Source organism: Notechis scutatus, chromosome 2 (genome assembly GCF_049901735.1).
Source record: "Notechis scutatus isolate UNSWTSFEM ecotype Mainland chromosome 2, rNotScu1.2, whole genome shotgun sequence".
Taxonomy (NCBI): domain Eukaryota; kingdom Metazoa; phylum Chordata; class Lepidosauria; order Squamata; family Elapidae; genus Notechis; species Notechis scutatus.
The window spans coordinates 18,676,028-18,820,206 of NC_142010.1; the positions used below are offsets into that span (position 1 = coordinate 18,676,028).

Consider the following 144,179-nt stretch of genomic DNA (forward strand, 5'->3'; position numbering starts at 1 on the left):
CTGCAAGGCTTTTCAGGTCGAATAATAGGCCCATTTCGTCACGTCCGGAATTACAGTGAGTGACGAAATGGGCCTATTCAACCTGAAGCTTGCAGAGGCTTTTTCCAAGTCTCTGGGAGGCTGAAAAAGGCCTCAAACCAGCCAAAAAAATCAGCTGTGAGGCACGCACATGCGCAGTGAGGTAAGTTTGCCTGCAGCTTGTGTGCCAGCACAAATGGATCTGCGTGCCACTTGTGGCACGCGTGCCATAGGTTCGCCATCACAGGTGTAGGGATAAAAGATTGCCAGTAGATGAGCTATAATGGGAAGTAGATTGAGATATTTTATCTCCCCTTTGCATTCATTAAACTTTTGTGGACTTCTGTTAACTGTAGCATGTTGTCAACCAAGTTTCTGCTTTCTTGTGTTTGACCACAGGTCTATTTGGCTTCTATCACACTAGTGTTATCTGAGTTCACTATTCAATTCAAATATCTGGACAGTTTGTAGTTTTCCTTGCACGATTTTGGAAATGGACTGCCCTTGGCTTCTTTTTCTTCTTCCTAGGGCTGAAGGAGAGGGACTGGCCCAAGGTCACCCAGCTGGCTTTGTGTCTAAGGCAAGACTACCAAACTGGTTCCCTGAGAGGGTTAATGAAGAGTTTAAATGGCCATCTGCCTGCAATGCTTTCATTTGGTTTCCTAAAGGAACCTCAAGTTTACCAGTTCTTAGATTTGGTATTGCCTACGAATAGATTTTCTCTTTGCTTCACCCCCTACATCAACAAAGGTATGACTTCTTGGGGAAGGGGGGCACTAGCTAGCCTACAACTGGGAGGGGGGGCTTCAGACAAATTGGCTTTAAATTGTTCCAAGTGGGGTCAGATGTATTCATGGAGAAGACATGAATAAAGAGAGAGCGCTCTTGTAATTAAATGGTTGTCCAATCTCTTCTTAAAAATTTCCAGTATGGAGCATTCACAACTTCTGGAGGCAAAATCTTTCCACTGATTAATTGTTCTCACCGTCAGGAAATTTCTCCTCCTATTTCTAGATTTTACTTGTCTCCTTGATTCATTTAGAGCTGCTCCAAGTTACCCTGGGGAGGGCAGGTGACTTACGGGTGGCCTGCGACGTTCTGGCACCTGAAATCCCAAATTCTGACAAAATTGGGAAGCGCAACTCGAGGAGGAATCGCTTCTGCTGCGAAAGCGAAAGGAAAAAGCGACGGTCTCTTCGCATTGATTGGACTTGTTAAAGAGGGAGGTTGTTTTGGTAACGGTCGCAGACCCGGAGACCCCAGGAGAAGTGGGGAGTATATGATTTAGGCTCAACGCTGCAAAATGCGGGAAGAGGAAAAAAAACCCTCGGGCGCTGCACGCTCAGGTGGGGAAGGGGGCTCGGCTCTGGGTCTGATGGGCTGGGTGGGGGAGTCCTTGGAAAGCCGGAGGCACTGCTGCCTGGCGCGGGGGATTCCCCCGCTTTGTTAACGCTGCGCTCCGTTATGCGGCTGCGCCTTTTTATCGCCAAGTCGGAACAAGGGAAAGGCGAAAACGTTGTACAAAGCTCCCTCAAGCGAGCAATTCTTTTCCTGGCAGGCGCGTTAACCACCGCGCTATCGGTTCCAGGAATAAACAAAATTACGTGTGGGGGCGGTGGCGGGGAGGGGCTGGACGCAGTTGGTCAGAAAGGACAGGTAGGTTACCTTTTTATTTTTCGGACGAAGAGCTGCAAGGTTTTGAGGTCTAACAAAGATTGGAAGGGCGGCCTGGATAGTAGGTTTAATCTCAGTACGTCTTTTGCGGGCGGACTCACAGCGGGGCTGCCCAGCCTCCTTTGAGGCGTTATGCAAAAACCTGCCCTTCCTTTAGCGTGAGGGTTAATTAATCTCCGGGATTTTTTTTTTTCCAGCAATAACTTCCAGGTGGAGAAATGGAAGAGTTCATGTAGGGGTTCTCTGGGTTTGGGGGCTTTATTTTACAAGCAGGGGGTGCGCTACTAAGTTGCACTTGCTAAGGATATGTGTAATGCAATGATTAGTAGGACTAATTGGGGTGGCACTGTTAATCTCAAATTTCAGGCTCCATTATTAGCATTTTAAAAGGTTATATTAGCACTTTTAAGGTGGCAGGTTTTTTTTCTTTTAGGAAACATGTTTTTCCCTTCTTAGCCAAGGACATTTCTTTGTCATGTGAGAACTTGCTTTTTTGGCAACTGCACAATAGATATCAGATTCTGAAAGTCCTTGAATACATTTGCAAGTTTTAAGAAAGATAGAAATGCAGCTGGCAAAGAGCAAGATAACCCATAAATTTCTGGATGACCTTGGGAATATTTTCTATGTTGCTAAGTGAGAAATTTATTGAGTTTTGCCCCATTTTATGACTTTTCTTACCGCATTTGTTAAGTGAATTGTTGCAGTTGTTAAGTTAGTAACACAGTTGTTAAGTGGTGAATCTGGTTTCCCCATTGGTTTTGCTTGTCAGAAGGCTGCAAACAGGGATCCCATGACGCTGGGACACTGCAACCTTCATAAATATGACCCAGTTGTCAAGCATCCGAATGTAAATCGTGACCATGGGGATGCTGCAACAGTCATAAAAGTGCAAAATGATGATAAGTCACTTTTTTCAGTGCCGTTGTAATTTAGAATGGTTACTAAACAAACGGTTGTAAGTTGAGCACTACCTATAAACGCTTTTTGCTTTGCCTGAATTTATTTGGTGTTTTGTATTTCCAGGTGGGCAAAGAAGTCTCCTTTGCAAAGGTAAAATTCTATCTTTCCCATTGAAGTTTTTATCTGCTTCACACCAAACTCTGGATGCCTGAGTTTCTATGCAACAGCCCAACCCTATTCTATTTTAGGAAGAAGATTAAGATAAAAATAGATCTGTATATTCAGCACTTTGGGTAGGATGGGGGTGTTGGTTTTTATCATGCTAACTACTGGATTGAATTCACTGCTTTAAATGTTTGTAAGTTCCTTCCTGCATCCTGTTTAGAATTCTCCCAAACACCTTCCATGCATGCTTTACAAACTAATCTCTCTGTATTTTTAATTAGCACTCCTGTCCACTTTCTGTTGAATGGAGAACAGGGTACCTGAGGGATCGCCTTTTTTCCCAAAGTTTCTACGTATCCAGTTAGATCAAATAGGACAGGCATGTTGCAGATCCATCAGCCAAAGAATGTCAGCTAAAGGGGACTAGGAAGACAAGGTGTTTTTTTCTACAGCAGCCCTTGCTTTGTGGAATCCTCTCTTTGGAGATTAGAGTGGTCCTAACTCGATTAGCCTTCCATAAAACTTTTAAAACCTGGTTATGCTCCTGAGTCTAGGGCCCACTACATGCACTAAGACCCTCCTCTCCTGGCTATATGGTTAACAGGCCAGGTGTCTTGCTTTGTATGTACTCAAATTAGACGTTTTAATCTTTTTATTATTTTAATGGTTTTTTTTTACTGTTTTTGTTTTAAACTATTTTTAAGTCTTAATTGTAATATCTTTTTGCAGGTGAGCCATCCAGAGTCAGCTGAGATGGGCAGCTATAGAAATCAAATAAATAAATAAAAAACAAATAAATATGGGGTTCTTTGGACAGTCACAGGTGCAATCCTCACACACATTAAAAATGGAATATGTATTTTATAATTACATTGTGTGCTTATGTTTTTACTCTTATTCCAGTAGCATGTTTTCAATATTCCTACATCATTTGTTTTCAGCATTTGTGGTGTGGTGGTGGACGTAATATTTTAATCTTTAAAGCATTCTTAGTTTCCATATTTTATCATATTAGTTTCATAAACATCTCCAAAATCATACTTTGATCATTCCATTTCTTCTATTCCATTCTGAATTGTTTCATTACTTTTATATTTATTTTCATTTGCTGTTTTAAGCACTGCTTCATTTTCCTTATCCACTTCTAAAACTATTTTATCCACTTTAAAACTATTTCTACCACAATCCTGTGTTTCTCTGATTAACTGTTCATTGTTTTCTTTTACCATATTTCTGCAACTGTCTTTTCTTCTTATATATATATTAATATGTCTATCACCTTCATTTTTTGCTTTGGGTGGGGGCACAGCACTATTGGATGGAAAGGAGGGGCGGGTTACCTTTTTAGGTCGAAGAGCCACAAGAGTTTGAGGCCTAAGAGGCTGAATAGTAGTTGGCCAAGCTCTTTGAAGCTTCTCAAACAGGGTGCCTGGTTTTTTCCCCCCAGCAATAACTTTGCAGTTGAGAGATTAGAATTCATGTTGGGGTTCTCTGGGTTTGGGGGCTACATTACACTGGAAGTTTTCAAGAAGAGATTGGACAACCATTTGTCTGAAATGGTATATAGGATTTCCTGCCTGAGTAGGAGGGTTGAACCAGGGGTGGGATTCTACCAGTTCGACCCGGTTCTATAGAACCGGTTCTTACCATTCCCGGTAGTTCGGAGAACCAGTAAATCGGGCCTCTGGCTGGCCCCGCCCCTCTCTGCCTGCTTCTCCACTGCCTGCCCATCAGTCCTTATCACGCATGCGCGACATTGCACACATGCACAACACTGCTGCCTGCAGCCTGTTCTTGCATGCCCGCCAGGCCAGCCATTGCTACCTGCCTTCCACTATGGTTCTGCCTTTACTGATGTCCCTGGGTAAGTGAGTCTCTGCAAGCCCCAGTCGCCTTCCCCCACCCCTTTTGCTGCTGCCACCAGTTGCCTTTCCCAAATCACTTGCCTTCCACCAAGGAACACGTGGAGAGGCTTTTATAGATCTGGTCAGGTCAGTGGCTGCTTCTCTCACCTGCTGCTACACAGCGGAAAGCTTCCAAGTCCCTCCCCTCCCATTAGAAATGGCTCCCGGGCAAGCAGAGAAGCAAGCCAGGTTGAATCCTGCTTCTCTCTGCTTGCCCAGGAGCTGTTTCCGATGGGGGGGTGATTCGGAAGCTTTCTGCTGTTTTGGGAAACTCTTGCTCTCCTAAAAACAGCAACAGGTGATAGAAGCAGCTGCTAACCTGGCTGGAGCCTCCATGAGCCTCCACGTGTTCCTTCCTGCTGCTGTTGATGGGACACGAGTTTCCCAGCACAGAGGAAAGCTTCCAAGCCCCCCCCTCCCATTAGAAATGGCTCCCGGGCAAGCAGAGAAGCAAGCCCGGTTGAATCCTGCTTCTCTCTGCTGCCTGGGAGCTGTTTCCAATGGGAAGGGGGACTTTGAAGCTTTTTGCTCTTGGGAGAGGCTCCCTCGCTTCCACAGCAAGAGCAGGTGAGAGAACTGGCTGAACAATGATCGCCAACTGCGGTGGAAGCGACCCTTCAGGTGACTCTCCTCCCCCTCCTCTCACGACCGGCGGCCATGGTGGGGCGGGGAGGTGCACACGTGTGGGGAGACCCTCAAACAAGTGTCAAAGCACAACAAAACTGGGCATGGGGCGAGCGGCTGCTCGCTTGAGGAGGGTCTCCCTGTGCATGTTCACCCACCTGGCTCCGCCACAGCTGCCAGTTGCGAGAGGGGGAGGAGGAGAAGGGTCGCCTGAAGGGACGCTTCCACCGCAGCTGGCAATCATTGTTCAGCCAGTCTGGATTCCAAAAAGAAGAAATGAAAGAAGTAGCGAAGAGCTCCAAGGAAAGCTTGCTGGCTTGGCCCAGCCCTGGCTTTGAGAGACAGACAGACAGACAGACAGACAGACAGACAGACAGACAGACAGACAGACAGACAGACAGACAGACAGACAGACAGACAGACAGAGACACAGTGGGGGAGAGAGAGGGAAGATAGGGAGGGGGCAGAGAGAGACAGGGAGAGATACAGAGGGGGAGATAGATCCAGAGAGAGGGGGGGAGAAAGAGAGAGGGAAAGAGAAAAAGAAAAAGAGGGAATGAGGAAGAGAGAGAGACAAAGAAAAAGAAAAGACAAAGAAAAAAGAAAGGAAGCGAAAGGAAGAAAAGGGATAGACAAAGGGAGAGATGGAAGGAAGGGACAAAGAAAAAGAAAGTGAGGGAGGAGAAAGTGAGATATATGGGTGGATAGATAAATAGATGAAGGGAGGGAGGGAGAGAGAAAAAAAGGAGAGGAAGGAAAGACACAAACCTTCAGAAGACTCTTTGAAGCAGCACAGCAATCTAGGACTGGCCTGCAAGGGATCTTGGAGGTCATCTAGTCCAACCCCCTCCTCCAGCAGGAGATCCTTACAGAATCATAGAATAGCAGTGTTAGAAGGAGGTTTGAATGTGTGTGTGTGTGTGTGTGTGTGTGTGTGTGTGTGTGTGTGTGCACACATGCGTGCATGCATGGCTGTCAAAACTCCAAAAACAGGTCAAATAGTTCTGGGGAGATCAGTCATAAATTAGAACACTTGCTAAGCAACTGGCCATTAAGTGAGGACCACTTATATTTGGTTTGCCAGTCACATGGCCACCTGGCCATGCCCACCAAGCCACACCCACAAATTAAGCCATGCCCACAGAACCGGTTGTTACAAAATTTGAATCCCACCCTGGGTTGGTCTAGAGGACCTCCAAGGTCAGGGGTGGGATTCAACCGGTGTAACTACTGGTTTGGTGATTACGTTTTGCAGAGCTTCCCTCACGGTTGTCGGAGGATTTTCTTCGCGGTTTTTTTTCTTCTCCAGCTGCTTTCGGCGCTTTTGATTCGCAAATCAGAACAAGGAAGAAGCTAAGAAGAGTAGAAAACGTCACCTGCTGAGGAGGGGCTGCCAGGTGTTGCTCGCAGGAAGGAAGGGAGAAGCGGGTAACTTTGGCAGCATGAACAGATATGGAAGCCGCTCTAATGTTTTCTCACCCAGGACTGGGAGTAAATACTGTGCAAGAGCCGGGATGGGCTGGCACCAGTCGGTGGAGGAGGATCAGGCTTCTGGCTGCAGCCTAACGAGGCTGAACAGGCTGCCTGTAGAGAGCATTGTTCCACCCACCCCAAATCTGCACGCGTTTCCCACTCGTGAATCTCAGTGAGGTTGGCCGCCTCCCTTTGAGGCGAGTCCAGAGGCATTCCTGCCTCTTTGTCTGAGGGTGAATCGCTTTCTGACAACAACTTTGCTGTGGAGAGACTAGAATTCATGTAGGGGTCCAGCCAGTTCGGGGTTTTTATTTTGCAAGCAGGAGGTGCACTAGTTTGGGTCACACACACCCAGGCTGCGAGTGCTGGTAAGGACACATGCAATGCGATGATTGTGAGGACTGCTTGATTACATTTTGGTGAGTAGGTGTGTTTTCTAGCCCTATGTTAACTTTCATGCTGTGGGTGTAAATTTGGCATTTTTGTCCCCCTATCGAGTCCTTCCCAAGGACAAGGGATAGGCAGATGTTGATGTTGTATGGCAAGGGTCTTCAAACTTGGCAAGTTTAAGACTTGTGGACTTCAACTCCCAGAATTCCCGAGCTAACATGACTGGAGGAGGAATTCTGGGAGTTGAAGCACTGTATCTTACTAACTACAGTGTAGTATAAATCAAGGGTCTTCAAACTTGGCAAGTTTAAGACTTGTGGATTTCAACTCCCAGAATTCCTGAGCTAACATGACTGGAGGAGGAATTTTGGGAGTTGAAGTCCACAAGTCTTAAAGCTGTCAAGTTTGAAGGCTTCTGTTTTACGGTGTTAAATGAGTTGTCACAGGATGTAAGCTGTTCCAAGTAAAGCTGCCTTTTGCAATTGACTGGTCATGATCTTATCAATGCCGATGGTGCTAGATTAGATTAGATTAACAGAGTTGGAAGGGACCTTGTAGGTCATCTAGTCCAACTCCATGCCCAAGCAGGAGACCCTGCTACACCATTTCTGACAGATGGCAGTCCAAATGGTGCTCCAATTGTTTTCAGATTGCACCAAAGGCAGTTATGACTATTGGTACTACCTTTGCTTTATTTTTCCCCACAGTCTTTCTATTTGAAATTCTTTATTTTTTTTTCATTTTCTCCATTTCTTTCTCTTCTATTATGCTGCCTCCAGGTACTGCAACTATCTATACTTTGTTGTCTTTCTGATTGGTGGTTATTTCATTTGGGCTGTTATATGGCAGGTGCCTGTCCATTTGAATTCTAAAGTCCCAGAGCAATTTAACTTCTTAATTTTCTGCTACTTTCTCAATTTTATGGTTCCATTTTTTTATTGTTGTTGTTACTCTCTAATCACAACAATGTGAAGCCAAAGCTGCCAGTTTTTTAAACTGGTGTTGATCTTCATATGCATCAAGTTCTTACTAAGAACCTCAGGATTTTGTACTGCTGTATACTGTATATATAGAGGGATCCAAACAGTGTGGCCTTGTGTAATTCACAGATGGAAATATCAATACACAGATCTAAGATTTTTTTTGGTATGGTACTCAGTCTGCTGATAACCACTGGAACCACTATGACCGGTTTATGTTATCTTTCCGTTTCAATTTTCAGATCTTGATACTTTCTGCTCTTTTCCAGTTCTTTGTCTTCTACTCCCTCCTGGTATTGTCACATCAATTATACAAACTTTCTTCTTTTCAGCCACTTAAATCTGATGTGTTATGATGTATTTGTATTTGGAAATCCTGCAATATTTTAACCTCATTTTCAACTTCCTTTTCAACTCATATGTTCCCACCAATTTTTCACTGCTGGCACATGAAAATGTTTACAGATGTTCCAGTGAATCATTTGGTGACTGTATTATGTCTTTGTTTATAATTTATATGTGTGATCCAGAGGTGGTATTCAGCAGGTTCTGACCAGTTCTGGAGAACCAGTAGCAGAAATTTTGAGTAGTTCGGAGAACCGGCAAATGCCACCTCTGACCGGCCCCATCCCCATCTATTCTCTGCCCCCCGAGTCCCAGCTGATTGGCTGGGTCTTCTTTTGTTGCCCTGCACAGGAGAACGGAGCTGGAAAGCAGGTTAGTGGGGTGGGGAGGGAATGGGGATTTTGCAGTAATCTTCCCCTGCCACGACCACCAAGCCACGCCACGCCCATAGAACTGGTAGTAAAAAATTTGGAATCCCACCACTGGTGAGATATTCTTACATGAGCTAAGTATATGATGATGTACTGTTACTTCTGCCTCTTTACACAATCTGTACTTTGACTCAATTGACGATTTTTCAATTCAGGCCTTAATTGAAGGAAGGAGAGCAACATGAATAGCTATGCAATGTGGAGGCTGAGTGGTTGCTTCTTGTCCGGGACTGGGAGTAAATACAGGTAGTCCTCGACTTACAACAGTTCATTTAGTAACCATTCAAAGTTACAACAACACTGCAAAAAGTGATGTTTGACCGTTTTTCACAGTTACCATCTTTCCAGCATCCCCATGGTCACGGGATCAAAATTCAGATGCTTGGTAACTGGTTCATATTTATGACCTTTGCTGGTCCCTGAGTCATGTGATCCCCTTTTGCAACCTCTGACAAGCAAAAGTCAGTAGGGAAGGCAGATTCACTTAACAACTGTGTTATTAACTTCTCAACTGCAATGATTCACTAAACAACGGAGGCAGGAAAGGTCGTACAATTCAGTTAACAAATGTCTCACTTAACAACAGAAATATCTTGGCTCAATTGTGGTCGTAAGTCAAAGGCTACCTGTACAGTGGAAGAGGCGGGTTAGCATGCAGGTGTGGGTGGGCTCCTGGCTGAAGCCTAACAAGGCTGAACGGGCTGCCTGGACAGCAGTTGGGCCTCCTAGATTTGGGCCTACATGTAGTCTTCAGCTTAGACCATAACTGAGCCCAAAATTTCTGTGTCTAAATGAAACATTTGTTAAGTGAGTTTTGCCCCATTTTACGACCTTTCTTGCCACATTTGTTAAGGGAATCACCGCAGTTGTTAAGTATCACAATTGTTAAGTAAATCTGCCTTCCCCACTGACTTGTCAGAAGGCCGCAGAAGGGTATCATATCACCCCGGGACACTGCAGTCATAAATGTGAGTCAGTTTCCCAAATGTCTCAATTTTGATCCTGTGACCTTGGGGGTATGCTGCAATGGTCGTAAGTCACTTTTTAAAATCCATGTTGTAACTTTGGTCACTAAATGAACCATTGTAAGTCAAGGACTACCTGTATTTCAAGGCTGAGACTCAGTGGAGTTGCATTTTGAGGCTTGGGCAGAAGCATGCCAGGCCCCTTTGCCTAAGGGTTAATTATTTTCTAACAACAGCTTTGCTTTGAAGAGACTATAAAGTTTGTGCAGGGGTCCTGCGTGTTTGGGGGGCTTTATTTTGCAAAGCAGGGTGTGCTCTAGTTTGTGGTAGAATGATTAATAGGACTCATTGAGTACATTGTGGTGAGTAGGTGTGTTCTTTCGTCTTGTGATGAGGTTCCTGCTGTGGGCAGCATGAAGAAACACAGCGCTTTTTGTGACTGTGAGGGCTTTTTGGTTGTGAGGACTCCCACTGCAAGGGAGGAAAAACAGTTTTCCTTTAAACTCTTTTGTAACCATTTTATTAAACATTACAATTAAAAAGATAACTAAAGCCAAAGTAAAATAAAGAGAAAGGGAGTAGAAAGTGCAGAGAATGAAGGAAGAAAGAAAATCCGGAAAGTAATGACTTCCCCCTACATAATAAGCATAAGCAGTTTTAATAAATTATCACCGTCTCTAATATTTCAGCCAGAGATGTCTTCTTCCCCTATCTCATCTCTTTTTCTATAAACAAATCTTTAAAACCTCTTCACTTATTCGAGTTAACAAAAGTCCATCAAATTTACCAAAGATTATATCTATTCTAACTTTAATCAAATATACCAACTTTACTTTTAGTTTTAACAGTCTTCATGCTTAGTCTCCCCAAATAATGTCCTAGAAATTGATTTCTTGTTTTATTTTTATAGGAGCTTCACGTCTCTTCTGTCAAGCACTGCTCTCTGGCTAGTTTCTTGACTTGTTTTCCTTTTGCTATTTATTAATAGTTGATTCAAAAGGCAAAAGCTGTCTAATACTTCCATATGTTCGTTGTCAGTAGTAAGGCTGATTCTGATGTTAGTTGGTCTTTTTATTTTTTATTTTTGCAGACAGCTTGGAAGATGCCAGAAGAAATTAAAGGTGAGGAATTCAGATCTTTCTTTCACTAAGCTGAAAACTACAGAAAGCAGGAGAAAAGCTCTAGTAATGAAGTCAGAGGAAAACGCTTATTGGTTCTATGGCCGAAAAACATTGGTTTCTATTCTAAGCAAAGGAATCAAAATAAATAAAGCAGGCATGAATTGAAAAAGCAAACTTGGATGGGCAAAAGTTTTGACTTGCAATATCTGGAGATGACTTGGGAAGAGAAAACTGGTAAGAGAACTGGTTACCAGTAGGATTGTTTCCTTCAGTCATCCTCCATTCTTATGATACAAGAGCTTTATTGGAAATAAATATTCTAAATCTGGTGAACCAGGAAGAGCATTTGAGAGGAATATTCCAGGTGATCTGTGTGTGGTGATCTTAAAGCTTAGAAGATCATGCAGACCTTCTTGTGCAAAAGCAAGCAGGTCTTCCAATATGTCCCAAAAAAAGCCAATACCCCAGATCTAGGCCCGATTTTGTCCTATGACATGGGCACCACTTCCTAATATAAAATATTGCAAAATGTTCATCACTCATGAGATTTTTGGCAGTCACCTTGAGTTCTGCCTGTAAACTTTTCAGCGGTTGCAGGTTTTGGAGATCTTACGAGTTTCAGCTACTTAAAGTATTTCTTTAAATTGTTTTGACTGAGAAAGATATGGAGCCTCATTTGGGTATTGGGGGCAATGTCTTCCCAAGAGCAAAACTAGAACATTCTTGGGGTTTTTTTTGCCTTCTTTCAGGGGTAGAAGGAGATTCTGGGTATTGTGATTTGATTCCTGAGGTGACAACTACATCTGCCATGTTTTGTCTTCTGCCTTCCAGTATTAGTAGAAGGAGTTTCTCGATACTGTGATTGTTTGACTCCTGAGATGACAACTGCATCTTCTCCTGGAAGCTGTGATGAAAAAAGGGCAAGAAATGCTGGTCATAACAAAGGTGAACACCTGCCTGGGGCCCTTTGAGGGGAAAATATTAAAGTGGGTAGAGCCGTGCCACACCTAAGTAAAAATCAGAATTCTTTATTTATCTTCCTCCTGCCTTCTTTTGAAAAGAGAAACGTCGCACAAAACTATCCCAAAAGTGCTTTTTTCAGGAGGCAACTGGACTTCCTTGTTTTTTCTCTGAAGACATTTCGCTTCTCGTCCAAGAAGCTTCTTCAGCTCTGACTGGATGTTGGGGAATGGAAAGATTTATATTCCTTGCTTCCATTCCCCACCATCCAGTCAGAGTTGAAGAAGCTTCTTGGACGAGAAGCGAAACATCTTCAGAGAAAAAACAAGGAAGTCCAGTTGCCTCCTGAAAAAAGCACCTTTAGGACAACCATGACCTGGATGAGTGAGAATCTTTACAGACACAAAACTGACTTTAGGGCCAACACTACCTTTTGTGAGTTTCCCACATCACCTTGACAGGTATTTCCCATTTCCAGGGCAGAAACCCTGCCACTGACTTTTGGTAATTAGGGTTTGAGAGGGAAGTCCAGATCATCCATCTGAAGGGGGAAGGAATTGATATTGATGCCATTGTCTCAAAGAACAAGATCTGGTTAATTTTTGTAATGCTTTTGGAGAACATGAAGTTTTCCACTCTGCTCTTCTATACTTGAACTGTACATTGTGATATTACATTTTAGGACTTGGATAAGGCGCTCACAATTGTTGCCGCCTTTTTCTTCCGACGGGGCTATTCAACATTTAAGAGTAATGGGATTGAGATTGATTGTGTGTCTCCCACAAATGTGAGAAGGATATACGTTATGAGCCATTTGAGAGCCAAGTCGTAAAATGGGGCAAATTCACATAATGTTTCACTTAACAACAGAAATGGGGTCAATTGTGGTCATAAGTCAAGGACTATCTGTATACTACAGTCTGAGTACAACCCTGGGTGGCTTATAAATCAATAAAAACTTAAAAAATTTAAACAATCAGAATCAGAATAAATTAAAGCTGGGAGGATCTTGGAATTCTTCTAGTCTAGTATTATTTCAGACATGTGACTGTCCAGTCACTTCTTAAAGATTTCCAGTATTGGAGCATTCACAACTTCTGAAGGCAAAGCTGTTCCACTGGTTAATTGTCCTCACTGTTAGGAAATTTCTTCTTAATTCCAAGTTGCTTCTCTCCTTGATTAGTTTCCATCCATTGTTTCTTATCCAGCTTTCAGGTGCTTTGGAGAATAGTGTTAGGGTTCCGGCAATTACTCCCAATTACATCATGAAGCTTGAGCCACACTCCCAAAACTAAAGAGGATTTATTTGAAGGTAACATTCTACGTCCGGCACTAATCTGGGCGTAGCCAACTCTGAGATATGTAATTCACTGTTATCCTTGATCCTGCTTCCCCCCCCCCCCTTCTGGGTGTATCATCCAACGAAAAACGTCCATAGCCAAGAGTTGTCAATCATGCTCTCCAATTAGATTTTTTCTGCAGCAGAAGCTTCAGCCATCTCATCAGTTTTAGAAGAAAATATGAATGGAATGTAGTTTCGATTTTGCCTGCTCTTTGAAACTCCCCCCCCCCCCCTTTTCTGTTGTCAATTATAAAATGTGTATACAAAATGAGTTGACAAATAGATTAACCCCCTTCTCTTTGTGGCAGCCCCTTAAAAACTGGAAAACCGCTATTATGCCCCCGGTCCTTCTTTTCTCTAGACTAGCCAAACCCAAATCCTGCAACCGTTCTTCATGTGTTTTAGTCTCCAGGCCTTTAATCATCTTAGTTTCTCTTTGCACTTTTTCCAAAGTTCCAATATCATTTTTGTAAAGTGGTGACCAAAACTGGATGTAGTATTCCAGGTGTAACTTACTAAGGCTTTATAAAGTCATACTAATACTTCATGTAACTTTGATTCTATGCCTCTGTTTACACAACCAAGAATTGTAGTAGCTTTTTTGGGTGCTGCCACACAGTGCTGGCTCATGTTTTTTTTTTTAAATAAAGTTTTATTTGAGTTTTCACACATACAAAATACAAGTAAAACATCTTTTTTGAAAATAGCATGGTCCCGGGTTGAACTTCTTTATACAGACACAAAGCTCAATTTCATGCTCCTTTTTGTGTTCTATTCCATGTCTTATACTATTCTACATTTTCTATATAGTTTTTCCCCTCTTTTAATTTTCTCAATTTTACTTTGATTATCTCATCTCAATTCAAATCATTATATTTATACTTTTGTCTGTTCTGTTTCAATTTCATATTATCTTTTCTCATTAAACAAATTTTCTCCTGTAGTTACTAATTGGAGTATGACACCTTTATATCTTTTAATTACATCCATTCGACTCTTATTTAAACTTCAATATATACTTTAAGTTTATGACCTTCAATATAATACATAATACATTACTTCCAATCGAATTCTGCTTGGTACATTCTTATAATACACACTATATTCTTTTAAAAAAAAAGAAAGACTGTAAATATATGTAATTATAAACCCTCATTCCATTCCAGTTCAGTTCTATCATTAATAATCATTAAAATCTTAACATCTTTAACACTTCTTTTCAATTAAATATCATACTTCCTTAAAAACACATATAATCTCCATAATTAATTTTTCCCTTATTTCTCTTCACATATGTTTTATAAATAATTAAATATACCTTTTGTTACATTTATTTATTGACAAGCATTCCACTGAATTACGATAGCTATTTTATCAGACATTTTAATCATATATTGTTTCATATTTTCTAAAATTATTTCTGTTTCTAATATAACCATACTATCTTATGTACCTTTGCAGAATCCCTTTTTCCATTAGGTTTTCACCCATTATTAAATAGGCCCTGTTTCTCTATATTTATACCTTCTTTTCCTTTCTTTCTTCCCTCTCATCTTCTCCCTCCCCTTTTTACCCCCTTGTCTCTCTAGTTCTGATTCTCTCTTCTGCATTTCCCTCTTCTGTTGCTTTCTGATTTTATACTTCTTTTCACTCTTTTTTTTTTTTTTGGAGTTGTTTTTCCCAATCTTAAACTTTCCATTCTCCCCCCCCCCTTTCCTTTTTTCCCCCCATCTAAGATTACTTGTTCATTAAAGATGGCTTCTTCTTTGTCGCAATCTTCTTGTTCTGCAGGCATTTCTTGTTGTTTCTCATAATTCCAAATCTCCATTTCTAAAAACTGAAATACGAAGCCAAAAGAACCTCTCTCTTCTTGTGCATCTTCTTTGTACTTTTTAAGTTCCATTTTCAGTTCTTCTAAAAGTGGAGCCATTTTAAACAGTTTTAAACAACCACCCGATTAATTTTAGTCTTTCAAAACAATAACCAAGAATCCAGAAATCATCAAGTAATCCAGATAGTCCCGAGTTATATCTTCTTATTTCTTTTTCGACTTTCTCTTCCTGGGGTTTTGTTGCGATATTTCAGTTAGAATGTATCTTTTGGAAGTCTTGTTGAGATTTTACTGTAAGTTCTTTTTTAATTCGAGGCAGTCTCCTCCCTTCCAGATCCTGCCCTTTTATTCTTTTTCTCTCCTTTCCTGTTTTCAAAAGCTTTTAATTATCCAGAAATCTTTATTATCCCTTTGACTTTTTATTTTCAGCATTAAATGCCTATTGATGTCAAAGTGGATTTTTTTCCAATTTCTTGCTTGTCTCTTAGCTGTCAGTATAGGAAAAGGAGAAAACCAAATCTTTTCCCTTTTCTCTCTCCTTCACAGCTTAAAAATCTTAGGGAACAATGTTATTGTTTTTTAATAGTTTCAATTCCAGGGTACCTTATTTGTTGCTTTTGCTGTTTGACCCGGTCAACCAAAACTTTCTCTTCTTATCTTCCTCCTGCACATTCTTTTCCGGTCGAATTCTTCTTTGTGGTGGCCATTTCTGACCACCACTGCAACCACCTTCGGGAAAGGGAGTAATGGCCAGCTGGGGAGGAGAGATGCGGCTCTCCTCAACTCGGCAGTCTCCCCCCTCTTCACCACCTCTACGGGGTGGCTTAGCCCCGAAACCAGCCGGCTCAGGGTGCTCCAGCGGCGAGCATGGATCGAAGCCTCGGAGAGACGAGGTTTCGATCTGTCGCTGAAGAAGCTCAAACCGGAAGTCAGTGCTGGCTCATGTTTTAACTGATTGTCCACTAGGACTCCAAGGTCCTTCTCACAGTTACTGTTTTTGAGCCACGTTTCGCTTAATTTGTACTTGTATCTTTGGTTTTTCCTGCCCAGGTATAAAACCTTGGTTCACTCTACATTAAATTTCATTTTATTGGATAGGGCCCATTGTTCAAGTCTGTCAAGATCTTTTTGGATCCTGAGTTTGTCTTCTGGGGTGTTGGCTATTCCTGCCAGCTTAGTGTCACCTGCAAATTTGATGATTTCCCCTTCTATTCCCTCATCTAAGTCATTTATGAAAATTTTGAAGAGAACTGGGCCTAAGATGGAGCTCCTGATACCCCACTGCTTACTTTCCTCCATGTAGACGTAGTACCATTAAGGACTACTTGCTAAGTACGGTTAACCAGTTAAAAATGCATCTGGTGGTGATGCTGTTGTGGTCTTTGTCAAATGCCTTGCTGAAGTCTAAATCTACTATGTCCACAGCATTTCGTGAGTCTGTCAAAGAATAAATAATATAAATAAGAAAACCATAAACTTTACGTTCTAATATTTTTCTGTCTGTTTTTCAGGTCTCATACCTAAGTGCATTTCAGACAAACTATTCACTGTAGGAGCTGTTGTTGCAATTGCAACTTTGATCATTATTATCATTTCATTGGCTGGTAAGTAAGGAGAGATTTCTGTTTAATGTTCTCCATTTTGTTATTGTTATTGTTTAAATCAAGATCGTCCCATGCATGAATGATTACATTTAAGACGCGGAATATGGAAGGAAGTAGCAGCAACTAAAAATAGGGAGTGTCAAATAAGTCAAAATGATGGTTGTGGCAGTGCAATTGAATCCCAGTTGAATCCTAGACTTTTAATTATTGATTTATTTTTATTTATTTAGAAAATTTATATTGCTGCCTAGTCACACTTGGCGACTCAAGGCAGCTTACAGGAATATAAAAACATATATAAAACATAAAACTAATAGAAGAAAATAATCAAAAATAAATTACTGGTAATAAACCAATATAAAAGCCTTTTACCGAGCGACAGCACATCACACAAGCCATTTAATGGGCTCAAACCTGTCCTGGGTTCCTCAGGCCCACTGGCAGAGTCAAGTCTTCAGTGCCTTCCGGAAGAGTGTAGGTGTGGTCAAATATTGCCTGCATATCTAAAAAAGGCAAGAATGGTATTGCACTGCTGTGATTGCCTCTGGACATTTTTGACACTCACAAATGCCCCAGGAAGGGAATATTGCTATGTGAAAGTTAGGACAAGCCAATGTAGAAATAGAAATAGCAATAGCACTTAGACTAATATACTGCTTCATAGTGCTTTACAGCCCTCTCTAAGTGGTTTACAGAGTCAGCATATTTGCCCCCAACAATCTGGGTCCTCATTTTACCGACCTTGGAAGGATGGAAGGTTGAATCAACCTTGAGCCAGTCAGGATCAAACTCCTAGCAGTGGTCAGAATCAGCCTGCAATACTGCATTCTAACCACTGTGCCACCAAGGCTCTGGAGACAGGAAGAAGATAACACGATCCAACATAAACAAACTTGCATTTGATTTTAATGCCTTTTCATTCTCTACCATTTCTCTTTGTTTTATCGCACAAACCCAAATACGGTAGTTCTCAATTAGACCACAAAAGTAGACCACAATTGAGTCCCAGATTTATGTTCTTAAGTGAGACATTTGTTGAGTGAGTTTTGCCCCATTTTACAATCTTTCTTGTTAAAGTTGTTAAGGAAATCATTGCAGTTAAGTTAGTAATATGGTTGTTAAATGAATCTAGCTTTCTCATTGACTTGTCAGAAGGATCGCAAAAGCTGATCATATGACTCCAGAATGCTGCAACCATCTTTTTTTTTTTTTGCAAAAGTTTTATTCAATTTTCACATATTAGAGGAAAAAAAACTTTTTTCAGTGAACAGCATGATTCCAGGTTAACAAACTTGACTTACATTTCATATTCATCTTTCACATTTGATAACTTATCTTAAACTATCTTATATTAAACTAACTTATATTAAAACTAACTTATATTAAACTATATTAAACTAACTTATATTAAACTAACTTATATTAAACTAACTTATATTAAAACTATCCTGTAATCTGCAACTCTTACACTGCAAAAACATATGGACGACACAACTCGACCAGGGCAAAGCAATAGACGCAATCTACATAGACTTCTGTAAAGCCTTTGATTCAGTGGTACACGACAAACTACTCCTAAAAATAAAATCCTATGGTATCTCTGGACAACTGAATAACTGGATAGAAGCATTCCTGGCAAACAGACAACAAATGGTCAAAATTGGGAGCGTCCTATCAAATTCTGTACCTGTCAATAGTGGTGTCCCCCAGGGCAGTGTTCTAGGACCAACTCTCTTCATACTCTACATAAATGACCTCTGTGATCATATTAAGAGCAATTGCGTTCTTTTCGCTGATGATGTAAAGCTGTTCAATACCACAGACAATACTGCTACCCTACAAAAAGATCTTGACTATGTATCAGAATGGTCAAACAAATGGCAACTTCAAATCTCAACAAATAAATGCTCTGTCTTACATATTGGCAAAAAAAAATCAGAAAATAAAATACAAGCTGAATAGTCAAGATCTTGTTGATGACCCAAGCTCTGTAAAGGACCTTGGAATACTCACCTCTAATGATCTAAGTCAGGGGTGGGCAAACTACGGCCCGCGGGCCACATCCGGCCCGTTCGTCTTTTTAATCCGGCTCGCCGAAGATTGCTACAGAATTAAGGTTTGATGTGAATGATTGAATGATTGCATTCATTTGATTTTGACTTGTAATGACAGGCATTTCGACACCAGGTAGTGCATTAGGCACAGTGACTTGATTTTGAGGAGATTTTGCAGTTTTTTATATGTATCGTATCTTGTGCTGACCCGGCCCGTCTGTCAAATTTTAAAAGTCAATGAGGCCCCCGAGCCAAAAAGTTTGCCCACCCCTGATCTAAGTGCTAGAGCCCACTGCAACTACATAGCCAAAAAGGCATTAAGAGTTGTTAACCTAATCCTACGTAGCTTTTTCTCTGGTAATATCACACTACTAACCAGAGCATACAAAACATTTGCTAGACCAATACTCGAATACAGTTCATCAGTCTGGAACCCACATTACGTATCTGATATTAGCACAATTGAGAAAGTCCAGAAATATTTCACAAGAAGAGTTCTCCACTCCTCTACTCGTTGTAGAATACCTTATGCCACCAGACTTGAAATTCTAGAACTAGAAAACCTTGAATTACGCCGTCTTCGGTCTGATTTAAGCATGGTATATAAAATCATACATTGCAATGTCCTACCTGTCAATGAATACTTCAGCTTCAACCATAACAACACAAGAGCACACAATAGATACAAACTCAAAGTTAACCGCACCAAACTTGATTGCAGGAAATACGACTTCAGCAATAGAGTGGTCAATGTCTGGAATACTCTACCCGACTCTGTAGTTTCTTCCCCAAACCCCAAAAAACTTTAACCTTAGACTGTCTACTATTGACCTCACCCCTTTCCTAAGAGGTCTGTAGGGGGCGTGCATAAGCACACCAACGTGCCTACCGTCCCTGTCCTATTGTTTCTCTTATTCTTCTTTTATTTTTCTTATATGTACCCATTTCATGTATTCACAACTATGTATACACTTATACTTATTATCTTGTAAACAATTGGCAAATAAATAAATAAATAAATAAATAAATAAATAAATAAACTTACTTTATATATTTTCTTTAATTTTAATCATCAAGCTTTTCCCATCTTATTTTATAATTTTTCCAATACATTGTTTGATCTCTGTGGTGCAGTGGTTAGGAGCCTCTGGCACAGCAGTTAGAGTGCAGTATGCAAGCTACTTCTGCTGCCAGCTAGCTACTATTTGGCAGTTCAAATCCCACCAGGCTCAAGGTTGAACAATAAACACCCCTATTTGCCAATTCCAAAGTGCCATCCCTGTGGTTAAACGTATCACATAATTAATCCCACCCTCTAAGATTCCCATAATTTAACTTTGAGTTAACACTTTAAAAAGAAGAAAAAGGCACAATAACAATTTTCTAGCAATTACTACATTACGTATATATCTTTTAAATCTGGATCTGCAAGTTCCCTTTCTCATTACCTAAAAAATATATCTAGATTAAAAAAATATATAGATAAAACAGACATAATTAATCATCATTTCATAAGAACTAATATTGTTTCCCCTTTGACATTACTCCTGCTCTGTTTGCCACAACTTATTAATTCACTTAGTATTATTAATATCTTTAGTCTAATTACCTCTCTTAATTTCATAATATAAAGGGAGAAGAAGCAAACGGTCACTACAATAGCAAAACAATATCAATCTCCTTCTCCCATTTTAATACTCTATATTCCACTGTTTTATCATTTCTTATGTTATTGCTTATTAATTCATTTAATATTATTAATGTCTTTGTTTTAGTTATCTCTCTTAATGTCAAAGCATAAATAAAGAAAAAGCAGACAATCACAATGAATAGCAAAACAATACCAGTCCCTCTCTCCCCTTTTAATAATCTACATTTCACTATTTTCTAAACTTATCATTTCTTGTTTATTTAAAGTAGTCCCAATACTCTTGCAGAATCCCCTTCTTTATAATTCTCAATCAACCATTACTCTGTGCCTTTTAATTAAGCAATTCCATTTCATTGTTATATGCTTGCCATATTCCTTTCTTTCCAAATCCCATTTCATTCTTGCCCTTATTTTATCACTCCAATTTCGACCTCCCTTCTTTTCCATTACTCCCCCCTGAAGTTTCATTTCCTGCTGTTTCCTTTTCTTTTGTTCGGTTTTTAGAATAAATCCCCTTTTACTTACAGTGTTAAACCTCCTATTATTAATTCTCTTTCTATTCCTCCTTTGCTTAAGTTTCCGTTGATTCAAATGTTCATTTAAGATGGCCAGTTCTTGTGTTGATTTCTCTTCATCTTGTTGTTCTTGGTATTTTGAAACCTCCATTTCCAGAAATTGCAATGCGAAACCCAATGATTTGCCTTCTTTTTGTAGTATGTCTTTCATGTTTTTAAGTTCCAATTTAAGTTCCAGTAACATTCCTGCCATCTTTAGACAATGTTTAAAGAAGTTTTTCCAACATTTTACTCTTATTGACTCCTGATTTCCAGATTAGCTCCACTTTTTAATATCCATTAATTAATTAAACACCAAACACATCCACAATTTCCCTTTGTTTTCAAATTTCACTTTTACTTTCCAAGATCCCTATTTTGTAGTATCCTAATTCCAATTCTTTTATATCAAGAAACTCTTTAATGCAGGGGTCCCCAACCACCGGGCCGCGGACCGTTACCGGTCCGTGGATCACTTTGCACCGGGCCGCAAAGAAAATAAAAATAAAATAAAAATGGCGGCTTTCTTCACCTTCGGTGAATGCTGCTGGGATCAGGGATCAAGGACACAAATGAAAGAAGGGGAGGGAGGAAGCAACCAAAGCCTGTCCTACTCTCTGGCTCAGTGGCTTCGGTTTACTCCCGCCTCGTTCCTCTCTCAGTCGCTCTCTCGCTCCTCCACCAGCCCAGGAAGAAACTGCTTCAAAGAAGCCCGGCAGGGTGGCTTTTCCTGTCGGCGCAGCTCCCCCGAAGCGCCCGTTCACCCCCACCCCGCTGCCAATCAATCCAGGTTCAATCCAGTGCTCCATTCTGCCTGCCTTCGTTTCTGGTTGTTTCGGAGCAGCTTCGGCTGAGAATAATAACTATTTGCCTCTTTTACTCAGCCGAAGCTGCTCCGAAACAACCAGAAACGAAGGCAGGCAGGCAGGTAGGCAGAACGGAGCACTGGATTGAACCGCGGGCGGCGGGGTGGGGGTGAATGGGCGCTTCGGAAGAGCTGTGCCGACAGGAAAAGCCACCCTGCCGGCTTCTTTGAAGCAGTTTCTTCCTGGGCTGGTGGAGGAGCGAGAGAGTGACTGAGAGAGGAACGAGGCAGACACCTGAGGGATGAGGCTGAGGGAGGGAGGGAGACACCTGAGGGATGGGGCTGAGGAAGGCAGGGCCGAGAGGCAGGGCTTCTCAGCCGTCCTGCAGGGACTTGTCCTGAGCCGCAGAGACAGCCGTGGGCCGCCACCGCCCAGCGCTCAGTTTTGAAGGCGCTCCTCAGCCCGGCGCAGTTCCTGAATCTGCAGCTGAAACCCTCCGTTTTAAATGTCCCAATAGAAGAGAATATCTGTCGCTCAGGGTTGCAATGAGGAGGCATTGGCGCTCCTGAACTTGGTGGTTTTGCTGGCAGGCGTTTTATTACCCGACTAGGTAACAACATCAGATGTTACCTAGTCAGGTAATGAAACGTCTGCAAGCAAACCACCAAACTCGGACTCCCCCCCCCCCCCCGGTCCTTGAAAAAGTGTTTCTGCGTGAAACTGGTCCCTGGTACAAAAAAGGTTGGGGACCACTGCTTTAACGGATCCAAGTTTTAGAATAGAAAGGGATATGTATAAACAATTCCCTTCTCCACTAGATGGCACTCCCTGCTCTGTTTAGAGTAAATTCTTTTCCTTTTTCCTGATTTCACTTATTCAAGATTTTAAAGTTCCAATATCAGTAAATTCAAGCATTAATTTTCAAATTTTATTTTCCACCTTGACACGGCCCAATCCAGTTTTAATAAACCTGTTTGGTGTCAGGGTTGTATATTTAATTATTTCAAATGCAGGTTTCTTCTTTCGGCTTCTTCCTTTTAAGTACAAAGCCATTTCATCTGTCACAATTTTTCTTTCTTAATTTCTTTGTCCACAGCTTAAATCTACTTTCTTAACGCTTTTAAAAGATTTCAAAACTGGGGTACCTTATACCAAAATTCTCCTGGTTTCTATGCTGTCCTCTTTTTCCACCATTCCTCCTGCACACTCTTATTCCAGCAGACTCTTCCCCTTCAGGGTGGCCATTTTAGACCACCGCTTCAGACATCTTCGGGAGGGAGTGTTTGCCAAGCCAGGGAGGGGATATGTGGCTCCCCTGTACCTGGCTGGCAGTCTCCCTTCCTCCACCACCCCTTCGAGGCAACTTCTGCCCCAGATCTGGATGATCGGGGCTCTCCGACGAAGAAGCACGGACCAAAGCCGCGGACGATCGTGGTAATGGTCCATATTCAGGGAAGTTCAACCGGAAGTCCACTGCTGCAACCATCTTAAATATGAATCAGTTGCCAAGTATCCAAATTTTGATCGTGTGAGGAAGGGAATGCTGAACAGTCAAAAACAGGTGGGGTTTTTTTTGTGTGGCAAGACGTTGGAAGTGGTTTGCCCCTGCTTCCTTCTTCTTCTAAGGCTTGAGAGAGAGTGACTGGCCTAATTTTAGTTTAGTTTAGTTTGCTTTATTGTCACTGCACCTCATACAATGAAATTAAATACCATCTTAGGTGTACATTATGACTATGAACATAAACACAAACACACATCCTTCACATTCTATACATTGAATTGAAAACCCCTGATATTGCATTCATATTGCACTATACAGTAGAATTCAGTAGAATTACTGCCCTGGGATAGAAGCTGTTTTTCAGCCTATTTGTCCTTATTTTTATTATCCTAAGGTGACTCAACTGGGTTTTGTGTCTAACCCAGGACTAGAACACATTGCAATTTAAGCGAGGTACCTTAATATTAACTATTCAAACCTTGTTGTCAGAACTGTAGTGGATTGTGAGTTCTATCATTTGTCCATTTTGCTTTATTTCTAGTTAAAAAGTCAGAAACATGTCCTCCTTGCCCTCCCCTTGTAAGTGTTGCCTGCCCAGATTCCTGGATTAAATACAATGGAAAATGTCTCTATGTATCAAAAGAAGAAAGGAATTGGCCTGTCAGTTTAGAAACTTGTTCTTCATTTAATGGCTCCTTGGCTGTGATTGATACTCAGAAAGAACTGGTAAGGAATAAGTAGACATCATGATTAATTTCTTACACTTTCTTCCTTCAGTTAAGTCTTTTAAATGAGGATTTTACTATACATTATCTCCCTTCTCCTAGGAGTTTTTGGTGCATATTTTCCATTCCTCTCACTACTGGTTTGGTCTCTCAAGAAAAGTTAACCAAATCTGGAAATGGTCCAATGGCACAGTGTTTAAAAATCAGTAAGTAGGGTTTTATTTCTTTGCTTTTAGTATCTATATAGCTATTTAACTATTCAAAGTATTTACATACATCTTCAGTTTCAATGGCTGAAACAATAATAAAAATGAGGGTAATTTTTACCTAAGGCTCTCTCTGCAAAAATAAAGCACCGAAAAGGGAGGAAAAGAGAAGAAAAATGCTCAGGGAATAATATGTAACATCTCTTGGCTGATGTACCCTGTGTTTTAAAGATGGCAATCTTCCTAGAAGGATCATTTTTGCAGTGCTAATTTCTGCCCAAGCAGATAGCAGTAATTCCTTGTTCTTTCTGCAGGTTTCCAGTGCGAGGAGAAGGCTTCTGTGCATATCTGAACGGAAAGGGGGCCAGTAGTACTGTATGCTCCATGGAGAAACATTTTCTCTGCAGTCGGCCAGAAAGTTGCATCAAGGCTGGAATGAAGGGGAGCTCCTGTCTGGGTGGGGGGGAGGGCAGAGCAATATGTTGAGTGACAGCATCTTAGGGAGGTCTTAATATTTTGTCTGTTTCTTTTATTTAAAGCTAAAAATGTTTATTTAAGAATTGTATTTAAATAACCCTAATAACCTCAGTCCTGAATTAGCTTTTAGTAATTTTTGCTTTAGAATTAAGGCTAGCTAATTAGGAGCCGTGGAGGTGCAGTGGTTAGAGTGCAGTACTGCAGGCTATTTCTGCTGACTACTGTCTGCCTGCAATTTGGCAGTTCGAATCTCACCAGGGTCAGGGTTGACTCAGGCTTCCATTTTTTTTCCCAAGAGTTTTATTAATTTTTAAAAATCAAACATATACGAACAAAACACAAAACATGAAAACATAAAGCATCTTTTTGGAAAGCAGCTTGATCCCGGGTTACATCTTTTTGTACAGACATAAGTTCAAGTTCATGCTCACTTTTATATACCATTCCATATCTTATTTACCATTCTATATTTTCTATATAGCTTCTCCCCTCTTTTCACTCTCTTAATTCTATTTTATTTGTTTCATCTCAATTTAAATCATTATACCTATATCTTTTGTCTGTCCTGTTTCAGCTGTCTATTATCTTTTCTCATTAACACAAAATTTCTCCTGTAATCACTGATTGGAGTATGACGCCTTTGTATCTTTCCCCTAAATTTAACACTTAAAATAATACATAATTTTCATTCAGATTCTGCATAGTACATTCTAAAGCTACACACTATATTTTAAAATAAGAAAAAATTATAAATATATAATATAATTAAAACAACAATCTATAGCAATTGAACTCTATCGTTAAAATTAATATTCATTTAAATCTTAAACATTTTACACATTCCTTTTCAAATAAGTATCATGCTTCTATGGGAACACATATAAATTTTGCTTAGTTACTTCCCCCTCATTTCACATATATTTTAAAATATTATGTAGTTAAGATGTTCCCATTCCTTCTTAGTTCAATTCTCTCATATTTCATTTCATTTATTTTGTTTAAAAAAAAAAGAAAATTTCACTAAATTACATTAAATATTTTATCCCATTTTATAATCATATGTTGTTCCAATTTTCTAACATTATTTCAAATACAAATGCAACAATACAGTCTTATGTACCTTTGCAGGATCTCTTTTTTAGTTATATTTTACCCATTATCTCTAAATAAATCCTGTTTCTTTACATCTTCTTTCATACTTTTGTAGCTTCTCTTCCCTTCCTTCCTCCCTTGTTTCTCCACTCTACCCTTTTTACCCCCTTGTCTCTTGATCTCCACCCTCTTCTGTATTCCTCTTTTCTGTTGCTTTCTGACATTGTATCCACTTTTCACCTTATTTTTCCCTTTTTTGGTTGTTTTTTTAAGTCTTAAATTCTCCATTCTCTTTCCCCCCTTTCCCCTTTCTTCCCCAGATAAAGTTGCTTGTTCATTAAAGATGGCTTCTTCTTCATCCCAATCTTCTTGTTCTTGTAGTTTCTCATAGGTAGAAATCGCCATTTCTAAAAAGTTGAAAAATAGAGCCAAAAGAGCCCTTCCCTTCTTGTTCCTCTTCTTTATATTTTTTAAATTCCATTTTCAGTTCATCCACAAGTAATGCCATTGTAGAAAAAATTTTAAACTGCACATTCTTTTCCGGTCGAGTTCTCCTTTGTGGTGGCCATTTCTGATCACCGTTACAACCGCCTTCGGGAAAGGGAGTAATGGCCAGCTGAGGAGGAGAGACGCGGCTCCTCAACCCTGCTGGCATTCTTCCCCCTCTTCACCACCTCTACGGGGTGGCTTAGCCCCGAAACCAGCTGGGTCAGGGAGCTCCAGCGGTGAGCCCAGACAGAAACAGCTCACGATCGTGGATTTCTGTCTGTCGCTGAAGCCCTTCAAACCGGAAGTCGTCATCTTTATTATTTTTAATGTTAGTACTTAATATTGCTTTCTTTACTGCTTGAAAGCCACCTCTAGGCAAGATGGGCAGCATATAAATTCAATAAATAATAATAATTTTGGATTTCATGCAGAAGGTGGAAAAGTGCTAACATGTCATCTGCCTGCAACTCATTCAAAGTAGCTGCTTCTATTTCCATTGCATTGCAAAGCAAAGCATATCCAAAGTACTGTAAATCTTAACCCAGTGTTAAAAAAAAAAAACCAAAATGAGAACATCTTTTAAATTCCATGTCATAGCTTCAAAAGGGAAAGTAATGAGAATTGGCATGGAGCAGTGGTTCAGATATTGAATTTCGTGTAGGAAACCCCATTTAAAATCCAACCTCCATCAGTGGAAGCTCATGATGGGAGCCTCACCCTACACTCAGCATAACTGACACCAGCATTTGTTAGAAGATTTGAAGGAAGGACCTTCTAACTCTACTCGGTTTGTGCCTTATTCCCTTGCTTGCCATTTTGGTTAATATTCAAGCTATTTTAATGTGACTATTTTATTTTAATGTGTTTTCATGGTTTGTTGTTTGATAAGACTGACATATAACCTTGATAAATCATGCTTGTGTTTCCTGCATCAGAGTGCATTTTGAATTTCATGTGGAAGATGTAGAAGTGCTAGCATGGCATCTGCCCACATTTATTAAAGTAGCTGCTTCTATTTCCAGCACTGCAAAGAATAGAGTAAAATAGAATAGAATGGAGAATAGAAGAATAGAATAGGTCAGATCCATGTATCTGCCAGATAGAAGGGGGGGAAGTTGGTACAAGTAATCCTTTTTGATATAACCTGAATATATTAAATGTTATATTGATGTACAACTGGAGGACTGGAGCCAGATGGCTAGAAACTTGTCACCTCTTGGAGAGATAGCAAGAGGAGAAGGGACCATAAAAATTCAAGCTCTGGAAGATACTCCCTGGGAAAATCCTCTAAGATACGTTCCCAGGAAAGGAGAGAGAGGAATTAACATGTTGGTTCTTTGTTTGACTAAATCCACATCTAAATAAGGGGAGGGGTTCTAACTCCCTTTATTTATTACTGTATGCCTGGAAGCACCTTAGATTCTGCTTTCACTAGTACTGGATTCACTTCCTTTCAATGAAGGATTCCTTTTGAAATACCTTTTTTTCAGAACTTCATTATTTTCAGTTGAGGGGAAAAGTCCATTGCTTACAGAATAAAATAATAGAACAGAACAAAGCAGAACATAATAGAATTCTTTTATTGGCCAAGTGTGATTGACACACAGGGAATTTGTCTTGGTGCAAATGCTCTCAGTGTACATAAAAGTAAAGATACATTCGTCAAGAATCATGAGGTACAACACTTTTTTTACTACTAGTTTGGCTGAACGGTAACATTTTTTTACTACCGGTTAGCCCGAACTGGGCCAAACAGGTGGAATACCATCACTGATCCTAAGTACTGAAAATAGGAGGCCTCCCCCCCTCAAATTTCTTCCCCTTTTGGCCCTAGGAAAGCCATAATGCCAGCTGCCATCTTATGTTCGCTTGTGCTTTGCTGTCATGCGGTGAGTCTGCCAGTCTGCCATAAACTGTGTTGAGGGGAATGTTTGAGGAAAATGAAAATAGTAAATGTGCCACCTTGAAACATTGCTCCAAGGTCATCCAGCTGGAAGGAGGAGGGAACTGCATACCAACCATCTTGCATGACCATGATTGGTTACAATGAAATGAGCAGCGAGGAGCAATTAAGGAGGGAAGAATAGAACTTGATTTTGGCGTGTGATTCTCAGTTCTGACTTTGCATTACTGCAATACACTTGATTTCTAATAAAACTATACTTTTCTCATCAAGTGGAGCCAAGGATCATTTCTCCTCAGAGATTTAAGTTGTGGCTGGTCTGGCACAAAATCTTATTTCTACCAGTACTACACTGCAGTCTTTGGATGTTTCCTAAATGCTAAATGTCCTAATTTTATTTCCTAAATTAAATTTCCTAATTAAATTTCCTAATTAAATTTCCTAAATGTCCTCAGCCGCAAAAAGTTTGCCTACCCCTAAAGTCTAGAATTAGGGACACAGTGGCTGAGTGGTTAAGACACTGGCACAGATTCATTCAGATATCTATCTGCCATTGGCTAGCTCAGTCTGTCACATAAAATTTGCTTGCAAGCAAACTCACAAAATTAACTCACAACACACCATGCATGTAAATATTGATTTTTGTTATTTAAAAAAAGAGCAACTTTTATCCAAAATCATGCAAAACAGCCATATTGAGTTGCTCACAGAATCATTCAGTAATCTATCTATCTGCCATCGGCTAGCTCAGTCTCTCAAATTTGCTTGCAAGCAAACCTTCAGTCCTAAGGGAGGTTCGGCTGTGCTGAGCCGAAGATCTAAAGACTAGCTAGGAAGCAAGAAACCCAACCATTTCGTGTTCCTAGCTAATCTAAATCTCCCGGCACAGCAGAACAGATGATGGTCGGAAAAAGGAAAAATAGCAATTTAGCAGGCAAGTTTACTGGGTAAGGAGTGAGTGGGTGGGGAGGGTTCCTGCGGGCCATGTGGGCTGCACAGCCTTGTGTTTCTGCACAGCCTGGATTAATTGCTTTGTGGGGGTGCTTTGGAGGTGAGATTTCTCTGCGGCCCACCAAAATTTTCTCATGGGCCACCAGTGGGCCACAGCCCACCAGTTGGTGACCGCTGCTTTAGAGAATACAATGATTCCCTTTTCTCTGTGACAGCCTCTCAAGTATAGGAAGACTGCTCTCATGTCACCCCTTGTTCTTCTTTTGGTTAGACTAGATATGCCTAGTTCCCACAACTGCTTAGTTGAGTCTATCTTCTGGAGTTATTCCCCCCAGCTTGGTGTCGACTGCAAATGTATGAGTTCTCCTCATACCCTCTCATCTAAATTAGACTTAAGACATAAATAACTTTATTGTCACTTTAAGTGTACACTAATTGGCATACATTAAAATGAAATTTCATTACCTACAGCTCTCAAAAGGTCAACATCTCCAATATACACTATATAAACATGACAAAACTATAAACAAATAAATTACAAACTAAGAAACAAACAAATAAACATTTATGAAGATGCTGAAGCGTTCAGGACTAAGGCAGAACCTTGGGGTATTCCATTGCATGCTTCCCTCCATTTAGATGTAGTGTAGTGTAGATTACCCATTGTGTGGGGTTGGCCAGCCTGTTGCAAATCCATTTAATGATTATATTGTCTATCTCACCTTTTTCTGTTTTACCAAGAAGTAGGCTGTGATCCATTTTGTCAAAATGTCTTACTGAAATCATGTCACTTTTTTCAGGGCCATTTTAACTTTGAACAGTCACTAAATGAACTGTATTAAGGACTACCTGTAGGTTCCTTCTAGTCTATCATTAAAGGTGAGCTTCCTTGAAGCATCCTTGGAAATAGAGCAATTGATTGTAGTAGTTGGCCTTCTGTTCTAAAATACTGTTCCATGTATTTTAATCTTTAATATATCTGCTCCTCTCATACAAATGACTTGGGAGGGGGGGGCTTACAAGATTAAAAACAAACCACCTTCCAAAATATAACCCGCCCCCCATGAAACATGCCCAAAGATAAACTATTAACTAGTAAACCTAGAGGTGTAGCTCTCGCCTCACAATCAGGAGGCTGTGAGTTCGATCCTAGGTAGAGGCTGATATTTGGAATAGATTCTCTTGCTAGAGCAGGGGGTTGGACTAGACGACCTCCAAGGTCCCTTCCAACTCTGTTATTCTATGATAACATCAATAGTAGCAGAGCTCACATCTCCTCCCCCTCCCCCCCCGCCCTTCTGTTTCGGGGAACAGAGGGGACTTCAATGCCTTGCAAAAGTTTAACACAGTTGAGTTCTTCCTATATTTATTATGTTATTTAATTATGAAGACAACAGTATCAGATTGGAAAGCATCTTTTCATTCTGGAAAGGCAGTTTATAGAAAGGTATTTTCTTCAAATCTTCCCTGTAACACGCCTGTGAGCTCTGTTGGACTTAGAGGCAGAATCTTTTCTCGGTGCATTAACCACCTTCAGCATGATAAGCCAGTATTAGGGATCTAGGCCAATCAGCACAGATTATAACACCCTGGAAGAAGACAAATAGCTACCATAGTCCTGATACACAACCTGCATAAATGTGTCCATAAAGTCAACAGGAACCAATCCTGGCTCAAGAGAAACTTTACAGCAGTAATACAATACAGAAGCTGGCCGAATAACAAATTCAATAGGATAGTGAATAAAATAAAGCATGAAAATTAATAAATTCTGGGATATCGGCAGGGAATAATGAGGCAAGACAAGCTAATCAGTTGCCAATGGTTTATTAACGCTAACAGTGAACAGCTCAACGGACCGTACAGCAACAACTAACAGGGAGTTTGACAGCTCTTATATACTAGCTGCTTCGGCCAGGCAGCCAATCAGCTCCCAGGATAGAGTCCTCTGTCTGCTGTGGACTGGAGTGAAGACTTCAGACACGACAAAAATAAAATATCTTAAAATTACAGATTGCATAGTGATCAGGTAGTCAAGAAATAAGTGTTAAATTAAAATGCAAGTTAGATAAAAACTTTTAGGAGTGGTTCATAATGAGGCTTGTATATACAATACTATTTAAAAGTAACTTTACATTTGCTATAGTGAAAAAAGTGTAATGTCAGCTGGTGCTCCATTCAAAATCCAAGAAAGAAATACTAACCTGTCCTTTAATCAGAGAAAAGATATCTTTTACTGGAAATCAAGTGGTAGCAACAAAAGAATTCTGAATCTGAGAAAATGGGCACGTAAATCTCATATACAAAGTAATGGCAACGTTCCCACCCCCAATAGTTCAATTGGCTCATCCAATTAAAAGTTGTGTATATCATCATGTGGGCATCTCTAGATGGTGATGAGTCCTCTGTCCGTTGACCTTGACATAGTTTGATAAAGGGTTGCAGCTGCGCATAGCATAAGATAGAAACCTAAGCAAGAATTTACCCACCCCCCCGCAGCTTATACACTTCTGGTTTGTAACACCTCCAGCTCACTTCCCATAACCATTCCCCACTCCTTCCCCCGTTACTTATGACAGCCGAAAGATGCAAAGGGAGAAAATCCTGAAGGCTGACATGTACACTGTATTTTCAGAGTATTAGACACATTTTTTCCACCCCCAAAAGTGGATGGAAATGTCTTTGTGTCTTATACAGGAATGTTCCCGAAGTCCTGCACACCCACCGGCCCCGACCCTTTGGCCTCTGCCTTCCAGCAATTTGCCTCATTTTCAGCCTCCGCGTGTCCCATTTTCTGCCTGTTCTGATCCCTTGCCAACAGGATGCGGAGGCTGAAAATGGAGCAGGCGGAGGCAGCAATAGGCTATGGCAATCCCTGCAGCCTGAAACAGCTGATCATCAGGAGGCCGATCCTACCAACAATCAGCTGCTTGAGCTAATCAGACTGTGCTGAAGCTGACCAGGCTGTTTGCTGCAAGGAGGCAAATTGCTGGGAGGCAGAGGCAGATTCCCCCCCCCCCATTTTCCCTTGATTTCCTTTGTTTTCCTCACCAAAAGCTTATACTTCAGAACGTCTTATACTCTGAAAAATAAATAAATAACAATAAAGACAAATAATTAGTGTAACATAAAAAGAAAGAAATTCTTTCTTCCACAGCTATAACCAGATGTGATTGTAGAGAGCTTGGGAGCTTTTTGCCCAGAAAAGCAAAAATAAAATCTCGGGTTGTGATAGATGAAATGAATCAGTTTTCTGTTGGGACAAAATAGGTCCATCTAGTCATCTGGGTGTCTTTATGTGACTCTCAGCTTCTTAGAAGATGATGTGGAAAGAGTTTTATACAGATAAAAATGTAACAGTGAGAATTGGTGATATACCGTAACATGAATGTGTCTTGGCCCTGATTCCCAAGCCTATTCTGTCAGAGGAAGAAGACCTAGAAGATGAGGAGGAGGAACTGGGAATGCCTTCCTCCCCAGGACCTTCCTCTCTGGCAATGCCTTCCTCCCCAGGACCTTCCTCTCTGGCAATGCCTTCCTCCCCAGGACCTTCCTCCCTGATAATGCCTCAGGTTCTATCAGACAACCGAGAGGAACAGCCTGAGATTAATCAGGAGGAAGGCATATCGGAGCAGCCCCTGATAGGGAGTAAAGAGGAAGAATGTTGGCTCGATCCTAAGCAGCGTCGTAGGGAGACATGTGAGCAGCAACGTAGGAGCCGTGGGAGGGTCAGAGAGTGAGCTGAGTCATTGAGCCACACCCTACAGGGAATAAAAGTGGGTGTGTTTTCTCCTGAAACTTTGTACGGGACAAAGTTTAACCTTACTTCAGATTTTCTTCACGAATGACTATTTTTGTGGACTGCCTTGTGATTTTCTGTGAGTAAAACTTTATCAGTTCGGACTTGGCAGGCAGGACATGTGGGAATGCCAAGAATATTATCAGTTCCAAAGAATTAACTCTGTGAAGTCCGAGCCAGCTTGCCTGCCTGTGTTGGTGTGAGTTTGTACTCTTTCATATTTTGGGAAAGAGGAAAGGCGAGACAGAACATGAATGTATCAGGGAAATGTGAAATTGCCCAGAAGGGACAATATATGGGGGTGAAATAAGACAACTCGCCACAGCCAACTCACCACTGACCATCCACAACTTGTTGTGGAACAATTCAATGCAGGATAACTCAAGAGAGGGACAAGTAGAAATGCAGCTCACCCCAGCCTCAACAACTTCTCACTTGAGTAGGTTCAAACCTAAAACAAGACAAGGCCTGTTGCAATTCACTTGTCCTTGTCTTGAGTTAATCTTGCATTGAACTGTGCTCTGGCGAGTTGGCTCTGTTGAGTTGATCGAGATGAGTCAGCCACGGCAACCTGTCCTAGACCTAGATAAGGAACAGAACAACTTTGTTAAGCTAGGATCTGAAGATGGATCCTCAGGTTTGCAACTAAAGTTTAGGTAGCAACTAGCACATCTGGTTGTGACAGGAGATACTAGATACAAACGCACTTCTCCAATAAATTCTGGTCAAGCCAGGGGCTCCTTTCTTTTGACGAGGTTGCATTATCCAGACTTGCTACAACTTTCTGGCCGGCTGCAGAGAAAACGTTTCTCCATGGAGCATACGGTACTACTTGCTCCTTTTCCGTCTACGTAAGCGCAGAAACCTTCCCCTCGCACTGCAAACCTGAAAAAGGACAAGGAGTTGCTATTTCAATGAACACTGCAAAAATTATCCTTCCATGAAGGTCCCCATCTTTAGAGAATAGGGAAACATCCACCAACACTGCACTTTCAGAATGCAATTTCTGTTATTAGAAGAGATTCCAGAATGTTTTAAATTCATCAGAGATATCTAGAACCTAAGAGATGACTAGCCAAAGCTTCATGAAGTAACTTCCATGTACTGTTCTCAGAATTCAATGAACACTTTAAATATGAATATTACAAGCTGTGAGCACTTCCTAAATAATAGAAATTTGGATATGATATTTGGTTTCCATATATTTGCCATTTAATAATCTGAACTATTAAATATAAAAGAAGCACATATGGATTTTGTTCTTAGGTATCTGTGAAAAACTACATGAAGTCTACAGCATTTGGTCTTTGAAGTATAAAGCACAAAAGTAAAACTTTGATTCAAAATTTCAGTGATCAACTGGAGGGTTGGGCACATTCCTAGCACCTCTCAAGTAATGCACTGAAACACTGAAATTCTGAATTGAAATTTCAGACCCACACGTTGTAATTCAAATTCCAAATGCTGTAGACTTGCTAAAGTATTTGGCATATACTTCAGATTCATTAAACTTTCAAGCACCTGACCTGATTGTTATCAGTCTTAAAATATGGCATATAACTTGAACAGAAACAAATGGTGCTATTTGGGTTCCTTTTATAGATTTGTAGAATATGAAGTTTAGAAGCAAAATTGTGAGTAATACATTCATAAACTGGATTTTAACACTAGGAACTATCCCTCTGTATATTACTGATTTCTCTCATCTATTATTTGATTAAACCATTCAGTTTGAAGGCCAATTGATCAAATCTTTAAATCAAATCTCTTCTCCCAGTCCAATTGCCAAATCATTCTGATTTGATTATTTAGTTGATGTTCAAATAAACACCCTTTCCAAAAAAGGCTGTGTCAACATTCTGAATGATGGATATGAATGAGATCAGGGATAGTTGATACATCACAAATACACACAATTGATCTTTAACATGTATACGTTTGCCATTTCACTATTACTTTGTTAATAGAGCAGGATATGAATCAAGATTAGAGGTGGTTGATACTTTACTAATACATACACTTGATTTTTTTTAAAAAAATATTTTTATTAAACAATTTTCCTCATAACACCATTTTCATTCTTTACAACATTTCGGTATCGGTATACATTCATTTTACATACATTTTAATTACACACACACACACACACATACACATATTATATATATATATATACACACACACATATATACATACATATATACATACACTATAATGTATACCATGTGTATTTTTTATTATCATACTATAATATTTCATATTCTTTATTTATCTTTATACCTATTTAACCAATTATATCATGCATTCCAAATCAAATAATATTCGGTTTCTTCTCTATCTTTTATTTCCATTGTCAGCCTATCCATCTCGGCACACTCTAATACTTTCCTTATCACACTTTCCTCAGATGATATAATACCATTTTTCCCGTTTTGCACATAAACAATTCTAGCTGCCGTTATTAAATGTAGCATTAGATATTATATTTTTGTCATATTTTCCTGTTATTATGCCTAGTAAGAATATCTCTGGTTTTAACTCTATTTGTTGTTTAGTTATTTCCTCAATCCACCTTCTTATCCTCATCCAATATTTTTTTGCTACTGGGCATGTCACCACATATGATAGTATGTCCCTTGATTGTGTTTACATTTCCAACATTCCGGTGATCTATTTGGAAACATTTTTGCTAGTCTTGCTGGGGCATACACTTGATTCTTAATGTATACATGCACATTTGCCATTTCATTATAACCTAGATAATAGATTACTCTTTCTCAACCTTGACAAATTTTAAGATGTGTAGACTTCAACTCCCTGAATTCTCTAGCCAGCATTTCAGGGGAGAAAAACAAACTGACTTTCACCAAAAAAACCCACCAAATTCCAATTTTATGACCACCTGGGCTGGTTGTCCCTGCTTACAAAAATACCAGAATTGGCACCAGACCCATCTGCTCTTGAAGGTAGTGTATCATTTCAGTCAAACTGAACATCTTGGCCAGCAGTGCAGAGACCACCAGCTATTACATTCTATTGCCCAAACAATTCTCTTTTCTTCCTATTTCTGTGTCTTATTTTGGGGAGGGGGAAAGAAGCTTAGCCAAAAAGCATCTTAATTCTTATTATTATTTTTAGCTGCTCAAGCTGAAGTGTAATGTTTATAAATGCTTCAAAAAGGAAAATAGCTCTGTAAGTCCTATAAACAAACAAACAAACACAGCATACTTACTGGTTTTTAAACTCTGTATCATTGAACCATTTCCAGAACTGGTTAATTTCTCTTGAGAGACCAAACCAATAATGAAAGGGACTGAAAATTTCCACCCAAAAATCCTAAAAGGAAAAAAATGTATACTAAACCATAATTTGGAACACTAATTGGAGAAAGAATCTATTATTTTTCACTATCTGTTTAATGCTAAAATGCATTTGTCTCAAATTATTTCATTTGTACAGGAACATAAAATTAAAGTAATATTAACATATTAATTAAATTGATGTAAACAGTCATAGGAAAAAGTAAGTACACCCCTTTGAGTGCCATGGCTTTGCGTATCAGGACATAATAGAAATCATCTGGTCCTGAGCAGTTCTTAAAAGTAGGTAAATACAACCTCAGATGAACAACACATGACATATTACACCAGGGGTATAAAACTCAATTTCATTGAGGGCCACATCAGGGTTGTGGTTGATCTTGGGGGGGGGGGCAACTGAGTGGGTGTGGCCAACTGGGTGGGCGTGGCGAGTTTGATGCCACTCCCCAAACTGCTGGCATGTTTCCTCTTCACACTGGGTGGACCAGACTGAAGCGACGTGGGTCAGCCCCTTACATTTTCCAGGGCAGCCCTGTAGGCCAGATCTAACCATATGTGGCCCACAGGCTTTCAGTTTGACACCCCTGTATTACACCATGTCATCAGGTCTTTGGCTACTGCTGCTCATGCACTTGGTTGCTGCTGCTGCTGCTAAGCCCCTCCCTTTATATTTGCAATCTTATTAGAAAGGAACAAGCGGCTTTGGCATGCATTATGATATTCCTCTCTTGGAGATGTACCCGGCCAGGTTTTGGGTTTGGCAATATCCAAGGTTGCAGGTCACGGGAGAGGTGGTTGTGGCAGTTATCATTTGGGAATCTTGTTTCGGCCTCCAGAAGCCATACTCAGTTTTCTGGATGGGAGATCCTGTTTCTGAGACTGGATCCGCTGGAATCGTTGCTGCTGTAGCAGCCTTTCTGTTGCATAGCAATCTCCCTGCCTGAATTGCTGGTTGGCAATGGAGTTCCCTTGGCTTATAGTCCTGGGGCACTTCAATCTGCTATCCCTGGCTTTGGCTTTGGAAGCAGCTTGAGAGTTCATGGCCACCAAGATGGCCATGGGCCTAGTCAGGTCATCCACAGCCCAACTCAAGACAGTGATCCTATTCTGGATATGATCTTCTTGTCAAGAGTAGTGGCAACGTGATCTGGTGAGGGATCTGTCAGTATTCTCCGCCATGGTCAGACCATGTGTTGGTGGCCTTGAGATTCTGACGCTGCCCTCCTCCAGAGGGTGGCTGGACCTATTCAATTGGTCTGCCCTTGGTGACTGATAGACCTGCTTGGGCAGAGGTTTTCAAACTTGGCAACTTTAAGAATTGTGGACTTCAACTCCCAGAATTCCCCAGCCAGCCATGCTGGCTGGGGAATTCTGGGAGTTGAAGTCCACAAGTCTTAAAAGTTGCCAATATTTGGAGATCCCTACACTAGGGTTCCAAATAGAACTGGGAGATCCCAGGGTCGCTGCTGCACACTCCTGTGGGGACTCTGGTCATAAACTAGAATCAGAGAGCACCCGAAGTCCTGGATAGGATCATAGATATGTGCCCTCTCCGGGCCCGTCAGCCCTGACTCTCTCTATGGTTGGGGGATGCAGTGTTGCACTGGTTCAGTTCCTTTTTCAAAGGCCAGTTCCAATCAGTGTTGATAGCCGATGGGAGGCCCAGCCTGTGGCCACATCCCCCCCATTGTGGGATGTCACAGTGCCTGGCACACTCTGCCCTTTTTTTTAAACATCTATATGAAACTACTTGGTGAGACCATCCAGCTCCATAGGATGAATTACCACCATTGTGCTTGTTAGGAGTATGAGTCACCTAACAGCTATTTGGGTTAGAAATATATAAACCAGGACAAACATTTTAAAACTGTGTCTTTAAGAAAATGCAAAACTGTAGTTGGGTGTGGTTTCTCAAACGGCCATAAGATGGAGCCAGAAACCTGGGTTGTTTAGTCTTAATCTCAGAAGAGAGTGTGTCTCTGTCTCTGTTTCCTTCTGTTGGAAAGTATTGCCTGGCTGTGGTTGCTGCTAGGGTTGCCCGGCTGGCTGCGGTTGCTGCTGGACACTGTTGGCTTCCGCACGCTCGCCACCTCTTGTGCTGGAGACATCCACCACCCTCTCCCCCAGGACTGACTATCTTAACCGGAGCTTATTTTGGGGGGTAGGGCTTATACTACGAGCATCCTAAAAATAATTCCCATAGCACTGTCTCATTTCTCCTCTTTACTACTATCTCCTATTGGTTTCTTGCTCCATTTTTCCTAATTGACTGATATTCATGAATTTAATGTAAGTCTGATACTGAACTGTTTTTGACACTGGAATTTGATATTTGGATTATCCCTGGATGAAAACTGACCGATTTTACCTGTGAATGACTTTGGACTGCCTATTTTGGACTTTGCTTAACGTTTCTGGAAGTAAAAACCTACATTTACTGTACAGTGTATCTGTGTGCTGTGTATGTGTATTATTCAAACACTCCTCTCACATACGTCTCCCTGTATGCGCTCATTCTCCTAACGGGGAATTACCTCAACACTGCTGATGATACTCAGATTTGTATCTCCACCCTTAGTGATCCAAGTGATCCTGTGGCTGTCCCTTCACAGGGCCTAGCGGCCGTTAGGGCCTGGGTGAGGGACAACAGGCTTCAGCTGAACCCTGACAAGGTCAAGTGACTGTGGGTACGCAGAGCCTCAGGAGCTAGAGGTTTGTTATCTTTAGTTCTGGATGTGGTGGCACTAGCCCAACCAAACCCTGTGTGTAACTTTGGGGTTCTCCTAGAGACTCACAACTCCTGCTCAAAGAGCAGGTGGCAGCAGTGATTAGGAAAGCCTTCATCTAAATTTTGTGTTGTGTGCCAACTGCACACTTTTCTGGATCATGAGGTCTTGCCTCATGTCCTGTCATCTTCTGCTTGGATTACTGTAAATGCTGTACATGGGGTTACTCTTGAAGAACATTCAGAAACTATAATTGGTCCAGAATGCAGCAGCATGGATTGTTTCGGAAGCCCCCAGTAGCACATGTAACACCATTGTTATATACGCCACACTGGCTGCCAATCTGCTTCTGGGTGTAATTCATGGTGTTGGTTATCACCTTTAAAGCCTATGAACTATGACATGCGTCCACGATATCTGCAGAACAGTCTTTCCCAAATGGGATTCGCGCACTCCACTTGTTCTGGCCTTTGGAATATGAGAAAATGAGATATTGTGCATTTTATCACATTTTAAGCTTCTCAGAGTTGTCTCGAACCTTGAGATGGACAGCACATAAATGCAATAATAAAAAACAGTAACACCAATAGTGATAGGTGCCTTGAATGCAATCTTAAAATAACTATGCAAAAATCTATGCATACACCTATGCAAAAATTAGAGGAACAAGGTATAAAGATGAATTGGTTTTCACATGCGCAAATACATTCAAGGTATGATAAAGATTCTAAAACAGAAGGTTTCCATGATAAACTGACTGACTTAGATAAGATTTTGACAGGTACTGATGAAAAGGTGATTAAAAAATTGTATGGATATTTATTAGAAATTAAACTAGAAGAACAAGTTAAAGAAACTATGATTGCTTGGGGGAAGAATTTTGGATATGGGATTGACCTAGAGAAATGGCAAAAATTGTGGTCTCAAAATTATAAGATGACAATGTCAACAGCATATAAAGAAAATTTGTATAAGATGTTTTACAGGTGGCATTTCCCCCCCGACAAGAATAGCAAGAATGTTCAAGAACAAATCTGAAAAATGTTGGAAATGTCATCAGACACCATATTACCATATGTGACACATATTACCATATGTGGTGGACTTGTGCGGATGCTAAAAAATATTGGACTAAAATCCACACGTGGTTGGAAAAAATGACAAAAAAGCATATAGACTTGAAACCAGGGATATTTTTATTGGGAATTTTACCTGAAATATTAGTAAAGAATTGAAATACCTGATTGTAAATGTATTAACAGCAGCTAGGATTGTATTTGCCAAAAACTGGAAAAATGAGAAAATACCATTACAGGAGGAAATCATTAAGAAAATATTGGAATGTGCTGAAATGTGTAGATTGACATTTGAAATCAGAGAACAAGATCATAAACAATTTTATAAAATTTGGGATCTATTCTATCAATGGTTAGACAATAAAACATGGTAATGAAATGTGTAGATTCTTAGAAAATAATAAATATATAAAGATGTATTCTTTTCTTATTATATCTACAAAATGATTGTAGGATAGATTCGAGATGATAATATGAACTGTCATAAAATAAATTAAGTAAAATATGGACTATTTCATAAAACATGAATAAATAAAAGTATAGTCCAATGATTAACAATGATATTAATGTATTTAATATTTGTTTTGAAAATATGAGAATATATAACAATGTAATTGTAATTGAAGACTACGAAATGGAAGCACAAAACAATTTGTAAACCAACCGACACACTGTATGTATACATATGGAAGATGGCTTGATGTTTTTATGTTTTGTTTGTCTATGTTTGTCTTAAAAACCAATAAAAATTTAAAAAAATAAATAAATAACTGCAGCACCATTTGAACACCATCAACATTGACCAAATCACCATCAGTCAATTGCAGAAGGCAGCTTTTTTCAGAACAGCTTACATCCTGTGACGATATCGCTAACACCATAAAACATCAATATCTACCTATCCCAGGTCCTCGGAAAGACTTGATAGGTAGATAAAAACGCCAAATCTAGTGACATGGCCCCAACAGAGCCCAGTTCAGAGGAGGTGGAACTGGAAACGGGGCCATCTGATGGGGATGGCCCATTTCCCTTGGCATATTTTGAGACACCAGGGCATTGGGAGAGGTGGTTGACCAGACACACACAGGGAAGAATTGGTTGCTGACAGGCAGTGGTGCTGCCTCCCCCACTCGATCCAAGGGCACGGAGAGCAGGGTGCAGGCAAGCTCAGAGAAGGACTACAAGGCTACTTGGGAGAAGGTCGCTCCATCCCTTTCTCACAAGGAACACCTGTGGATTGACTTAAGGAGAAGCCATGGAGTTAGTCTTTGCCAGGAACAATTGTTTGTTCTGGCTTACACTCCCCCGGCTTTGACTCATGCCTTTTGCCTTGCAGACTGCCTTCTGCCTTGCCTTTGCCTTTTGTGTTGTGCCTTAACTTTGCCTTGTAGACTTGCTTAGCTGGGTGGACTGGACTTGGGACCCTGGACCTTGCCCTGTGAGCATGCTCCTACTGTGTGGTCTTTCTTTGTTATATACAGGCTGTTGTTTGGGGGACTGAGGTTGGCTACCTTCAGGGTGGCGTGGGCTTGAGCCTTACTGGTTGTTGGAGGGCCGTTTGTTGCAACAATTACATAAAGGACTCGTAATATCTAGTCTGAATATTGGGCTGAATGTGCAACAAACCTTATTAATAATAATAAATATTCCGTAAAGACCAAATTTATGACAAGAGGTAGAATAACAAGCTGTAGAATTAACAGTGAAGATACTGAAATGGTGGATAGTTTCTGCATTTCTGGATCTACTATCAACAAAGGAACCACCATTCAAAAAAATGTATTACAGACTAGCCATTGCTAGGGCAGCCATGAAAGCTCTGGAAAAAATATCAAAATGCCATGACACTTACAAACATCAGAACTGTGCAGGCTATTTGAACTAATGCAATCAAGGCCAGAATTGAAAAATTGTCGAACGATTCAAAGTTCAGATTATACAAAGAGACAGAAGAAAAAGTAAATCACCTGTGATATGATATACTGCTGGAATTATTGATCGCACAAAAGCTGAATTGGACAGCAGGAAGCTAATGATAATTCACTATGCATTATACCCTCTTAGTGATATTGATAGATTTATACCTGTCCTGCTGAAATAGAGGCAGATTTCAAGTCAAGCTGTCAAAAGAAAAGCATGCACTGGCTGATTACATATCAGACAGCCAGGAGCACGCTCTGATACAAGTTAAAAAATTGGAACTTAAGTATGTTCAGGAAATAAAAGATGAACATCAAAATAATGTAATAAACACACAAACAGAATGTTGGTGTTTCTGTTTCAAACAGAAAAGCATTACACAGTCAATTTCTATCAAAGATCAAGTGGATGAAGATGAAACCTGGCAAATGGCTTACCGGAACTGAAAAAGAAAAAGAAACTGAAGATTTGATTTTGGCTGCTCAAGAGCAATCTATTCGAACGAATGTAATCAAAGCTAGAATTGAAAAATCATCAAATGATTGAAAGTGCATGTTGGACAAAGAGGCAAAGTAGATCACAGCAGATCATACATACTCACTTGTGCAAGACAATTGCACAAATAGATTATAAACTATGATATAACACAGTCGCCAATTGACGCACTAGAACATGTGTAGAAAATTATTGCGTGATGCTCATTAAAATTTGGTGGGAACATAAAAGTACTTGAAAATGAGCAGATTAAAATATTGTGGGATCTCCAAATACAAACTGATAAAGTCTTGCCTCATAACATACTAGATTTAACTGTGATTGAAAAGAAGATAATGTGGATAATTTATATGGTAATACCAGGAGATAGTAGAATAGAAGAAGAAAAATGAAGAAGATCTGAAATTAGAAGTTGATGACATGAATCAGCCATGATGGTCTCTGTGGTTATTGGAACACTGAGTGCCAACTCCTTCTGGCTTCCCCATTGACTTTGCTTATGGGAATCTGACAGGGAGCATTTAATTTTGATTAAAATACTGTTGCAATACAATATATCGTTTGGGTTCCTTGAGGTTATAAACAAACAAACAGAATGAGAATTTTAGTAATATACAGATAATAACAATAAATACAATAGGGTGTCTAATTAATAATGATGTCTAATTATTCCTTACCAATTCCTTCTGTGTATCAATCACAGCCAAGGATGCATTAAGTGAAGAACAGATCTTTAAACTGAGAGACCAATTTCTTTCTTCTTTTGATGCATAGAAACATTTTCTGCTATATCCAATCCAGAAATCAGGGCAGGCAGCACTTACAGTGGAATGGCATGGCAGACACGGTTTTGTGATAAAAACTGGAAAAAGAAAATCAAAATGGACAAATCACAGAGCTCACAATTAACTACCCTGTTTCTCCAACAATATGGCCTCCCCCAATAGGAAGTCCCAGCATGTTTTATAGGCATGAAATGAAATTAAGCCCCTCCCCCCAAATTAAGGCCTATATTAAAACATGCGAAAGGGGGGAATGGTGGGGGGGCTTGCTGTTAGGAAGTACTTTTGTTGCACACCCGGATATGGTGCTGCCTGCGTTGACCCCGATACGAAGTGCCCCACCAACGCCGAGCTCAACATCCAAGCCATCGCCGCCCACCCGCCCGAAGATGCAAGGGGGGGGGGAAATTATGTCACCCCTGAAAAGACGGCCTAGCCATTTTTTCGGGGCTCAAAAAAAAAAAAAAAAAGACCCGGCCTTATTATATGAGAAACACGGTACAATTCTGACAACATAGTTTGAATAGACTATATTAATCTACCTCATTTAAACTTCAATTCCAGGATTTAAGGAAACCAAGTGAGTTAACCTGTAAATACAGCTAGTGTTAAGTGCAGAAAATGAGAAGCCAAGGTGATTCAAATGAATACAAGTTTATTGCATGATTGCATGCAGATTCTCATATTGCATATAGATTGCATGTAGATTCTCTTTCAAGAATCTGAACTACCAACACTCAAAACATATTGACAATAGATAAGAGTCAATGGAATTCAAAGTAGGCTGGACTTAGATTATATTAGATTAACAGTGTTTGAAAGGACCCTGTACATCATCTAGTCCAGTGGTCACCAATCAGTGGGCCGGGGACCACTGGTGGTCCATGGGAAAATTTTGGTGGTCCGCAGATAAATGTCAACCCCAAAGCAATTAATCCAGGCTGCACAGGAACACAAGGCTGTGCTGCCCACATGGCCCATGGGAACACAAGGCTTGCGTCGCTTGCATTGTGAACAACACGAGTTAGTGAGGGGGGAAGAGGGCGGGGCCCAGCTTTTCCCTTTGGGGGAAAGGATTTTTCTCCAAACGCTGCCAGAAAGAGTGTTTGGGGACGAAGGCATCCTGCTCCAAGAGGCTGAGCCGTCAAAGACTCATTTCTAGCGGAGTTTGGGGGAGAGAAAGACTTTTGCTGCTTCTGCCTCCCTCTCTCCCTCTCTCTCTCTCTCTCTCTCTCTCTCTCTCTCTCTCTCTCTCTCTCCCCCTGAGAACAGAGCTGGAGACGGTATCCTGCGATCCCAAATAAAAAATGATCGATCGGTAGGAAAACGGGGTGGGAAATTTTCCTGCAGACTGTTTTGGGGATTTTCCCAGGGTCTCTGGTCCGCAGGATTTAAAATTATGAGTTTGGTGGTCCCTGTGGTCCAAAAGGTTGGCAACCCGATTTAGTCAACCCCTCGCCCAAGCAGGATACCCTACACCATTTCTGACAAATGGCAGTCTAGTCTCTTCTTGAAGGTCTCAAGTGATGGCGCTCCCACAACTTCTGAAGGCAAAGCTGCTCCACTGGTTGATTGTTCTCACTGTCAGAAAGTTTCTCCTTATTTCCAGGTTGAATCTCTCCTTGTTCAGTTTCCATCCATTATTCCTTGTCTGGCCTTTGGGTGCTTTAGAAAATAGCTTGACTCCTTCTTCTTTATATTATATTTATATATATATTATGCATTATAGGGCAAGTCATTGATTGCTTTTTTTCTCTAACACAGGGCCCTAATCCAAAATGGGTGCGAAGGGACTTGAGACTGTGATGTGCTTGACTCCTCCCTTGGGGTCAGCTTGGTCATCTCTTACAGGTAGTCCTCAATTACCAACCATATTTGGGGCTGGCAATTCCATCATTAAGAATAGATCTGTAAAGTGAAAAATCACGATTGCCCAAGTAACAAAGGCAGTGAGTTTGTCAGTTCCGGCTGCAGTTAAACAAATCACCACAAGCAACATTACATGACTGCAACTTGTGGACTTCCTACCAGCTTCCCCATTGACTTTGCTTGTCAGAAATTGCCAAAAACTAGAACTAGTAGATGGATTTGTGTACCTTGATATAATTCTTATCAAAAGTGGAAAATGGATGGAGAAAGTTTAAGAGTACAAAGGCTGGTAAAAAGGAGGGAGAGAATATGTGGCTTGTTGCAAGAGATAAATGTCAACAAAAGTGAAAATGGTTGTGCAGAAGAGTGTAGTTCTGCCTATTTTGTTGTGTGTTCTTTGAAACTGCCATCAGATGGGACTTAGGAGGTGCCTTTTCTATTGTGGTGCCTTCCCTGGGGAATTAAGAGTGTGGTGGTGCAGTGGTTAGAATGCAGTATTGCTGGCTAATTCTGTTGACTGCCGACTGCCAGCAGTTTAGTAGTTCGATCCTGACTGACTCAAGGTTAACTTAGCCTTCCATCCTTTCAAGGTCAATAAAATGAGGAATGTTGGGGACAATGTGCTGACTCTATAAAATTGCTTAGAGAGGGTTGTAAAGCATTGTGAAGTAGTATATATGTCTAAGTGCTACTGCTATTAGGTTCCCCCATCCCGAAATTTGACTGGGCCAAGTTAGCTTTTAGGAAAGTTCTGAAGACCTGGCTATTCTCTTGGGCTCTGGAGCCAAGATGCAACATGAACTTCTACTGGGAGGTGTAATAAATGTTGGTGTGCCTGTGTATTTCATTGTGATTTTTAGTTTTTTTTTTACCAAATATTTTGCCAATATACTTACCAAATATATTGTAATTGTAGCTATACAATCCTACTTCTTACAAGTTGGATGACCATCTATATTCTTTAAATTAGTGCTCCCAAAACTGTTTCTTTAATCACGCAAAACCACTTATCTGAAAATCCTTTTTATCCAATGTTGGGTACACTTCAATGAATGTAAATTTATCTGTTGGTATAGGGTAATAGGGTTCTTATATCATTACCCAAAGAAAAACAACTTTCACCCAATTTTGGGTAATTTACCCATGTTTGGGTCGCACTGCTTAAAGAAAATTAAATATGGAAGTGAGAGTTCAGCACATCAGGAGAAACATAAAAGCAGACTAGCTATCATAGGAAAAGATCAAATTTGATGTAGTGGTTAAGACATCAGGCTAAAACTGGAAGACTGTGAATTCTAGTTCTGCCTTAGGCACAAAGCCAACTGGATGACCTTGGGCCAGTCATTCACTCATTCATTGAATTTATATTGCCTATTCGCCCATGGCGACTCAAGGCGGCTTACAGAATATTTTCTCTTAGCCAAAGGAAAGAGGTGGAGACAGGGACAAGCTACTTCCAAAATTTTGCCAGAAAAAACTGTCCTGGCAGTTGCTGGAGTTAAAACTGACAAAAAGACACCATAAAAGAACTTTTCAAAAAAAGCTACACTAAGTATGGATTACAAATCAAATGCAAGTTTGTTTATGTTGAATCTTGCAGGCTTCCTCCCTCCCCTCCATTCACTCTGTAACTGCTTTGGCTTGTCACATAACAATCTTCCCTTCCTGGGACATTTGTGAGTGTGCCCCCCCAAAAAAAAAGTCCAGATGGCAATCACAGTAGTGCAATCAAATTCCTTCCAGGCAACATTTGACACATGTACAAACTCTAATTTTCAACTGCACTGTAGCAATCTTCATCTTGACTCATTTGACACACTTCACCCTCCAGTTGCTATTTCCTTCCAAATTATTCTGTGTTTTAAATTCATGCATGTGGTGATCTTTGTTTAAATGATAACCACGGCAGCAACAAAACTATGGAGAAAGTTAAACAGAAAAGCCGCAGTACTTACCAGTCAATGTAGCAAGGATCAAAACTGCGGCTACAACACCTAGAGCTAAAGCGATGATTTGGCCCTTGGGTGTGACTGCTGAAAAACAGACAAGAAAATATTAGGAGATGTTCATGATTTCATTAAGACTGTTTAGATTTTTTTTTAGAGTCCGATCAAACCGATGTCAGATGGTGCTCCATTCAAAATCCAAGAAAGAAATACTTAGACTCCATTAATTAGAGAAAAGATATCTTTTACTGGAAATCAAGTGGTAGCAACAAAAGAATTCTGAATTTGAGAAAATGAGTGTGTAAATCACATATACAAAGTGATGGCAACATTCCCACCCCCAATAGTTCAATTGGCTCATCCAATTAAAAGTTGTGTATAGCATCATGTGGGCATCTCCAGGTGGCGATGAGGCCTCTATCCGTTGACCTCGGCATATTTTGATAAAGAGCTGCGGTTGCGCATAGCGTAGGAAAGAAGCCTAAGCAAGAAATCCCCCCCCCCCAACTTATACAGTTCTGTTTTGTGAAACCTCCAGCTCGCTTCCCATAATCATGTCCCCCCTCCTCCCCGTTACTTATGTCAGCCGAAAGATGCAAAGGAAGAAAATCTTGAAGGCTGACACGGTTAGTCATAGAGATCAACCCTGACTGCTCTTTAGAAGGCCAGATCCTGAAGATGAAACTCAAATACTTTGGCCACCTCATGAGGAGGAAGGACTCACTGGAGAAGAGCCTAATGCTGGGAACGATTCAGGCCAAATAGAAGAAGGGGACAACAGAGAATGAGGTGGCTGGATGGAATCATTGAAGCAGTTGGTGTGAGCTTAAATGGACTCCAGGGGATGGTAGAGGACAGGAAGGCCTGGAGGAACGTTGTCCATGGGTCAATGTGATGGGTCGGACACGACTTTGCAACTAACAAGATTTTTTAAAATGTTTTTGTCTTATAAACCATTCAGGGTTGTAGTCCAGACTATAGCATAGTAAATTGGATTTTGTTATCTGACTCAGTTGTTGATCCCATCAAAATAAACCCTGAATGTCCCTCATCTCCTTCTCTCTCCCTCTATAACAGAGGTGGGGAACTATGGCCCCTTTATGGCTTGTGGACTCCCAGAATTCCCCATCCCTGCTCTATAAGGAAAAGATGAAGAAGCAGTTGGTGTGACTCCCGAGGAGCACAGAAGCACAGCCTTGGTGTCAGTTGTGCGTGGCCTTCAGATTTCTTTCTCCACAGAGCAGGTAAAGTGGATCTGGAATGGCTTACATCTTCCATCCTTCTCATAGTTATGGGAGACACAGTCAATCTCAATCCCGCCACTACCAAACGTGTTTCTTTCAAGAGGCAACTGGACTTTCTGGGTTTTCTTTGAAGACATTTCGCTTCTCATCCAAGAAGCTTCTTCAGCTCTGACTGGATGGAGGGGAATGGAAGGATTTATACTCCTTGCAGACAGATGGTTATTTGCATTCTATTAGTGGGTTGTTAAGGTCACCTGGAGGTTTATCTGTGTCCTCAGAGTTACCTGAGTGGTGCAAATGGGCGTGAAGCCTTCTTGGAACTGCTCAAAGGACTGCGTTGTAGATTGGAGATAGATGATGGCGTATCCCTCCCCCTCTGTTGAGAGGGGGCTGATCAATTTTGACATAGATGGCTTTCTTAACCCCTTTCAAACCAGCAAGGGGCTTCACTCATTTGCCCGACCCAGTTTCTGGTGTGCCACGGGCCAGCGCAGTTTGCAGCCCGGGTGTTGGGGACCTCTGGTATAGAGGACAGCAGTGAAAATAGAACATGTCATCCCAACCTACTCATCAAGACTGTGGTGGTGCAGTGGTTAGAATGCAATACTGCAGGCTACTTCTGCTGACTCACCGGCTCAAGGTCGACTCAGCTTTCCATCCTTCTGAGGTTGATAAAATGAGGACCCAGATTGTTGGAGGGGGGGGAAATATGCTGACTCTGTAAAAATTTAAAGAGGGCTGTAAAGCACTATGAGGCAGTCTATGTCTGTGTCATGCCCCTGTCAGAATCTGACTCCGAGTGGGAGGCTGAGTAGCTGACAGGGAGTGGGAGTGTGGCTCCATTGGCTGTGGAAGAAACTGGGAAAGGGCAAAGGCCAGCTGGGCAGAGCAGGGGAGAGGTAGAGCAAGGCAGAGGGAATTCGGAGGAAGACCCAGGCCCACCCCCTCTTCATCCTAGGGCATGCAGAGAGGAACGGAGAAGGGAGCAATGTAAGTTGCGTGGCTTATGGGGGAGGAAAGGGCCCTGATTCCCTTCATTAGCTGCAGCTGGGAACACAGTGTTTAAAAAGGGAAATTGCGCACAGCAAACTGTTGAGAGCAAATTGTGAATTATCTGGTATTGTCGAGGCTTATCTGGGTTCCTGAACTGTGTGTGTTTTGCTGGCCTTTCAAGTCTGCAATTCCTTCTCCTGCCCTGTCAAGTTAACACAAGCGTGGTTTGGGTGGATTTTTATTTACAGTTTGTATGTACTTTGTTTTCAGACTGAATTTCTTCCACTTAAAGACTGTTCTTGGGAGAGTTTTTTTCCTCCAGCCGAAGGTAACCTGGCAATTGGGACTAAAATTAGAGGTACTAAAGCAGGGGTGGGCAAACTACGGCCCGCGGGCCACATCCGGCCCGTTGGTCTTTTTAATCTGGCCCGCCTCTGAAAAAAAAATATTCCCCTCTGAAAAAAAAATCGGGCTGGCCAAAAGAGACCCGTGCCGCGCGCCAAAAAATCGCACACACAACACCAATGCTACACACCCTTCCTTTCCAGCCGGTTAGGTGTGGATCAGCTCCGGAGCTGGGCAGCCGCTTCCCTGGTGGTGGGGCCGAGGCCGCCGCCCAGGAACGCCCACTGCTTTCCCTTGCCAGGGCTGGGCGTGGCGTGTTGCCCTGCGCCGCGTGGCCCCCACCTGGCAGCGCGCACCGGCTGGTCTCCTCCTCCTCGGCCATACAGAACAAACCGCCAGAGAAGGAGACGACCCCCGGCTGGTTGGGGTAAGCTTTCTGCGCCCGAAAGAGGCAGCTACTAATCTCCGGCTTTGCTCTGCTTCTCCAATGGTCGGCACCACCCTGTTCTTCTTGTGCTACGAAGCGGTGGCTAATGATCTCCGGCTCCGCTCTGCTTCTCCAACATCCAGCACCACCCTGTTCTGTGTCAGGCCCAGCAAGTCTGAGCAGCCGGCGCACAGAACAGGCGGCGCCGGATGTTGGGCTGAGCGAGCCGAGATCATGCCGCCTCTTCGCAGCACAAGCCTCCTCCAACTGGCCAGCTGCTCTCCTCCTTCTCTGCCTGTTTGTTCTGTATGGCCGAGGAGGAGGAGACCAGCCAGCTGGTTGGGGGAAGCTTTCTGCACCGAAAGAGGCAGCTACTAATCTCCGGCTTTGCTCTGCTTCTCCAATGGTCCAGCACCACCCTGTTCTATGCGCCGCTGCTCGGACTTGCTGGGCCTGACACATAGAACAGAGCATGCTGCAGGCATCTCACAACAAGCCCCAGGACATGTGGTCACCTGCTGGCTAGCCGGGCTGGAAGAGGCACGTTCTCCAGGAGAAGGAAGAAAGCGTGCTCCAGAAGGGCGGGTGCCGGGCAAGTGGGCAGATGTTCCGGGACCACTTAAAGGTCGACTTTAAGAGTGCCCCCATGGAAGAAGCCGAGCAAACATAGCGGCGGCAGGGTGACGGGGCATGTGTGTCCCTCCACAAGGAGTATGAAGGGAGGCAGACACCACACCTCTCAGGAAAAAGTAGGTGCAAAGCCCTGGCTGTCACCTGGGAGGGACCGTGGAGGGACCCATCACATGCCCTTGTTGCCTCCCTTCATGCTCCTTGTGCATGCTGGGAGCACCTAACTGGAGCAAAGAGAGCAAAGTTTAATGCTTTTTCTGTTTATGTTTGATATGTACTGTTAACAAATGCAGTTTTTATATGTATCATATCTTGTGCTGACCTGGCCTGTCTGTCAAATTTTAAAAGTCAATGCGGCCCCCGAGCCAAAAAGTTTGCCCACCCCTGTACTAAAGGGACCCTCCTTACTTACGTGACTGTGTTGCCTTTGTGCCACATGCCGGGTCATCACAGTCTGAGTGCTATTGCTGTCTTCTCCAACAGCATTACAGCAGTTAACCAAATCCTTTTCTTTGAGACGAAGGTATTAACATCAATTCCTCCCCCCTTGGAGGGATGATCTGGACTTGTCTCCCACCCTAATAGCTAAGTCAGGGGCAGGGTTTCTATCCTGAAGATTATGTGGGAAGCTCGCCAAAGCTACCATGTTGGCCTAAAGTCAATTTTGTGTGAGATTTTTCTTTTCAAACAGAAACCCCTTATTCCTCTCCTCAAAACCAGGAAAAGAAAGTAAAACAAAATGGTTTTTACATAAGGTGGCCCAGCTTCACCCACTTTAATTACTTCCCCAAGATTACAAAGGATCCCAGCCAGGTGTCTACCTTTGTTTCTACCAGCATTCGATGGACTCTCTGCATCAGAGTTTCCAGAAGGTGTACTTGTGGTCTTAGCAATCCAGGGATCACAATATCCAGAATCATCTTCTATCAATATCGAAAGGCAAAAGACAGTACATAAAGTTATGGTCTAGTTTTGCTATGGGGAAAACGCTGCTTCCCAGTACCCAGCCAGGGTTCCCTCTTTCTCAAACAAAACAATGTAAATATTTTAGGTAGCAGAAACCTCACAAAATCCCCCGATCTTGCACTGCTGAATATTCACAGGCAGAACTCAAGACAAAAACTTCATGGGAGTTGATCATCTTGCAAGATTTCAGGTGATTATATTAGGGGGTGGTATCCATGTCGTAGGACAAAACTGGACTTATATCTGGGGTATTTCTACTGCTTTTGTGGTGCACATTGGAAGATTTCCTTGCTTTTGCACAAGCAGATATCTATTTTGCTGAATTCTATCTGAAACTGACATTCCACACAGAATCCAAGTTGTGAAAGTTTCTGATTTACTCAATAAGCATCTTAAAGCTGAGACCACTCCGGTTTGTCGGCTTCACGGCGGCAGGGATTTGCGAAGCTGCGCGATCCCTGCCGCGCTAGCGTTTTTGGGGCTCCGACCCACACGGAGTGCAGGAGCTAGGCTGCCCTGCAGGGGCAGCTGAAGGTAGGGGATCCGGAGAAGGGACTGGGGTGTTGCAGACCCCTCCCTGGCCGGCAGAACCCCTTTTCCCAGGACGGTGCAGCGGCGGTCCGTAATGGCCGCCACAAAGAAGCTGGCAGCCGGGTAAGAATGCGCAGGAGGAAGTGGAGAAAGTGATTGAGAGGAGAAAGTTTTTCTTGGCTCCTAGGACTCTAAGACATATTTAATAAAATTCCTGAAAAGTATGACTTTCTGAATAATACCTGCCAGAAGAGGAAAAAAGCGGCTGCTTGAAAGTGCTGAAAGGATAGCTTTCCCTCTTTTCCTACTGGAATAAATAACTGGATATTAAGAAACCTATTTTTAGGTGGAAATTGGGTTTAAGCGATGAGTGGGAAGAGAGAGGATTAAAAGAAAATATTTGTATGCTAAGATTTTGTTGGAGCAGATGCCTTAAGGATTTGAAGACTAGAATATATTGTAATAAGATTTTAAACAGATTTGGACTTTCTTTCTCTTTGATTGATATTACCCCAGAAGGAGAAAGTGAGAACTCTGCCTTGGTTTGGACTGATTGATAACTTTGGGACTGTTTTATCTTTTTATTTTCTTTTGAATATTCTGGTTGTTGTAAGAAGAAAGAAGGAGAAAAGAAAAGAAAAGATTTATAATGGCTCTTTCTGTTGAGGAACTAAGAAAAGAATATGAACAAGCAAAAAAAAATGGTAAAGATGGTGTGGAAGAAGCTTTCCTTTTCTTAGAAATGGCGCTTACTAATTATCAACAAAAATTACAACAGATGAAGACAGCAGAGGAACAAGAAAGAAAGGAAGGAGCCATCTTTAATGAATCTCAGAATTTGATCCAGAAAAAAGGAAGAGAGAAAGAAAAGAAAGAAGAAAAGAAGAAAACTAAAGGACTTAAGGACTTAAGATCTAAAAAACATTTAAGAAAGGGAAAAATAAAGTACAAAACCAATATGAGGATTGTAAACAAAGGGGAAAAGAAATACGACAGAGAAGGGAAGCCAGTAAGGCAGAGGCTAGAAGAAGGGGGTAGAAAGGTTTGTTGGGAGAAGAAAGAAAGGAAAAGGTGGAGAAAAGCTACAATGTTTTGAAATTAAATGGAAAAAAGGAATTTTTATGGATAATGGATAAAGTATAATTTTTTTTTTTTAAAAAAGATTTTGCAAGAGTACATAAGATGAGATGGTAGTATTGCAATGGTTTAAGAGTTGATAAGAGATTAAAATGTTAAAATGTTTAAAAATGATTGGCTTTAAAACTTAATAATAGGAGAGGTTTAGAATATTGTTTTAATTAAAGAGTTTAATAAAATTATGGTATTGATGTTATTATAAAATTTTTATTATAGTATTTCTTTTTAATATTTGGATTTATTGTCTAATTATGCATAATTGTGTTGGATGTATTAGTTAGATAGAATGTACCAAGCAAAATCTGATTGGGTATTAGATATTATTTTAAAGATTAATTTGATTAACTTAGGGGAGATAGAAAGGCATCATACTCTGATTAATGATTTCAGGAGAAACTGATTTTCTTTTTTTTCATAAGCGATGAGACAAAGGGATGATAAAAAATGGACAAAAGATACAAATATAATGATTTAAACTAAGATGATTAATTAAGGTAGAATTAAAAGTGTGAAATATGTGGAAAGTTAATATAGAAGGCTTAGAATGGTAAATAAAATAAGTAATGATATGTAAGATGAGCATGAATATAATTGAAGTCCATGAAGAGAGAGACACCTGGGTCCAAGTTACTTTCCAAAAGATTTTTTTTTATGTTTTGTGTGTTGTGTGTATATGTCTTTATTGGGGAGAATTGGTAAAAACTTGTAGAAATATAGAATGAGAATAATGGTAACTAAGTCAGAAAGAATCAGATGAAATAATAATAATGATATTGAATAAGAGTAAAGAAAGTAAAGAAATTGAATAAGAGGTTTTGGTATATTATATGGAAATGGTTTAAAACAGAATCATAATTTATCTGACTTGTTAAATTTACAATGGAAAAAGGTTTAAACATGTAATGAATAATGATAATTTGTGTGTTTTAAAAAAATTAATAAAACTTGTTTTAAAAAAAAAAAAATAAGCATCTTAAAGCTTAGAAGATCATCTGGAAAAGTCCTTTCAGATGCTCTTCCTGGTTCATCAAATTTAGAGTATTTGGTTCATACCATAAAAAGCAAGAATGAATGAAGAAAACTATCCTACAGGTAACCAATTATTTTACTAGATTTTCCCAATTCTATCTTGAATCCAGTTATCTGCAGATATTCAGATCAAAACCTTTCCCCATCCAAGTTTGCCTTTTCAATTCATGCCTGCCTTACTTTTTCTGGTTCCTCCACTTAGTACAGAAACCAATGTTTTTAGCCGTATAATCAACTAGCCAGGTACTGGTGCTTTGCTATGAAACTATGTGATTGGGCAAGTTTTTTGGGAGGAAAATATGGGAAAAATGCTCTCTCTGCCTACCAGCATCCATCTATATTCATCTGGCTAGCATCCTGTCAGCATGTGAAACTAGAGGGCTGTTTGGAAACTGAAACAGTATTTGCTGTGTGAGCAATAAGACAGCAAGAAGCTTGGGTGTAGCATAGTTCAACTGCAGTTGGAACAGATTTCTTTTCAGGTGGGGAGAGAGTTGAGAGCTGTTTGGAAACTGAAACAGTATTTGCTGTGTGAGCAAGGAGACAGCAAGCAGCCTGGGCGTGGCTTAGCTCAATTGTTCTGTAGTAAAGCTGCTTGCTGCTGTGAAAGTAAAACTGAAACTCCTCTCCTCTGCTTGTGTTTTGCATTTGGAAGAAATTTCTTTTCAGGTGGGGAGGGGGAGTACAGGACTCCTTAGCATCAGAGAGTATTTATAGGAAATACTAATGCTCTGATGGTCATTTCAAACAATCCTTTCTTAGTGAGCACCTAGAAGCCAAGAGGAACACTTGGAATATAAGAGTTTTCTCCTCTGATTTCATCAGTACCCTGGGGCTTTTCTCCTGCTTCCTGTAGCTCTCAAGTAAGTGTAAGAAAGATCTGAATGTCTCACCTGTAATTATTGTTGGCATCTTCCAAGCTTTCTGAGTTACAAAAATTATCAGGGTTCAGAGGGCATGGAAAGAAAAGAATTAGATATTACTCATTCCTACACAGTAATTTTTCATTGATATATATTAATTGATATATATATATATATATTGATATATTACTGTAGATAAAGTACTTCCTTAAACTCCTTAACTTGGTGTGCTGCCCTTCACTTCAATCTTATTGACTTGGAATGGCCAGAGGTTATGAGAGCTGATATCCAATTCATCTCTTGGGTACTGGATTGAGGAAGGCAGCTTTAGACAAGAAAAACTCACACTTGTATGAAATATATTTTGACTTAACAATCCCAGCATTTGTTTAGTCCAACTGCAAGCATCTTTCCCATGTTAAGTATCTCAGATGCTTTAGCTAGATTTAAAATTATCTGAACCTGAAATACTGCATAATGTACATGTAAAAATTATAAATAGATGAACAGAATGACTTTTTAAGTGAGGTAGTTGTAATTAATGACCATAACAATTATATATCTTATTTGAAATACTCAGTAAAATTGAGAAAAACATTGGAGTTATAATGAAGGGTATTTATATATCAAATGCATATACAATCTAATTCCTAAGAGCTCCAGATAATCATATAAACATATATCCATACTTATCACATTTTTTTAGAAAGTCTGACAAGGCTATAGATAAGAAATATTTATTTAAGAATGATGCAAGAAATGAAGGTGACAGAGATATTAATATAGGAAGAATATTCCTATATTAATATATATAGGAAGAAAAGACAGTTGCAGAAATATGATAAAAGAAAACAATGAACAGTTAATCAGAGAAATGCAGGATTGTGGTAGAAATAGTTTTAAAGTGGATAAAATAGTTTTAGAAATGGATAAAGGAAATTAAGCAGTGCTTAAAACAGCAAATGAAAATAAATATAAAAGTATGAAACAATTCTGAATGGATTAGAAGAAATGGAATGATCGAAGGAAGATTTTGGAGATGTTTATGAAACTGATATGATAAAACATGGAAACTAAGAATGCTTAAAGTTTAAAATATTATGTCCACCCCCCCACCACACCACAAATGCTGAAAACAAATGATGTAGGAATACTGAAAACATGTGACTTGAATAAGAATAAAAACATAAGCACACAATGTAATTATAAAATACATATTCCATTTTTAATGTGTGTGAGGATTGCACCTGTGATTGTTCAAAGAACCCCATATTTATTTGTTGTTGTTTTTTTTGTTTATTTGATTTCTACAGCTGCCCATCTCAGCTGACTCTGGATGGCTCACATTCAAAAAGATATTACAATTAAAACTTAAAAATAGTTTAAAACAAAAACAGTAAAAAAAAACCATTAAAATAATAAAAAAGATTAAAAACGTCTAATTTGAGTACATAATAAGCAAGACACCTGGCCTGTTAACCATATAGCCAGGAGTGGGTGGTCTTGGTGCATGTAGTGGGCCCTAGACTCAGGAGCATAACCAGGTTTTAAAAGTTTTATGGAAGGCTAATAGAGTTAGGACCACTCTAATCTCCAAAGAGAGGATTCCACAAAGCAAGGGCTGCTGTAGAAAAAAACACACCTTGTCTTCCTAGTCCCCTTTAGCTGACATTCTTTGGCTGATGGATCTGCAACATGCCTGTCCTATTTGATCTAACTGGATACGTAGAAAGTTTGGGGAAAAAGGCGATCCCTCAGGTACCCTGTTCTCTATTCAACAGAAAGGGGACAGGAGTGCTAATTAAAAATACAGAGAGATTAGTTTGTAAAGCATGCATGGAAGGTGTTTGGGAGAATTCTAAACAGGATGCAGGAAGGAACTTACATTTAAAGCAGCAAAATCAATCCAGTAGTTAGCATGATAGAAACCAACACCCCCATCCCACCCAAAGTGCTGAATAAACAGATCTATTTTTATCTTAATCTTCTTCTTAAAATAGAATAGAATAGAGTTGGGCTGTTGCATAGAAACTCAGGCATCCAGAGTTTGGCGTGAAGCAGATAAAAACTTCAATTGGAAAGATAGAATTTTACCTTTGCAAAGGAGACTTCTTTGCCCATCTGGAAATACAAAACAAATAAATTCAGGCAAAGCAAAAAGCATTTATAGGTAGTGCTCAACTTACAACCGTTTGTTTAGTAACCATTCTAAATTACAACGGCACTGAAAAAAGTGACTTATCATCGTTTTGCACTTTTATGACTGTTGCAGCATCCCCATGGTCACGATTTACATTCGGATGCTTGACAACTGGGTCATATTTATGAAGGTTGCAGTGTCCCAGCGTCATGGGATCACTGTTTGCAGCCTTCTGACAAGCAAAACCAATGGGGAAACCAGATTCACTTAACAACTGTGTTACTAACTTAACAACTGCAACAATTCACTTAACAAATGCGGTAAGAAAAGTCATAAAATGGGGCAAAACTCACTTAATAAATTTCTCACTTAGCAACATAGAAAATATTCCGCTAGTGGCAAATTTATGGGTTATCTTGCTCTTTGCCAGCTGCGTTTCTATCTTTCTTAAAACTTGCAAGTGTATTCAAGGACTTTCAGAATCTGCTATCTATTGTGCAGTTGCCAAAAAAGCAAGTTGTCACATGACAAAGAAATGTCCTTGGCTAAGAAGGGAAAAACATGCTTCCTTAAAGAAAAAAACCTGCCACCTTAAAAGTGCTAATATAACCTCATAAAATGCTAATAATGGAGCCTGAAATTTGAGATTAACAGTGCCACCCTGATCTCTCTAGTGCCTGTGACCCATAACAAAGACTGTTTGTTGGAAAAGAAAAACCAATTATTCATGTCAAATGCAGGTAGTACACAACATACAACCACAACTGAGCCCAGAATTTATGTTGCTAAAATGAGAAATTTGTTAAATATTTTTGATCATGTGACCATGAGGATGCTGCAATGGTCATGTGTGAAAAATGGTTATAAGTCACTTTATTGGGTGCAGTTATAACTTTGAACACACACACACACACACACACACACACACATATATATATGGCCTTCAGCTTTGTTCGGGTATTTTCCCACGTCATAGTAGTGGTGCTTTTAAAGTTGTAGCAACGTTTCAGCAGAATCTCATCTGCCATCATCAGGCTTTTATATTGTGTTCGTCTGTGTGCCATCTGTTTTTTTGTAGATTAGTACATCTAGGAATGGTAGTTGTTTGTTTGTTTCTGTTTCCATGGTGAACTTGATTTTGGGGTGTGCGCTGTTTAGGTGTGTTAGGAAATTGTTTAGGTTTTCTTGTCCATGGGGCCAAATCACGAATGTGTCATCGATGTATCTTAACCATAGTTTGGGTTTGAGGATGGCATTGGCCAGGGCTCTGGATTCGAATTCCTCCATGAACAGGTTTGCAATGGCAGGTGACAGTGGTGATCCCATGGGGGCTCCTTCTATTTGTTTGTATCTTTGTCCTTTGTATATGAAATATGTGTTGGTTAAGCAGTGTTCTGTTAGTTCCATGAGGTGTTTAGCTGGTTGGTATTTATTTTTGATGATTTCAAGGGTCTCTTTTATCGGGACTTGAGTGAATAGTGAAACCACGTCAAAACTTACAAGCAGATCTTCTTGCTCCACATGTAGATCTTTGATCATTTCCAAGAAGTGGTATGAGTTTTGTACATGAGAAGCTGCTGTTTCAGCATGGGGCTGTAGCTCTTTTGCTAGGTGTTTAGCTAGGTTTTGTAGTGGTGCTCCTCTGGAGCTGACTATGGGTCTGAGAGGTATGCCTTCTTTGTGTATTTTTGGGAGGCCGTATAGTTTGGGGCATCTGGAAGATTTCTCTCTGGGTATGATCGTGTGTTGGATCTCTTTGCTTATGTGGCTGGTTATAATTTTCTTCTTCGTTAATTTTTCCAGATATGTGGTTGGGTCTGTGTTTATGGGTTTGTATGTGGAGTCTTGGAGTAGGTCTGTCAATTTTGTTTCATAGTCTTTTCTGTCCATTACTACAGTGGCATTCCCTTTATCTGTTGGGAGGATGATTATGCTGCTGTCTCTTTTCAGGGTTTGTAGCGCTTTAATTTCATTTTGCTGCAAGTTGCTTTTGGGTGGTTTGCTTATGCATAGGATGTTGGTAACTTGGTGTCTTATTTTATCAGTTTCATCTGTATTTAATTTAGTTAGGCTGGATTCTACTGCACATATGATGGATTCTGTGGGGATTTTTTGGGGTGCTATAGCATAGTTGAATCCTTTGGTTAGGACTTCTGTTTCTGTTTTGGTGAGTTCTCTGTTGGAAACATTGTACACTAATTGTTTCAGGTGTTGTTGTGAGTTGTTGGGGGTTTTCTTGTCATGTTCTAATTTCTTTAATTTTTTCAAGAGCTTTTCCTGTTTGTAAGTGCTTGAAGATTCAGCTCTCCAAGTTGTGAGTTGTTTTATCTTGTCCCAAAGTAGAGGGTGGATTTTGCTGCTCAATTCCAGGTGTAGTGCTAGCAAATCTTTGTTTAACTGATCTAATTGGAATCTCTTACTGTGGAGCTCGTTCCTTAGTAGAGCCATTTCAGTTCTTTTCAGGATACGTTTAGTGGCTGCTGTGCTTTGATGAAATGTTAATTTGAAGCAGGTTGGTGTAGTATTGTTGTCTCTGCAGCTGCGTAGGAATTGGAACAAATAGAAGGAGCCCCCATGGGATCACCACTGTCACCTGTCATTGCAAACCTGTTCATGGAAGAATTCGAATCCAGAGCCCTGGCCAATGCCATCCTCAAACCCAAACTATGGTTAACATACATCGATGACACATTCGTGATTTGGCCCCATGGACAAGAAAACCTAAACAATTTCCTAACACACCTAAACAGCGCACACCCCAAAATCAAGTTCACCATGGAAACAGAAACAAACAAACAACTACCATTCCTAGATGTACTAATCTACAAAAAAACAGATGGCACACTAGGACACACCATATACCAGAAGAAAACACACACCAACCGCTACCTCAACGCCCAATCCCACCACCACCCAGCACAGATAAACTCCGTGGCTAAAACACTAATTACTAGAACCAAACGCCTGGCAGACAAGACACACATTAAGACTGAACTATGCACCCTGACTAAAATATTGACAGCCAATGGCTTCCACAAAAGCAAAATCACCAACTTGATCCACAAAAACACACCGAGACATAATAGAGACCCAGAAGATGAACAGACCCATGGAACAGCTGTCCTGCCCTACATAAGAGGTACTACAGACAAAATTAGTAAGGTACTACACAGACATCACATCAGGACTGCCTTCAAAACAGACAGAAAAATAGCAGCCATCCTTAGCAAAACCCCAAAGACAAAATTGACCTGGAAAACCAAGGCGTATACGAAGTCCCCTGTGCATCATGCCCGGCCACATACATTGGACAGACCAATAGAAGAATAAGCACCCGCCTGGATGAACACAAAAATGCAGTCAAAAAGCTGGAACACACTTCCTCACTAGTCCAACACATGGAAGCCACAGGTCATAGAATCAACTTCAATGGCACCAAAACCCTAGCCACTATAGAAAATTCCAGCCACAGAATCATCAGAGAAGCCATAGAGATTGAAAAAAGACCAGAAAGCATGAACAGAAGAGATGATTCCACCAGGCTGTCAATCATTTGGAAGCCTGCACTCACAAACAAAAAATCTCCACACCACAAGCCAGGCAAACACCTGGGCACAAACAGATCCCCCTGATACCTCCAGCTCAAACACACCCCAACCAGGCACCCAGATGAAACCCAGCTTCCTAACTAATGATAGCCGTCCATTTACCCGAAGCCAAGCTGCACTAAAGGCCTCCAATAAAGTAACACAATGTTGCCAGCCAATCAAGATACAAAAAGAGCCAAAAAAAAAAAAAAAAAACAGACAGAAGATATTAGAAGCAGAACACAGCAAACTCCAAGACCAATAAACACAGACCAAGACTCTCAACCAATCAGGATGAAGAAAAAACCATTCTGGCACAGCAATAGGCTGCCCCAAATTTAAATCTGAAACCACTGTAAAAGTCTAACTCACAGACGAACACAATACAAAAGCCTGATGATGGCAGATCTGCTGAAACGTTGCTACAACTTTAAAAGCACCACTACTATGACGTGGGAAAATACCCGAACAAAGCTGAAGGCCATACATGTAAGTACCTGCGAAAACTTAAGAAAACAAATATATATATATATATCAGGATCTATTATACAACCCATTGAAGACTAAAATGGAACATTTAAATGGGCAATATATTAAATGGTTTAACTTCTAAATTGGGATTACAAAGCCTTCAGTAAGGTTAATGTTAGGAATATAAGTCACCTAACAGGTATTTGGGTTAGAAATGCAAAACTGTAAACAGGTGTGGTTTCTCAAACGGCCATAAGATGGATTCAGAAACCTGGTTTGTCTTAGTCTGAGTCTCAGAAAAGAGTGTAAGTGGAATTTGATATTTGGATTATCCCTGGATTGAAAACTGACTGATTTAACCTGTGAATGACTTTGAACTGCTTATTTTGGACTTTGCTTAACGTTTCTGGAAGTAAAAACCTACATTTACTGTACAGTGTATCTGTGTACTATGTGTGTATTATTCAAACACTTCTCTCAAATACGTCTCCCTGTATGCGCTCATTCTCCTAACGGGGAATTACCTCAACAGTTAAAATAGATGTTATTCATAGTAATTAATCCTTTTGCTGACCAGGACTAAACAACGAAGCTGTAAGGATTTGCTTACAGAAATGAGGTGAGTTATGGGAAGATTTTCCACTGAAACAGTTGTGACAGTGTTATTAAAACTATACATTATAAAGTTGAAGTCATTTCTTTAAAAATTTCATTTCTTTGTTGCACATTCCAATTCCTCTTTTTACTGTTTTATTTTACTTTGTATTAGTCCTTATCTTTTTAACTGCCATGCTCAATAACATTATTACAAAAGTGGTTTAAGGAAAACGATTTTCCCTTCATGGTCCAAATCCCAAAAAGCCTTTTCTGTGTGCTTCATACAGCACGAACCTCATTGTAACAAGAGAAAAATATACAAAATTAGTCCTACTAATCATTGCATTACACATATCCTTAGCAAATGCAACTTAGTAGCGCACCCCCTGCTTGTAAAATAAAGCCCCCAAACCCAGAGAACAGCCCCGTGCAGCCCCGCTGTGAGTCCGCCCGCAAAATACGTACTGAGGCTGAACCTACTATCCAGGCTGCCCTTCCAATCTTTGTTAGACCTCAAAACCTTGCAGCTCTTCGACCTAAAAATAAAAAGGTAACCTACCTGTCCTTTCTGACAAACTGCGTCCAGCCCCCCCCCCCCCCCCGCCACCACACATTTTTTTTTTATATTCCTGGAACAGATAGCGCGGTGGTTAACACGCCTGCCAGGAAAAGAATTGCTCAGTTGAGGGAAATCCGTAGAGGAGGTGATGTTGCAATCTTCTATAAGAAGTCCCTACATCTAAAAAACATCCAAGTTACCCAGAGCTTGCTATTCCTGTCTGTGAACTGTTCTTAAATATCACATTTCAGTTCTTACTATGTTACAGTAGAGCCCCTGATTATGACATCGAACATGCAAACAAGCTAAATACACTACTAATATGGGCAGCATACTCCCCACATGCTTTTCTCTTTCTTGGTGACTTCAATCTACCTCATATTAACTGGACCCTTAACGAATGTACAGCTGAACCCACACATGCAACCTTATACAATGCAGTAACAAATCTGGGACGAGAACAACTAGTAAACAACAACACTAGATTTAACAACTAGATTTCCCATTGAAGACTAAAATAGAATATTTAAATGGGATATATTTAAATGGGATATAATATATTAAATGGTTTAATTTCTACATTGGGATTACAAAGCCTTGAGTAAGGTTAAAATAGATGTTATTCATAGTAATTAATCCTTTTGCTGACCAGGACTGAACAACGAAGCTGTAAGGATTTGCTTACAGAAATGAGGTGAGTTATGGGACGATTTTCCACTGAAACAGTTGTGACAGTGTTATTAAAACTATACATTATAAAGTTGAAGTCATTTCTTTAAAAATTTCATTTCTTTGTTGCACATTCCAATTCCTCTTTTACTGTTTTATTTACTTTGTATTAGTCCTTATCTTTTAACTGCCATGCTCAATAACATTATTACAAAAGTGGTTTAAGGAAAACGATTTTCCCTTCATGGTCCAAATCCCAAAAGCCTTTTCTGTGTGCTTCATACAGCACGAACCTCATTGTAACAAGAGAAAAATATACAAAATTAGTCCTACTAATCATTGCATTACACATATCCTTAGCAAGTGCAACTTAGTAGCGCACCCTGCTTGTAAAATAAAGCCCCAAACCCAGAGAACAGCGCCGTGCAGCACCCCTGTGAGTCCGCCCGCAAAAGACGTACTGAGGCTGAACCTACTATCCAGGCCGCCCTTCCAATCTTTGTTAGACCTCAAAACCTTGCAGCTCTTCGATCTAAAAATAAAAAGGTAACCTACCTGTCATTTCTGACAAACTGCGTCCAGCCGCCCCCCCGCCACTGCCCCCACACATTTTTTTTTATATTCCTGGAACAGATAGCGCGGTGGTTAACACGCTTGCCAGGAAAAGAATTGTTCGCTTGAGGGAGCTTTGTATAACTTTTTCGCCTTTCCCTTGTTCCGACTTTGGCGATAAAAAGGCGTGGCCGCATAACGGGGCGCAGCGTCAGCAAAGCGGGGGAATCCAATCACAGCTACAACCAAAAGTTACCAACAAACCACAGCCACAAACAATTACTATCCCTTCAAATAATTCCACAAATAATATCTCTTTACTCATCAGAGACACCATGGAACGTGAACAGAAATGTCCAAATGCCATCTTATTTGATCTCGAAGACACCAAGGAATCAGATGACATCACCAAAGTTGGTGATATCATAAGCAACTCAAATACAACAAACATCTCTCCTGAAGGTATCATTGAAATAACCAGAGATGGCCATGGGTACAAATACAATGACGGCTCTGTGGTCCCAAGATTTTGTAGAGTTGTATGCAAAAATGAGTCCAGCAAATGCATATTCATTCATACAATAAATGCCATTGCAAAAACCAATCCCAACCACAAAAAACTTTGCTCAAGACCAGACTTATCCATACTTGAAAGAATCCGCTCCCGTGAACTCCACGCAGAACTCAAAAACCATCTAGACAATGGAGAAAAGGACCTGTACATTGACTACAGAGCTGATTGCATCAAAAGAAAGCCACGCAACCCACAACTCCGCATCCAACCCCACCCCATCCAATCCAACATCACGCAAAACTAGGCATGTACGCCCCTAACTACCTCTATTCCAGCTACAACTGGCCTTAAATGCAAGCTACTCAGTGCAAGAAGCCTTGTAAATAAAATACCTGAATTTCTCCTCTTACTAAATACGGCTAAATTCGACATTATATTTGTCTGTGAAACATGGCTCAGTGCATCTCTCCCTGACTCCATTACCACAGTAAGAGACTATCATGTTTACCGATCAGATCGTGAAATCCGTAGAGGAGGTGATGTTGCTATCTTCTATAAAAAGTCCCTACATCTAAAAAACATCCAAGTTACCCAATGCTTGCAATTCCTGTCCGTGAACTGTCCTTAAATATCACATTTCAGTTCTTGCTATGTTACAGCAGAGCCCCTGATTGACATCTACCATGCAAACAAGGTAAATACACTACTAACATGGGCAGCATCCTGCCCACACGCTTTTCTCTTTCTTGGTGACTTCAATCTACCTCATATTAACTGGACCCTTAACGAATGTACAGCTGAACCCACACATGCAACCTTATACAATGCAGTAACAAATCTGGGACGAGAACAACTAGTAACCAACACTATATTTAACAACTAGATTTCCCATTGAAGACTAAAATAGAACATTTAAATGGGCAATATATTAAATGGTTTAACTTCTAAATTGGGATTACAAAACCTTGAGTAAGGTTAAAATAGATGTTATTCATAGTAATTAATCTTTTTGCTGACCAGGACTGAAACACAATGCTGTAAGGATTTGCTTACAGAAATGAGGTGAGTTATGGGAAGATTTTCCACTTAAACAGTTGTGAAAGTGTTATTAAAACTATATATTATAAAGTTGAAGTCATTTCTTTAAACATTTCCTTTCTTCGTTGCACATTCCAATTCCTCTTTTTACTGTTGTTTTTTTTTTTTTACTTTGTATTAGTCCTTGTCTTTTTAACTGCCATGCTCAATAACATTATTACTAAAGTGTTTTAAGGAAAACGATTTTTCCTTCATGGTCCAAATCGCAAAAAGCCTTTTCTGAGTGCTTCATACAGCACGAACCTCATCGTAACAAGAGAAAAATATACAAAATTAGTCCTACTAATCATTGCATTACACATATCCTTAGCAAGCGCAACTTAGTAGCGCACCCCCTGCTTGTAAAATAAATCCCCAAACCCAGAGAACCCCTACATGAACTCTTCAATTTCTCCACCTCGAAGTTATTGCTGGGGAAAAAAAATATCCCGGAGATTAATTAACCCTCACGCTAAAGGAAGGGCAGGTTTTTGCATAACGCCTCAAAGGAGGCTGGGCAGCCCCGCTGACTCCGCCCGCAAAATACGTACTGAGGCTGAACCTACTATCCAGCCCGCCCTTCCAATCTTTGTTAGGCCTCAAAACTTTGCAGCTCTTCGTCCCAAAAAGGTAACCTGCCTGTCCTTTCTGACCAACTGCGTCCAGCCCCGCCCCCTCCCGCCCCCACACATAATTTTTTATATTCCTGGAACCGATAGCGCCGTGGTTAACGCGCCTGCCAGGAAAAGAATTGCTCGCTTGAGGGAGCTTTGTACAACTTTTTCGCCTTTCCCTTGTTCCGACTTGGCGATAAAAAGGCGCGGCCGCATAACGGGGCTCTGCGTTAACAAAGCGGGGGAATCCCCCGCGCCAAGCAGCAGTGCCTCCGGCTTTCCAAGGACTCCCCCACCCAGCCCGTCAGACCCAGAGCCGAGCCCCCTTCCCCACCTGAGCGTGCAGCGCCCGAGGGGTTTTTTCCTCTTCCCGCATTTTGCAGCGTTGAGCCTAAATTATCTCCCGGCGTCTCCGGGTCTGCGGCCGTTCCCGAAACAACTTCCCTCTTTAACGTCCAATCAACGCGAAGAGACCGTTGCTTTTTCCTTTCGCTTTTGCAGCAGAAGCGATTCCTCCTCGAGTTGCGCTTCCCAATTTTGTCAGAATTTGGGATTTCAGGTGCCAGAACGTCCTCCCCAGGGTAGCTTGGAGCAGCTCTAAAGGAGACAAGTAAAACCTAGAAATAAGAGGAGAAATTTCCTGACGGTGAGAACAATTTATCGGTGGAAAGATTTTGCCTCCAGAAGTTGTGAATGCTCCATACTGGAAGTTTTTAAGAAGAGATTGAACAACCACTTGTCTGAAATGGTATAGGGATTCCCTGCCTGAGCAGGGGGTTCGACTAGAAGACCTCCGAGGTCCCTTCCAACTCTGTTATACTGTTAAATACTGTCTTACAGAATTCTCAAAGATCCATCTCATCCTGGGCACCCTTTTTTTGAACTATTACTATCTGGCAGACAGTACAGAATATTAAAAACAAGCACAAATAGGCTGAAAAACAGCTTCTATCCCAGGGCAGTAGCTCTTTTGAATTCTGCTGTATAGTGCAATGTTGGTGTGGTGTTGCGGGTTTTCAGTTTAAGGTGTGGATTGTGAAGGATATGTTTGTTTATTTTCATGGTCATGATGTGCACTGAAGATGGTGTTTGATTTCGTTAGGAGGTGCAATGACAATAAACTAAACTAAACAACTAAGGTTGGGGTAGGCTGCCCCAGAGCACTCTCTCTTTATTCATGTCTTCTCCACGAATACATCTGACCCCACTTGGAACAATTTAAAGCCAATTTGTCTGAAGACCCCCTCCCAGTTGTAGGCTAGCTAGTGCCCCCCCCCCCAAGAAGTCATTCCCTTGTGTGGGGTGTGGGGGGAAAGCAAAGAGAAAATCTATTCTTTTATGGGGCCAAATGTAAGAACTCTACCAATGACCTCCCAGACATGTTTCAAATGTCTTGAAACCATCAATGAAAGTGAAATTTACATCAAATGCCGCCTAGGCGATAATCTAGCCCACCCTGCCTGCTTAAACGCAAACAAAAGCCTAGCTGATATGGTTAAAAATTCAGATACATTCTTTTCTCTATGTCCATCATGTTCTCCTAAGCTAAACAAACTGAGTACCCTACCTCAGTGGTCCCCAACCTTTTTTGTACCAGGGACCGGTTTCAAGCAGAAACATTTTTTCAAGGACCGGAGGGGGAGAGAATCCGAGTTTGGTAGTTTGCTTGCAGACGTTTCATTACCTGACTAGGTAACATCTGATGTTGTTACCTAGTCGGGTAATAAAACGTCTGCCAGCAAACCACCAAGTTCAGGGAGCGCCTCGGCCCTGCCTCCCTCAGCCCCATCCCTCAGGTGTCTCCCTCCCTCCCTCCCTCCCTCAGGTGTCTGCCTCGTTCCTCTCAGTCACTCTATCGCTCCTCCAGCAGCCCAAGAAGCCGGGGGTGGTGGCTTTTCCTGTCGCCACAGCTTCCCGGCGCCCGTTTCACCCCACCCGCCCGCCCGCCCGCTGCAGTTCAATCCACAGTGCTCCGTTCTACCTGCCTGCCTGCCTGCCTTCTTCGTTTCGGAGCAGCTTCGGCTGATAAAAAGAGGCGAATAGTTATTATTCTCAGCGAAGCTGCTCCTAAACAACCAGACAGGCAGGCAGGTAGAACGGAGCACTGTGGATTGAACCGCGAGCGAGCGGGCGGGCGGGTGGGGTGAAACGGGCGCTTCGGGGAAGCTGCACCGACAGGAAAAGCCACCACCCCCGGCTTCTTTGAAGCAGTTTCTTCCTGGGCTGGTGGAGGAGCGAGAGAGCGACTGAGAGAGCTGAGCCAGAGAGCAGGACAGGCTTCGGTTGCTTCCTCCCTCCCCTTCTTTCATTTGTGTCCTTGATCCCTGATCCCAGCAGCATTCACCGAAGGCGAAGAAAGCCGCCATTTTTTTTTATTTTTTTTTCTTTGCGGCCCGGTAAAGAGTGCTCCACGGCCCGGTACCGGTCCGCGGCCCGGTGGTTGGGGACCCCTGCCCTACCTGACAGAGTTGAAAGCATAGAATCACTCATTCACTCAATAGAAGAACGCTTAGCAACAGGTTTTGAAACAACTACACAAGCAAGCCTAATTTCTCTTGGGAAAAAAATACAGCACAGATAAGTGAGTCCCTATCAGCTCAAAATCAAATCCCACAACAACCACAACCACTACCTCAACTACAATCACAACTACAACCAAAAATAACCACCAAACCACAGCCACAAACAATTACTATCCCTTCAAATAATTCCACAAATAATATCTCCTTACTCATCAGAGACACCATGGAACGTGAACAGAAATGTCCAAATGCCATCTTATTTGATCTCGAAGACACCAACGAATCAGATGACATCACCAAAGTTCGTGATATCATAAGCAACTCAAATACAACAAACATCTCTCCTGAAGATATCATTGAAATAACCAGAGATGGCCATGGGTGTAAATACAATGACGGCTCTGTGGTCCCAAGATTTTGTAGAGTTGTATGCAAAAATGAGTCCAGCAAACGCATATTCATTCATACAATAAATGCCATTGCAAAAACCAATCCCAACCACAAAAAACTTTGCTCAAGACCAGACTTATCCATACTTGAAAGAATCCGCTCCCGTGAACTCCACGCAGAACTCAAAAACCATCTCTAGACAATGGAGAAAAGGACCTGTACATTGACTACAGAGCTGACTGCATCAAAAGAAAGTCACACAACCCACAACTCCACATCCAACCCCACCCCATCCAATCCAACATCACTCAAAACTAGGCACGTACGCCCCTAACTACCTCTATTCCAACCACAACTGGCCTTAAATGCAAGCTACTCAGTGCAAGAAGCCTTGTAAATAAAATACCTGAATTTCTCCTCTTACTAAATATGGCTAAATTCGACATTATATTTGTCTGTGAAACATGGCTCAATGCATCTCTCCCTGACTCCATTACCACAGTAAGAGACTATCATGTTTACCGATCAGATCGTGAAATCCGTAGAGGAGGTGGTGTTGCTATCTTCTATAAAAAGTCCCTACATCTAAAAGACATCCAAGTTACCCAGAGCTTGCTATTCCTGAGACGATTGTCTGTGAACTGTCCTTAAATATCACATTTCAGTTCTTAGCATGTTACAGAGCCCCTGATTATGATATCGAACATGCAAACAAGCTAAATACACTACTAACATGGGCAGCATACTGCCCACACGCTTTTATCTTTCTTGGTGACTTCAATCTACCTCATATTATTTATTTATTTATTTTTATTTATTTATTTATTTGATTTGCCAATTGTTTACAAGATAATAAGTATAAGCGTATACATAGTTGTGAATACATGAAATGGGTACATATAAGAAAAATAAAAGAATAAGAGAAACAATAGGACAGGGACGGTAGGCACGTTGGTGCGCTTATGCACGCCCCTACAAACCTCTTAGGAAGGGGTGAGGTCAATAGTAGACAGTCTAAGGTTAAAGTTTTTGGGGTTTGGGGAAGAGACTACAGAGTCGGGTAGAGTATTCCAGACGTTGACCACTCTGTTGCTGAAGTCGTATTTCCTGCAATCAAGTTTGGTGCGGTTTACTTTGAGTTTGTATCTATTGTGTGCTCTTGTGTTGTTATGGCTGAAGCTGAAGTATTCATTGACAGGTAGGACATTGCAATGTATGATTTTATATACCATGCTTAAGTCAGACCGAAGACGGCGTAATTCAAGGTTTTCTAGTTCTAGAATTTCAAGTCTGGTGGCATAAGGTATTCTACAACGAGTAGAAGAGTGGAGAACTCTCCTTGTGAAATATTTCTGGACTTTCTCAATTGTGCTAATATCAGATACGTAATGAGGGTTCCAGACTGATGAACTGTATTCGAGTATTGGTCTAGCAAATGTTTTGTATGCTCTGGTTAGTAGTGTGATATTACCAGAGAAAAAGCTACGTAGGATTAGGTTAACAACTCTTAATGCCTTTTTGGCTATGTAGTTGCAGTGGGCTCTAGCACTTAGATCATTAGAGGTGAGTATTCCAAGGTCCTTTACAGAGCTTGGGTCATCAACAAGTTCTTGACTATTCAGCTTGTATTTTATTTTCTGATTTTTTTTGCCAATATGTAAGACAGAGCATTTATTTGTTGAGATTTGAAGTTGCCATTTGTTTGACCATTCAGATACATAGTCGAGATCTTTTGAAGGGTAGCAGTATTGTCTGTGGTATTGAACAGCTTTACATCATCAGCGAAAAGAACGCAATTGCTCTTAATATGATCGCAGAGGTCATTTATGTAGAGTATGAAGAGAGTTGGTCCTAGAACACTGCCCTGGGGGACACCACTATTGACAGGTACTGGATTTGATAGGACGCCCCGATTTTGACCATTTGTTGTCTGTTTGACAGGAATGCTTCTATCCAGTTATTCAGTTGTCCAGAGATACCATAGGATTTTATTTTTAGGAGTAGTTTGTCGTGTACCACTGAATCAAAGGCTTTACAGAAGTCTATGTAGATTGCGTCTATTGCTTTGCCCTGGTCGAGTTGTGTCGTCCATATGTTTTTGCAGTGTAAGAGTTGCAGATTACAGGATAGTTTTTTTTCTGAAACCAAATTGTTTATTGGAGAGTAGGTTGTTTGTCTCTAAGTGGAGGATAATGGATTGGTTAATAATTGATTCCATGACTTTACAGGTGACGCAGCATAAGGAGATTGCCCTGTAATTTTCAACTAGGCTTGGGTCTCCTTTTTGAAGATGGGGATGACTGTGGCTTGTGACCATAGGTTAGGCAAGGAGCTGGTTCTGAAATATTTTTCAAAGATTATGCTTAGAGGTTTGGCTATGGCAGTGGATAGCTTTCTTAAGAAGTAGGCACATATTCCATCCGGTCCAATAGATAGAGATGGTTTTAGATTGCGTAGTGATTTTTCAACATTGTCTTCTGTGAAATCGATATGTATTAGATCATTGTTGTTATCTGTGGTACGGCTAGGAAATACTGGGCATGATCCATTGCTGTTTACAAATACTGAGCCAAGAATGTGTTAAAGATGTTGGATTTAATGGTGTCGTCGTTGCAGTCTTTACCATCAGGTCCTATCAAGGGAGGGATGGACCTTGAGTCTTTTAGTTTGTTGTTTACAAAATTGTAAAAGCACGGGTGGAATTGGTGCTTAGAAGGTTTTCCTCTTGTTTAATGTGATAATTGGTGCATTCGGTCTTTATCTGGTGGCATAAATTTTTGTATCGGTTTTTGAAATTGGCAACGTGACCAGATTTGTTTTTCCGCCAGAGTGATCTCTTTTTGGATTGAAGTTTCCTCATTGATATGGGTAATCTGCTTTTTTGTTTTGTTTTGGGAGTTGTTGTTGGAACATATAGTTTGATGACTCTTTTGACTTCAAGTAAAAATATGTTATAATGGTCTTCGACAGTATTGCATCCAGTGAATAGAGATTGCCAGTCAAGGGATGAGAGATCGTTGTCTATAAGATCATAGTTGCCTTTTTTGAAGTTACAATTGGGGATTACATCATTGTGGTGATTTTTGTGTGGACGTATGTTGAGACAAAAGTCAATCATATTGTGGTCACTACTGGAAAAGGGTTCTTTAGTTTGTATTCCGTAAATTAAATTCAAACTATTGCAGAAGATGAGATCAAGGCAGTTGTTTAGTTTAGTGTTGTTGGTTACTAGTTGTTCCAGTCCCAGATTTGTAATAGCATTATAGAAGGTTGTGTGTATGATTTCAGTTGTACAGTCATTTAGGGTCCAGTCAATATGAGGTAGATTGAAATCACCAAGAAGGATAAAAGGGTATGGGCAGGATGCAGCCCATGTTAGTAATGTATTTAGCTTGTTTACATGTTCGATGTCATAATCAGGTGCTCTGTAACATAGTAAGAATCGAATTGTGATATTTAAGGATAGTTCACAGATGATGGTTTCAGGAAGGGCAAGCTCCTGGGTAACTTGGATATTTTTTAGATGTAAGGATTTTTTATAGAATATAGCAACACCACCTCCGACGATTTTCACGATCTGATCTGTAAACATGATAGTCTCTTACTGTGGTAATGGAGTCGGGGAGAGATGCATTGAGCCATGTATCACAGACAAATATAATGTCGAAGTTAGCCATATTTAGGAGGCAGAGAAATTCAGGTATTTTATTCACGAGGCTTCTTGCATTGAGTAGTTTGCATTTGAGGCCGGCAGTAGTTGGAATTGAGGTAGTTGGGGGCGTGCGTGCCTAGTCTTGTGTGATGGTGGATCGGTTGAGGTAAGGTTGTGGTTGAGGGTAAAAGCTGAGTATTGGGTTGCGTGGCTTACTTTTGATACAGTCAGCATGGTAGTCAATGTACAGGTCCTTCTCTCCATTGTCTAGACGGTTTTTGAGTTCGATGCGGAGTACACGGGAGCGGGCACGTTGCTGTATGGTTAGGTCAGGGCGGCAACGGAGGTTCTTATGGTTGGTGTTGGTTTTGGCGAGTGAGTTTATAGTATAAATGAATTTACGTTTGCTTGATTCATTTTTGCAAATGACCCTGCACAAGCGTGGGGCCACAGAGCCGTCTCTATTTTTGAGCTCTCGGTCGATGCGGGAAATGTCAAGTATTTCATCAGCGGAGATGGTTGATGCTTGATAATCTCTGATGATGTTTCGGGCAGTTGTGATGTCATCATTGACATTGATGTCTTCTAGACCAAATAAGATGGCGTTTGGACGTTTCCGTTCACGCTCAACGTGATACCCTTATCGAATGTACAGCTGAACCCACACATGCAACCTTATACAATGCAGTAACAAATCTGGGACGAGAAGAACTAGTAACCAACAACACTAGATTTAACAACTGCCTCGATCTCATCTTCCGCAATAGTTTGAATTCAATTTACGGAATACAAATTAAAGAACCTTTTTCCAACAGTGACCACAACATGATTGATTTTTGTCTCAACATACGTCCACATAAAAATCATCACAACGATGGAATCCCCAATTATAACTTCAAAAAAGGCAACTATGATCTTATAAACAACGATCTCTCATCCCTTGATTGGAAATTTCTATCCTCTGGATGCAATACTGTAGAAGACCATTACAACATATTTTTACTTGAAGTCAAAAGAGTCATCAAACTATATGTACCATTAACAACTTCCAAAAACTGAAAAAACAAATTACCCAAAACAATAAGGAAGCTTCAATTCAAAAAGAAATCACTTTGGCGGAAAAACGAATCTGGTCATGTTGCCAACTTCAAAAGCCAATACAAAAATTTATGCCACCAGATAAAAACTGAATGCACCAATTATCATATTAAACAAGAAGAAAACTTTCTACGCACCAATTCCTCCTGCGCTTTCTATAATTTTGTAAACAGCAAACTAAAAGACTCAAGGTCCATCCCACCCCTGAAAGGACCTAATGGTAAAGACTGCAATGACGACACTGTTAAAGCCAACCTCTTTACACATTCTTTGGCTCAGTATTTGTAAACAGCAATGAATCATGCCAAATATTTCCTAGTCGAACCACAGACAACTACAATGATGTAATACATACCGATTTTGCAGAAGACATTATTGAAAAAGCACTGTGCAATCTAAAACAATTTCTATCTATTGGACCGGATGGAATATGTGCCTACTTCTTAAAAAAGCTACTCACTGCCATAGCCGAACCTCTAAGCAACATCTTTGAAAAATCTTTCAGGACCAGCTCCTTGCCAAAACTATGGTCACAAGCCACGGTCATCCCCATCTTCAAAAAGGGAGACCCCAGCCTAGTTGAAAATTACAGACCAATCTCTTTTTTTTCCCCAAAAATTTTATTAATTTTTAAAAACAAACATATACAAACAAAACACAAAACATGAAAACATAAAATATCTTTTTTGAAAGCAGCTTGATCCCGGGTTACATCTCTTCGTACAGACATACATTCAAGTTCATGCTCACTTTTATATACCATTCCATATCTTATTACCATTCTACATTCTCTATATGGCTTCTCCCCTCTTTTCACTCTCTTAATTCTATTTTATTTATTTCATCTCAATTTAAATCATTATACTTATATCCTTTGTCTGTCCTGTTTCAGCTGTCTATTATCTTTTCTCATTAACACAAAATTTCTCCTGTAATCACTGATTGGAGTATGACGCCTTTATATCTTTCCCCTAAATTTAACACTTAATATAATACATAACTTTCATTCGGATTCTTAGTACATTGTAAAGCTACACACTATATTTTAAGAAAAGAAAAAATTATAAATATATAATATAATTAAAACAACAATCCATCCCAATTGAACTCTATCATTAAAATTAATATTCATTTAAATCTTAAACATTTTACACATTCCTTTTCAAATAGTATCACGCTTCTCATTTCACTTATATTTTAAAACATTATGTAATTAAAATGTTCCCGTTCCTTCTTAATTCAATTCTCTCATATTTCATTTCATTTATTTTGTTCAAAAAAAGAGAAAAGTTTCACTAAATTGCATTGAATATTTTATCCTATTTTATAATCATATATTGTTCCAATTTTCTAACATTATTTCTAATACAAGTACAGCAATACAATCTTATGTACCTTTGCAGAATCTCTTTTTCAGTTATATTTTTACCCATTATCTCTAAATAAATCCTGTTTCTTTACATCTTGTTTCAAACCTTTATAGCTTCTTTTCCCTTCCTTCCTCCCTTGTTTCTTCAGTCTGCCCTTTTTACCCCCTTGTCTCTCCCTCTCCATTTCCCTCTTCTGTATTCCTCTTTTCTGTTGCTTTCTGACATTATATCCACTTTTCACCTTATTTTTCCCTTTTTTGGTTGTTTTTTTAGGTCTTAAATTCTCCATTCTCTTTCCCCTCTTTCCCCTTTCTTCCCCAGATACTTGTTCATTAAAAATGGCTTCTTCTTTGTCCCAATCTTCTTGTTCTTGTAGTTTCTCATAGGTAGAAATCGCCATTTCTAAAAGATGAAAAATAGAGCCAAAAGAGCCCTTCCCTTCTTGTTCCTCTTCTTTATATTTTTTGAATTCCATTTTCAATTCATCCACAAGTGATGCCATTGTAGAAAAAAATATATTAAACAACCATCCAAGTATTTTTAATCATTGAAATATAATTTCCAAAAGTCCCAAAGTCACCAAGCAGTCCATGTACACACAAGCTATTTCATTTAAAACTTTCTTCTTTTTTAACTTTCTCTTCCTGGGGTTACAATTCAGTTACAAAGTTCCAATTAAAATGTATCTTTTAGAAGTCTTGTTACAGTTTAACTTTCAGTTCTTTTAAGTTCCAAGAAGTCTCCTCCAGCCAAATCTTACTCTTTATTCTTTTCCTCTCCCTTCCCACTTACAGCAAAAAAAAAGTTTTTTCAGTGTTTTGAAATCTTTATTGTCCCCTTGGCTTTAATTTTCAGTTTAATTACCTGCTGATGCCAAAGCGGGTTTTTCCAATTTCTTTCATCTGCTGTCACCGTAAGGAAGGAGAGTGGTATATACACAGTGGTCAATGTCTGGAATACTCTACCTGACTCTGTGGTTTCTTCCCCAAACCCCAAAAACTTTAACCTTAGACTCTACTATTGACCTCACCCCTTTCCTAAGAGGTCTGTAGGGGGTGTGCATAAGCACACCAACGTGCCTACCATCCCTGTCCTATTGTTTCTTTTATATATATATGGACAACCATTTAATTACAAGAGCGCTCTCTCTTTATTCATGTCTTCTCCACGAATACATCTGACCCCACTTGGAACAATTTAAAGCCAATTTGTCTGAAGCCCCCCCTCCCAGTTGTAGGCTAGCTAGTGCCCCCCCCACCCCGAAGTCATTTCCTTGTTGATGTGGGGGGGGCGGGGGGGGAAGCAAAGAGAAAATCAGAGGGGTTTGAAGTGGGTAGTGATGCAGCTGCAGTGCGGCTTCTGGTCTGTGGTCGTGTCTCATCTTCTGTGTGGGTGTGAGTCTGCTTTTTACCCCTCTGAGCCACACATGAAGCGAACTGACCCCCACCATGAAGATGCAGCACAACCACGAACTCGAAGCCAAACAGCAAGATCACAGCTCACCAGCTCAAATCCCCCAGTAACTAAGACCAACCTGAGCACAACCAAGCCCCCACCTGAACAGAACACACCTCCAGCCAATCAGAACATGGCCAACCCCCCAACCAATCAGAACACAGCCAAACCCCCAACCAATAGAACACACCCCCACCCAATCAGAACACAGCCAAGCCCCCACCCAATCAAGTCACACCCCCATATATATATATATATATATATATATATATATATATATATATATATATATATATATATATATTTCTTATATGTATCCATGTATTCATAATAACTATGTTTTTAGTTATACCTATTATCTTGTAAGCAATTGACAAATAAAAATAAATAAATAAAATAAATTTAAAAAAACCCTGGCAAACTTGAAGTTCCTTTAGGAAGCCAAATGAAAGCATCCCAGGCAGATGGCCGTTTCATCTCTGCATTAACCCTCTCAGGGAACCAGTTTGGTAGTTCAGATACCAGGATAGAAATGGGGAGGCGGTGAATTCTAGTCTTGCCTTTGGCACAAGGCCAGCTGGGTGACCTTGAGCCAGTCCCTCTCCTTCAGTTAGGGAGAAGAAAAGGCAAGGGCAGACCATTTCCAAAACCGTGCAAGGAAAACTACAAACTCTCCAGATATTTGAATGTACTGTAATAATGAATTAAGATAGCATGTGTGATAGAAGCCAGACAAACGACAAACACAAGAAAGCATCTTTGTGATGCTGGAACCACTCGTCTCTTGCCAAGACGTCTTTTAAGGGCTGCACTGTCTTGGGAAAGCCTTGGTGAGGTTGCTGCCTGCTATCGAGTGAGGGCTGGTGCTGCATGCTGTTGAGATGGAGTGGAGGTCACCACTGCCTCTTGGGTGCTGTTTTACTGTGACATGTGCAAGAGGGCATCTACAAGAAAGTTTTCCCCTCCTGGAAGATACTGGAATGTGAAATTGAGCTGGTTACAGTATTGAGCCCACAAGACTTGCTTAGGAGATAGTTTCTGAGGGGGGTATTTTCAGTGCTTCTAGGTTCTTATGATCTGTCCAGACTTTGAACAGGATCTTGCTACCTTCCAAGGACTGTCTCCAGGTTAGGAGAGTCACCAGACTGTATGTAAAACTCCTTTTCCCAAATATCCCAGCACCTTTCAGTATCATACAGCTTCTGAGAAGTGTAGGCCCAGGGTTGTGATTCCCCTTCAGCATTCTCTTGGTATAGCCCAGGGGTCACCAAACTTTTGGACCTCAGGGACCACCAAACTCATAATTTTAAATCCTGGGGACCACTAATATGAATTTTGACTGACGTTGGTGGGAGAGAGAGAGATCTGATCTAACCTCTCTCTCCCCCCCTCCCTCACACACACATAAACACAGGCAGGGGTGGGATTCAAATTTCTTAACAACTGGTTCTGTGGGCATGGCCTAATTTGTGGGTGTGGCTTGGTGGTCATGTATCTGGCTGAGCACGACTTGTATGTAAATATAAATATTTATGTAAATATTGAATTTTTTATTAAAAAAGAGCAACTTTTACTCAAAATCAGGCAGGCAGATTGAGTTGCTCACAGAATCACAGATTCGTTCAGAGATCTATCTTTCTGCCATCGGCTACCTGCACTGAATAATAGAAGCTTCAGTCCTAAGGAAGGTTTGGCTCTGCTTAAAAGCAGAGCTGAAGATCTAAAGCAGCGGTCACCAACCGGTGGGCTGCAGCCCACTGGTGGGCCATAGAAAAATTTTGGTGGGCCGCAGAAGAAATGGCACCCAAAAGCAATTAATCTGGGCCACGCAGTTCTCGCGCCTCCCGGCTCTCCGAGGGACCCTGGAGTCAGATCCCTGAGTTGCACGCCCCAACCAGCTCCCACACACGGCGGCGGCGGCAACAGTCCCCACCCTCACCACTCACTGTCAGCTCTTCCCCATTAGTTCTCTACCTTTGAATTGCTCCCGCCTCTTTTTCCCCCACCCCCACCCCCTGCCCAGGTGCAGGCAGGCAAGGAAAGACGGAGCTGTGTGCAGCTTTCAGCTCTTACAGCCCTCGCTGCCTCTCCCAACATCTAATCCTTGGAGATGCAGGCAAAGCTGCCGCAGCGGTAGGACCCTGAGTTGCCTTAGCATGCTTGGTTAGTTAAGAATCACCCTGCCCAGAGAAGGAGGTGGTGCTGGAGGAGGAGGCAGTAGAGGAGAAGCAAGCAATTCAGGGCACTACCGCTGCGGTGGCTTTGCCTACAACTCCGAGGCTTCAATGTTGGGAGAGGCAGCGAGGGCTGGAAGAGCTGAGAGCTCCGCACGGCTCCGTCTCCCTTTCCTTACCTTCCTGCACATGGGGGGAAGGGGAAGGAAAGAGAGAGAGCAGGGAGCAATTCAAAGGTAAAGAACTAATGGGGAAGAGCTGACAGCGGGCACTGGGGGAGTGGACTGTTGTTGCTGCCGCCACCGTGTGTGGGAGCTGGTTGGCGCATGCATTTCAGGGACCCTCAGAGAGCCGGGAGGCGTGAGAACTGCAAGTGGGAGCATTTGTTGATTTCGAAGAACTCCTGGAACGTGGTAGTTTGGCGTTTTGTAGGTCTCAGTGAAAGAGTGAGCTTTGTTTTGTCTCCTTTCCTCCCCTGGTAATGCGAGAGATGCTTTCTCTCCCCCCTCCCCTACCCCCAAATAATCACTGGCTGTGGCTGGGTTTGGTAGCGAAGTGCTAAAGCGAGTGAAGTGCCCCCAGGGACACCTTTCCTTGCCTGTCTCCAGGTGATGCTGGAAGAGCCCCCAGCTTTTCCTCGGCTGCAGATCTGAGCCTCTCAATCCTCCACCCGGGATCAGAAAGGGGCTCCCACTTTCTCCCCCTCCCCTCCCCCCAATTAATCACCAAAAGCGGCAGTCCTTCTGCAGGCAGATGCCTGCTGAGAAGCCCCTGGAGTGGCAGCCAAGGGGCGCTGCCCCCCAAGGAGAGCAAAGCCTCTGCTTCTCCCAGCAGCAGTTGCCCTGAGGCCTCTCAGCTCAGAGACACCCACACACATCATGCCTGCTCTTCTGTCTCTTTGGAAGGTGCCAGATGGGGGGAGGCTTCCAGCCCGGAACGTTTTATTGTTATTAAGCATTTACATTTTTGTTATAATTAAATAAGTGTGTGTGTATGTGTGTATCATGTATTTGTGTGTGTGTATATGTACATGTATTATGTATATGTATGTATGTGTAATATATATATATATGTGTGTGTGTGTGTGTGTGTGTGTGTGTGTGTGTGTTGTGACTGGAAGGATTGAGCCTGCTAGGAGTTTTGAATCTGATGCATCTGAAGATGGAAGGTTTGAGCCTGCTGTGAATGTGGAGTCTGATTTGTCAGAGGACACATATGTGAGCCAGGAGGATGAGAGAGTGTCGGAGAGATGGTCATCTCCAGAACCTTCTACTTCATTCATGCCTCGGGTGTCAGCAGCTGATCCACAGAATGAGCCAGAGGCTTCGAGTGAGGACGAGACTGACGGATGTTGGCTTGATGCTAGGACTAGAAGAAGATTGAAACGTCAATCACAATCTGAAAGGAGATGTCAAGCCAGGGGTTAATTAGAGAGACTGACATGCCCCTCCAGGGGATTTAAGGAGGCGTGCTGGCTCTCAATCTTTGCTTGGAGCAAAGTGCATTTTGGGATTCGGAAGAATATGTTTGACCCTCTTGGATGCAGCGTCGTGATTTATAGCCAGCTTGGACTTGCCAGACAGATTCTAGGAAGACTGCCAAGGACTGAGTAAACAGAGACATTTAACTCTGCATTGTCTGTGTTCGTTTGTTTGAGTATTATAACTTTGGATTCTCACCTGTGGATGCAGGTGAGACAGAACATACATACATACATACATACATACAATTAAATTTATATTTAACATAAAAAAATTATATTAAATATATTAGCTTTTTAAAAAATTTGTATTAGTAGTCCTCAGGATTTAAAAGTATGAGTTTGGTGGTCCCTGAGATCCAAAAGGTTGGCGACCCCTGATCTAAAAATTAGCTAGAAAGCAAGAAATCCAACAATTTCCTGTTTTTTAGCTAATCTAAATCTCCCGGCACAGCAGAACAGCTGATGGTTGGGGAAAAGAAAAAATAAAAATAGTAACTTAGCAGGCAAGTTTTTCAGGTAAGGTGTGAGTGGGTGGGGAGGGTTCCCGCGGGCCATGTTGGCGGTGCAGCCTTGTGTTCCCGCACAGCCTGGATTTATTGCTTTGGGGGTTGCTCTGGGGGTGACATTTCTCTGCGGACCACCAAAATTTTCTCATGGACCTCCAGTGGGCCGTGGCCCACTAGTTGATGACCACTGGTGTAGCCTATATTGCATAAGGCTTCTCTGGATCGGGGTGTTTTGGGACCATCTCCGCAACAAACAGGTTCTCCAACTTCTCAACTGCGGCTTGGCCATCAAGGGACCAATGCAGGGGCTGGCTGGGTTTTGGCTTTGTCCCCCTCTCCCCGGTTTTCAGCAAATTTGGTGATCAGTGGGGCTATCTGGACAAATATGAGAATGAACTGGCAGTATAAGTTCACGAAACCCAGGAAACTCTTTAGTTGCCTCCTGGTCTGAGGGGGGCTCCCATACTAGTATTGCCTTCACCTTGTTGGGATCCATCTCCACTCCCTCATTGGAGATGCAGTATGCCAGGTAGTCCGAGCAAAATTTGTGAAATTTACACTTAGAAGTTTCACATAAAGTTGGTTTTTCTGTAATTTTTTTTGAGTACTGCTCTGATCAGCTTCACATGTTCTTCAGGGGCCTTGATGTATATTAATATATTGGCCAGGTACACCAGGACTCCTTTATATAGGTGTTTGTGCAGGACCTCATTTATCAGTTGCATGAATATGGCAGGAGCCCCTTGCAGTGCAAATGGCATTACTCAGAACTGGTAGCAACCTAGGGGGCAATTGAATGCTGTCTTCCATTCGTCCCCCTCCTTAATCCTCACTCGGTAGTATGCCTCCCTCAAGTCCAGTTTGGTGAAGATCATCTCCCTTGCCAAGTATCCCAACATAGGGGAGAGGGCACATGTTTTCCACACAGCTCCCTATAAGCCACACACGGCTTAAAGAGATTTGTCTTTCTTTTCCTTGAAAATTACGGGCACCGCCTTTTTCGATTTTGCAGGCTGGATGAATCCCCTTGCCAAGTCCTTGTCTATAAATGCTCAGAGCTTGTTCAGCTCTCAGAGGGCCATGGTGTACATTTTTGGCTTGGACAGTTTAGCTCCCGACATGACCTCTATCACACAATTGGTGGGTCAGTGAGATGGGAGCACATCTGATTCCTTTTCACTAAAAACCTCAGCTAGGTTGCAATATTCTGCTGGAACCAGCAATTCTAACCCATTGTCTCCTTTTAGTGTATTCATGGTTTCCACTTTCATTTTTCTAACCACAGGCACATGGCTGTCTCTCTACGCTCTCTCTGGCTCTTGCTGATTAGCGGCTCTTAGCACCCACTACTTTTCTTTACAGCTCACAGAGAAGTTCCACGTTTTCCATCACGCCAATCCTAGGACCATTGGCCCAGTCATCCCAGAGACTACAATAAATTAGACTTAGAATAACTTTCTTGTCACTTTGAATGTACACTAATTGGCATTAAATTTCGTTGCATACAGTTCTTCAAAGAGTCTCCACCTCCAATATATACTACATAAACAAGACAAAATAGACGTCCGGTGGCAAGGCAAGGACGAACAGAGGTGCAGAAGCCTGTCCGTGGTTTCAGCTAATCTCTTCTTGCGGTTGGTGCAATCCTTTGAGGGTGCTCGAGTCCCGGAGAGATTCGTGCCAGTGCGGGGAAGACTCGGGCTGCAGTGTAGGGAAGGCAATCCCCCTACAGCAAAGAGGAAGCCCTCCAGAGCCCAACGAGCAAGAACAGCCTCCTACCAATGGCGGCTCTGAAGTCCGGACTGCCACCGATGTAAAGAAGCCAGTGAGTGACAGTTTGTGAGATTGTTGGGGCAGAGTGTGGTAGAGAAAATTAGCGGCGGAGAGGAGGATTGGAAAGTCATAGACTTGTATTAGGCTGTTACAAGTGTCTGTCTGGAGCCCTAAAAGAAAGCGGCCAAAAGCGGATGCGAGACAAGTGAAAGTGAACGGGCTTGGCAGACAGAAGAGAAAGTGAGGACAATAACGAGTAAAAAGGGACATTTATGAGGTTGGGAGGCTAGCGTCTGGAAAGAGTTTGGAAGTCGTGGAGGATTCGGACTATTCCATTTGATCTTTATTCGGATAGACTTTATTAAAGCAGAGACAGGAAGAAGATCGAAGTCGACAGAAAAGAGACAGCGCGGTGCCATAGGCGATACTTAGAAACGCTGAAGTGGTTGTAACAATATAACTGATTTAACCGATATAAACCACTTAACAGACTTTTGGGAGAATACTGATCCATTTGAGGAGGCGGTTTCATCTGAAGAAAACCAGGACAATTGAACTTAGGAACGTTAAGATAAAAAGCAAAATTGGAAGCTTCCGAATGAGTGGAGATACCACGTAACTGCAGTCATTATTCAGCATTTTTACCTCCCCACTTCTGGTGCGTTTGGAGTGAAAGCTTCTAAATTGAGAGACGGAAAACCAAAATCTTACCTCTAAATTTCCTTTTTCCCTTTACTCCCCTTTTTCTGTATATATTTTAGCGATTTTTTCTTCTTCTTTCTTTTTCCTTACTATTTGGCGTTATGATGAATTATCTCTCTTTCTTTATTCTCTCTTTATAATGATTATAAATATGCATACTGAGTAAAGGAATATTGATTGTTGTATTAGATTGTTAAATAATTGAGTTAATTGATTTAATTGGTTTATTAATAATAGTGATAGTTATATTTTGACCAGACATATAGGGGAAATAGTAAGAATATTAAGTATTAGTTAATTAATAAGTATAGGGTTTTATATATTAATATTACAAGTTATTGTGTGACCATAAATACGAACGTAATATTGTCTGTGTTTAAGAATATTTAATATTTAAGATAAAGTTAGATAAGTACACATATAGATTTATAATATTTAAATATAGTTGGATTTGATATAATATTTATTATATAAATATTTATTACATGAAGTGAAGTATAGAGGTTGAGCACAGACCCTACAAAATTATATATTTGATTTAGAATCAGGATCTAAAATAATATATATATATTCCAGTAACCAGTTAAGAACACAGCTACCCAGCAGATAGATAGATTAAGTAATTAGATACCGGTCAATCTTAACATAGAGATTATAACACTGAATGTTAATTTGGGATAATATACTTAATATAGTTCAACAACAGAAACAAATTTTAAAAGAAATGACTTCCACAACTACTACAGCTCTGAAAACTGGAAGGAAGGTCAACTCAACATTAACAACTACGTTGGCAACAACTTCGCCCATGGCACAAAAAACCATAGAAGAAACATTACCAGTAGAGAAACAAGCCAATATCTCGAATGCCAACATCCAATCAATCTTGCTGACTTTACAGGAATCGATGACAAAGCTGCAAGAAACAATAATGAAAACCATAACGAGACGAGAGCAGATATCAATGAACTAAAAGAGGAGATGGGGAAATTAAAAGCAGAAATGAAAGCGGACATCTCTAAAGTAGAGGACAAAGTTGGAATATTACAGCAGGCCTTGGAGAAAAATGAAGCAACAATAAAAGAGGTAGAGAAAAGGACTGAACGAACCGAAAGGAAATTAGAAAGAGTAGATGAAGAATTAAAGAATGCGAGCAAAGAAATGGAGGACTCACTGGTCTACCTAGAGATGGACAAGGTGGCTACATACTTGAGATTCCAAAATGTAGTGGAATCCAGAGAAGACCTGGAACAACTAATGGCGGAAATACTGGCTGGATTATTGGAAAAGGACAAAGATGACATTTTAAGGGAGTTTGACGAAGTTTATAGGGTTAGCACTAATTATGCAAGATGCCACAAATGCCCAAGAGAAGTCCATATACGATTTACGAGAAGGAGTGCCCGGGATATTATTTATAGAATGTCCAGAGATGGAACAATCACGTACAAAGGTAAAGAAATCTTGATTCTCAAACAGATACTGAGAAGAGTAAGAGAACAAAGGCGAGATTATAAATTCTTAGCAGCTTACTTAAACCAGAAAAGAATTGCATTCAAATGGCTAATCCCAGAAGGGATGTTAGTGTCTTGGAAAGAAAGGAAAATTAAAATAGATTCCATGGAAAAGGCCCAGGAATTCTATGAGCGGCTGGTGGGTCCAGAAGACCAGAGCAGTAAGGAGGAACTGGAAACAAACTCCCAGGAAGATCACGGTTGTTACAAAAATAAAGATGGAACTGTAGGAAATCAAGGAAATACTCATTTACATCAGGAGACAGAAGAAACTACACACCATCAGACACAAGGAGATACCGGAGTTGTTACAAGACAAAGAGCGAAATAGAATTAATTAAATGAAAGAAGAAGAAAAACTACTATCAATTAATATAAATGGTTTAAATTCGACGATAAAAAGGAAAAGGATACTAGCTAAACTAATCAAACAAAATGCCAATATGCCTACAAGAAACTCATATAAAGAAAACAGATGAAAAATACTTAGAATGTCCAAAATTAGGGAAGCTATTTACCGCACCAGCAGACACGGGAAAAAAAAGAAAGGGATTGCAGTATATGTTAAGGAGGATTTGAAAGCAGAGTTAATATGGTCAGATTCTGAGGGAAGAACTCTTGTTTTGCAGATCTGGATCAATGCCATCCCAATTCTCTTAGTGGTAATCTACGCCCCAAATGGAGATCAAAAAGAGTTTTTTAAGCATCTTTATGAAAAATGGTAGGATTGGAAAAAAGAAATATTTGTATCATAGGAGATTTCAATTCTATTGCTGATTATCAAAAAGACCACAGTAATGGGGGGAAGAATAAAGGGGGGAAAAGAGAGCTTCCCAAGATTTGTAGGGAAATGATGAAGGAGTTAAATTTGACTGATATATGGAGATTACACCCCGAGAAAAAACAATTCACATTCTACTCAAATCCCCATCAAATATGGACACGAATTGGGGACTTCCGGTTTGCTAGCCTTCCGCGGCGGCAGGGATTTGCCACTGTGCGATCCCTGCTGCGTTCATCACCATGAGTTCCCCCGATCCATTTGGATCTGGGGGATACAGCTGCCCTGTAGAGGCAGCGGAAGATAGGGGATCCGGCAAGGGGTTTGGGGGTGCCGCAAACCCCTCCCCAGCCGGCTAAACTCCCTTTTCCCGAGGCGGAGGAACGGCGGTCAGCAATGGCCGCCACGAAGAAAGCTGCAGCCGGGTAAGCAAGTGCAGGAGGGAGAAAGCTGAAAGAAAAGTGAAAGTTGCTTCTAACTGGGACAAGACGGGAGAAAGTGACTTGGAACCTTGAAAGCTGTTAAGTATCTATTGTTCCTAAAGTGACAGCGGGAAAAAAAAATCTTTTTGGCTGTGAGTGGGAAGGGAGAGTGAAAAAAAAATCTGAGCAAAATTTGAAAATAAGGAGAAGATTGTCTAGAATTGCAAAGAGTTTAAAAACTTCCAAAAAATATATTTGAAAAGGATTTGTGATTACTTTAACCCCAGAAAGAGAAAGTCAAGAAGAAGAAGGTATCTAAAAGAAACAGTCTGTTTGGATTGTTTCGTGATTTTGGAACCTTTGGAAATTACTTCTGATTAAATCATCTGGGTGGTTGTTTGGAAAAACTTTTTCTCTACACAATGGCATCACCTGTGGATGGATTGGAACTTATATATCAAAAATATGAAAGAGAAAAACAAGGAGGAGAAGATGGACTTGGCACTATTTTCCAATACTTAGAAATGGTGGTTTATATTTATGTGAAGCAGAATGAGGATAATGGGGACAAAGAAGAAGAAGAAGCCATCTTTGATGAGAAAAGGACTTTGATTGGAGAAGGCAAAAAGCGGAGGTCTTTAAGATCTGGAAAAACAACCCAAAAAGAGAAGAATAAGGTGAAAAAGGGACATTATGTTAAGAAACAACAGAAAGGGGGAAAGCAGAATAAAAGGGAGGTGGGGAGACAAGGGGTTAAAGAGGACAAGGAGAAGAAGAAGCAAGGGAGAAAGGAAGGGATGAGAAGCCTTAATGGTGGGGAGCAAGATATTAAGAAGCAAAAGTTTTTCAGAGATAATGGATAAGTCTTATTGTTAATGGGATTCTAGAAAGGTACATAAGATTGCATTTTTATATCTGTATTTAGAAGTAATTATAGAAAATTAGAAATAATATGTAGTTTAAAATGTGATAAAATATTTAACATAAACAAGTGAAATTTTTGTTAAGAAAAAGGGAGTACTGTAATGAAATATGATTCAAGATTGTGATGGGGGGGTAATAATCGTGGAAAGCATAAGTGTTCCCACAAAGGCATGATATTCAATTGAAATGGATAAAATGTTTAAGATATAAATGATTGTTAATATTAATAATTAGAAGATGGTATATTAGCAAACCCTTTGTGAAATGAGATTTGAAGTAGAAGAAGGAGGAACATTTCAATGAAATATTGAGCTATAATATGTGATGTGGGGGGGGGAATAATTTTGAAAAATAGGGCTCTCATAAAAGCATGTGATTTAATTGAAAAGTAATGAGTTAAACATCTAAGATATGAATATCAATATTAATGAATAGATTTGTATTATTTTTGATAATATAGTATAATTTTAGAATGTACCAGACAGAATCCCAATGTATGTTATGTATTTTATATTAAGTACTATAAATATAGGGGAAAAAGACAAAGGCATCATACTCCATATAGTGTATAGGAGAAGTACTTCTTTTTTTTTTTTTTAAAGAAGAAAAATAAATGATTGGCTGGAATAGAACAGACAAAGAATAATAAATATTACGATATGAATTGAGAGGAGATAAAATAAATAAATAAAATAAAATTGAGAAAATTTAAAGGAGAGGAGAAGTTATATAGAAAATTGAAAATGTTAAGAAGATATGAAATGGTATGTAAAATGAATATGAAATTGAACTTGTGTCTGTACCAAGAGTTTTAACCCGGGACTAAGCAACTTTCAGAAAAGAGATTTTTTATACTTTTATGTTTTGTGTTTATGTGTATTTATGTATTGTTTGCCTTGAAAAATAAAACTTGTTTTTTTAAAAAAATATGGACACGAATTGACATGGCATGGATGAATGGGGAAATAGCAAATGAGATAAAAGAGATTGAAATTTTACCTAATGAATGGGCAGATCATAATCCAATTCAGATAATATGGAAGGGTAGGGCAAAACCAAAGAAAAGATGGACGTTAAATACCCAATTAATAAGAGAAAAAGAATATACTAACAAACTCAAGGAGGAATTAAATTATTTCTTAAAGGAAAATGATAATGGAGTAACCACAAAACAAAACATTTGGGATACAATGAAGGCAGTAATAAGAGATATAACAATCTCTTACAATGCCAAGAGGAATAAGGAAAAATATGCCCAGCAAAATAAATTACAACAAAAAATTAAGGAATTAGAAACTCAATTACAGAGTACCCCAAAGGATTCAAAATTGCAAAATCAGATAATGATAGCTAAACATAAATTGAATTGAATTGAACAAGAGAAAATAATTATAAATTTGAATTTGACTAGACAAACTTATTTCAAGCATGCTAATAAGCCAGGAAGATGGCTACCTTATAAACTAAAAAAGGAAAGAAAAGAGATTGATATATCAGCTAATAGATGGTAAGGGGGATATACAGCAGGAGATAGAACAGAAAAAAGAAATTGCTCATAAATATTTCAAAGATTTATATAAAAAGGAAGATGTTAATGAGGATAGAATAAGAAACTATTTAGATGAAGTGAAGGATAAAGCAATTGGGGAAGAAATGGTAGAACTATTAAACAAAGACATTACTTGGTTGGAATTGAAATCAGCAATAGAGAACCAGAAAAAAAAACAAAACCCTGGGCCCAGATGGGATTCCAGGGGAGCTGTACAAGGCAATTGCAGAACAAATTGGACCCCTTATGGTAGAAGTTTTTAATGATGTTTTATTGGCAGCCAGGATGCCAGACTCATGGAGGGGGGCATTGATTTTGCTGATCCCGAAGGAGGATTCGGATCCCCGATATATAAACAATTATTATTTCACTGTTAAACACCAACTACAAAATATTTACTTCTATTATAGCAAGCAGACTAAAAAGAATGCTAAATGGGCATATACATGAAGACCAAAATGGATTTCTCCTGACCAGACAAATCAGGAACAATTTAAGAACAGTACTAGATGTCTTAGAATTTTATGAAGCTCACCCCGAAAAACAAATTGCACTTATGTTTTTAGATGCAGAGAAGGCCTTTGACAATTTAAATTGGCAATTTTTAATCCAAAAAATTTATAATATGAATCTAGGCAACTATAACAACTATTTATTATTATAACAACTATTTATGATACACAAGCTAATATTATAATAAATGGGGAATATACCCGCCCAATAAAAATAGAAAAAGGAGTCAGACAGGGCTGTTCACTCTCACCCCTGCTCTTCATATTATCATTAGAAACATTATTAATGCGAATTAGACAGAACTCAGATATAAAAGGATTAAAGGTTAAGAAAGAAGAATGTAAGTTGCAAGCGTTTGCGGACGATATGATTTTTTTCATTGAGGAACCAATAGAAAGAGGACAAAAATTGATGAATGAATTAGAACAATTTGGAGCAGTAGCAGGACTCAAAATTAATAGGAAGAAAACTAAATTAATGACTAAAATTTAACAGAAAAACAGAAAATAGAGTTAGAAGAAGTTATGGAAATACAAGTGACAAAGAAAGTTAAATACTTAGGAATATGGTTGTCAGCACACTGTAAGACACTCAAGGAAAATAGTTATGATAAATTGATGCAACAGGTAAAGAAGGATTTAGAATCATGGGGTAAGCTGCAACTTTCATTATTAAGCAGGATCGCTGCCATTAAAATGAATATTCTTCCAAAATTTCTCTATCTATTTCAGACGATCCCAATTAAACTACACAATTTTTTTTTTTGAAGAACTCAACAAAATAACTGTTAAATTTATTTGGCAAGGAAAAAAACCTAGAATAAATTTAAAGGCAATGCAGGATATGAAGAGCAGGGGAGGGCTGGCACTTCCAAACTGGGAGTTGTATTATATTGCTGCCTCTTTAGTATGGTTGAAGGAATGGGTGAATTTAACTAACAAGAGAATATTATTTTTAGAAGGCCAAGATTTGCAGAGGGGGTGGCACGCTTTTTTATGGGATGTAGGGAAAACTAGTCAAAAATATTTCCACAGACATCTAATTAGAGACTCATTATTAACTAATTGGAAGAAAATACGGAAAAAACACTATATAAAAGTACCAATCTGGATTTCAACAATGGAGGCGATGATCCACCCAAATAATCTGGATATCACTAAAATGATTAAATATAAGGACCTATTGGATACACAAGGAAATTTGAAATCGAGGCAAGAACTTCAAGAGCGAGGACAAAAAATTGATCAGTGGGCATACCTTCAAATTCAAAGTAGATACAAACAGGACAAGAAAGAATTCGGAATCAACAATAAACTCCAGCAATTAGATAAAATTTTATTAGGATCAGGCAAAAAAAATATAACAAAATTTTATAATTATTTATTAGAAGTCGAATTAGAAGAAGAAATTGTAAAAGGGAACATGATTGCCTGGAGTAGGAATGTAGGACGTAGCATCACCTTAACACAGCGGTTCCCAACCTTTTTTTCACCCCGCACCCCTAAAGAAATTTCACTCGAACCTCGCACCCCCTGAAATTTAGACTTTAGGAACTACTGAACATGTTAAATATATGGTAGGATTGAATCTTTTCAGCTATGTATTTGACGGCCACTAAATAACGATACTTAACTCTAAAATGAAAACAAAGTTAATCCATTGCATAATAAATAAATAAAATAAATAAAAAAAAATTACCTGGACTTTTCTCGCACCCCCTGGAATATCGTCTTGTACCCCCAGGGGATGCGAGCACCCCAGGTTGGGAACCCCTGCCTTAACGGAATGGGAAAAGGTCTGGGGTAGAAACAATAAGATTACAAAATCAGTAGCATATAAAGAAAATGCCTATAAAATGTTTTATAGATGGCACCTTCCTCCTTCGAGATTAGCGAAGATGCACCCCAATATGAGTCCGAATTGCTGGAAATGCAAAAAAAAAAAAAAGGGGGGGAACTTTTTTTCCACATGTGGTGGTCCTGTACAGAAGCTCAAAAATATTGGCAGAAAATTAAAATTTGGCTGGAAGAAATGACAAAAGAGCAGATCGAATACAAACCAGAGTCCTTTTTGTTAGGGATCTTTGACAAATATCAAAAAAAGCGAAATACATAATAATACACATTTTGACAGCAGCTAGATTAGCTTTTGCCTAATGTTGGAAGCAGCCTCAGGTTCCATCAGAAGAAATGATCATTCAAAAAATCTCAAGTTGTGCAGAAATGGACAAACTAACTTTGGCACTAAAAAATAAAGACACCTCAACATACTACAATAGCTGGAACTGCTGATACAAATGAATAGACCAAAGATAGATTTTACACTATAAGGCAAAAGAGGATAGGATAAACCCATAGCAGTGATATACAGATATAGGTAAAGATTAGGTGTGTGTATATGGCATAAATTAAGGGTTAAAAAAAGAGAGAGATCTTACAAACTGTTGAAGATAAGAATGTTTTTAATTGCTTTCTATTTTTTCTTTCTATTTTCTTCTCCTTTTCTTTTCTTTCATTTGTGTATGTGTTGTTGGTTTGTTTTAATTGTAAAATTAATAAAATTTATTTACATAAAAAAGACAAAATAAACAAACACAAAATTATGCATATACCAACATATATGACATGGGGAAACAATACAGTTTAGTTCGGATATTTAACTCTAATAGTCTCTCTATGTGGGTCCCTGCTTTGAGCCTAACCAGCTCGGCCAGGAAGGTGGCTGGCACACACCCTGTCATTGATTCATCCATTTTCTCAGCCCCAGTCCCTTCACTATTCAGGTGCTGACCATGCACCAGGGGCTCTGCAAGTTACATCTTCAGTTGCAGTAGAGGAAATGAGTCTTCTGCTGGCACAAAATAGGCCCATTCAGTCAGCTGTCCTTTCAGCTTCTCGGAACTGTCACTAAATGAAGGATTGTAAGTTGAGGGCTATCATACGCATATATTTTTCCAATGAATATTAGTCAAGCCAGGCGCTACCTTGGTTTGATGAGATTGTCTCATCCAGCCATTCTACAACTTTCTGGTTGGCTGCAGAGAAAATATTTCTCCATGGAGCATATGGTACTACTGGCCCCTTTTCCATTTACATAGGCACAGAAGCCTTCTCCTCGCACTGGAAACCTGAAAAAGGACAAGGAATTACTATCTACATGGCAGTGATAACTGAGGGTAGAAATTAGCATTGCAGGAATAATACTTCCAAGAATATTACCAGCTTAAAAACATACTAGACTTCAGCCAATACTGTGCCCCTAGGATGCATTGGATCAATGCTGCGTCACCTGTAAAGTCATGGAATCAATTATTAACCAATCCATCATCCTCCACTTAGAGACAAACAACCTACTCTCCAATAAACAATTTGGTTTCAGAAAAAAACTATCCTGTAATCTGCAACTCTTACACTGAAAAACATATGGACGACACAACCTCGACCAGGGCAAAGCAATAGACGCAATCTACATAGACTTCTGTAAAGCCTTTGATTCAGTGGTACACGACAAACTACTCCTAAAAATAAAATCCTATGGTATCTCTGGACAACTGAATAACTGGATAGAAGCATTCCTGGCAAACAGACAACAAATGGTCAAAATTGGGAGCGTCCTATCAAATTCTGTACCTGTCAATAGTGGTGTCCCCAAGGCAGTGTTCTAGGACCAACTCTCTTCATACTCTACATAAATGACCTCTGTGATCATATTAAGAGCAATTGCGTTCTTTTTGCTGATGATGTAAAGCTGTTCAATACCACAGACAATACTGCTACCCTACAAAAAGATCTTGACTATGTATCAGAATGGTCAAACAAATGGCAACTTCAAATCTCAACAAATAAATGCTCTGTCTTACATATTGGCAAAAAAATCAGAAAATAAAATACAAGCTGAATAGTCAAGATCTTGTTGATGACCCAAGCTCTGTAAAGCACCTTGGAATACTCACCTCTAATGATCTAAGTGCTAGAGCCCACTGCAACTACATAGCCAAAAAGGCATTAAGAGTTGTTAACCTAATCCTACGTAGCTTTTTCTCTGGTAATATCACACTACTAACCAGAGCATACAAAACATTTGCTAGACCAATACTCGAATACAGTTCATCAGTCTGGAACCCACATTACGTATCTGATATTAGCACAATTGAGAAAGTCCAGAAATATTTCACAAGAAGAGTTCTCCACTCCTCTACTCGCTGTAGAATACCTTATGCCACCAGACTTGAAATTCTAGAACTAGAAAACCTTGAATTACGCCGTCTTCGGTCTGATTTAAGCATGGTATATAAAATCATACATTGCAATGTCCTACCTGTCAATGAATACTTCAGCTTCAACCATAACAACACAAGAGCACACAATAGATACAAACTCAAAGTTAACCGCACCAAACTTGATTGCAGGAAATACGACTTCAGCAATAGAGTGGTCAATGTCTGGAATACTCTACCTGACTCTGTAGTTTCTTCCCCAAACCCCAAAAACTTTAACCTTAGACTGTCTACTATTGACCTCACCCCTTTCCTAAGAGGTCTGTAGGATGCGTGCATAAGCGCACCAACGTGCCTACCGTCCCTGTCCTATTGTTTCTCTTATTCTTCTTTTATTTTTCTTATATGTACCCATTTCATGTATTCACAACTATGTATACACTTATACTTATTATCTTGTAAACAATTGGCAAATCAAATAAATAAATAAATGTTGGGGAATTGCTAGCTAGCCTGGAAAGAGGAGACAATTGAGGGCCTAGCTTGGAATTGCTGAGCAGCCACAAATGGCATAAACATAATCTCCAACCTCCAGTCCATACCTCACTCAGTATTTGCGCAAAGCTGAGCAAGATGGAGCTACTTGCTGAAGTGGAGGCCCTACCAGCCTGATCACCCCTGCCATGTTGTGGGCCAAGTCCAGTGGCCACAGGTGGAGCAACTAGCCCTCAACAGTGGGGTGCAGCCCTGCCAGGCATAGGCTCAGGAAGGAGAAGTGTGGGACTGCCTTGAGCCATCAGCCCTCTTGAAGCCGCCACCCCAGTCACTGGGACCGGGACCAGAAACCTGGCCCTACCCCCCTGGACCTGGCTGGGTCCTAGGTGATCTCAACCCCCACTGGACCCTCCGCCAATAAAATCCACCTGTCAGGGTTCTAACTAAGACACCCCAAACGAAAGGACTCAGGGGCTTGAAAGTTTCCCAAAGAACAATTTACTAGAGTATGTCATATTGGCACAATGCTGGTGATAACAGGCTCTAAAATTTCCACCAGTTTTCACCCCTAATTGAATGCAAAGCTTTGTCTCTTCCCCCCATAAGGCATCCCATGATCCAATCAGCACACAGTTCAAGTCATTGGGTGACCTCAGTCTCCACCTGCCAGCCATCTGCACAAATGTCCTTGGTTCCCAGGGCCAAGAATGTTTTGGTTATAATGTTCCACTATCTCTGCACCCCACTCCTTATCCATTATCTCCAGACTGTGTCAGCCCTGAAGCTCCACATAAAAGTCCAGTAGAAAAAAAAGAAAATGGCTACCATCCAGCCAGCATCAGGATTGACACTATCTTTGACAGGAGCCCAGGTAAGCTAACCTTCCTTAATCAAGTGTGGGTGCACATGGACCGATATACCTTGGTTTACCATGATGAAGTGACCATGGTGAATGCCTTAGTCGCAAGTCTCGAGAGGAAGGCCACCAACTGGGTGACAAGCCTCCACAATGAAGGAGCCCAGAGCTTGGGGACGTGGATGTGTTCCTGGCTCAGCTCAGGGCCAAATTTGAAGATGACAAGTCCAGCAGACCAAGTCAGAAATGCGGACTATCAGGTAAGAGAACCAACTGGTGAGGGAGTACATCCGAGAGTACCACAGGATTGCAGGGAAACTGAGGCATTGGCCAGAGCAGCTGCTAGACTACCACTTCAGGAATGGCCTGAATCAAGAGCTGTACCACACCTGTCTGGCTAGGGGAATACCTGACCAGATTCGTGATTGGTATTGGATAGCGACAATGGTGGAACTGGGCAAAAAGTATTACCAGAGCCATGGGCGAGGAGGAACGAGAACCAGCCAAAGAGGAGTCAGGAACAGCACCCACCAGGAAGGAAGCTGCTGCTGGTGCCAGCATCAATCCACCCACCCACCCCTGAGCCTCCGAGGAGCGGGATCAGTTTGTGTTTCTGATGCGGCCAGGAAGGTCACCGAGCAGCTGTGTGCTTGGTACCAACTCCTAAAGCAAGTTCAAAAGCCCCAGCCACATCCAGGTACCTTCCACGCACTAGTGGAGTCCGACTGTCAATTTCAAAGCAAGATTTTGTTGATTGCACCCATTGCCACTTTTCAGTTGCGATAGAGTCAGGGGGGAGGGAGAGCCACCTGTGGAATGTCCAGTTCCAGACAGTAACAAGAAATTGTCCCGTGGGAACCAAGGGTATCTAACCAGATGTGTGACCAAGACCTGGACAGTTTTTACATAACAATACCTAGTTAATTGGACAACGTGAGCTGCACTAATGGGGAAGGGAGATTCTGTTCTTTAATTATGTGAAAACCGCTGGAACTAGTTAGAGTTGGTTTTGCTTCAATCTGTGCTGATATGATGTACTCAGTAAAGTTTAGCATAAAGAGATCAGATCGTCTCAGGCTTGTTTGCTTGCTTGGATTTATTAGTCAGAAGCATGACAACCTGCCTTAGAGATAATACCTTTCAGGGAAAACAGCAAACTCCAATTTTATGACCGAGCTCTTCCTCCCTACATATAAAAATATAAAAATTAACACCAGACACACCTGTTCTTGGAGGTTGTATATCACTTATCCATCCTGAACTTCTCAATCCATATCAGCTGGCCAGCAGCGCAGGGACCACCAAATATTACATACTATTGCTTCAATAATTTTCTTCTATTTTCCTCCCTTTTCTATGTTTTATATGTTGGGGAGAGAAGCTTAGCCAAAAATTATCTCAATTCTTATTATTCTTTCAGCCACTAAAGCGGAAATGTAACATCTATAAATACTTTGAAAGGGTAAGTAGGTCTATAAGTCCCATAAACAAATAAAACATACTTACTGAATTTTAGACTCTGTGCCATTGGACCACTTCCAGGTCTGATTAACCTCTCTTGAGAGACCAAACCAATAATGAAGTGGATTGAGAATATCTACCCAAAAATCCTAGAAGGAAAATAATATATAATAAAATCCCCATTCAGCAGACTAATCAGGATAGAAGTCTATTGAGTGTCTTTTGAATGCCAAATACATTATTTGTATCAAATTATTTCATTTGTACAAAACCATATAATTAAGGTAAAATTAATGTAATGTAACTGTCTTGTCAGAACTATTTCAGATACTGCGGGATTGTCCATTATTTTAGGGAGATTTCTAGCCAAAAATGGGGCCTTTTGCATCCAAAGTCCACTAAAAGGAAGTCTGTTAAATTAAACTGTCTACTGCAATGATGCATATGCAACTGTATTTAAATTTAAATCAAATTTAAACACATTGCATAGGATTCAGCAGGAATATATGAATTTATCTTATCGTAATACCCCTCAAGTATTAATTAATATTAATAACTCATCAAGATAACAAACATGTTTATGGCAACTTTTATGCAGATAATGTATTTATTGATTTTATGTGCATTCACTCTTACTGATCATTTAGATTGACCTTCTCTCTAGAGCAGTGGTCCCCAACCTTTTTTGTACCAGGGACCGGTTTCAAGCAGAAACATTTTTCAAGGACCGGGGGAGAGAGAATCCGAGTTTGGTAGTTTGCTTGCAGACGTTTCATTACCTGACTAGGTAACATCTGATGTTGTTACCTAGTCGGGTAATAAAACGTCTGCCAGCAAACTCACCAAGTCAGGAGCGCCTCGGCCCTGCCTCCCTCAGCCCCATCCCTCAGGTGTCTCCCTCCCTCCCTCCCTCAGGTGTCTGCCTCGTTCCTCTCTCAGTCACTCTATCGCTCCTCCAGCAGCCCAAGAAGCCGGGGGTGTGTGGCTTTCCTGTCGCCACAGCTTCCCCGAAGCGCCCGTTTCACCCCCACCCCGCCCGCCCGCCCGCTCGCGGTTCAATCCACAGTGCTCCGTTCTACCTGCCTGCCTGCCTGCCTTCTTCGTTTCGGAGCAGCTTCGGCTGATAAAAAGAGGCGAATAGTTATTATTCTCAGCCGAAGCTGCTCCTAAACAACCAGACAGGCAGGCAGGCAGAACGGAGCACTGTGTATTGAACCGCGAGCGGGCGGCGGGTGGGGTGGGGTGAAACGGGCGCTTCAGGGAAGCTGCGGCGACAGGAAAAGCCACCCCCGGCTTCTTTGAAGCAGTTTCTTCCTGGGCTGGTGGAGGAGCAGAAAGCGACTGAGAGAGCTGAGCCAGAGAGCAGGACAGGCTTCGGTTGCTTCCTCCCTCCCCTTCTTTCATTTGTGTCCTTGATCCCGATCCCAGCAGCATTCACCGAAGGCGAAGAAAGCCGCCATTTTTTTTATTTTTTTTATTTGCGGCCCGGTAAAGAGTGCTCCACGGCCCGGTACCGGTCCAGCGACCCCGTGGTTGGGGACCCCTGCTCTAGAGGACCTCTCCCCAACATGGTCTTTCAGATTTTCCAATGGTGGACCACTTGAGGCTATAATTGATCGTATGTCTTGATTTTGATCATACCAATATTTGCTGCTGATCATCCTCTTTTTTTTCTTTTCTTTCACCTTACCCAGATCTATAGATTTAAGAAAGCAGAATCTTGATATAAAATGTCCAAAATTTAAGCCTGGCACAAGGAAAGCTGAATTGGAAAGAGGAGGAGTCTGGTTTAATAATTGAAGAAGCATCAATCACCTATGCTATGCTGATGACACTACCCCAATAATAAAAAATGTAAGAGATTGTTAAATGAATCCGGCTTCCCCTATTGACTTTGCTTGTCAGAAGTTTGCAAAAGCTGATCACATAACCTCAGGACACTGCAACCGTCATAAATAAGAACCAGTTGTCAAGCATCTGGATTTTGATTATGGAGATGCTGCAGTGGTCGTAAGTATGAAAAATGGTCATAAGCAGGGGTGGGATTCTACCTGGTTGGACCGGTTCTGTAGAACTGGTTGTTATGATTCTGCCCAGTTCGTAGAACCGGCAAATTGCGCCATTGGCTGGTCCTGCCCCTTGCCTCCTCACCCAACCACTCCTTACCTGGCATGCGTGCCATCAAATTTGCCTGCTAAGTTGCTATTTTTTTTCTTTTCCCAACCATCAGCTGTTCTGCTGTGCCAGGAGATTTAGATTAGCTAGAAAGCAGGAAATCGTTGAATTTCTTGCTTTTTAGCTAATCTAAAAGCAGAGCTGAGCCTGCCTTAGGACTGAAGCTTTTATTTTTTTAGTGCAGACTCAGGTAGCAGATTGCAGATAGATCGATCTCTGAGTGAATCTGTGATTCTGTGAGCAACTCAATCTGCCTGCCTGGTTTGCCTGATTTTGGTTAAAGTTGCTCTTTTTTAAATAAAAAATTAAAAATTTACATAAATATTTACAATATTTACATACAAACCACACCCAGCCAGTCCCGTGACTACCAAGCCACATCCAGTCAGCAAGCCACGCCCACTCAGTCACATGACCACCAAGCCACACCCACAAATTAGGCCACGCCCACAGAACCGGTTGTTAAGAAATTTGAATTCCACTCCTGGTCATAAGTCACTTTTTTCAGTGCCATTGTAACTTTGAATGGTCACTAAATAAACTTGTTATAAGTCAAGGACTACCTGTACTCAGTGGTGGGCTTCACATAATGTAACAACCAGTTCTATGAGCATGCGCTTTGTGTGCGCACTTGCGCACATTATCTAAAATAGGGGTCACCAACCTTTAGGACCTCAGGGACCACCAAACTCATAATTTTAATTATATTATCACTAATATGAATTTTGACTGACGGTGGTTTGCTGACGTTGGAGAGAGAGAGAGAGAGAGAGAGAGAGAGAGATATCTGATCTAACCTCCCTCTCTCATACACACACACACACAAACACACGGAGGCAGGGCTGGGATTCAAATTTCTTAACAACTGGTTCTTGGGCGTGGCCTAATTTGTGGGCGTGGCTTGGTCATGTGACTGACTGGCCATGGCTTGTATGTAAATATTATAAATATTTATGTAAATATTGATTTTTTTTATTAAAAAAAAGGTTAATTTTTAACAAAGATTGAAGGGAAAGTGGATAAAAATAAAACATGGGAATGGCTCACAATGGAGCATCTGAGTCTGTCATATAAAATTTGCTTGCAAGCAAACTCACAAAATTAACTCACAGCACACCATGTATGGAAACATTTAATTTATTAAAAAAAGAGCAACTTTTACCCAAAATTAGGCAAAGCAGGCAGGCATATTGAGTTGATCACAGAATCACAGATTCACTTAGAGATCTGTGTTTCTGCCATTGGCTATCTGGGTCTGCAATTGAATAATAGAACCTTCAGTCCTAAGGGAGGTTCAGCTCTGCTTAAAAGCAGAGCCGAGGATCTATAGATAAGCTAGAAATCAAAAAATCCAATGATTTCCTGTTTTCAAGTTAATCTAAATTTCCTGGCACAGCAGAACAACTGATGGTTGGGGGAAAAAAATGGAAAAATAGCAACTTAGCAGGCAAGTTTGCCAGGTAAGAAGTGAGTGGGCAGGAGGGTTCCTGCGGACCATGTGGGCGGCTCAGCCTTGTGTTCCGGTGCAGCCTGGATTAATTGCTTTGGGGGGTTCTCTGGGGGTGACATCTCTCTGCAGACCACCAAAATTTTCCGCCCACCAGTTGGCAACCACTGATCTAAAACAGCAGTTCCAAGCTAAAATGCTTACCTTCTCCAGAATCAGCGGTGAGTAGAACAGGTAAGGCACGGAAAACTCTGCCACGCAAATCAACTGAGCCAGAAATGAAGAGATTTAGGACCAGATAGGGCGGGTGCGGGTGGGTGGGGCCAGCTGATGGTCAGAACTACCGGTTCACTAGAACCAGTCCAAACCAGCAGCAGCCCACCACTGCCTGTACTACAGTAACAATAAATCGGGATACTCGACTCGTGCAAGAAAATTACACAAGTAAATTATAAACAATGGCACAATACACTTGCTGAATGATTCACTGGGCCATCTGTAAAAATTATCGTGTGCCAGTAGTGAAAATTGGTGAGAACACAGAGTTCAAAAAGAAGTTGAAAATGAGCAGATTAAAATATTGTGAGGTTTCCCAATACAAACTGGCAAAGTCTTGGCATATAACACATCCAATTTAACTGTGGTTGAAAAAAAGAAAGTGCGGATAATTGATGTGGCAATACCGTAGTAGTAGAATAGAAGACAAGGAATTGGAGAAGATCAGAATGTATGAAAATCAACATATGAAAATCAAAATTGAAAGATGGTGTAAATCAGCTGTAGTGGTCCCAGTGACTATCAGCACCCTGACTGCCATACTAAGAAATCTTGGAGAACACTTAGAAAATCTGCACATTGACAAAATTTCCATCTGTCAATTATAAAAGGCCATACTTTTTGGATCTACACATATAACTGATACATTACAACTTCCTAGATTCTTGGGAAGAATTTGATGCATATGAAGGCGAACACCAGCAGCTGTGGTTTCACATTGTTATGAACAGAGAATAATAAGTAACTCGACAAACCTGTGACCCGTTGGGTCATTTTTTGAAAGAAAGTGTGCAGTCTGATGTGATCAGAACAAACATTAAATTTTAGGCTGAGCACATATTTTTACACAATGCTGGATGATCCCATCTAAGATGAGTGCCTATCATAAATAATAAAATAATTGTGATGACAAATGTTCAATAATAAGTCAATATACACTTAACTAAACAGATTAATTAGAATGACTATGGGTAGGCAAAAAAGCAGTGGTAGTTGGAGCAACTTCCATCTTTCTGCTGGCTTGCTCATTGACCTTGCTTGTGGGAACTTGGCAGGGACACCAGAAATCACTATCATGTGAATGCAGGGATGTTGCAAAAGCCATAACTGTGAATAAAACTGGTTTGAACATTGTAGAAATTTCAATTCCAAAGGAGAAATGGTTCCTGAAATATTTACAAATCCTTAAGTTACCAGATTTTGAATACCTTGATTAAAAAAAGTTGTTAATAGTATAATACTTGAGGGGTACAGACAACCAGATTAGCACAAGAGTTTTTATGGTATATAGATAATAAATATAACAAAATGTAATATGACTGGTTTTTATATTTGTGAATACCAGGACAATTATGCAATTAATCATGATGTCTCCTTATTCCTTACCAATTCCTTCTGAGAATCAATCACAGCCAAGGAGGCATTAAGTGAGGAACAGGTGCTTAAACTGACAGTCCAATTCCTTTCTTCTTTTGATACATAGAAACACTTCCCTAGGTATCCAATCCAGGAATCTGGGCAGGCAACACCTTGGCTTGCAGAGGAAGGATAAGGCAGATATGTTTCTGTTTTTTTAACTGGAAATAAAACAAAATGGACAAATCATAGAGCTTAAAATTAGCTACAATTCTGTAGTAGTGAGATGGCTTAATATTAACTATTAATAGTTAACTATGTTAACTACTAGCTCGATACCCATGCTTCACTACAAAACTATGTGGTCAGGCTTAGTTTTGGGGGAGGAAAATAAGGGGGGGAAATTCTGCCTCTATCTACTAGCATTCGTCAATATTAGCGTCCTGTCAGTATGTGAGAGAGTTGAGGGCTGTTTGGAAACTGAAACAAAATTTGCTGTGTGAGCAAGCAGGAGACAGCAAGGAACCTGGACTCTTCTGTTCTAAAGCTGCTTGGTGTTGTGAAACTAAAACTGAAAGGGAACCTCCTCTCCTCTGCTTGTGTTTTGCATTTGGAACAGATTTCTTTTCAGGTGGGACGGGGGAGTAGAACTCCTTAGCATCAGAGCATGTTAATAATAATATACAAAATACTAATGCTGTGATGGTCATTTCAAAAAATCCTTTCTTAGTGAGCACCTAGAAGCCAAGAGAAACATATGTGCCAAATTTCAAGTTTGTAGTCTTTACGATTATGGAGATTGTGTGATGATGCGTGAGTGGTATTTCACTTTTATAGATAGATAGATACCGTGTTTCTCATATAATAAGGCCAGGTCTTATTTTTTTTTTGAGCCCCGAAAAAATGGCTAGGCTGTCTTTTTGGGGGTGACTTAATTCCCCCCCCTTGCATCTTCGGGCAGGCAGGCGGCAATGGCTTGGATGTTGACCTTGGCATTGGTGGGGCACTTCATAATGGGGTCAATGCAGGCAGCACCATATCCGGGTATGCAACAAAAGTACTTCCTAACGGCAAGCCCCCCCACCATTCCCCCCCATTTTGCATGTTTTAATATAGGCCTTAATTTGGGGGGAGGGGCTTAATTTCATTTCAAGCCTATAAAACATGCTGGGACTTCCTATTGGGGGAGGCCGTATTTTTGGAGAAACAGGGTAGAAAGGGAGGGAGGGAGGGAGGGAGGGAGGGAGGGAGGGAGGGAGGGAGGGAGGGAGGAAGGAAGGAAGGAAGGAAGGAAGGAAGGAAGGAAGGAAGGAAAGAAAGAAAGAAAGAAAGAAAGAAAGAAAGAAAGAAAGAAAGAAAGAAAGAAAGAAAGAAAGAAAGAAAGAAAGAAAGAAAGAAAAGATATAGAATTCTTTATTGGCCAAGTGTGATTGGACACACAAGGAATTTGTCTTGGTACAAATGCTGTCAGTATACATAAAAGAAAAGATACATTCGTCAAGAGTTGAGAATCCAGGTACAACACTTAATGCTAGTCATAGGGTACAATAAGCAATCAAATCATGCTAGGAAACAATCTAAATTGTAAGGATACAAGCAACAAAGTTACAGTCATACAGTCACAAGTGGGAGGGGATGGGTGATAAGGAGTGATGAGAAGATTAATAGTAATAGTAGTGCAGACTTTGTAAATAGTTGGACAGTGTTGAGGGAATTATTTGTTTAGCAGAGTGATGGCGTTCGGGGAAAAACTGTCCTTGTGTTTAATTCTGGTGTGCAGTGCTCTGCAGCGTCGTTTTGAGGGTAGGAGTTGAAACAGTTTATGTCCGGGATGTAAATATTTTCACAGCCCTCTTTTTATTAAGCCACCTCACTTAAATTGAAATTCCAGGATTTTTTAAGGAAGCCAAGTCTGTAAATACAGGTAGTCTTCATTTACCGACCACATTTGGGACTGGCAATTATATTGCTAAGTGATGCAGTTGTAAAGCAAACAATAACATGACTGTGCCCAAGTTATTTTTTTAAATTAATTTATAATGTAAAATACAAAAATAGAAAATAGTAGGAAAGATAGGGGAGGGAAAAGAGAAGGGAAAAGTGTAGTAAAAAGAGGGGAAAGGAAAAAAAGGTGTTGACTTCCGATTCCCTTTGGTGCAGTAAAATAAGATAATAACATCAAATTTCAACTTTTTACTTTTACATAATAGTATAAACTAGTCATTTCTAGAACAACAAACCTTCCTAGTTGGTAAAACCAAAAATCGAAGTTTCATTTTTTTTTCTACCTCAAGCACAAAGTCCTGAAGTGGTTTCCAAGTAGAAACAAAAGTAATTGTATTTTTTTTCCTTTAATCAAAGCAGTCAATTTACCCATCTCTGCTAACTCCCATCAACTTTTGCAGCCATTTGTCCATTTTGGGAATAAAAGTATCCTTCAATTTTTGCGTATAAAGTAATCTTGCTGCTGTCAACATATACAACATCAAAGTTCCAATTTTTTTCCAAGTCTTTTTCCATTAAACCCAAAAGAAAGGTTTCTTTATATTCAGTTTGAGAATTTTCTGTATTAGGATAGGAATCCTACTCTAATATTTCTTTGCTTTGTCACATGTCTACCATAAGTGATAACAGGTCCCTTCTTTACTTTTGCATTTCCAAGATTCATCGGAAATACCTTGATGCATTCTTGACAACTTATCTGGTGTTAAATACTAATGATACATTATCGTATAGAAGTTTTCTTTTAAATTATAATTTAGTGTAAATTTTAAAGCTTTTGTCCACATATTCTCCCATTGTTCAAGCATTACATTATATCCAAAATTCCTTGCCCACTGAATCCTGCAGTGCTTTACATATTCATTTTCCAAATTCAAATTCAACAGCAATGACTGTGCCCAGGTTATGACAGCAGTTAGTTTGTTAGTTCTGGTTGCAGTTGTTAAGCAAATCACCACAGATCAAGAGTGTCAAACCCAAGGCCTGCAGGCTGGATCTGGCCTGTGAAGTGATCGGATCTGGCTCGTGCGGCTGTCCTGGTCTACCCAATGTGAAGAAGAAAGGTCGGCTAGCATGGCTCCGGCCCAGTCTACCCAGTACGAAGAGGAAAGATCAGGCCAGGGTGGGGTTGGCCCAGTCTACCCAGTGCGAAGAGGAAACATGCCAGCAGTTGGGGAGTGGCGTCAAGTTGGCCATGCCCACCCAGTTGGCCACGCCTGCCCAGTTGGCCATGCCCACCCAGCCCCCTAAGGTCAACCACAGCCCTGATGTGGCCCTCAATTGAGTTTGATACCCCTGGATTATACTATCTCCCCCCCCCCAATTTGCATTGAGCTTGACCTTCCTTTCACATAACAATCTTTCCCTCCAGGGGCAATTGTGTCAAAAAATATGGCAATCACAGTAGTGCAATAAAATTCTTCCCTTTGTGGATATGGAGGAAACATTTGTCACGCTTACAAAAATCCTAGCTTCATTTGCACTGCCATAAGCATTTTCACATTTTTTTGATGAACACACTGTTGCTACTCCTTCCTTCCAAATCGTTCTGTGGTTTAAATGCATGTAGTGATCTTGATGCAAACAATGACAACTATGGACAAGTTAAATAGAAATGTCTTACTACTTACCAGCCAATACAATTATAACGATAAACAAAACAATGATCAGAATAACAGCTGTAATGATTTTTTTGTTTGAAGTGCACTGATGTACGAGACCTGAAAAACAGACATGAAAATATCAGGAGACAAAGTTCAAGATTTTATTGTGATAGTTTTGACTTTTTTATTTTTGTTTTCTTGTAAGCTGCTCAGGCTGTAGTCACACTATGGGTGGCTATGTAGACATTATGGCAAATTAAGAGAGAGGGAAAGGATCAGCTATTTCTTAATGCCAGAGACTGCACATTTACCCCAAGCAACTAGCTGTAATTTGTATGAACGGTTTTCATGTTCTGTATGTTAGAACTTAGAATTTTCAGCTTTGTGTGTTGCAGTTGGGATATGAAACTGTAATGCAGGGGAATTTGGGAAAGGAAGTTCAAAATATTTGGACAGCTTTTGGTTGGAAAAGTCTGGTGTATTTCCATCTGTTGACAATTAAGGTTTTTGGTCTGACACACACCAGCCGATCCTGCCACAAATAAATAAACCATGAATCACCCTCATCTCTCTCCCTCCACAAGGAAAGACAGAAGGTGACAGTTAACGTGACTCCAAGGAGGCCAGAAACACAGCCTTGTGGTCTGCTTTGTGTGGCCTTCAGGTTTCTTTCCACACAGAACAGATTTAATGAATCAGGAGTGGCTAAGATCCTCCATCCTTCTCACAGTCGAACAATTCATCCTATGTTTCAGTCTCCAGCCCCCTAATCATCCTGGTGCTTCTCTGCACTCTTTCTAGAGTCTCAACATCTTTTTAATAGTATAGATATTCCTCACTTCCTTCAGCTAATGCACAGTGATATTCATAGGCCCCAGCTCTGCCTTGAAGGCCCTCCTTAAGAGGGGTTTCCCAGCAAAGGGGACATCCTTGCAGTTCTAAGTAACATACTTGGAGTTATAAGTGCACCTCTACTTTGCCTTGCTAAAAGCTAGTATAAATGTCCCAGAAAAAGATACCAGAAAAACCTTCTCTGCAAAGATGCTGCAAAGATCCTTTGCTAAGCAGTTCTAAGGAACGTCAGCTGCACAGCAACACAATTTGTTATGGGAAACAAGTGAGAAACAGAAAGAGAGAAGTACAGTCACTTGAAGGAATATTTAGAAGATAAGCCACATTGTACAAAAAAGCATTGTGCAAAACAGAGCATTTCAATACAGCCTCATCTTCTCCAACATCAATTAATCAGATCTTGTTCTTTGAGACAAAGATATTAACGTCCATTTCTTCCTCTTCAGAATGATGGCTGATCTGCATTTCCCCCTCCAAACCCAACTGCCCAAAGTCAGTGGCAGGGTTTCTCTCCTGAAAATGCAAACTACTCAGGAAGGTGACGTGGGAAACTGACCAAAGTTTAGCCTATAATTGGCTTTTTCTGAAGTTTTTCTTTTCAAAAAGAGGAACAGCCTCAACTTCCTCTCTTCAAAGCCAGGAGGAAAAAAGATAAGGATCCTGTTTTTTTTTTACTTTCCTGTGGCCCAGCTCCACCCATTGTGTTGCATTACTCCCCCCCCCTCCAAGATTACAAAGGCCCCCAGGCAGGTGTCCACCTTTGCTTTGACCAGCATTTCTTGTCCTATTTGCATCAGACTTTCGATCAGAAGATTCAGTTGTCACCTCAGAAGTCAAATTATCACAACATGCAGAATCTCTTTCTTCCCCTAAAAGAAGGCAGAATATCATAAGTAGGACAATAAGGATATGGTCTAGTTTTGCTATTGAGGAGACACTGCCCACAATACCCAACCAGGGCTCCATCTTTCCCAGTCTAAACAATTTAAAGAAATATTTTAAGTAGCTGAAATTCACAAAGATCCCAAAATCCTGAACGTTCACTGGCAGAACTGTAACATTTCAGGTGATTATATTAGGAGGTGATGCCCATGTCATAGGACAAAACTGGGTGTGGATCTGAAGTATTTCCACTGCTTTTGTGGTGCACATTGGAAGATCTTACTTTTGCACAAGCAGGTATGTATATTGCTGAATTTTATCTGAAACTGACATTCCACACAGAATCCCAAGTGTGGAAGTTTCTTGATTTACTCCATGAGCCTCTTAAAGCTCAGAAGATAATCTGGCAGAGTCCTCTCAGATGTTCCTCCTGGTTGGTTAGAATTAGTGTGGTTTGCTCCCAGTACATCTCTTACCAGAAGAACCAAGGATGACTGAAGAAAACAATCCTACTGGTAACTAATTCTCTTACCAGTTCTCCTTAATTCTAGCTTGAGTCCAGTCATCTCCAAAAATTGCAGATCAAAACTTTGGCCCATTCAAATTTGCTTTTTCAACTAATGCCTGCCTTACTTATGGTGATTCCTCTGCTTAGAATAGAAACCAATGTTTTTAGCCATAGAATCAATGAAAAGTTGTTTTTTGACTTGATTAGTACTCCAGCTTTTTTCCTGCTTTCTGTATTCTCAGCTAGATGAAAGAAAGATCTGAAGGCCTCACCTGTAATTCTTCCTGACATCATTCTAGCTTTCTGTGTTCACCCCGCCTCGCCCCAGATCAGGATTCAGACTGTATGGAAAGAAAAGAAATTGGTATTACTCATTCCTGCACTGGAATGCATTATTGAGATATTACTATAGAGAAGATACAGATACGACTGCTTGGCTTTCCTGCGGTTCGCCTGCCTTCCCTTTCTGACTCTGTCTGCTGCCTGTGTTGCCACATGAAGACGAGTCTCGTGCTGCCTGCCGCTCCGGCCCACCGACGCTCAGTGGATTGCCTGCCTTCCCTACCACCTGTTTCTGCCTGCTGCTTGCACAGGTAATCAACTCACCTGTGCTGAGTGGGCTGCGGCTGCTGCCAGACACCTTCAACCTTCGCGTGCACATTGCCTACGCTGGCCATGTCTACCCCCCTTCACTAGGGTTTACTTTGGGGGTAGGATTTATATTAGGCGCAAACATAAAAGACAGGCTAGGGCTTATTTTTGGATAGGTCTTGTTTTTGGGGGAAACACAGTATTTATCTCTTAATTTTCATGCTCTACCATTTCTTCAATTATTCATCTACCTGAAAGAATTTACATACCTGATCTTCCCATTCCAGTTTCCAGTTTCACCCTTCAGACGATCCTCTGAGTGAGATGGACTACAGCTATTCCAAGATCACAAAGTGAAAACTGTGGGTGGATAGTTAAGAACCATATTCTCTGGAAATAAATTAATGAATAAGTACTGTATATACCAAGGAGCAGGATGCACAATGATAGAAAATCCACACAAACACACAAAAGGAGACTTGCCTTGTTTGCCTAAAGAAATTTGACTTGCAAATCCTCACCCCCACTCCATAATCTTTCACCATAAGCCCATTCTGATTAAGAATAAACTCATGTGAGCCATTAGATCTTGTGGATATTGTCAATATTTTTCTCTGTTTTCTCTGTGATGACTGAAAACAATGTCAACAAGATCTAAGCCAAATGCCTTCTCAAAAAGGCTTTAGTTATCCCTGAAGATTTCAGAGTGTAGGCGGGTAATGTTTTAAATGGGTGGAAAACATAAGAAATGCATTTTTTAAATTTCATGCTAAGCCAGCCTCCTCGCAAAGCAGCTGATTATATTAGTCAAGCTTATTTTCATTTTAAAGGTCAACTGTGAAGGTCAATGCATGGCAAAGCATCAACTTTCATTTATCTGGTGTTTTTTTTTCCAAAAAATAAGGTTGTAAGCTGTCCTTCAAAGCAATCTTTCCCAAAGTTTAAATTATCAAATGCCCAAATTTCTTTTTAAAAGATGCTTGCTAATAGTAGGGGCTAGATGATCTCTGAGGTCCCATCTATACTCAGTTATCTATCTCTGCCCATGCCAACCAAATGATCCTACAGGTAGTTCTCGACTTACGGCCTCAATTGAGTCCAAAATGTTCTGTTGTTAAGCGAGACATTTGTTAAGTGAGTTTTGTCCCATATGCTATCTTTCTTGCCACAGTTGTTAAGCGAATCATTGCAGTTGATACATTAGTAACCCGGTTGTTAAGTGAATCTGGCTTTTCCATTGACTTTGCTTATGAGGAGGTCGCAAAAGGTGATCACATGTCCTTGGGACACAGCAATGGTCATGAATATGAATTAATTGCCAAGCATCTGAATTTTGTACACATGATCGTGGGGATGTTGCAAAGGTGGTAACTATGAAAAATGGTCATAAGTCCATAAATTATAGTGCTGTTGTAACTTTGATCAGTCACTAAATGAACTATTGTAAGTCAAAGGACTACCCAAGGGTGGGATTCTACCGGTTCGGACCAGTTCTATAGAACCAGTTGTTATGATTCTGCGCAGTTCAGAGAACTGGCAAATTGTGCCCCTGGCTGGCCCCTCCCCTCTCCGCCCACCCCTCCCCTCCCCACCCAGTCATCGCGCATGCGCAACATTGTGGGCATGCCCGACACCGCTGACTGCGTTCTTCCCCGCCCAGTCACTCCTTAAGGTATTTCTTTCCCCCACTCCCGACAATCAGCTGTTCCTATGATCAGCTGTTCCAGGATTCCCCTCACTTGCTTACTGCTTCACCCACGCGGCTTCCCTGAGGCCCAGGAAGGCAAACAATGAAGGGCGGGGGCGCAGCCGCCCCTGCCCCTTCCATTTTTTGCCTTCCTGGGCCCTAGGGAAGCTTCTTAGGAGCAAAAATGCCCCCCCCCCCAGGAGGCTTCCCTGAGGCCCAGGAGGCCCCAAAACAGAGTGCAGGGGGGTGCTGCCCCCTGGGAGCAAAAAGGCCCTCCCCGGGAGGCTTCCCTGAGGCCTAGAAGGCCCAAAAAGATGGGGTTGGGGTTTTTTTTTGCTGCCAAACAAAAGAAGCCACGCCCACCATCATATGGCCACACCCACCTAGCCACACCCACAGAACCGGTTGTTACAAAATTTGAATCCCACCCCTGGGACTACCTGTATTAAGGTGCTTTCTCTGAAGGTTTGGAGGCTTTGGCTTGGGTGGAAAAGGACAGGTTTCAGCTCAACCCTAAGAAGGCCGAGTGGCTTTGGGTTTTAGGGCTCATGGGATCTGGTGACTTGCCACCTTTGGGACTGAATGGGTGGCAGTACCCCACAGAAAACTGGTGAATACTTTGGCAGGACTTCTGGAGCTACAGCTCCACTTTCTGGAGCAAAGATATAACTTATCTTTAGAGTATATCACATCACATTTTCGTCTTTTCAATAATTGTAAACACCTCCATTATTTGTATCCCTCATTATTTTTACAAATCACTCAAGGCCAACATATCCAACACAACTTCATCCTGTTTTACCCCACAACAACAACCCTGTGAGGTGGGTTTGATCTGAGAGAGTGACTGGCCCAAAGTCACTCAGCTGGTTTTCATAGCTAAGGCAGGACTTGAACCCACAATCTCCCACTTTCTAGCCCTGTACTTTAACCACTAGACCAAATTGGCTCTCTTCTGATGTCAAAATCCTCTCAATTTTAAAATTTCCCTGAGAAATTTCTAATCAATCAATCAGAATAGAGATGGAAGGGACCTCCAAGATCCCTCTATGCTCAAGCAGGAGACTCTGTACCCTGATGACGAATCTATGGTATGTGAGCCAGAGGTGGCACACAGAACCCTCTCTCTTCGCCCCAGCTCAGCTCTGCCGCGCATGAGCGCATGCCTCCCACCGGTCAGCTGGGGGACAGGGTGCAAGCACGGCCCATGTGCGGGGGCGTGGCACATGCACAGGGGACATGTGTGCATGCACAGGGGATGCACATGCATGTGCAGGGGATGCACGCACATTGCATTTTGGCAACGCGTGCGCACACGCACACTTTGGGCGCTTGATGCCAAAAAGGTTAGCCATCACTGCCCCATATCATTTCAGACTAGTGGCTGTCCAGTCTTTTCTTAAAAACCTCCAGTGATGAAGCGCCTACAACTTCAGAAGGCAAGCTGTTCCACTGGTTGTTCTCACTGTTAGGCAGTTTCTCCTGAATTCCAGATTGCTTCTCTCCTTGATTAGTTTCTATCCATTGTTTCTTATCTTGCCTTCTGGTGCTTTGGAAGTTGACCCCCCTCTTCTTTGTGGCAGCCCCTCAAATACTGGAAGACTGCTGTCATGTTCCCCCTGATCCTTTTCTCTAGACTAGCCAAACCCTATTCCTGCAACCGTTCATCGTGTTTTGATTTCCAGGCGATTGAAAGTTTTTATCCCGGGGGGAAGAATTTGCTAATGGACCTGCTATTGAGGAAGCGACAGTTGACGGGAAGTTATCCACGCCATAGTCCCAGACATGCAATCTGCAGCCTTCCTGAACTTCTGGGAGGCCCGTTTTTTTGCCCTCCCCCAGCCTCCGCGTGTGCCCTGCCACTTTCCTGCATCTAAAACGGCCGTGTGGGGACTCCTGGGAGGGAGGAGTGGGGTCTCTCCTTGATTAGTTTTCATCCATTGTTTCTTGCCCTACTCTCTGGAGAATTAGAAAATAAATTGGGACTCCCTCCTCTTTATGGCCATCTCTCAAATAATAGAATATTGCTATCCTGTCCCCGTCCCACCCAGTCCTCCTTTTCTCTAGACTAGCCAAATCCAAATCCTGCAACCATTCTTCATATATTTTTGTCTCCAGTCCTTTAATCATCTGAGTTGCTCTTCTTTTCATTTTTTCCAAAGTCTCAAACATCTTTTTTGTAATGTGGTGACCAAAACTGGATGCTGTATTCCAGGTGTGGCCTAACTAAGGCTTTATAAAGTGGTACTAATATTTTATGTGATTTTGATTCTGTGCCTCTGTTTATACAATCAAGGATTGTATTAGCTTTTTTGGCTTCTGCTGCACACTGCTAGCTCATATTTAAGTGATCGTCTACCAGGACTCCAAGGTTCCTCTCACATTTACTGTTTTTGAGCCAGGTTTCACCTAATTTATACAGTGTACCTTTAATTCTTCCTGCCGTGTAAAACCTTGCTTTTCTCCACATTAAATTTAATTTTGTTGTTCAAGTCTGTCAAGATCTTTTTGGATCCTGAGCTTGTCTTCTGGGCTGTTGACTATTTCTGCCAGTTTAGTGTCATCCGTAAATTTGACAAGATCCCCTTCTATTCTCTCATCTAAGTCATTTATGAAGATATTGAAGAGTACTGGGCCTAAGATAGAACCTTGTGGTACCCCACTACTTAGTTCCCTCCACGTAGACTTAGACCCATTAAGGACTACTCAGTTAACAGATAATCATGGTTGGAAGGGTCCTTGTAGGTCATCTAGTCCAACTCCCCACTCGGCCAAGCGGGAGACCCTACACCATTCCTGACAAATGGCAGTCCAATCTCTTCTTGAAAGTCTCAAGTGATGAAGCTCCCACAATTTCCGAGGACAAGGTGTTCCCTTGGTTGATTGTTCACACTGTCAGAAAGTTTCTCGTTTCCAGGTTAAATCTGTTTGTCAGCCAGTTACGAATCCATCTGGTGGTAATGCTATCTATCCCATTTCTTTCAAACTTACCAAGAAGAAGGTTGTGGTCTACTTTGTCGAATGCCTTGCTGAAGTCTAAGTATACTATGTCCACAACATTTCACTGGTCTACTAATTTACTCACTTTCAAAGAATGAAGTAAGATTGGTTTGGCATGATCTATTTTTAACAAACTTGTGCTGGCTTTTAGTTATAACTTTATTTGTTTCTACATATTTGCATATCTGTTTTTTGATTATCTTTTCCAGTATCTTCCCAGGGATTGATTTTAGGCTGATGTTGGTCTATAGTTTCCTGGGTCTCTCCCCCCAACTTTTTTTTTTGAAGATGGGAACCACATCACCTCTTTCCCAATTCTCAGGTAATTCCCCATAGCAGCTATGAAAGCCTCATATCAGATATTCAGATGCTGGGAAGTTTTTATAGCATGGAGATTGAAATATATGTATCTTACTAAATGTGGTTTAAGCATATTCAACTACCAAAAGGAAACATGTAAAAGACAGATTAGGGATACAAGTTAAAATAGGCAAGAAAATGGTAAAACAATTTATCCACTCTAGATGTGTTCAAATCACCAGGATCAGATGGATTACATCCCAGAGTTCTGAAGAAGCAGATCTGATGTCAGAACCACTGAACCATATGTTTCAAACATCCTGGAGCACCAGGGAACTATGAGAGGACTGGAAAAAGAGCTGAAAGGAAAACATGGATCCAGGAAACTACTGACCAATCAGTCTGATATCAATACCTGGGAAGATCCTAGAAAAGATAAGCAACAAATCTGCAACACCTAGAAGTTATAACCAGAAGCCAACATGGGTTTGTAAAAAAAAAAAAAAAGATCATGCCAAAAAAATCTTATTGAATTTGAATGATGCAGGAATTGGGTATGTCTAGTTAGATGAAAAAAAGGTCTAGGGGTGTGTGGAAAGGGAATTTCACGAAGGCAGTAGTTTCACCAAAATAAAACAGGAAAAGCCCAAGGGGAACATCAGGTCAGCCAGAAAACAAACTTACATAAGAAAAGGAATCAAATAAAAAGTATTAAAGAATCCCTATAGACAAAAGCCTAAGTAATTAAGAAAACTAGACAAATAGGAAAAGGAAACAAAATATAATTTAGAAAACCCTTACAAACACAGGACATACCAAATAAGCAAAACAAACAGACAAAAGACACAAAATATAAATTACAAAAGGGACAGACAGGAGATTGCCACAGAACAAATATAAAAAACTATCTTAAAGCTAAAAGAGATTACAGAAAACCAATAATACAATCTGGCCACCCCACGGAGTTTGCCTTCCACACCCCACAGAGTTTGCCCTCCGGCGGAAATAAAGACAAACTCAAATAGGATTTGAAACATTAGGCACAAATACAAACACTCACACAAAATCAACTTACAAAGGGAAAAAAGGGTATAAAAAACCAGGGACTTACCATAAGAAGCTAGCTAGCCCAGGAACGCAGATTTCTCGCTGTTCTCCGTCTTCCTGAAAAATAAAGAGACCCAGCTTTCAAGCAGTTGTCCATATCCTTGAGCCGGAGCTCTCCCAGTGGGAAAATCGAATCCTCGAAAGAAAGGCATTTTGACACCTTTCAACAGGTGACATGATAGCAGTGTTCCAATATCTCAGGAGTTGCCACAAAGAAGAGGGAGTCAAGCTATTCTCCAAAGCACCTGAGGGCAGGACAAGAAGGAATGGATGGAAACTAATCAAGGAGAGAAGCTACCTAGAACTAAGGAGAAATTCCCTTAGGTAAAACCAGGGGTAGTCAACCTTTTTATACCCACCGCCCACTTTTGTATCTCTGTTAGTAGTAATTTTTTTTCTAACCGCCCACCAGTTCCACAGTAATGGTGATTTATTAAGTAGGGGACAAAACCCCTACTGCCCACCATGAAAGTTGGAACTCCCACTAGTGGGCCGTAGGGACCAGGTTGACTACCACTGGGTAAAACCATAAAAATAAAACAAGAAATCAAGTTCTAGGCCATTGAGGGGATTAAGCATCAAAATGTTTGAAAATAAAAGGAATGTAAAGTTTTATTTGATCAAAGTTAAAATAGATACTGGTATTTTATTCCTGATAGCCCTTAATGGGTTTCTGCTGACCAGAACTTAATAACAAGATTTTAAAGGTTTATTTATAGATAAAGAGAAGAGATATAGGAAGAAGAGATCTTTGCTGAAATGAAACAGGTGGTAGGTTAACAATTGTTTATATTTGTTATGAAGGGGGAAGTCATTTATACCTTTCCTTCCTTCCTATTCTGCACTTTCTACTGCCTTTTTAGTGTCTATTCTTCTCTTTTTAATTAGTTCAATAACGTTATTAACAAAAAATTTAAGAACTATTTTTCCTCCACAGCCCAACAGCCACAAAGCACTGTTGCTGTCTTTTTTCATGCCTCCCGAAAGCATGAAAGTTATCACAAGATTAGAAAACACACGTACCAGTCACCAAAAATGCAATGACGTGTCCTTAGCAGCACTTGCAGTACGGGGGTGTGACCCCAATTAGTCCACCCGCTGCTTGCAAAATAAAACCCCCAAATCCGCAAAGTTGTTGTTGGAAAGCGATTAACTCACAGGCAAAGGGGGAGGAACGTTTCTGCAGAAGCCTCGAGGGGAGCCGGACAGCTCCACGGAGAGCCAACCATGAAACACACACAGATCCGGGAGGTCCAGTTATTCTACCGCCTGCCCGTTCAGTCTTGTTAGGCTACAGCCAGGAGCCTCATCCTCCTTCCCCCCTCGCAGGTGCCAGCCCATCCCTGCTCTTCCACAGTATTTATTCCCACTCCCAGAAAAGAAGCAACCGCTCGGCCTCCACACCTTGCAGCTGTCCACGTTGCCAAGGTAACCCCGCCTCTACCTTCCTTCCTGTGGCCGACACCTGGCAGCCCCTCCGCAGCTGCTGCCGCTTACTCCTCCCTGAGCCGCCTCCGCAGATGTCAGAGCGGTTAACGCGGCTAACCAGAGTTTTCTACCCCTCTTTGCCTCTCCCTTCTTCTCACCTCTGAATGCAAATGTTGGGGCCGCGGTAGAAGAAAGGGCAGGGAGAAAAAAAAACCCCCTTCGCCAACACAAGCCCAGGCAGCAGCAGGCGCCAAGAGCAGGGCGGGCCTTCCAAGGACCGCTAGGGAAGTTTCCCCGCCCCCGCCACACCCAGAGCGCCCTTCTTCACCTGAGCTTGCAGGGTCCGAGCGAGGGCTTTTCTCTGACCACGCTTCGCAACGAGGAGTCTACACAATAGCCCTCGGACTCGTCAGCCTGCCACCTCCCGTCCCTAGGCCTCGCCCCACTCCATCAAATAGGGCGGGGGGGGGAAAAACAACAACCCGCAGGCTTATACGGCCTTATTCCACGAAGCAGCAGAGGGCTGGGCAAGGAGTAGCGCGTGGAAGCTTGTTAAAGGGAGATCCCAATCTAGAAGTAACGAGAACTTTTCTGAGAGAAGAGTGAATCCTCCCACAGTCGTGGGTGCTGGCTCGCTGGAACTCTTCAAGAATAGACAGGACCCCCATTTGATTTGACCGGGATGGAATAAAATCTCCTGCCTTGAGCTGGGAGTTGGACTAGAAGACCTTTGAGATCCTTTCCAACCCTGTGATTCTATGTTCTATGATTCTAGAGCAGCGGTCCCCAAACTTGGCCAGTTTTAAGACTTGTGGACTTCCACTCCCAGAATTCCTGAGCTAACATGACTGGAGGAGGAATTCTGGGAGTGGAAGTCCACAAGTCTTAAAGCTGTCGAGTTTGAAGATCCCCTGTTCTAGAGCAGAGGTTGCCAACCTTTTGGACCTCGGGGACCACCAGACTCATAATTGTAAATCCCACGGATCACTAATATGAATTTTGACTGATGGTGGCTTGCTGATGTTGGTGGGAAAGTCGGTCCCATATTTCAGAGCTGCAGTAGTTACAGGCCTGCCATGGATTAGCTGCACCGGGCCAGTCTTGTGACTACTGCAGCTCTGGAATATGGGACCGGCCCATGATGGGGTTGGAAATCTCCACCATAGGGGTTGGCACGTGTAATGTGCAAATTTGCAGGTGATGCAACATGCAAAAAGCAGCACAGCCCTCGCCAACCAGGACAAGGTAATGGTGCTGTTGTGACAAGAGGGGGGCGGTGGCACAGGTGGGCTGAAGCAGAGATGGAGATGGCTGGAAGGTGCAGGAGCGCCGCTCTACTTGCATTTGTGTGGCATCAGCATTCTGCCTTGCTCGAGAAGCCTGGCCGAAGTTTCCTGCGCTGCTCGTGCTTCAGCGCTTTGACTCCCAGGGACAGGAGTTCAGCCAAGCTACCTGCAAAATCACCTCTCTCTCGAGGAGCATTGCAGAAGCAGCACGGGAAACTTCGGCCGGGCTCTTGAGACACGAGAGTGACTACGGATGCTTCTCTCCCGGAGCAGCTCATCCATGGAAGGCTGATGCACAGGTCAGTCCTGTGACTGCAGCAGCTCTGGAATATGGGACTGACTTTCCCACCAACATCAGCAAGCTATCCCGGGGCAGATATCCCTCCCCCGTAGTTGGTCTTACCTTCCAGCTCCAGCTCGAGTGACTCTACTCAAGGTAAAGTTTGCGCTCGCCTGAAGGGTTGGAGCCAGCAGGTGGGTGGGTCATGTGGGTGGCACAGCCTTGTGTTCCTGCGCAGCTGGATTAATTGCTTTGGGGGGTTGCTTTGGGGGGACATTTTCTTGCGGACCACCAAAATTTTCTCGTGGACCACCAGTGGTCTGTAGCCCACCGGTTGGTGACCCCTGTTCTAGAGCACTGTTTCCCAACCTTGACAGTTTTAAGAAGTGTGGAGTTCAGTTCCCAGAATTTCTCAGCCCCCATGCTGGCTAGGGAATTCTGGGAGGTGAAGTCCACACATCTTAAAGTTAGTGAGGTTGGGAAACACAATCCTAGAGTTCTCGCCCTTCTCCCCCAAGCCTGGGAGTTTCCTAATCCAAGGCCAATTAGTGTGCAGCCTCCTGTTTATAGGCTGAGTAGTGTCCCCAAAGTAATACCAATGTTGATCTGAGGAAAAAAAGCAGACAAAATCTCTATATAGTGCTTTATTGATCTCAAAATGGGCAAGCTTGAAGTTCGCCAGAACTCTTCTTCAAATTGTCTGGTTCTGAAGGGTAAATAAATGTCATGGTCACAAGATTTCATCTCCAGCCTCTTGTTTTTAAATATTTATCTTTGGGATCATGAGCCCTGAACTAGAGCAGTTTGCTTAAATAACAGGAAGAAGCTTTAAAGTGCGAATAGAAATCTCTTTGTTAGGTCTACTCCAAGCATTGAAATCCCGAGCTGAGTGTGGGATGAATATGAGAGGTATAAAATCCAATCGGACATGAATAAAAGATGGTCCTGAAGTTGCACCACTTGCATTCAATTCCAACCCCAAAATGTATTAAACAAGGGTTGCGTTCTTGCCACTATTTAATTTTTGCATATGTGCTATGGCTCATGTTTCACCTAAGCAGTGTCCTCCACCGTCCAAAATTTTAGCCTGATTTATTTGCTGCTTTATGCCAACAGCACTATAATTCTCTTTATCCCAAGCAGGTATTTTCTCCATATTCAGAATACAGATAGCCATAAATTGAGGACTATCTGTATTCTGAATATTCATCCAGTTAATTGCAAGATCCAATCTGGGTTGGTCACTAACCCTAACCCTGAAGATGGGCTCCAGCATGAGTCCAAAAGCTCAGAGCACTAAACCTCTGGTCCCAGTGACCGACCCGGATTGGATCTTGCAACATTAACCTGAGAAATACAGTATATACTTGCCTTCAGTCGTTTATTTATTGACCAAAGTTACAATGACCTTGAAAAAGGTGACCTAGAATGTTACAGCATCCCTTTGATCACATGATCAAAATTCAGCTGCTTGTCAACTGCTTCATTTTTATGACGGTTGCAGTATTGCGGGTCATATGATCACCTTTTGCGATCTTCTGACAAGCAAAGTCAATGGGGAAGCCAGACAGACTTAATAACAAATAAAATTGGCAAAGATTCCTTTTCCCTATTATTTAACCCTGATAGAGTTCTTCAAGTTTTACTTATCTATTTGTCTTTAAGATTTATAAGCCCCTTCCCAAATAACTGCATCGACTATTTCATTTAAATGAAGGCCTTCACGGTTTTTATTTCTTTTCTGTTTTATTTATGTCTGCTATTATTTGCCCACATGTTGACATATTACAAATTTACTAAGAATTCCCTGCAGGTCCTCAGACTCATTAGCACAAAAATTGAAGAGGGACTTTCCTGGAATGCCACAAAGAAGACTGGGGCTCTTTATTTTCCAAAGCACCAGAAGGCAGAACAAGAAACCATGGATGGAAACTAATCAAAGAGAGAAGGAACCTAGAATTCAGGAGAAATTTCCTAACAGTGAAGACAATTAACCCATGGAATGGTTTGCCTCCAGAATTTTTGGGTCTCCATCATAGGAGGTTTTAAGAAGAGACTAGAGTCTAGACAGCCACCTGCCTGAAATGGTATAGGGAGAAGAACAACAAAGATGATTAGGGGACTGGAGGCTAAAACTTGTGAAGAACGGTTACAGGAACTGGGCATGGCTAGTCTAGTGAACAGGGAAGACATCAGGACCAGGGGAGACATCAGGGGTGGGATTCTTCCAGTTCGCACCTATTCGCTAGAACCGGTGGTTAACATTCTAAGCAGTTTGGAGAACCAGTTGTTAGAAGAAATTACTGGCCTAATCCTGTAAGGAAGGCAGGAAGGAAACATTCTGGTGTTGCTTACAGAAACTGCCTCTCCCTTAACCCTTATTACATTCTTGGCAGGACTAGACTTCCTGTCTGTGGAACTTCTCAGGAGTTTTTTTCCTCCTTTTCTGGTACCGTATTTGCCGGCGTATAAGATGACTTTTTGCCCTGAAAAACATGCCTCCAAGTGGGGGTTCGTCTTATGCGCGGTATATCCACTGCCGGCTTTCAGATGCTTGTGGGACGCAGCGAAGGCGCCTCTGGCTTCCCGGATCCCAGCGTCGCTTCCGCCAAGAGCCTCCCGTGTCTCTGAATCAGGTTCGAATTCCGCCGCTCGCTCCGCCCGAGGCTGCAGCGACTGGGGAGCGAGAGCGTGGGTCGCTCCTGTCGCCCCAGGCAGGGCCATGTGAAGGCTGCCCGCCTTCCTGCTCCTCCCACGGCCCCTGGCACTCCGCCCTGCTGCTGCAGCCCCGGGATTTCTGGAGGGCGTTTCCGTGACCCCACTGAGATCGTTTGGCTGACCTAGCGGACGCGTTGCAAGAGGACTCTGTTGCGGGAAAGCCCGAGGGACTCCGCCGGGAAGGGCCAGGGTTCTGGAGTAACGCCTGCCTACTCTGAGACACGCTCCTTTAGACAGTCCATCTAAGAGAGTTCAAACATCCTTCACTCCCAACACAGAATAACATACACACTGTGTAAATATTGGCTGATTAGTTACCGGGCGGGGGGTCGTCTTATACACCGGGTCGTCTTATACGCCGGCAAATACTGTACTTTGCTTAGGTGGAGTGACCATTCAAAGTTACAATGGCACTGAAAAAAGTGACTTATGACCGTTTTTCACACTTATGACTGTTGCAGCATCCCCCAGTCATGAGAGGCCAGGCGAAGAGATGCATGCCTCGATGTGAGTGATGTTGAGTTGGCCATGCCCAGCCAGTCACATGACCACCAAGCCATGCCCACCAACTAAGCCACGCCCACAGAACCGGTTGTTAAAAAATTTGAATCCCATCCCTGGGAGACAGGATAGCAGTCTTCCAGTATTTGAGGGGCTGCCAGGGAGAGGAAGGGGTCAAGCTATTTTCCAAAGCACCCAAAGGCCAGACAAGGAATAATGAAGGGAAACTGAACAAGGAGAGATTTAACCTGGAAATAAGGAGAAACTTTCTGACAGAACAATCAACCAATGGAACAGCTTTCCCTCGGAAGTTGTGGGAGCTTCATCACTTGAGACTTTCAAGAAGAGATTGGACTGCCATTTGTCAGAAATGGTGTCGGGTCTCCTGCTTGGGCAAGGGGTTGGACTAGATGACCTACAAGGTACCTTCCAACTCTATTACTTCTAAGGTGGTTGCTGAGTGTTCAGCTATACAGAGGAAAGCAGCACGTTCACATCATATTGAAGTAAAAGAAAACATCCATGTTTCAATACAAAACTTGGAATATAAAATCTGAAACCTCAGGAAATATTTAGAGTTGGTTTTACATTTAATTGTGCCGATATGATGCACCCAACAAAGCAGTTCTTTGAGAGAGATCTAAATCTCGGAGTTCTGATTTGCTTGGGTTCATTAGTCGGAATGTTGACACTACCGTTGAATTCAATTCAATGTTGTCCGTACTGCACAAGTCTGGCCAAATCCAGGTGGCTTAGCAGGGCATACTTGAGTTGACCTTATCTGAATGACTACAAGACAGAAGCAATCAAAAAACTTTTGTGATGCCACTTATTGATTGTCTGGATTTTGGGAGACCAGATATGATAGCTGTGGAAAGTAGTACATGACACGGAGGTCAACTTACTTCAGAATATGGTATGGGTTGTTTGCGCATGTGGTTAATTGGAAGTAAAAACAATTGGGCATGCAAGAGATATGTATGAAAAACGTAAACATAGGAGTAGAGGTTAAATTTAGAACTTAAATGCTTAAACATGGTCTGATATTCTATGTTATTCCTCCCTACTTTAGACACATTTTAAAACATGGAACCTGTATAAAACTAGAGATTTAAAAATCTGTACAGTATCATGAATGCTCTTTACTGATTTTGTATGGGAAAGGAAAGTATGAGTTGGTCAAACCCCACCTTAGATAACATGTCCAAGTTACCTATTAAATACCTTGAATACGGTGTCCAATTTGCTTCTTAGTTTCCAAGGCTTCTGATTAACTTCTGAATCAATAACTTGGGTTAAAACAGACAATGTGTGACCTCAAGGCTAGAGAAAAAAATGCAATAAAGAGGACGTTCATAAGTATCGAGGGGGAGGCAAGGGGGGCATATGGTGAAATAGGCAATATGATGTCATGATGCAAACCCCAGGGATTATATACCTGAGTCCAGCATTGGACTATAAATAGAACAGGCCAGGGTTGTCTTGTGATATCACAGTACATTCCCCCCTTTTCGTGTCATGTTGGTACAGGTCTTATGATTGGTTATGATTTGTTATTATGGTTCATCACACAGTCACTCAGATGTTCAGAGTGGATTTGGCATTTTTATTCACAAGGACCTGGGATAGGCAGGTGGGGATGTTTAATGGTGTTACAGATATCCTCGCAGGATGTTTTAAGTAAAGTTGCGTTTTTCAATTGACCGATGGTGATTTTGTCAATCACACTGGTGTTCAAGTAGTGTTCTAGTTGTTTTGGGATTGCATCCAAGCCGCCTAATAGTATTGGCACTTCCCTTCGCTTTCTTTTGCCACGGTTGTTCTATTTCCATTATTACGTGTGAATAATAATGGCTCAGTGGCTAAGATGCTGGGCTTGTCGATCAGAAAGGTCAGCAGTTCAGCTGTTTGAATCCCTAGCGCCGCATAATGGAGTGAGCTCCCGTTACTTGTCCCAGCTTCTGCCAACCTAGCAGTTCAAAAGCATGTAAAAATGCAAGTAGAAAAATAGGGACCACTTTGGTGGGAAGGTAACAGAGTTCCTTTGGCGTTTAGTCATGCTGGCCACATGACCACAGAGACGTCTTTGGACAGCATTGGCTCTTCGGCTTTATAACGGAGATGAGCACCGCCCCCTAGAGCCGGAAACAACTAGCACGTATGTGTGAGGGGAACCTTTATCTTTTTAATGTACAGTTAGATTCACAGTTTAAGACTGGTGGAAACTCAAAAACTCAAGTCCTAACCAGAATTATTAGAATTATTAAAGTGGCAGCTAAGAATATAGGCAGTTCCTAGCAGAGTGGGTTTTTTTTTTAAACAGGGTGTTCAGGTATGATACATTTCACTTTTTATTTATTTTAAATGTATTAGCTTTGACGGACTCTTATAAATGTACATGTCTGCTGTTGAGCCAGTTTTGGCTTTATGGATAAGCATATGCATTTTCTGGGCAGCATTTTCAGAAGTGGTTTGGCAATATATTCTATCTGTGGCTAACAGAAGAGTTAGGCCAGAGCCACCCAGCTATAAAGCAGGATGAAATCTCAGTCTTCTCATGCTAATCCAGCACCTTTATTGCTACACCGAAGTATCTCTCAGGGACTATGGGAATACCCTTCAAATACCTGAAAGGATTTCATAGTGAAGAAGATCACAATCTGGTTTTTTTTCCCCCTAGTTTGCAGGATAAGGAATAATTACCTTTAATGGCGCTTCCTTGATCTTATCTTCTGCATTAAATAAGCCAGACAAAAGCAGGAAAACTTCCCGATTACAGATTCAGTCAAGTCATGCAGATCCTTTGTGCAGTGTCAGAGTTATGGAGAGTTGCTAAGCTAGGGAATTCTGAGAGCTTGAAGTCCACATATTTTAAAACTGCTAATCCTCGACTTACAACTATTCATTTAGTGACTGTTCAAAGTTATAACAGCCCTGAAAAAAGTGACCGTTGACCATTTTTCAGTTACGACCTTTGCAGCATCCCCTATGGTCACATGATCAAAATTCAAATACTTGGCCACTGGTTCATATTTAAGATGTTTGCCATGTTCCCGGGATCATGTGACCTTTTGCGATCTCCTCTCAAGCAAAGTCAGTGGGGAAGCCAGATTCCCTTAACAGGGTTACTCATTTAGCAACTGTGGTGGTCCACTTAACAACTGTGGCAGGAAAGGTCACAAAATGGGGCAGAACTCTACAACTGTCTTGCTTAGCAACAGAAATGTTGGACTCAATTTTGGTCGTAAGCTGAGGACTGCCTGCACTGTAGTCAGGCCGAGCCATCGGGAGCAGCTGGAATTTTGTTGTGAAAGGCAGGAGGAGGAGTGGTGCAACAACAACAATTATATCTTATCTAAAAATGCACTTGTTCCTTTTGAAAGGCTTCCTCATTTTGCTGTCAGCAAGTTAACAATTATTACTCCCACCCCACCCCTGCGGTTTAACGAATCCACCTATTCGTTATAAGATAGGAAATTCTGGTTTATGTTGGGCTCCCTGTAGGATCCTTTCCCTGTGATCCTTAATATCTATAGACCCCTCACATCCTGGACATAAACTGTTTCAACTTCTTCCCTCAAAATGATGCTATAGAGCACTGCACACCAGGACAACTAGACACAAGGACAGTTTTCCCCCCAAACACCATCACTGCTAAACAAATAATTCCCTCAACACTGTCCAACTATTTACAAAGTCTGCATTACTATTACTGTTAATCTTGTCATCATTCCTTATCTCCCCTCCCCTCCCACTTGTAACTGTATGACTGTATCTTTGTCGCTTGTATCTGTTGAAAGGTATCAAAATGCCTTTCTTTCAAGGATTCGATTTTCCCACTGGGAGAGCTCTGGCGCAAGGATACGGACAACTGCTTGAAAGCTGGATCTTTTTATTTTTCAGGAAGGTGGGGAACAGCGAGAAGCCTGCGTTCCTGGGCTAGCTAGCTTCTTATGGTAAGTCCCTGGTTTTTTATACCCTTTTCTCCCTTTGTAAGTTGATTTTGTGTGAGTGTTTGTATTTGTGCTTAATGTTTCAAATCCTGTTTGAGTTTGTCTTTATTCCCGCTGGAGGGCAAACTCCGTGGGGTGGCCAGATTGTATTATTGGTTTTCTGTAATCTCTTTTAGCTTTAAGATAGTTTTTCATATTTGTTCTGTGGCAATCTCCTGTCTGTCCCTTTTGTAATTTATATTTTATGTCTTTTGTCTGTTTTGCTTATTTGGTATGTCCTGTGTTTGTAAGGGTTTTCTAAATTATCTTTTGTTTCCTTTTCCTGTTTGTCTAGTTTTCTTAATTACTTAGGCTTTTGTCTATAGGGATTCTTTAATACTTTTTATTTGATTCCTTTTTCTATGTAAGTTTGTTTTCTGGCTGGCCTGATGTTCCCCTTGGGCTTTTCCTGTTTTTGTGACACTACTGCCTTCGTGAAATTTCCTTTCCACATATCCTTACAATCTATATTGTCTGTTTCCTGGTATGGTTTGATTGCCTATTTGTACCCCATGACTGTCATTAAGTGTTGTACCTTATGATTCTTGTCTCTTGACAAATGTAACTTTTATGTACACTGAGAACTTTTGCACCAAGACAAATTCCTTGTGTGTCCAATCACACTTGGCCAATAAAGAATTCTATCTTCTACATAAGTTAGGCAACCTACAACTGCAGAGACCTGGATTCTTTCTACAGTCCTCTTCTCTACAATTTTTTTCACATCTGTGGACTGTATCTCCTGCCTTGTCTGAACTGGCTTGAACACTGGCAGGTTCCTAGATCTTCTAAATGATATTTGACCAGCATTTCCCCCCTTTTTATAACCCTATAATCCTGTGATGGTGAACCTATGGCACGCAGAGCCCTCTCTCTGGACACAAGAGCCATTGCCCCAATTCAGCTCCACCGTGCATGCATGCGCCCGCCTCCTGCCAGCCAGATGGTCTTCGGGTCTCTGCTGTGGAAGCGTGGGGGTGGGAAGGGATGGGACATGTATGGAAGTGATGCACTCATGTGCATGAGTGGGACGTACGTGCTGGGGTCATGCATGCGTGTGGGGGTTCACACGCATGGGAGTTGCATGTGCATGCGTAGGGGTGAGCTGCACATACAGGGGTTGTGCACACATGCATGGGGGCACAAGGGGATGCATGCGTATGTGCAGGGGCATGGGGGGTCACGCATATGCAGGGCACAGGAGTTGTGCGCACCTGTGCAAGGGTACAGGGGTTGCACATGCATGTGCTGGGGTGAGGGGGTTGTGTGCATATGTGCGGGGGGCGGGACGGATGTATTTTGGGTGTATGCGCACATGTGTGCATGCGCTTTGGGCACTTGGTGCCAAAAAGGTTAGCCATCCCTGCTATAATCTCTTCGTTCAAGGTAGAGTCGGAGCAACTGAATGAACCTGAGTGTTTACTGGCTGGATGCTTTTTGTTCTGTATTCTGTACAGTGGTAGATTTTGTCTTCTGTACAGATGCAGATAGATAAACTCAACAAAACATCCGTACAAAGTTTTTATTATTGGTTCATCAGGTATCCTCATAACTCACATTTGTGACGAAGTTCTTCTTTAATGACCAATCCTTTGCATATCTGTTTTGTAGGTAAAAAGATAGTTATCTCCTATTCCCTTTTTCCCATCTTGTAGCGATAGAAATAGAACAGTTACCACGAGTCTGTGAGTTTAGCCAAGAGTGAGGAAACCTCCCCCAACCCATCGAGGGTCGATTTAGTGACCAATCAGGATTACAGATGTGGTCATGTGACATGGACTACATTTCCCAGGATAGCTTAACTACATTTACCATGATGCATTCCCTTAAGGGGACAGCTCCCAATTGCTACCTAACTATCCAATTCCCATACACTGACTTTTCCTGATGCCTATGTGGAATTTGCAGCAGAAATTTCCTCTTTGTGCCCTGAGAGAGAAACATCCGCTGCTACCTAGAACGGAACTCTCAACCTTCCAAGTGGGAGGCGAGCGTCTTCACCTCTAGGCTCCCACGCATCAATATGGTTTCAACAAATTAGGAAGTTCTCCCTCCTCTGCAGCACTATTACAGGAGTTAAAGATGGAGTGGTTCTTGGGAGCGGGGGGCGGTTGACACAAAAAATAGATTCCTATAATGTTATCATGTGAAATGTGTGACATCTATGACATATAGTTTCCAGGTGGTGTATAGTATCCAGGCCTTTACTTATGACCACAATTGCGACTGGAATTCAGTTACTAAACAATGTGATTCTCATCTGACTTTACAACCTTTTTTTTTGTCATGGCTGTTAAGCAAATCACCATGCTTGTTAAGGAAATCTGATTTCCCCGCTTGACAACCAGTGACTCTTAAGACACTGCAATATGCTCGTTGCCAAAGGCCCAAATTTGATCACGTGAGCATGGAGATGCTACAATGGTCATACGTGTGAAGACCGGTCATAAGCCATTTTTTTTCAGCATTGTTATAAATTCAAATGTTTGCTAAATGAATGCAAGTCCAGGACTACCTGTATAATGCTAATTTTTTTATTTATTAAAGGGATGGGTGACAATAATAGGGAATCCTAGTTTTCATGGATAGCCAATGGGGAGAAATGATGGGGAGTTAGACTCCAGTGTTGCTCAGCTTGACTGAACAGCTTGCCCATAGAGAAGCCTTTTCTGTCTCAAAAATTAATGCGGGAAGAATAAGATGGAAATTATACATCAAAAACTGAAGGTGCTGTGTGTTGAGAGGCATAAAAATAGATACAGAAACAACTACAAAATCTCTAAAAGTAACCACAGGTTTCTCTTTCATTTGACAGGCTATATTTAAAAATTTAACTATAACATATTTTATTTCATGTATTGAACCAGAGGTGGTATTCAGCAGGATCTGACCAGTTCTGGAGAACCAATAGCGGACATTTTGAGTAGTTGGGAGACCCTGCAAATCCCATCTATGACTGGCCCCGCCCCCATCTATTCTCTGTCTCTCATTGAGTCCCACCTGATCAGCTGGGTCTTCTTTTGTTGCCCTGCACAGGAGAACGGAGCTGGAAAGCAGGTTAGTAGGGTGGGGAGAGAATGGGGATTTTACAGTATCCTTTGTCTGCCACGCCCACCAAGCCACGCCCACAGAACCGGTAATAAATTTTCCTGAATCCCACCACTGTAGTGAACTATTTTTTTTAAAGTAATATAATAGGAGCACGCTCACAAATTTTGTGGGGAACCAGCAAAATCTTCTTCATTTAGAAGTCACTTCCTTTTATGCTTCATTTCTCATATACAAGAGAATGGTATGAGGATTTTAGTGGTTCTTCCCTCGGATAGCCCCTCTTTGCTCCGAGGTGAAACAGCCATTGCTGAAAAAGGCAGCGCACAGTTTGAGGGGGGGGGGGGGAGAGTTTGTTTTTTTTAATTCTGCATGCAAATCCTCAGATGATTACAGACAGTTTCTGACAAATCCAGTAATTCTCTGTATAGCACATATCAGAGTCGATTCCCTTCTTTCCTATAATACCACAGATAGCCCCTGAAGTTTGGTATCTATGAGGGGAAAGAGAAAAACACTTTCAGTTTAGAAAAAAGGGTAAACAAGAGCCATCTGTTCACCCACAAAGACACCTGCCTTCTACAGCCTTCTCTCTCTCTCACACACACACACATATGCGCGCGCGTACACACACACACACAAACACATAAATGCACTCAAACACATACAAAATGGTAATATAAAGGAAGGCGAGTCCTCCATAAATATGTTACGTTTAGTAAACCAGAGACTTTGTTGTCGGGACTGCAATAAGTTATGGAAGCAAAATATTATTATTACAATTTTATCCTGCCTTTATTACTTTATAGGTAATGTGAGGCAATAAACATATACAATACTCCTTCAACTTCTTATTTTCCCCATAGCAACAACCCTGTGAGTTGAATTGGGCTGAGAGAGAGGGACTAGTCACTAGCCCAAGATTACCTAGCTGGCTTTCATGCCTAAGGCAGGACTAGTGTGTTGATGGCCAGCAATTGGCTGTTGTTTCCTTGTGCTGCCAAGTAGTTAGGAGTACTTAGAAGCACAAGGAAACAACAGCCAATTGCTGGCCATCAACAGACCAATCAACCAATAGGAAGGCACCACATAAAAACCACACACAGAATAGCCCAAAGTGTACATTCCAGTAGACTAAACCTCTGGTCCTGGTAACTGACCCAGATTGGATCCTGCAACATAATCGTGGGACACACATATCTTCATTTATGAAGAGGTTCCTTCCCTAATGAAGAGAAAGCTGACCCTATCATCATTTTAAAATGCTTTTAGATTCCATAGAGACTCTAGATATCTATATTATCTAGATTTCTTTCTCGATCTTTTACTTTATTCTGCAAAAAAATCACTATATTACAGGTTTCTTTTGTACTAGAAAGATATTACTACTCACAGTGTATGGTTTAATGGTGAGCCGTTGATCCACATCCACTTCTTCTCTGGCAATTTGAATTTGAGCCCAATCCATGTATTAATGTTTGTTTTGTTCTGGATGAATTCCTGTAAAACATCATTTCATTTTCATTACAAGGATGGCTGTTGGAATGTCCTATTACTGAGTTTGTGTTAAATTTCACCAGATGAATTAGCCGCCCAAGTAGATCCCCAACTTCCTGCCAATTATGCCTCTGATGCTTAGCAGGAGAATTTTGTCCCATCCATTTATCCCTCAGGTAGAAAAGGATGGAATAGAATAGATGACAAATAAGCATCAAAGTAAGATCAGTCAAGAAAGTCCCTACTATGTATTCATTTGTCTGATGCCACTTCTCGGAAGTATCACCTGAAGCCTGCTGGGAAATGCTAGCCCATCCATTGAAATATTCCTGTTTAAAATTAAAATAGAAAAACTAAGAAAGTTATGGATTCTTCACCTGCAATGGATTCTTTTACCTGTTCTGCTGTATCAGAAATCATCAACAGTTGAGATCCTTTTGCCACACAGTCCTTGTAGCTTTGGTTCCAGGACTGGATTGAATTAGAAATCCAGTAGCATTTGTCTTTGTATGGAAACCATGTTATAGGGCACACACTGCAGGATCCATTCTCTAGGAAGGAAAACAAATATTTTCTTTTCTTTTTTTGAAAAAAAAAGCATGTTTGTAATCAACTCTACAGGTATATTTCAAGCACTTTAAAGTCACTTGGAAAGCTAAGGAGGGGATCCCATTTAAAAATATGACAATTTTTAATGGGTTAGGCAGGGTTATTCATTCAATTTCATGGTGACTTTGCATAGATTAGCATATCCTTTTTTTAAAAGGACATTTTAAAAAAGCTGGCAGCCACAGGAGCATGACGTGGACTGGGTGAGGGGCCTGAGTGGCAGCGGCTTAACCCTGGCTCGCCTTCCTCTCTGCCACCAGCCGCAGGAGGAAGGAAAGGGCAGGCGGGGATCGGGGGTCGCAGCCAGCTGGGAAAGCCGAACTGCTGCCCAGAGCTGCAGGTGAGGGTAGGCAAGGCAGAGGCTGCAGGGCACACCTGGCTTGAAGTTCCCATCCCTTTGTTTGTAAATCTGCCCAAAAGAGGGAGGGGAGGAAACCCCCCCTCAAACCCGGCCCCTTTGTTTGACGCAGAGTCCGGCCTTTCAGAAGACTCAACATATTTTTTGCAGCATGGTGACCAAAATTGGCTGCAATATTCCAGGTGTAGTCTTAGTAGGGTTTTTAAAAGCAGCATAGCTATGAGAATTCTCTCCCTCTCTCTGCTTCTCTTTTTGTGTTTGGCGACTTCCTCAAATTTATCACTGCCTGAATATAGTGGGTCCTAACTCTATCCGAGTAGATAGATTGTCGTTCTGAGAAAGGGGCTTGGGCGGACATGCCCGAAAGAGCTATTAAGAGTAGGATGATGATACCTCCTTGAGGGTGAATGAGTAGTCCAGAAATGCAATGAAACAATCAGTCAACAATAAGAGATGACAGGCATATTTGGGGATAAAAAATTTATGAGAAATTATAACGGAACATTTCAGGAACAGGAACATTTTAGTTAAAAATAGAAAGAGTTACCTGCAGGCGCATTTGTAGGCTCACACAAATATTGCCTTAGACAAGTCCTGAATTTTTGTAATTGGCTGTTTGTTTTGTTTTCATTTTGTTTACAGTGATGTGCATTTGAAATTCCAGTCATTTCCTGGAAGTTTTGTGAGCTTCTGTTTGTCGCTGTTGAGAAACTGCACTTCAGGCCTATAAAACATTAATCCAGAATTATAGTTACATAATTAAAACTGCACAATACCATAAATATTGTATATTTGTATTCTGAATAAAGAGAGACTCCCATCTGGATTCTGCCAGGGATTCATAATAATATTCAATCAGTACTAAAGCTCCATTTAGCACCTTTTGATAGCTTCTCGCAAATTTTATTTTATTATTTTATTGATATCCTGTCTTTATTATTTTTATAAATAACTCAAGGCAGGGAACACACGCAATACTTCTTCCTTCTTCCATTTTCCCCACAACGACATCCAGTGATGTGGCTTGGGCCAAGAGGGAGTGACTGGCCCAAAGTCACCCAACTGGGTTTCGTGTCTAGGGCAGGATTAGAACTCTTGGCTTCTACTAGTGCCTTCAGCACTACACCAAACTGGTTTTCTTTAGTATTTTCACTTGGGGCAATTTCTTCATTAAACGAACTGAGAGACCACAAAGCACCATGCAATTGTTTGTATTTTCCTGACCTCTTTACTAAGCAAGATGAGAGCCTGAGGAAAAAGACGATGGACTAGGACGGGGGTGTCGAACTCGATTTCATTGAGGGCTGTATCAGGGTTGTGTTTGACCTTGGGAGCCCCCAGAGGGCGTGGACAGGATGGGCTTGGCAAGCTTGGCATCACTTGTTTCGGGGGTGCTTGTGGTGACCTCAGCGCCCTGCCAGTGAAAACGGGCTCCTGAGCTCCATTTTCAGCTGTGATGGCCTTGTGATGATCCAGGGCATGGCACAAAAATAACAAAGTCACAAAAGTAGATAAATTCCCATTAATACCTCCAACTTGGCCCCCAATATGCAGTTATCTTTGGCTGGAGATCAAACTCTTCCAAAAACAGTCTACAAAGGGGAAAAATGTAATCCGAACCCAAAGTACAGATAAATTAGAAATAAAAAAAACTAATAAACCACGCTGAAGTAATTAACACGACAGGCCAAGATAATAAATTCCAAAATATAACGAAGGACACACAGTTGGGAAAATGCCAAAACCCAGATAAGCCTTAACAAAGATAATGCACACTTTGCTTCCAGCAAGGTGCTGTGTGCAAACGCCATTCTTATATCTTCTTCTCCCAGCTGCAACTAATGAAAGTGATCAGGGCCCTTTTCTCTCCTGTAAGCCACATTGCTCCTCCATTCCTCCCTGCATGCCCTAGGACCGTGGTGGTGAACCTATGGCATGCATGCTACAGGTGGCACACAGAGCCATTTGTGCCGGCATGCTAGTTGCAGGCAAACTTAGTTCACTGCACATGTGCGTGCCTCACAGCTGATTTTCGGCAGGTTAGATGTCTTTTTCAGCTTCCCAGAATCTTGAGGAAGGCTTCTGCAGGCTTTGCAGGCTGAAAACAAGGCCCATTTCGTCACTTCCTATTTTTCCGGAAATACCAGAAGTGCCTAGTTTTCGGCCTGCAAAGCCTGCAGAAGCCTGCAGAAGCCTTCCTCAAGCCTCTGGGAGGCCGAAAAAGGCCTCAAACCAGCTGAAAATCAGCTGTGAGGCGCAGTGCAGGTAAGGGAGCGGTGAGAGTGGGGATTGTGTGTGCATGCATAGGGGGCATGGGGGGTGTGCATTGCCTTGTGGGTGCTGGCACGTGAGCGTGAGTGTGCAAGTGTGTGCACAATTTTTGGCACAGGAGCCCAAAAAGGTTAGCCACCATTGGCCTAAGATGAAGAGGGGGTGGCCCTGGGTCTTCCTCTGAATGCCCAGCCGGACTGTGCCCTTCCCCCATTTCTTCCACAGCCACCAGAGCCACACTCCCACTCCCTGTCAGCTGCTCAATCTCCCCCTCAGAATCAGACTCCAACAAGGGCATGACAGGCCTCCTGCAACACTTTGCAAGTGAAAACAGAGCTCAGGAGGGCCACATGTGGCCCTACCGAGCTCTGTTTTTGCTGGCAGAGGCACCGCAGGCTGGTCCCTTGCTGTTTCCTGATCTGGCTCCCAGGTCTTGAGTTTGACACCTCTGGATTAGGAGAAAGGCTGAGAGGCTTGTCTGTAAGGAGGGTCAAATGTGAAGATGGGATTGCCCCATTTTACATTGTTGTAGCCAAAAATCTGGCTCACTTAAAGCGATCAAATCACTTTGTAGCTTCAACATAAATGTATTAAGTCTGCAAACAATGATAAAGAAGTAAACAAGGTGCAAATTACAACATGACATCAGAATATTTTTAATAATCCCTCCTGAATAGCCTTTATCCCATCCTACTGGGTCAGAATAGCAGCTATATTATCTTTAAGATTTGGTCACTGAATGTAAACAATGTGATTTATTAGGTCATTGGTTTCTGTCTGATTCTCCCACCTGTGGCCACTCCGGATCAATTCAGCTTAGATTAGAATAACAGAGTTGAAGGACTTTGGAGGTCTTCTAGTCCAACCTCATAGAAGGAGACCCTACTCCACTTCAGACAAATGGCTGTGCAATCTCTTCTTAAAAGCCTCCAAAGATGGAGCATTCACAACTTCTAAAGGTGAGACATTCCACTGTCTCACTGTCAGGAAACATCTCCTTAATTCGAGGTTGGATCTCTCATTGATAAGCTTCCATCCGTTACTTATTGTCCTGTCCCTGGGTGCTTTGGAGAACAGGTCAACCCCAGTGGTGGGATTCCAATTTTTTTACCTCAGGTTCTGTGGGTGTGGCTTGGTGGGTGTGGCTTGGTGGGCATGGCAGGGGAAGGATACTGTAAAATCTCCATTCCCTCCCCACCCCACTAACCTGCTTTCCACCTCCATTCTCCTGTGCAGGACAACAAAAGAAAACCCAGCTGATCAGGTGAGACTCAATGGGAGGCAAAGAATAGATGGGGGCGGGGCCAGTCAGAGGTGGTATTCCGAACTACTCAACATTTCCGCTACTGGTTCTCCGAACTACTCAAAATTTCCGCTACTGGTTATCCGAACTACTCAACATTTCCGCTACTGGTTCTCCGAACTACTCAAGATTTCCGCTACTGGTTCTCCAGAACTGGTCAGAACCTGCTGAATACCACCTCTGGTCAACCCCCTCTTTTCTTGCAGCCCCTCAGATTTTGGAAAACTATCGTGTCACTTAGTCCTTCTCTTTGTCAGATGAGACATATACCAGTTTCTGAAACTGATCATTGTACGCTTTAGCCTCCAGTCCCTTAATCATCTTTGTTGCTCTTCTCTGCACTCTATCTGGAGTCTTAACATCTTTTTTATATTGTGGTGTCCAAAACTAGACCCAGTACTAATGCAGCATAAAGGGATCATAACACTTCATGTGATCTTGATACTATCTCTCTGTTGATGCAACCTAGGACTCTCCTTAACTTGAGTGGGGAGGAGACAAGTTTTGATGGATGCTAAAGGGCTGGGCCCACTGTATTTTATATTTTAGAAAACCCTGGGCCTGTCTTATTTACGCTTCTTTGAGAAGGGATCCTTGAATCTTTGGGTGTCTGCTGATTCTTACTTATGGAGCTTCGTCATGCTCTCTCCTCCTACAATACTTACCATAAACCCCCATCAGTATCACAGCCACCATCAAGAGAACGTTCCCAGTGCAGGAAAGCCGCAGAACAATCCAATGCCAAGAAGGGCATATTCTGTGATCTGCAAAATTCAAACAGAAACATTTGGAACATTACTCTAACCTAAGTGAATTGGAGCTTTTATCTTATGTATTTTGCAGATCACCTGACTAAATACTAAATAATAACAAAGTCATATTAGAAAGGCAAGTTATTGAATCTCTCAGCTCGGCATGTTCTCCTTGACCTTCCATTGGACATGTGATATTTCCCTTTTCTTCATTTTTGCTTTTTTATTTAATGAATAAAAATATCATTTAAAAAACTGTTGAATCAGGGTGATTTATGACTCACTTGAATGGTTGCTATTTTGATTTTTATGTATTCCCCAGCAGACTGCATTTTGTCCTGTATTAAGGTTTTTTTTTAATGCTTTTAATCCATTTTAGTTAATCCAAATGTTACCAATAGAAAAGAATATTTGCAGCTCAGGGTTGAACTGTTGAGTCCCTGGTGCTCTGAGTTTTGTTGTTTTCTTACAGACATTTCATTACTGAAATAGGTAACATCATCAGTGCCAAAAGAAGTGGGATTTGTTCTCTGTTTATATATGATGGCTTGCCCTGTCAGTGTTGGTGGGAGTGTTGTTTTCTTCTTGCTAGTTTCTTGATTAAGCTGTAGTTTAGGGCTTGATTGTTTATCTGAGTTAGTAGTTCCTTAATTGGAGTATTGTTTACTGCTTGATTATTGGTGTGGTATTAATTCTGTTGTTAATCCCTGTTTCTTTGTATCTTGATTGCTAGCTGAGGAGATGTTTCCTTTTTAGGTTTTTGACTGTCTCTTTTGAATGATGTACAAATGTTGTTTATATTGATATGCCTATTGATGGCTAATTTGTCTGAATGCCAGGTTTCCAGGAATTCCCTACAGTTTTTAGACTTAGCTGGGTTTAAGATGCTCATAGTTTCCCAGTTGAAATTATAGTTAAATTTAAATGTTAATTGTACATAGTTGTGTTGTAAATAGCAAGGACATAAAATATATTAAAATAAATAAATTTCCAAACAATGGTACTGGCTATATTCAAATTCCCCCCAAAAAAATTGTGTTAAAGATTATATTATACGAGTAAAACTTAGACAACTACAGAATAAATGAAAAAGGAAAAGAGAGGGGAAAAAGAAAAAATAGGAAACCTCCCTTTTCATTCCAAGCAAGTATAATATACATTAATAGCTTATTACTATTCCTTAAAATATAGCCAAGTATTTCTTCATTTTCTTCATTTCATATCTTACCCAATTTCTATCGTTCCTTTCTATTGAATAGCAAAGTCCATTAAGGGTTAACAGAAATAACATTATATTACAATTTCTAGGAGCTGCTCATAAATCAACACATGCCAAATTATTTTGCTGTTTATACTGCACTCTGCATTGGACAAAGAATTTTAAATTTTGCTCGGATGAAATGCATGACTTCTTCTCCAGTTACATTTCTCTTAGCTTCTTGTTTTTGCTAATATGCCAAGTTAAGTTGATTGAACTTGAGATTTCAAAAGAGTTTGAATAAAGTGAATTTTGAACTAAAATTTGAATGCATTTAAGGAGACATGCCGGAATATCAGATTTCCCCCCCCCCAGTATAATTATCTGTTATGCATGCATTATTAGGGGAAGGGCAAAGGGCTGAATGTGACCACCCCTTGACTATAAAAATTGCTATAAGATTGTAATTGGGCCCTTAGGTTAGCTTTCAAACCAAGGTCCTTATATCTTGGTACCAAAATAAAAGCATAATTTTGTATCACACCTTGTGTCTGGTGACTTCGCTCAGCTTTGACACCAAGCAAGAGCCCAGTTTTGGGGGCAACATCCACACCGAGGTCTGCACAGAACCATGTGGGCCACTGCATTTTGCACCAATTGGAGCTTCCGGATGATCTTTAAGAATAGCCCCATGTAGAGTGAGTTGCAATAATCAAGATGGGAAGTGACTAGGGCATGAATGACCGTGCAAAGGGATTGTCAGTCCAGGAGAGGGTGTAACTAGTGCACAAATTGCAGTTATTATAACTTTTTATGCATATTTTCCATCTCCAAGCTGTATAAACTTGGTTAGTGCAGGGGTGCCAAACTCGTGGCCTGCGGACTGGATGCGTCAAACACTGGCGACATCCATGTCTGATTTAGTAAAAAAAAAGTCGTGATATGTCATGTGATGACATGAGTTTGACACCCCTGTCTTATTGTCTATAAGCATATCAGGTGATGTGTGTTTGTGTAATGAGGGAGGGTGTGGCCTAAGGAGATCAACACCCTATATATATAAAAACATATATATATAATATAAACAAGGACAAATAGACTGAAAAACAGCTTCTACCCCAGGGCAGTAGCTCTTTTGAATTCTGCTGTATAGTGCAGTGTTAGTGTGGTATCGGGGGTTTCCGGTTCAATGTGTGAACAGTGAAGGATGCGTGTTTGTGTTTATTTTCATGGTCATTATGTGCACTGAAGATGGTGTTTGATTTCACTGTATGAGGTGCAATGACAATAAACTAAACTAAACTAAACTAAACTAAACTTAACTATATCAAGCTGTGCACAATTATTAGGCAGCTTTTTTTCCTCAGGCAAAATGGGCCAAAAAAGGAGAATTAACTGACTCTGAAAAGTCAAACATTGTAAAAAGTCTTTCAGAGGGTTGCAGCACTCTTGAAATTGCTAAGATATTGGGGCGTGATCACAGAACCATAATTTTTTTTTTGTTGCAAATAGTTAGCAGAGTTGCAAGAAACGTGTTGAGAAAAAAAGATGCGCATTAACTGCCAAAGATTTGAGAAGAATCAAATGTGAAGCTACCTACAATCCATTGTCCTCCAGTGCTGTCATATTCCAGAAATGCAACCTACCTGGAGTGCCCAGAAGTACAAGGTATTCAGTGCTCAGAGACATGGCCAAGGTAAGGAAGGCTGAAACCCAACCACCACTGAACAAGACACATAAGTTGAAGTGGCAAGACTGGGCCAAGAAATATCTGAAGACAGATTTTTCAAAGGTTTTATGGATTGATGAGATGAGAATGACTCTTGGCAGACCAGATGGATGGGCCTGTGGCTGGATCAGTAATGGGCCCAGGGTTCGACTTCTACTCAGGAGCCAGCAAGGTGGAGGTGGCATATTGGTATGGATTGGTATTATTAAAGATGAGCTAGTTGGACCTTTTCGGGTTGAAAATGGACTCAAAATCAACTCCCAAACCAACTGCCAGTTTTTAGAAGACACTTTCTTCAAGCTGTGGTACAGAAAAAGTCTGTGACTTTCAAGAAGACCATGATTTTTATGCAGGATAATGCTCCATCGCATGCATCGAAGTACTCCACTGCGTGGCTAAGTAGTAAAGGCCTTAAAGATGAAAGAAGAACGACATGGCCCCCTTCCTCACCTGATCTAAACCCAATTGAAAACTTGTGGCGTCTTCTTAAATGGGAGATTCATGGTGAAGGAAAACAGTACACTTCTCTGAACAGCGTCTGTTATTGAAAAGAAGGGTAATTATATTGGTCATAGGGCGGGACAAATGTTTATTTGTATGTTTTGAGTTGTTTGTTTGTTATTCTTACTTTAACAGATGCAAATAAATGAGTGAGATGGGCAAATTTTTGGTTTTTCATTTGGTTGCATAATAATTCTGCACACTAATAGTTGCCCAATAATTGTGCACACATATTCTCCTAAGAAACCCAAACTCTCACTTTTACTTTCTTAAATATTCAGGTTTGAGGTTTAGTAATGTTTTGGATTGACTAAGAACACTGTAGTTGTTCAATAATAAAATCAATCCTCCAAAAGACAACTTTCCTAATAATTGTGCGCACAGCGTAGAAACCATCCAGAGCAGTAGTTGCCAACCAGTGGGCCAGGGACCACTGGTGGTCTGCGAGAAAATTTTGGTGGTCTGCAGAGAAATGTCACCCCCAAGGCACCCCCACATGGCCCGTGGAAACACAAGGCTTGTATCGCTTGCGTTGTGAACAACATAAGGTAGTGAGGGGAGGGGGGGGGACTTGCTCCACTCGCCCCACGTGCCTCTCTGGCCATTGGGCTGCTTCTTTCCGCTTCTTTCTTGCTTGTGGCTGCATGCAAGGAAGGCAGCAAAAGTCTTTCTTTCTCTCCCCCAAACTTCTGCCAGAAATGAGTATTTGGGACCCTGCAAGGCATCCTGCTCCAAGAGGCTGCGCCGCATGATGAGTCTCATAAAGACTCATTTCTGGGGGAGAGAAAGAAAGACTTCTGCTGCATCTGTTGCTTTCCTTGCATGAAGCCAAAAGTCTCTCTCTCTCTCTCTCCCTCTCTCCCTCTCTCTGTCTCCTGAGAATGGAGCTGGAGATGGTATCCTGCGATCCCAAATAAAGAATGATCGATCAGTAGGAAAACGGGGTGGGGAATTTTCCTGCAGACTTTTTTGGGATTTTCCCAGGATCTCTGGTCCGTGGGACTTAAAATTATGAGTTTGATGGTCTCTGAGGTCCAAAAGATAAGCGACCCCTGATCCAGAGAGTACTGTAAAGCACAATGGAGTGTACATAAGTACTATTGCTATTGGAAAAACAGCCAGATTTTCAGGGGTTTCTAGGATATTATCAAGGTAGGAGCCATATCAGACTCTGGGATGATGATGTTCTAGAACATGGGTGTCGTCGCCGAAGAAGCCCAAACCGTCCGCAGTTTTGATCCGTGCTCGCTGCTGGAGCACTCTGAGCCACCTGGATTCGGGGCTGAAGCCACCCCATAGAGGTGGTGAAGAAGTGGGAGCCGTCAGCGGGGTTAAGGAGAGCCGCATCTCTCCTCCTTGGCTGGCCATTACTCCCTTTCCCAAAGGCGGTTGCAGCGGTGGTCAGAAATGGCCACTTCAAAGAAGAACCCGACCGGACAAGATTGTGCAGGAGGAAGTTTAAAGGAGAAAGTTTGACTGACCGGGTTGAATGGAGAACATCTATTTAAGGTACCTGGAACCTAAATTTTAAAGACTAATACTATTCCTAAAAAGATTTTAAACTGCAAAAAAGAAAGGGAAAGGAAATGGAATTGGCTTTTTCCCCTCTAACATCGACAGTTTTCACTGACTTGGAACATTAAGAAGAAGAGATTCGAATAAGAAATTGATACTAATCCACTTTGATATTAATAGGCTATTTCTAGCTGAAAATAAAGTGTCAAAGGGATAAAGATTCTTGGATAATTTAAAAACTTTCTTTAAAAAAGAAAAAGAAAGCAGTGGAGGAAAAAAAAAGGAAAAAAGAGGGTGGAATCTGGAAAATGGAGGAGACCACCTGGAACTTTAAAAAAATTGATAGTGGAATTTTAACAAGTCTTGCAAAAGATACATTGTAGCTGACAAGAGAACAAAGCCCCTGGAAAGAGAAAGAGAAAGTGAGAAGTGAGAAAAGAAGCAAGAAACAGTTTTGGATTATTGGATGATTCCTGGAACTTTGGATGGAGGATCCCAATGAAATAAAATAAAATCAATTGGGGGTTGTTTAAAATTTTTTTAAATGGCATCACTCCTTGAAGAGTTAAAAATGAGACTTTAAGAACAAAAAGAAGAAGCACAAAATGGAAAAGGATCTTTTGGCTTCGTATTTCAATTTTTAGAAATGGAGATCTTAAACTATGAAAAACAACAAAGAAACGTTGGCAGAACAAGAAGGGCGGGACAACGAAGAAGCCATCTTCAGTGACCAAGCAATTTTAAGCGGGGTAAAAAAGGGAAAGGGGGGAAAGGAAGTTAAAAACTTAAGTATTGAAGCAATAACCAAAAAAAAGAGTAATTTGAAAAGTAATCATAATATCAGGAAGAAGCAAAAGGGAGGATCACAGAAGGGAGAATCAGATAGAAAAGGGAATAAAGAGGGGAGGGAGAAGAAGAGAGGGAAGAGGGAAAGGAAAAGAAGCTACAAAAGACAGAAACAAGATATAGAGGTACAGGAAAAACGTAGAAGAATTAAAGTTATAAACCCATTTAAAAGACACAGAGACAATGGTTAAAATTTAACTTAAGGAGAGAATTCTGCAAAGGTGCATGGGATAGCATTGTTATATAATATGTTAGATGATTAAAGTGATAGAAAAAAATTCTACCAATGTGTAGTGGAATATTTGTTTGTAAAGAGAATAAGGCTCTCAATGATTTAAAAAGAACGTTTAAAAAAAAACGGAAAAGAAACACGGAAGATTTTTATCAGTTGATAAGATGAACTTGAATAAGAATAATAACTTTATTGACTACTGTTAATAACTATTGTTTTTTTTTTTTATTTAAAGACAGTAATAAATATAAAATGAAATATAGATGATTAAAGTAAAAGACAATTGATATTACTAGGTAATGTTTGTTAAAAGAAATAGAAATGTAAAAGATTGTACTTGAATAGAATAATTATTCCATTTACTATTGTTATACATATATACGCAGATATATATACTTGTTTTCTGAGGTTTTCGCGGGTATTTGTATGTGGATCTTTGGTTATTCGGGTTTTCTCCCGCGTAAAATTGGAAGTATCTAGGCGACGTTTCGATGAAGTCTCATTCATCATCTTCAGGCTTGTGTCTTCGGCTCTGTGCTTCTCAGAGTAAACTTTTATTAAAAAAAAGAACACAGGTGTCAAACTCGCCATGTCACGTTGCCATCACGTGATGTATTGTGACATTTTTTTCCTTTTTGCGGAGCTGAGGTAGGCGTGGCCTGTGCGTGATGCATCCAGCCCACAGGCTGCCAGCTTGATTCCCCTGTTCTAGAAGACAGACTCTATAGGTGCTTACTCTGAGAAGCACAGAGCCGAAGACACAAGCCTGAAGATGATGAATGAGACTTCATCGAAACGTCGCCTAGATACTTCCAATTTTACGCGGGAGAAAACCCGAATAACCAAAGATCCAGATATATATACATATATACTTTTTTCTTTTAAGAATTTAGTGTGTATTTTAAGGGAATTTACCAAGCAGAATTCGATTGAAAATAGGTATGTGTTATAAAATAGAGGTTATAAAATGAATGTTATAACTGTAAGGATGTAACTTAAATTTTTAAATAAGATTTGAAAAAAGATACAAAGGTGTTACACTCCAGTCCAGTAATTACAGGGGAAAATTTGTTTTATGAGAAAAGATAATATGAAATTGTAAACAGGACAGACGAAAGTATAAAAACATTGATTAGAAAGATTTTTAAAACTAGAAAAAGATATGGAATTGAATTAAGAAAGGAATGAGATAATTTAAAATAAGGCTTTAGGAAGTAAAGAAAGGGAAAAGCTATTGAAAAAATTGTGAAAATAGTTATAAGATATGGATTAGAATGTATAAGATAAGTCTGTATTGAGTTTATGTCTGTATGGAGAAGTGATAACCCGGTGCCACGCTGTTGTCAAAAAAAGATATTTTATTTGTATTTGTATGTTTTGTGAAAACTTAAATAAAACTGTTATTTAAAAAAAAAAAAACACAGGTGTCAAACTCGCCATGTCACGTTGCCATCACGTGATGTATTGTGACATTTTTTTTTCCTTTTTGGGGAGCTGAGATGGGCGGGGCCTGTGCGTGATGCATCCAGCCCACAGGCTACCAGCTGATTCCCCTGTTCTAGAAGACAGGCTCTATAGGTGACAAGATTTACTTCCCAGAACTCTGATGCAGTTTATCACTCTGTATGATCTTACTGGAGAAGGGGAAACTGTGAGAGATAAGTGGCTCTCAAATCACCTAATCTTATCATAATAAATGTACAAGAAGAGTTGCTCAAAGTACAATGGGCAGTGTATAAATTTAATAACTAAATGAGCACATGTCCCAAAGGTGCTTTTTCAAGAGGCAACTGGACTTTCTGGTTTATTGTTTTCTTTGAAGACATTTCACTTTTCATCCCAGAAGCTTCCTCAGCTCTGACTGGTTGATGGGGAATGGAAGGATTTATACTCCTTGCAGACAGCTGGTCATTTGCATTCTATTAGCAGGTCGTTAAGGCCACCTGGTGGTTTATCTGTGTCATCAGAGTCACCTGAGTGGTGCAAATGGGTGTGGAGCCTTCTTGGAAGTGTTACAAAGTAAGGAGTATAAAACCTTCCATTCCCCACCATCCAGTCAGAGCTGAAGAAGCTTCTTCAATGAGAAGCGAAACGTCTTCAAAGAAAAAATAAAAATAAACCAGAAAGTCCAGTTGCCTCTTGATAAAGCACCTTTGGGACAAACAGGAGCTGGATGACTGAAAATCTCTAAGTACATGTGAAACAATTGTAATGAAAGCAGCAGAGAGCCAATTTTTGAACGGACAGAGATTAAAGAAAAAGAACAAAAGCTTTCTAGCTTCCTCAGAAGATAGAGAGGAAGATCTCTACTGAACTGCCTTTTGATCAAAGTTCTTGTGTGAGGTGGGCGTGGGTGGATGAAGAACAGACATTTAGAACAATCTATGGTTCCAAGTCACACAAACCTTTTAGAGGCAACGGCTGGCAGCTCTTAGAATTGTGTCTGGAAAACCACAGGATAATAAAATGCGCCAATCTCTTAGCACAAAGCTAACAAACAAAGAACTCCCTTCAAATTGTACTTGATACATAGTCCCCGTTGCATTCCTGCAAGATTTTTGTAGAGATCCACATTGCCAGAGATCTTTCATGTTTCATACTTGGCAAAACAACGCAACCCTAGTTTTTTGAAAGCACCGAGATCTGCAATGCTCTGTCTTACTGGGTTCATCAAGGGCTCCTAAGCTGTGATGAACTTTTCTACAATTACTTGGGAGCAAAGGTAGCTTACGGGACATCCAGTGCGAAGAACTTCCTCCTGTTTTCTCTATGAGAAGATGCAACAACTCAGAGCCAGTCTTGTGTGCAATATTTCGGATATTGTACTTGCTTCTGTTATTACACTCAGTATTGCATTATAGCTCATGCTTTTTCTACAAGCCAAATACCCATCACCCCTCTGTTATCTGCACAGCAACAATCTTTGGAAAGAAACTGACTTGGGAAATATTGCGACTGGTTCAAAGTCAACAAATGAACTTTGCAGCCGAGTGACAACTTAAATCTGGTTTCCCATCTGCACCCTACTCCTTACTGCCTGTGTGGACTTCTACTTATCATCTGTACATTTAAAAAAAGGCTGAAATGGAAGAAGACCTTTCAAAGTACGTTGCCTTTCTCAGTCTGAGAGGCTGTCCTGAAATAAATGAACTTACCTGCCTGCTGAACCACAACGACATTTGAACTTCTTCTGGATGAGGAATCTTCAGAACATTTGATGTCCGCATAGACCAAACCGGCATCCATGGTCAACTGCAACCCAAAATAGATGGGCTAGCTGTAAGTGAGGCGTTCTTAATACGCCTGAATATGAGTAACGGAAGTGTTGTTGATCTACACTCCCTATTACTTCTAAGTGGCAAGTATATTCTCTTTGCTCATGTACAACTGTGGTTAGGTGCTCCTACGCTGAAAGGAGGAAAATCTCTTAGAGAATATGACTGAAATAAAATGTGTTCTTCTCTAGGTGGTTTCCAGACAACAGTGCAAATGAAGCTAAGAGTCACTGTTGCAATTTGCAAAAGAAACTAAGATTAAAAGTTAATTTCTCCCCCTTTTTGAATTGAATTGATTTCTTTATTGTCATTATATGTATATACACAGTATACATATAGCGAAATTCACACAACACCCAGAGACCAGACTCAACACACAAGCATCCACACAACAGATCAAGTAATACTGCCCAACAACTCACTGATGATGGTCCTTAAGTTCATTGTTAAGTGCAATTTTAGCTCTGGGATAAAAACTGTTCAGAAAACATGTGGTCCGAGTTCTAATTGTTCTGTATCTTCTGCCAGAAGGCAACAGTTCATAAAGATTGTAAGCAGGATGGGAAGAGTCTCTGAGAATGTTGTGCGACTTCCTCAAACAGTGAGATGCGAAGAGGTCATCCAGGGCTGGTAGCTGGAGCCCAATGACATTTTGGGCAGTTTTAATGATTCTCTGTAGAGCTTTTTTGTCTGCTACAGAGCTGCTCCCATACCATGCAAGAATGCCGTATGTCAGGACACTGTCAATGGTGCTGCGGTACTAGGACAGAAGTAGATGCTGAGATAGATTTATCTTCCTGAGCATTCTCAGGAAGTACAGCCTCTTCTGTGCCTCCTTCACAAGCATGTTAGCATTCATAGTCCATGAGAGGTCCTTCAAGGTATAAGTGCCCAGAAATTTAAAACTACCAACCCTCTCCACCTATGTGATCTCCAGCAGGTTCAACAGGTGGGACTTCTCTGCACACCCATCACCCAAAAGAAACTACAGTAGCCCAGGATGGCAACCATGCCCCAATCCAGGACTTGCTGTTTTATCTGCTCTCTTCTTTTTTCATTTTCACCCTCCCCCTTTTCATCCACCCAGTATGATGTGCCCATTGAGTATGAATGGCTATTATTTGTCTATTTCTGAAATCCCCACTTCAAATGATAATGCTATCTCTAGTATTGCAACGTCT

The 144,179-nt window shown here is 41.1% G+C and overlaps 4 protein-coding genes and 1 long non-coding RNA gene across 17 annotated transcripts; 1 reads left to right on the forward strand and 4 right to left on the reverse strand.

Annotated features, from left to right (window-relative positions):
• Positions 1–1,122: 1,122 nt before the first annotated feature.
• On the forward strand, positions 1,123–24,722 carry LOC113423180 (C-type lectin domain family 2 member A-like). 2 transcript variants are annotated; one of them, XM_087954357.1, is made up of 8 exons: positions 1,421–1,674; positions 2,719–2,745; positions 10,963–10,993; positions 11,825–11,938; positions 16,638–16,730; positions 23,838–24,022; positions 24,124–24,227; positions 24,542–24,722. In XM_087954357.1, the coding sequence occupies exons 1-8, from the start codon at positions 1,483–1,485 to the stop codon at positions 24,711–24,713; spliced, it is 918 nt and encodes a 305-aa protein (XP_087810483.1). In that variant the 5' UTR covers positions 1,421–1,482; the 3' UTR covers positions 24,714–24,722. The 2 variants fall into 2 exon arrangements, with proteins under 2 accessions (XP_087810484.1, XP_087810483.1); XM_087954358.1 differs by lacking the exons at positions 1,421–1,674; positions 10,963–10,993 and adding an exon at positions 1,123–1,364.
• A 401-nt stretch (positions 24,723–25,123) lies between these two features.
• Positions 25,124–27,839, reverse strand: LOC148131865 (uncharacterized). Its single transcript, XR_015747435.1, has 2 exons — positions 27,463–27,839; positions 25,124–26,103 (listed from the first exon to the last, which is right to left on the reverse strand). It is a non-coding gene; the product is annotated as an uncharacterized LOC148131865 (long non-coding RNA).
• Positions 27,840–30,950: 3,111 nt separating this feature from the next.
• LOC148131866 (C-type lectin domain family 2 member D-like) lies at positions 30,951–66,518 on the reverse strand. Of its 5 annotated transcripts, none has more exons than XR_015747428.1 (9): positions 66,352–66,518; positions 57,332–57,358; positions 55,268–55,298; positions 51,533–51,634; positions 47,082–47,159; positions 43,153–43,337; positions 36,171–36,274; positions 32,656–33,823; positions 30,951–32,622 (listed from the first exon to the last, which is right to left on the reverse strand). XR_015747428.1 is itself a non-coding variant. In XM_087954364.1 (9 exons), the coding sequence occupies exons 4-9, from the start codon at positions 55,284–55,286 to the stop codon at positions 33,700–33,702; spliced, it is 612 nt and encodes a 203-aa protein (XP_087810490.1). In that variant the 5' UTR covers positions 55,287–55,297; positions 55,930–55,957; positions 57,332–57,358; positions 66,352–66,409; the 3' UTR covers positions 30,951–33,699. The 5 variants fall into 5 exon arrangements, 4 of the variants coding, with proteins under 4 accessions (XP_087810490.1, XP_087810486.1, XP_087810489.1 ...); XM_087954364.1 differs by adding an exon at positions 55,930–55,957 and having other exon boundaries at positions 30,951–33,823; positions 55,268–55,297; positions 66,352–66,409; XM_087954360.1 differs by having other exon boundaries at positions 30,951–33,823.
• Positions 66,519–91,344: 24,826 nt separating this feature from the next.
• LOC113423190 (C-type lectin domain family 2 member D-like) lies at positions 91,345–115,505 on the reverse strand. 8 transcript variants are annotated; one of them, XM_087954369.1, is made up of 10 exons: positions 115,416–115,505; positions 113,664–113,716; positions 107,835–107,955; positions 107,247–107,315; positions 106,343–106,453; positions 104,760–104,849; positions 101,158–101,348; positions 95,919–96,022; positions 91,829–91,972; positions 91,345–91,751 (listed from the first exon to the last, which is right to left on the reverse strand). In XM_087954369.1, exons 4-9 carry the CDS (start codon positions 107,266–107,268, stop codon positions 91,849–91,851), a joined length of 642 nt encoding a protein of 213 aa, XP_087810495.1. In that variant the 5' UTR covers positions 107,269–107,315; positions 107,835–107,955; positions 113,664–113,716; positions 115,416–115,505; the 3' UTR covers positions 91,345–91,751; positions 91,829–91,848. The 8 variants fall into 8 exon arrangements, with proteins under 8 accessions (XP_087810495.1, XP_087810494.1, XP_087810493.1 ...); XM_087954368.1 differs by adding an exon at positions 113,820–113,904 and having other exon boundaries at positions 91,345–91,972; positions 115,416–115,500; XM_087954367.1 differs by adding an exon at positions 113,820–113,904 and having other exon boundaries at positions 91,345–91,972; positions 115,246–115,494.
• A 9,871-nt stretch (positions 115,506–125,376) lies between these two features.
• On the reverse strand, positions 125,377–143,077 carry LOC113423194 (killer cell lectin-like receptor subfamily B member 1B allele C). Its single transcript, XM_087954374.1, has 6 exons — positions 142,879–143,077; positions 133,616–133,714; positions 129,924–130,100; positions 128,806–128,960; positions 128,306–128,412; positions 125,377–127,406 (listed from the first exon to the last, which is right to left on the reverse strand). The coding sequence occupies exons 1-6, from the start codon at positions 142,967–142,969 to the stop codon at positions 127,295–127,297; spliced, it is 741 nt and encodes a 246-aa protein (XP_087810500.1). The 5' UTR covers positions 142,970–143,077; the 3' UTR covers positions 125,377–127,294.
• Between the last annotated feature and the right edge of the window lie 1,102 nt (positions 143,078–144,179).

Excerpts from the sequence above, each read along its gene's own strand:
- LOC113423180 (XM_087954357.1), top strand. The coding sequence starts at position 1,483 with ATGCGGCTGCGCCTTTTTATCGCCAAGTCGGAACAAGGGAAAGGCGAA. Across the intron at positions 1,675-2,718 it reads CAGTTGGTCAGAAAGGACAG|GTGGGCAAAGAAGTCTCCTT; the intron begins GTAGGTTACCTT and ends TTGTATTTCCAG. Across the intron at positions 11,939-16,637 it reads AAATGCTGGTCATAACAAAG|GTCTCATACCTAAGTGCATT; the intron begins GTGAACACCTGC and ends TCTGTTTTTCAG.
- LOC148131866 (XM_087954360.1), bottom strand. The coding sequence starts at position 66,393 with ATGCGGGAAGAGGAAAAAACCCCTCGGGCGCTGCACGCTCAG. Across the intron at positions 57,359-66,351 it reads CTCGGGCGCTGCACGCTCAG|ATGGGCAAAGAAGTCTCCTT; the intron begins GTGGGGAAGGGG and ends TTGTATTTCCAG. Across the intron at positions 47,160-51,532 it reads GAATGCTGGTAGAAACAAAG|CAGTCACACCCAAGGGCCAA; the intron begins GTAGACACCTGG and ends TCTGTTTTTCAG.
- LOC113423190 (XM_087954369.1), bottom strand. The coding sequence starts at position 107,268 with ATGATGTCAGGAAGAATTACAG. Across the intron at positions 106,454-107,246 it reads GATGTCAGGAAGAATTACAG|GGGAAGAAAGAGATTCTGCA; the intron begins GTGAGGCCTTCA and ends GCCTTCTTTTAG. Across the intron at positions 96,023-101,157 it reads TTGATTCTCAGAAGGAATTG|GATTTTTGGGTAGATATTCT; the intron begins GTAAGGAATAAG and ends TTTTCCTTCTAG.
- LOC113423194 (XM_087954374.1), bottom strand. The coding sequence starts at position 142,969 with ATGGATGCCGGTTTGGTCTATGCGGACATCAAATGTTCTGAAGATTCC. Across the intron at positions 128,961-129,923 it reads GCCTACAAATGCGCCTGCAG|AGAATGGATCCTGCAGTGTG; the intron begins GTAACTCTTTCT and ends TTTCCTTCCTAG. Across the intron at positions 128,413-128,805 it reads TTTCTGATACAGCAGAACAG|GAATTCATCCAGAACAAAAC; the intron begins GTAAAAGAATCC and ends GATGTTTTACAG.